General features: G+C 34.2%; 2 protein-coding genes and 1 long non-coding RNA gene across 8 annotated transcripts in view; 1 reads left to right on the top strand and 2 right to left on the bottom strand.

Annotated features, from left to right (window-relative positions):
• Positions 1 to 14,061: 14,061 nt before the first annotated feature.
• Positions 14,062 to 99,293, top strand: LOC148952822 (uncharacterized). Its single transcript, XM_089087790.1, has 13 exons — positions 14,062 to 14,183; positions 19,228 to 19,380; positions 24,467 to 24,556; positions 25,714 to 25,787; positions 35,549 to 35,756; positions 42,644 to 42,839; positions 54,149 to 54,330; positions 70,038 to 70,179; positions 73,176 to 73,343; positions 76,383 to 76,618; positions 89,187 to 89,282; positions 91,451 to 91,666; positions 96,972 to 99,293. The coding sequence occupies exons 1-13, from the start codon at positions 14,062 to 14,064 to the stop codon at positions 97,144 to 97,146; spliced, it is 2,058 nt and encodes a 685-aa protein (XP_088943916.1). The 3' UTR covers positions 97,147 to 99,293.
• A 22,068-nt stretch (positions 99,294 to 121,361) lies between these two features.
• On the bottom strand, positions 121,362 to 128,877 carry LOC148952823 (uncharacterized). 6 transcript variants are annotated; one of them, XR_016141679.1, is made up of 3 exons: positions 128,794 to 128,877; positions 125,052 to 125,267; positions 121,362 to 121,574 (listed from the first exon to the last, which is right to left on the bottom strand). It is a non-coding gene; the product is annotated as an uncharacterized LOC148952823 (long non-coding RNA). The 6 variants fall into 6 exon arrangements; XR_016141678.1 differs by lacking the exon at positions 128,794 to 128,877 and adding an exon at positions 128,622 to 128,751; XR_016141675.1 differs by lacking the exon at positions 128,794 to 128,877 and adding an exon at positions 128,302 to 128,589.
• Positions 128,878 to 138,027: 9,150 nt separating this feature from the next.
• The window catches only part of LOC148952824 (facilitated trehalose transporter Tret1-like), a 73,601-nt gene continuing 67,449 nt past the window's right edge, over positions 138,028 to 144,179 (bottom strand). Inside the window, exon 4 of the mRNA XM_089087438.1 lies at positions 138,028 to 140,626. Within this exon, the coding sequence (XP_088943564.1) occupies positions 140,216 to 140,626 (411 nt within the window). The 3' untranslated portion in view covers positions 138,028 to 140,215. The remainder of the gene's footprint in view (positions 140,627 to 144,179) is intronic.

Genomic DNA, 144,179 nt, shown 5'->3' on the forward strand with positions numbered 1-144,179 from the left:
ATCAAGAGATATATTATGTACTATGTACTATATGTATTATATGCTTGTTTAGCATGATGAAAAGGGTAAAGATGTAGATTAGCTACCACCAAAAAGAAAACTTATTTACTGTGTATTATCCAATCAATTGGGCTTTCAAACATCAAAGGAAAATAAAAATATCTAATATTTTGCCAGTGAATATGAATTCTAACTGTGAAATCTAATAATGCTTCAGTTCAGGTTTTGTAACTCCTGGAGCAGCACTGAATCAGTGCATACTTGCATTAGGAGAATGCTAGCAACTTTTCAAAAATTAATTCATTATGGCAAATATTGAAAGCAAGTTCCAAACACCATTAAGGGATATATTATGCACTATTATATGCTTGTTTAGAATGATGAAAAGGGTAAAGATGTAGATTAGCTACCACCAAAAAGAAAATTTATTTACTGTGTATTATCCAATCAATTGGGCTGTAAGATGCATAGATACTGTCCAGTAGGAGCAGGATATATTGTAGGCTATATTCTGGTTCTATTGGCAGGAGTTCTGCAAACTACACCACAGGGATAGCTAGCCTAATCTGCACCTTTAACAAAGAAGAAAAAATAAACCAAAAAGTGCAAATATTGAATAAATAACTAAAGAAAAAGAAATGCAAACATCTAGGCTGTGTCACAAAAGCTGGCATAAGCCTTTTTCAAAAAAGTATGAAAATGATGTCATTTCACTAGTTGATAGATAGTCTATCATCCATCCATCCTAGGGCAGAACTAAGGTAGATAGGCGTGGAATAAGGGTAATTCAAATGGTCTCTGAGTTCTAGCCAGGAATTACTGCACAGATACTGTCCAGTAGGACCAGGATATATTGTAGGCTATATCCTGCTTCCATTGGCAGGGACTTTGCACCCTCCACTGAAGGGGTACCTAGACTTATCTCCACCTTTAGCAAAAAATTAAGCAAATAAACAAAAAAGTAAAAATACCAAATAAATAGTTAAAGCAATGAAAATTTCCAAGCTGTGTTTACTGTTTAGCCTACCTGATAGTCCAGTCTCCCTGGAAACTTGCTCCCACTCCTTGACCAGCTGAATCTTGTCATGGTCGTCTTTGTGACTTTTATTGAAGAGCAATTTTTGAAATCGAATAGATATTATTAATTCTTCAACAGTTCCATTTTTATAAATATCAATTATTCTTCAGTTGCTAATCCGCATGCGTTTTTCCGCAAGTATTGAAAAATTTCAACGCATGCGGATTTGCGTTTTTCCGCAATATCGCAAAAAAAAATCTTTGCGGAATCCGCAACGATTTTCCGCAATCCACAGCATGTGGGAACGAAGGGTGACTTCTGAGTCTATTCGTTGAGTCGCATGTATTGACGCAAACATGACACAAGTACGGGCTGGAAAACTATTCTTGAGCACCCGTCGTTTTCCCATCCATGGGGAACGGACCTTTGGTGAACTTGGACAAAATCGTGATTTATAATGTTTAAAGAATTTACAGAAATGCATATTACCTTGGAAAAAAACTAAATATTCAATTCAAATCATTGGGATTTTATACCCAAATTTACAGACAAAAAAGGTGAGCAATATCAAAATAAAGGTTTCTTTGCCAAAGTTTGGACAGGTAGACTGATTTGTTTAAGCAATCGTGGCTTGTGAACTTAATAGTAATTCAAGAGCTTGAAAAATTTATTCGAAAATGGGAACAAATATACAATTACCACATTTCTAGCCAAGAAATCGTTACTACATATGTAAAATCGCAAATATGTGAACCCAGGCTATATCAGTAGCTTCATATTAGCGAAGTAGGCTCATCATACTGGTTTACCAAAAGCTCCTAAAGATTTTAAATTTGTTCCTGATTAGTCGTTTGTTGATATACAATTTGATCTACAAGCTGACAAATTGTAGATCATTTCATATTGTTACGTTACGGACAGCATTGATCCGTCATGATCACCAGCAATTTAGACGTCTTTTGGTGTGTTATCGGCTTACTGGTTTCAAAAACGAAATAAATTGTTATCACAACAGTGCACGAATGTTTGTTTGGTAGCATAGGCAGAGTTCCCACGGGTAGTACCAAAGTACTACTTTTAGTACTTTTTGATCAAAGTAGTACTTCTTGAATACTTTCTGCAAAAGCAGTACTTTTTCAATACTTTTTGTCAAAAGTTAGTACTTTAGACCAAAAGGGCAATTTTACAAGCATATTAGAAATGATAACCAAGATAAGCAACTAGATTTTTTTTATTGTTAAATCAAACAGTTCGTGGTAACGAACTGTAAGTAAGGAGCGACCCGGCTCAATGGTAACCGAAACTCTAAAAAACGTGATTTTGATACCAATAGATACATCAAAAGAATCAAATATTAATTCTGATTTCAAATATATAAGTTTGATCAAGTTTAGTCTTACCAATTAAAAGTTACCAGCCTGAGAAAATTCGGCTGATTTTCGAAAAAAGGGGGAAAGACCCCCTAAAAGTTAAAGAACCTTAATGAAAATCACACCATCATATTCAGCGTATCAGAGAACCCTACTGTAGAGGTTTCAAGCTCCTATCTACAAAAATGTGGAATTTTCCATTTTTTGCCAGAAGAAAGATCACGGATGCGTGTTTATTTGTTTGTTTGTTTGTTTGTTTGTTTTGTTTTTTTTTCCCCAGGGGTGATCGTATCGACCCAGTGGTCCTAAAATATCTTGGGAGGGCTCATTTGAAAGGAAATTAAAAGTTCTAGTGCACTTTTTAAGTGACAAAAAAAATGGAGGGCAACTAGGCCCCCTCCCACGCTCATTTTTTTCCCAAAGTCACCCGATCAAAATTTTGAGATAGCAATTTTGTTCAGCATGGTCGAAAATATGATAAAAATGTCTTTTAGGATGACTTGTTCCCCCAAAGTCTCCAGGGGGAGGGCTGAAAGTTATGAACTTTACTCAATGTTAACATATAGTATTGGTTATTGGGAAGTATACAGACTTGTACCGAGGTGTTGTTTGCGGTGAGGGGGGGGCCGGCGCGGGGCGGCCCCTAGCGGGCCCGCTCGGTCCAGGCCGGACGTTGTACGGGGCGCCGGGCCCGTGCTCGGCCGGGCCCCCCGTAGGTCACCGCAGTCTGAAAGAAAAAGATCAGGACTTAAATTAAAAAAAAAAAATTTTTCAACTGATCAACTGATTGTGATTAAGAGGTCATTTTTAAAGAACTGGAAAAAAAAATTCGAACTATAGTTTAAAGAGCAGGGTATTGACTAGGGGGCGAACCCCCTAACATACGTGTTAAAAATTTATGAATATAGAAGTTCGTTACGTAAGTTAATTCTAAGTTACTTATATTTATTACTAATAAAAACGTTCGTAAATAAAATTAAACAAATTTCGAGAAAGCCATTTAACCAAATATAATATGCAAATTTTGTTTTAATTATTCATGTACGGTGAGCCAAAATCAAAACCTGCATTAATTCAAAAACGTTCAAAAATTAAATAAAAAAAATAAGTTTTTTAAACTGAAAGTAAGGAACGACGTTAAAACTTAAAACGAACATAACTTATTTAGTATATGAAAGGAGCTGTCCCCTCCTCACCGCCTCGCTCTTTACGATAAAGTTTTACTTTATCAAAACTCTATTTTTTTAAAAAATAAAAAAACTTTAGCGTAAAGAGCGTGGCGTTGAGGAGGGGACAGCCACCTTCATATACGGAATAATTTCTGTTCGTTTTAAGTTTTAACGTCGTTCCTTACTTTCAGTTTAAAAAACTTGTTTTTTTTATTTAATTTCAATAAAGACCGATCTTAATAAATCCAGCTTCTTAAAAAGACCCAAAAAATCATTTTAATTGCTCCCTCCCCGTTTAATTTTTTAGAGTGGCTTGGTCTCAGTCTCACTTCCTCCAGCCTTAAATTTGCATCGCTCCAACATAATGATTTGAGGAATTCTGAGTGAAAAAATTTTTGTTTTGTTTTTATTTTATTAAACAAAAAATATTTCAATCATTGTTTTCAGTTCCTATACAAAACATCAGTTATTTTACACAAAATGCCTTTTTTCCTTTTGTACGAGTAATTTGAATCATAACTCCCAACCAAAAGAAAGCAAGAAATAAAAGAAGATTATTTCTTCTACCACACAATTCAACCCCACGAATGTTAGCCTATAGCTGTTATGATGGGCTTCACAGGTCCAGACGTACAAATAATTTTTAGGAGAGGAGGTCAAACAATAAAGAAAAAGTTAAACTCATTTTCAAAATGAACTAAAAAGTAGAGAATTATTTTTTTTCTCAAGAATATATGAATATAAACGAACACGAGAGGCACAAAAAGCATTGGATTATACATAATATAAACACCAAATTTATCTAGGTTTTAAATGCATAAACGAAAACTCGATGAATTGAGGAAAACAAGCAAAAAAGATCAACTTATGCAAAAAAGAATCGATTTTTTGCCCGGGATTTTCACTTATGTTTATAGATTCTGAAAAAAAAAAATATTTTCAAATTTTTAATTTTCCAGTAAAAAAAAAAATATCGTGTCTCATCCAAGATTAAAACCTAATTTAACACAGCCTCAGGAAGTGCTCTTACCGTTGTGATTTACTGATAAAAATAGAAAGTAACTGAACATTCGGGAGTGGTTGAAAAAAAATTCACAAATTAAAAAAAAATTGTGGTACAAAGAAATAAATGGAAGATGGAACAAAGAGATCAGTGAGTTAATAAAAACGAACTGCAAATGATTTAATTAAAAAAATTAGGGGGGATAATAAAAAGCCTATAATTTAATAAAAAAATGCCGAGAAATTCGAAGAAATATACGTTTTCAAGTGCTTGGGACCCCAGCCCAACCTACGTGGTCCCTATGAATCAGTCTTTAAGTAAACTTTAAGCCTACCCTAACAAGAGTGTTTATTTTCTCCATAAAAATAGCACTAGTCTAGTTGTCTTTTTCTAATGCCAAATATTTAGTAATTGTCCTTTTCTGAAGAAAACACGATAAACATACAAAAACAGTACCATTCACTTCTTTATTTTATACTATTTTCAAATATCTTGGCCCCTTTTCTGAAAATACACCCACCCCCTTGATGGTCCGGAATGTAGCTCTATGAATATATTAAAAAAATCAACCACTCAAATTCTCAATTTAAAATATGAAAGAACATTATAAGAAAGAATGTCATCACAAAATTCGACATAACGATGGAATGTATTTATAAATTTATATATGGGCCCTCAGAATGGTAGGGGGGTATAATGTCAAAAAAGTGACCATGACACTTGGAAAAAGTCTAGCATGAAATTGGAAATTCTGGCTCAACTAACCCAGTTTTAATGTTTTCTTAAATTAGCTCCTGAAACATCCTTGTCAGGAAGCAAATAATCTCTAAGAGCAATATTATGCAGCGAATATTCAAAAAAATTTGAAATTTAGGATCTAGAAGTTTCTTTATCTCTTTTATTTTTCTTTCTTCCTCTCCTAGATACCTCCTTTAGAGAAGAAAATACCCATAAAAACTAAACTTGTGCTGCAAAAGGCCCCTACTTGTCCCCCTTAGTTACGCCACTGGTTTGATATATGGAAAACCGGGTAGAGTCGCTGCACTTATACAGATTCTCTATCTAGCTAATAACTCTGGAGACGAAGCCAATAAATCTGAAGCTAGGGCCAGTGACTGTGAAGAAACTGCAAATGACATTGAAGGTGAAGAGAATGAACTATTAAATGTGGGAAAACGACGAATCAGTAGAAATAAACCACCAAAGCCAGTAAAAATACAGAAATTCAGTGAAAAATTAATAGAAGATAAAGACTTGTAGGTCTGGCTGCAAAGATATCCAAGAGATAGGAAAAAATCTTGGTGTAGGTTTTGCGAAAAGATCATTACTGGTGGCCTATCCCATTTACGTAGACATGCACTGAGGGAAAGTCACATATCCAAAGTTGTTAGTATGAAGAACCAAGTGCGTACTGCTGATGACCAAACCAATGAGTTTACTTTATCAGGAGCAGCAAAGGAAAGAAAACTAACTAGCCAACAGGTGACAGCTTTAGAGCTGGTAATGTCAGCCTGGGTAGCATCCAAATCCAAGGAGATGAGTATTATGGACAGCTTGCCCAAATTGCTGAAAAAAATTATCCCTGATTCATCAGTAGTAAAGCTTCTTGTATGTGGAAGAACTGAAACCACTGGACTAATCAAAAACGTAATTGCCCCATACGCCATCAGCCAGCTGAGCTCAAGATTGGAAAAATTGCTCTTTTCGCTGATGGCTGATGAAAGTACTGATAAGTGTGGGACAGAAGACTTAGTCTACATCGTTCACTACTATAACAACACTACATGCGGAATCAAGGAAGACTATTTGGCCATTCCAGAAGTTGGGGATACAACAGTAATGGGCCTTAAAAACTTGATCTATAAGACTTTAAGTGGGAAGAAGATGAAAATAAAAAAACTGCATAGAATTTGCATCTGATAATGCAAATGTGATGCTTGGGAAGAACAACGGCCTTGCAGCCCCCATAAAGAAAGATGTTCCCTGGCTGGCTATATTTGGATGCATCTGTCACAGTTTTGCACTATGCTCTGCTAGTGCTTGTGAGCAGTTACCTACAGAGATCCTCAGATTCAGAAATGATATATACACGTACGTATCGAATAGTGCAAAACGACTCCGTAAGTATAAGGAATTCCAAAAGTTCTGTGAAGTAGCCGAGCATGCACTCCTGTACCCATCTGCAACTCGCTGGTTAGCGTTTGAGGCTGTCTCTGAGAGGCTGGTGGAACAGTGGACTGCTCTGACGTTGTTTTTCGCCTTACCTGCGAATAAAGGTCGGGATCAAACGGCAGTGAGGCTTTATACAGCTTTGATCGATCCCGAAGTCAAGCTTTATTGTCTTTTTTCTTAATTACGTTCTTCCTATTGTAAACGACCTGAATCTTGAATTCCAGAACACAGAAGTGAAAGTTCACAAACTTTTAAAAAGCGTGGGTAATACTCTCTCCGAACTGGCAAGGAATTATATAAAATACAGTTTTTTGGCCATACGTTCAGTCTTCGAAATAGATTTTTCAAACCCAAGAAACTTCAAAGCTATGGAGACGGATATGCATTTTGGAGCCAAATTTGAGCTCCTTGTAATTGATCAGATTGAAAGTCGGAAACTTCAAGACAGACAGCTAGCTGCGACAAAGAAAAATTGCCTTGCGTTTCATATCAAGCCATGCTCTGAAATAAAGCGAAGAGTAAACAGTAAAGACCCCTTGCTTCGAATGCTAGACTGGTTATCTCCAGAAACTGCTTTATCCGGATCAGTTCCTTCTATAATCCCTCTTTTCCGCATATTCAAGGACTGTTTCAATGGTTCGCGTGAAGTTGAAGCCCTAAACAGAGAGTGGAGGCGACTACCATTCTTGAAGAAAGAACTAGGGGAAGGGAAAGTGTCAGTTTTGGAATTTTGGAATTCAGTGTCCGCCCTCAAGGAGGGTGCTGGGGACTCTGCTTTTGTTCACCTACCTATATTTATTAAGGGTATTATGTCGTTGCCTCATAGCAGCGCTTCGGCCGAACGTCAGTTTTCACTGTTAAAGCTAGTTTGGACCCCCCTCCGGAACAGACTGCTGCCAGAAACAATATCCGATAATATGCATGTCAGGAGGGAAGTACCGAATCCAGAGAAAAGGGATATTCCAACAGAGCTGGTCAGGAGTGCGAGGAAGTGTAAGCGTGAGCTTAAACAATATTTTATTACTGTAAGGGTCTGTAAATACAATTCTCTTACTGAACTTTTAGGGTGACGCCTTTAGCGCGTTGCCCCCGTATAGTCCCGTTTAGAAAAAAGGGGACGGAAAATGGTAGTGTGGACTACTTTTCCTGAAAACGTGGATAAAGGAGACAATAAGTGATAAATAAAAGTAGCTTATAAATGTAGTAGCTCTTAAACAGAAAAAAGGTTAATTGTCTAACTGATAAACTTGTACAGATTTGTTTAAAAAAAACTGCACATCTTGACTACTTTTCTTGCTTCCAGTTTTCTGTCCTATTTTCCCAGAAAACGGATAGTCTGGACGCCCTACTACCCTACTAGGCAATTACGGATCGTTCATAGTGAACATCCAGAGATAACTTCGATGATTTTGATTGTAGTTGCTTCCCATATCAGTGGCCCTTTTTTGCCATACCGGAAGTCAGTGTTCGACTAGCTATACAGAAATAAAAAATAAAAATTACTCTGGCTTATATGATAAGCCAAAGAGAAACTACGGTGCTAAAATGCAGGCAAATTTTTAGGCAGGGAGTTAGTACTTTTCTGTCGTGGTAGTACTTTTGAGCTATTCTGGCTAGTACCAGTAGTTTTGTTGAAGTGGCAACCCTGAGCATAGGCCTATCTTTGGAGAAACCTTGGCATTTAGAAGCAAATAGCCTAACCTAATTAATAAGTGGAAAAGTAGTTTCAAAAAATTTATGTAAGTATTATCCGCTATACGATTTGGCTAAACCAGCTGGTTGATCCAAAAAAGGCCTTATCTTTAGAAAAACCTAGGCCTTTTCAAGCAAATAGCCTAGGCTAGCCAATCTGATCTGAGAGATGTGAGTCTCCTCTTGACAGCAATGTCAGTTGAGACTTCTTTCAATATGACTAATTTTCTTCCTTCTCAGCACAACGCCATTAGCTGCAAATACTTTCAATACAGCAATAATTAATAGAACTCAGCTTCAATCTAAAAAAAGAAAAGACAATCTTCCTTTATAGCAGGATTTTTTTTTTTTTTTTTTTTTTTTTTTTTTTTTTTTTTTTTAAACAGGGACATATATCATTGCTAAAACCATCAATCAAACCTATTATGCACACAATATCAATCCCTTTTTCAACACTGACAATACAGCGATTACATTACTATCACCATCAGATAAAATCATTTTCTCTACCACTTTCCTGTATTAACTTAATGAACAGGTCTGTCATCCTATTCTTCAAAAAATCATTATCAATCAAAATTCCTAATGCAAGTGCTACTGAAAATTGTCCTAAATTTTCCTCTTTGCAGAAATTCATCATTTCTTTTCTCAAATTTTCATACTCCTAGGCTAGCCAATTAATAACTGGAAAAGTAGATTCAAAAAACTTTGGGGTAAAGTTCTACAAAATCATGTTATTGACTTACGCATAAAGTGAATATACCACTCGATGCCTTTTTTTATGCTGATTACAAATATAGTAATCATTTCTATCATTGGTAAAGTTCTACCAAATCATATTATTGAGTTAGGACAAAAGTGAATACACCATTTGATGCCTTTTTTTTATGCTGATTACGAATATAATAATCAGTTCTATCAGAAATGAATTTCAGCCCCCCCCCCTATATAAGCAAATTCAGGGTTAGGTTAGGTTGAGTATATAGGGTAAGACACCCAGTAGTCGGCCACCTGCCTATTCTCGGACAGAATGTAACTAACAGGGAACCTAGCTCGAGGCTAATGTGCTTAGAAAGTTTTTATACAAAGACAAAGCTGGTTTCCCTGGTCACTTAGATATCCATATGGATATCTAATAGGCTAGTATCCATAGTAGTGCATTAAAACTTCCTTTATAGTATTATAGTAGTGCATAAAAACTTTCTAAGCACATTAGCCAAGAGCTAGGTTCCCTGTTAGTTACATTCTGTCCAAGAATAGGCGGGTGGCCGACTACTGGGTGTCTTACCCTATATAGGGGTGGGGGGCTGAAATTCATTTCCAATAGAAATGATTATTATATTTGTAATCAGCATAAAAAAGGCATCGAATGGTGTATTCACTTTATTGCTAACTCAATAATATGATTTGGTAGAACTTTACCGGCATAGCCTATATAGGGGGGGGGGGCTGAAATTCATGGTAAAATTCTACTTTATTTAATTTTGGCTATCTTGGAAAGGGGTTGGGTTAGGAAAATGAAACTTTCAGGGATGGATCTACATGCTAAGATATGTCCCGGGAAGGTACTTTGATTCAAATTCATTTCTGATCAAAATGATTATTATATAATAATAATAATAATATAGATTTATTACCTGCCAAAACTGTAAAAGATACAATGGGCGGCAGAGTATAAAAAAGTGAAAAAAAAAAATGCAAAAAAAAAGAAAAAAGAAAAACAACAAAATACGGTTTAACACGAATATATACAATGAAATGGGTCCTCAACATCGACATTCAAATAGCACATTCAACTCAAGTCTGTCCCTGAAGAGTTACCCAAGGATGACCTAGAGTCATGAACTTTTTGTGAAAACTCGCTACTCTGGCAGGAACTGCCAAGGCAGGGTCTATTAATTCAAATCTACTGATCGAATACCGGTTTTTGGACCATGGTGGTAGTCCAAGCAGATACTTAGCATATTTAAAATAAATCGTGCACAACTTTTTCTTCTCTGTCTGTGTGAAGCAACTCCAAAACGGAGAGATGTAGAGAAAACTCGGTAAAACAAATGCATTATAAAATTGGGCTAAAATATCACGACTAAATCTCGCCTTGCTCAGGACAAGCTTTCCATATGCAAAATGAACTTTTCTAAGGGTATCAGCAATAATAAGTACGTGTGTGGCCTTGAGTGACATACCAATCGGGACTTCAAGGTAAGTAAGTGATGGAACAGGTTTGATTTCCGTATCATCTAGCATAATGCATATGTCCTCAGTCAACACTTTATAACTGAAAAATAACAATTCAGTTTTCGATGGATTAAATGTATGGCTGACACGAGCATATACTACCTTTAATGCACTAAAACAACTCTTTATTCCATTCAGGGTTCTACTAATGTTTAAAATGTCGTCGGCATAACCTATGAGCGACACATTAATTCCACATAAAATACACGTTGTTGGTGCTTCATGTTGCACTTCGATTACGGAATTATTGAATAAATCTGGTGAATTTACTGCTCCTTGCCTAATACTCTTTTTCACTGGTATATCAACTTCGAACAGCATATCACAATCCCAACCAGGACACTTTATACTAACACGAAGATTAATATACATTGAATCAAGGGGTCCGATGGCCGAATTTTCTACGCCTCTCTCTGCTGCAGAGAGTAGAATCTGTTCGTGGATAGACAACTCGAAAGCACGGGCAAGATCATGGGCTGCTAAAACTAAAGAATCATTGTCCTTCTCAGCGTCAGTCAGTAAGGGCATCAGCGAGTAAAGGACATGATCACATCCAAGCGATTGCTGGAATCAAAACTGGTGTGGGGGAACCGAGCACTTGCTTCTAGTTTCGTCACGAATAAGAAGCTCAAATAGTTTACATAGTGTAGTCGACACAGTAATGGGCCTATATGAAGAGCACTGGGAGGGAGGCTTCACTGGTTTGAGAATAGGTGTTATTACACCAATGCAAAAGGTCCCTGGGGCGATACCTCTTGTAACGATAATTTGTAATAATAACGAGGGATGTTCAAAAAGTTGATCACTGCAATAGAGTAAGTGCTGGCCGCAAATATTATCGAAGCCTCTCGAAAATTTCTTATTTAGCTATGTCATGCATTTACGTATTATAATTCTATTAATTACCATGTTCTCTTTCGGTAGTTTTAGCATTTCATCTAGCTCACTCCGGTAAGAAGTGCGTAGCGCTTGGTCGGGACTTTTGAAATGATCGGTAAAGTATGTATTCCAGGCTTCGTGTGTTAGAGGGGGGACCTCAGAGGTCGATTCTTTGGGCTTCACTAAATTCCGCCAAAGAAGTTTGGGATCGGACTTGCTTTTCTTGCTGTATTCGTCAATTATGTCTCTACGGTGCTTAGACAAGGCTTTTGCAAAAGCACGTTTAGTATGATTCTTCACTTTCCAGACTTGCCCAAATCTTGGCTTACCACTGTCACACCATAGGCGAAACCAGAACTTTGCAGTCTGGCATGCTTCTGTTAAATTTACGTTAGCGGACCATCCTTTAATTTCAGTGTTTACTCGAACTTTTCAAGAGGGTATGGCTGCTGATTCGGCACACTAAAGGGTATGGCATATTGAGGCAGAGTAAATGTTCAACAGAAGTTTCTGCTCTTTGGCCGGGATGTCACTGTTGGACATCAGTAGCGGGAAAGGGACTTGGATCTTTTCAAGAATGCTATTACACACTTATTGATGCTGTTGGATCGCAGTATCATCGAGCTTCCAATCTTGCACAACTTTAAGCTTTAGAGCTGCGCTTATTTTTACTTCAGAGAATGGGCAAGCAAAACTCAAGGATATAGGTAAGTGATCGCTAAGTGTACCACCCATTAGTACCGACACAGATTCGTTCTGGACATTGAATGATGTAACAACATGGTCGAGATTAGATACAGAGCCACTGTTATGACAATAACTGAAGTTCTTATCTTTATCCACAACCGTGAAGCCATCTGGTAAGACTCCTAAAGCTATTTGTGTTCTGGGACTGTCAGTGTCAGTAAGGTCGCAGTTGAAGTCGCCAATAATTAAATATTCATGACCCAACTGCTTTATTCTCAACACACATTTAGCAAGTTTCTCGCAGGATAGGTTGAATTTTCTCTCTGATCGATCATTCCTGTAATTAGTAGGAAGGTAAACACTGATCAGAACAATACCATAGACGTCCACTGCGATAAAACTGTCTTGCTGCTCGACAAGTTTGGCGGAGATGTGATCTTTAATTACAAAAGCAATGCCTCCAGATGGCCTTCCTCTACAGCTTGATTTCGCTTCTCTAATAAAGAACCGATGCTTGTCAGAGAACTTGATACAATCCAAACTATCCTTGCTTAAGAAGTGTTCTTGTATGCAAAATATGTCATGATCCTTGGCAAATTGTTTTATAATTGGCACCTTATCACGCAGATTTCCGTTCATATTCCAAGATATTACTATAAGAGATGAAATGGTGGCTCTTGTCATTGCGGTTTCTTCATTGCTTTCAGGACTTCGGGACAACGGATGCTATAACAGGAGTGCTTATCGAATTTGCAAAGCGCGCACCGAATAGGATTTTTGCAAGGATTCTCTTTTTTTGAAATATGTCTTTCTTCGCCATATCTCGTGCAACTTTTATAGTTTTCACATTTTGATGCTAGGTGTCAATAGTTTTGACAGTTGAAGCAACGGCGTAGGACATAAATAAACTCATCAATATGAATTCTTTCGTATCCTATCAAGGGCGGGTTCCGCTTTGCATGTTGCAGATCACTTTTAAGGGAAAACTGCAGTTTGAAGGACCTGGTTGCTCGGATTTGCTCTGCTTTAACACAATTCGGGACCACGGCTAAAAGAGTATCAGTATCAATTTCTGTGGGTACAAGTCTAGCTATACCAGAAAAGGTAGGAGTTTTCATTTTGGGGTCCAAAGTCGCATTATCACTGTTTAGAATATCAACACTCAGTTTTTCGGCCGCGTCTTTGTCTTTCAGGTTTATACGCCATTCAGTTTGGGTTGGCTTCAACTCACCAACATAATCTGTTATGCTTAAATCGTTGTTACATAATTTGTCAATAAAAGCTTTTCTCCCAGCAGCGGAAGGTTGCGGGTTTTCCGACTTCTTAAGAATGACAGCATAGGTGAAACTTGTCGGTGCTTGTGTTGGCAGGCTATGCGTTGTTGAGTCCTTATTTCGGGCAATCAGTGAATTTAACTTCGCATTCATCTCGTTAATATTTCTGGTAACAAATGCACTAATTTGGCTACCGCAAGAGGAGACTTCTTGGGCTCGGCAATAACAAAAGTTGGTAGCTCCACACTTTTCAGATCACATTCTTTTAACATTTTCATTATGTCGAGAACATTTTCGCCTTCAATAGGTTTTATGGAGGGGCGTACGTTTGGATGAACAATAGAGTAGATGAGGATTTTAGCCTCCTTCATCGATTCTTTCCCAAAGAAGTCAGTGTACGTCTTAGCTATCTCATTTTTCGGTACACCACTGAGCATTAATCTTACCACAAAGTTCAGTATAGTATTCCAGACCTATTTTTTTGGAGTGGTCATCTTGGCCAAGGAAGAAGTCGCTCGTAAAATATTCACCGGCAACGTCGCTCGGCAAAAATTTCAAAATGGTCACCGGCAAACCTGCGCACGGGGAAAATTCTTTGGAGCTTTTACGTCAAGGAAAACGAGGGAAGCGTCGAGCCCCGCTACCTATTCCCCACAATTTAATAGTCAAAGGACCCGGCAGGTACCTCTACGGCCGTTGCAACAGGTGCTCTCCCCTCTTCTGCTCGTTTTCCTCTCAAAACAAAAAACCCAAAAAAAATCACTTTTTTGTTAAAAATCTGGTAGCTGTTTTGGATGAGTTGACAACACTGTTTCCGCCAAAATTCAACACTTATTTAAAGCGTGTTTCCGGTGAGATAAATCTGAATCTGCAGTATATTGGATGGTAATATAATTTAGAAAAATTGATTGTCTTTAACAAGACAGGTATATCTTTCACCCTCTTGACCAAAAACGAAAGTCAGGTATTTCTAATACAAGGTAAATCAGTAAATTATTGATTACTGACAGACAAGTAAACTTCGCTCTGCCAGCGTTGCCAACTTCAGCATAAAAAAGGCATCGAATGGTGCATTCACTTTATTCCTAACTCAATAATATGATTTGGTAGAACTTTACTGGATTTTAGGTAAGGGATTATTCTATCTTTAGAAGTAGGCTAGGTGAATTGACCCAGAGCCTAAATTCATCCCTGGGAAGAGCTTTTGAAGTAGGCTAATCACCTCCCCTGTTTCCCTCACTTTATCTGTAGGTAAGTAAACAGATAAGGTTTATGTTGACAGACTATTCAGGTAGCTAAGAAATAAACTTACCTCTACAGTCAGAATTGCATCCTGAATAAAATTTTAACCTTTTTTTTGTGTCAGAAATAAAATTTTACCCCCATCCCTATATATAGGCTTACCAATTCAGGGTATATATTTGCACATTAGGGAGGTAGGGGTAAAGTTCATTTCTAATATGAATGTTAACTTTGGATTCAGGATGCAATTCTGACTATAGAGGTAGGCCTAGCCTAACTTTGAACTTTACCCCCCCCCCTGATGTGCAAATATATAACCTGAATTGGTATATATAAGGGTTGGGGTAAAGCTCATTTTCAACAAAAATTATTATTAAATTTGGATTCAGGATGCAATTCTGACTATAGAGGTAAGTATTTCTTAGCTAGGCCTACCTGAATAGTCTGCTAATATAAGCCTTATCCTAGTAAACTGCCCCAAGTTTATCCAGACCTGTCATAAATTTAGATAAATTGTGCCTCAAAAGAATTGAGTCCTTGAAGGATAGCCTAAATCTAGGCTTACCTACTAGGCTATGCATACACTAGACCTAGGGTAACAAGAGAGAAACTGATTTTGGGTAAATTAGTAAATTGTTAGTTGAGGGGCTTCTTTCTTTCTTGGAAAGTAGGTAGAGTTAGGTGAATAAAACTTTCAAGAATAAATCCAAGGCATAAAATTTGGTAATTAATTGGGGTGCCCCCCTTTGTGGGCACTCATGTTTAGAAGTTGTACATCTATTGATAGAGCAAGATGGTTGAACACCTAATCACCTCTTCAACACTTAAATAATTGTAAAACCTCTTTCATGCCACCTAAAAATTTGATAGTCTAACTGTTGAATCAGTCTAAATTTTTGAAATATTCTATCCATTGGTATCAGTGTACAGTAAGGCCTGTTGAGAAGAAAACATGTTAAGGTAACAATTTTTACCTTATAATACACAGAAAAATGGAAAATAGTCATTCCTAAAAGCTTCCATGCCTTTAAAACTGTCTACTGCAATGATTAGATCCCTAAAATAAGTCTCACATACACCTGGGAGCAGTTAAACATCTTCATGAAAAAAAAAATATTCCTCAAATTCCCCAAACTTGGCAATTACTCAGAAAATGTTCCAGGTCATCCTCATACACCATGTCATGCTTTTCTTTTAACTTAAAACTCCATGAATTGAAGCAACATTGCTGAAATCAAGAAATGGAAATATGCATAGATATGTATAATTTGGGCTATATGTTTACACACTAGGGGGGCTGGGGGTAAAGTAAAGTGAAGCACTTTTAAGAATGATTAACTTAAATTTTTCTGCATATTATGAAGGAAGAATTATTTACTTAACATATTTCTTTCTCAGTAGGCCCCATTGAACACTGATACCTAAGTATTAACAGTATAATATTTTAAATGCACTGATAGTCAATAGTAGGGCTAACCATGGCACACATTTCAAGAATGAACCTAATTTTGGTAAATGCTGTCTAATCTTCATGCCACCTGCCCCAAGTTTATCCAGACCTGTTATAAACTTAGATAAATTGTGCCTCAAAAGAATTGAGTCCTTGAAGGATAGCCTACATCTAGGCTTACCTACTAGGCTACTAATTAGGCTACTAGGTAGGTTAGAAAAAACTAACCTACTTTCCAAGCTTCTTTGAATGTACCCTCCTGTCAATGCCAATGTGTTGGCCTTGTGCAACCTACACAGCAGGAGAAAAACTGTTGTCAATTTTGAGTTTTGACAGATGGCTTGAACAGCTTCTTTGAATGTACCCTCCTGTCAATGCCAATATGTTAGCCTTGTGCAACCTACACAGCAGGAGAAAAACTGTCAATTTTGAGTTTTGACAGATGGCTTGAACAGCTTCTTTGAATGTACCCTCCTGTCAATGCCAATATGTTAGCCTTATGCAACCTACACAGCAGGAGAAAAACTGTTGTTGACGTCAAGTTTTGACAGATGGCTTGAACAGCTTCTTTGAATTTCCCCTCCTGTCAATGCCAATATTTTGGCCTTGTGCAACCTACACAGCAGGAGAAAAACTGTTGTCAATTTTGAGTTTTGACAGATGGCTTGAACAGCTTCTTTGAATGTACCCTCCTGTCAATGCCAATATGTTGGCATTGTGCAACCTACACAGCAGGAGATAAATTGTTGTTGATGTCAAATTTTGACAGATGGCTTGAACAGTTTCTTTTAATTTCCCCTCCTGTCAATGGCAATATGTTGTCCTTGTGCAACCTACACAGCAGGAGAAAAACTGTTGTCAATGTTGGGTTTTGACAGATGGCTTGAACAGCTTCTTCAAATTTCCCCTCCTGTCAATGTCAATATGTTGACCTTGCGCAACCTACACAGCAGGAGGAAAACTGTTGTTGATGTTGAGTTTTGACAGATGGCTTGAAAAGCTTCTTTCAATTTCCCCTCCTGTCAATGGCAATATGCTGGCCTTGTACAACCTCACAAAAATAAAGGGAGGGTTACTGGGTATAGTTTTTTTTTTAAGAGTGCTAGGACAGAGTTTGCATGAGAAACAGTCTTCTTGTAGTTTGAATGGAATTTGCACTGGTTGTCAACAAAAATTCTAAAATCCCTCCATTCATCCAGGTTCATGGTTACTTCTTTGCCCGTTGCAGTCTTTCGAATGTTATATACAGCTTGATTGACCAAAGTATACTTGAAACCTGGGTTGGACTTGCCAAAATGAATAACACTACATTTCTCAATATTGAAGCTCATGTGCCATGTTGTTGCCCAGTTTTGAATATGGTCAAGATCTGCTTTTAGTGACTCATGATTGACTGCACTAAACAACTTTGAGTTGTCAGCATAGAGAGTTAGATGATTTGTAGTTAATTGAAAAATATCATTTATGGAGATATTGAAAAACATAGATCCTAAGACAGTTCCCTGTGGGACACCACTGGTGACTCCACATCTCTCAAGGTGGATTAATTCTCCTTCATTAGTAAAAAGCCTCAATCTCTGTGTTCTATCTGTAAGAAAAGTATTGTAATATATTAAGACATAGACATGGGGATGCAATATGGAATGCAGTTAATCTGGAAGCAAATTTGGAAACTCAATGAATAGAATTTTCAAATTTAAAGAAGTTAGTTTTGCTATTATGGCTTTTAGTTCAGAAGAAAACAAAAATGCTATTCCTATGCAAGTGAGGCCCCAAGTAAAGTCTTGTGAGCCTCATACCTTTGCTAAATTCCTATTTATAAGATTTTTAAAATTTGGTAAAAATGTATCTTAGGCTAGAGAAAAATTTCAGCTTGACAGAAAATAACTATCAAATTTTAATAATTATTTTTTCTAAGCCAAGGGTCAAAGGAAAGTTGAATCAATCCAAAACTTATTTTAATAAAGTGTTTTACCAAAGTTAAGATAAGTAGGCTAATATACACCTATCTTCTGTACAATTTTCCAAATGTTAGAAATAAGAAGATATAGACACAGAACCTAAAGAATAAGCTACTTTACTAGGGCTTAATCTAGATTCTAGATTTGTTCCCTGAATTTTCATTTCCCTAAATCAAAAGGAGTAATATATTGCTTTCCAGACAAACCTTTAATTTCTGGGATCAGCTGAAATACTTATTACAGAAAATCTGTGAAAGTTTCATTTACCTAGCTCATCAAATTTATTTGTAACATTGAAGAAATGTTTTCCAGGCATATCAGACTTTCTAAAATAACAGCAAGGTCCATCATCTAGAACTTTATCTATTAACCTTCATTACCTAATTAAAATAGTTTGAAGTTTTAATTTCAACTGTGTTGTATAGGAGGGTAGGTCTAGCTGGGGAAATTTGATTTTAACCCTAGTTGCATAAAGATTGATGTTGCTATAGCACCCCATTCAGAAAGATTTTACTAATACTGAGGTTTAGCTTTCACTAACTTAAGCCAATTAGGTCTTTTTACGGAATTTTCAGCCAATCTTGAAATCTGATTGGCTCCCATCAGTGCTAGCTGTATGTCAGTATTACTAAAATATCATTGTCTGTGGGCCATGACAAGGACTGTTCAATTTGATGCTAACTTAACCCTTTGATGGCTAAATTATGAAAATATGATTAGAAAAATTTGGTTTTGCTTTTGAGTAGTTTCCTAGGTGTCCATGACATAAGGGCAACTGAGGAAAATCATTTATTTCAGATATTCATTTCACATGGAATATGGATCTTATAAGGCACATCAGCTAAATAGTGGAACAGTCTACTTAAACACTTGAGTGGTATGCTTTGAAACAATTCTTGTCTTTGGTTAAACAAAGTTGCACATTACAATTCAGGCACTTGACAAACGTGTTTGCTTGTTATGTACAGAACTTGCATCTTTGTCTTTTGTCCACCATCTCAGGCCAGTGGGCCGTGTTGTCAAAGCAAACACTGGAACTGGGGATGCATTCACTCCTAGTTTTCTTTTACAGTCTGGAAGTAACTGGAGACTCGCTTGGTGGTCTACCTTTCCTTGTTGCAGGGCTGACTTCACTTCTGAGCAGCCAGTCAGCAATATCCGCACACAAACAAGGGATAGGGGCTTCTGAGCATCAGAGTGATGATTGCACCTGTACAGTAACCAAGTATTGGCTAAGCTGACGTCAAGGAAGTAATAGATTAGACACATGTACCACTTCTTCCCCTTGATGTCAGTACAATATAACTTGATCAACATGTCCCTCAAGTCCACCCCATCCATGAACTTTGGAACCGTCATGGAACCATCAGACACTAACGAACACCACAAGATTTTTTTCCTTCACCAAGCAACATAAACTTCAATACTACCCGAGTCCCATTTATTTCATTCCACAAAATCCGAAAAATTTCACTATGTCAAATTCAGTACTGTGCAAACGTTGTTAGGTGACTCGTAAAGGGGCCAAGTAATATACAATTCAATAGCTCTTGTTCTCTGGTTTCTGGCTATGTAGATAATTTCTTGTTTCAACCAATCAGAAAGGAGCTATAGGCAAAAATCTTGGTGTGCTTTATAAGAGCCACCAGCTATCAAAGGGTTAAGGCTCAAAGAAAAAAAAAGTCACTGCTTGCCAATGCCCATCAATAAGCAATTTAGTTGCTATTATGTTCACAAAAGGTGAACAATTTTTTGAATAATGTTAATTTTTTTAGTCATTGTTAGCTTTTGATTGAATAATCACTAATCTTTCATGGCTAGTGCTGTCAAGTAGAAAAAGTGCTTAATATTGCCAAAAGTTTCATTTTGCCAATAGCTACAAATCTACTATCTCAGGTGACTAAAGTCTCCTTTGTCATGAAATAGAGCCTTTTTAATAGAGGCTCTAGAGCCTCTTTCAAGGTAATTTAATCTGTCTCTGTTTTGGTTGGGTCAAAAAGGCAAGATGCTTGCATTCTGCTAAATGGCTGGTATTAAACAGTTCGTGGTAACAAACTATAAGCAAGGAGTAACTGGGCTCAATGGTAACCGAAACTCTAAAAAACGGAATTTTGATATCAATAGATACATCAAAAGAATCAGATTTTAATGCTGATTTCAAATATATAAGTTCAATCAAATTTAGTTATACCTATCAAAAGTTACGCGCCTGAGAAAATTTGGCTGATTTTAGAAAAAAGGGGGAAAGACCCCTTAAAAGTTATAGAACCTTAATTAAGATCACATCATTAGATTCAGCGTATAAGAGAACCCTACTATAAAGGTTTCAAGCACCTATCTACAAAAATGTGGAATTTTGCATTTTTTGCCAGAAGAAAGATCATGGATGTGTGTTTATTTATTTTTTTTTTTTTTTAAGGGGTGATTGTATCGACCCAGTGGTCCTAGAATATCGTAGGAGGGCTCATTGGAACGAAAATTAAAAGTTCTAGTGCCCTTTTTAAGTGACAAAAAAAAAATGGAGGGCAACTAAGCCCCCTCCCATCCTCATTTTTTCCCCAAAGTCACCCGATCAAAATTTTGAGATAGCCATTTCGGTCAGCATGATCGAATATATGATAAATATGTCTTTTAGGATGACTTAATCCCCCAAGTCCCCGGGGGAGGGCTGTAAGTTATGAACTTTACCCCATGTTAACATATAGTATTGGTTATTGGGAAATATAAGGACGTTTTCAGGGAGGATTTTTTCTGGTAGGTGGAGGGGGGGGGGGTCGGGAGGGTAGGAGATATATGGGAGGATCTTTCCATGAAGGGAGTTTTCAGGGGGAAGGGACATTGTTATGAAGGGGCGCCGGATTTCCCATCATTATTAAAAAAAAAGATAAGAAATTAAATATAAAAAAAACAAGTTTTTCAACTGAAAGTAAGGAGCAACATCAAAATTTAAAACGAACAGAAAATTTTACGTATATGATTTGGTTCATCCCCCAGTCAATACCTTGCTCTTTAAGCCAAGTATTTTTTAGTACTTTCATAAGAGCTATTTATTCTAATTAACAGCCTTTGTGATTAAGGGGTCATTTTTATAGAATTGGGACAAAATTCGAACTTTAGCTTAAAGAGCAAGGTATTGACTAGGGGGGAACCCCCTAATATACGTATTAAAAATCTATGAATATAGAAGTTCGTTACGTAAGTTAATTCGTAAGTTACGTATATTTATTACTAATAATAACGTTCTTAAATAAAATTAAACAAGTTTCGAGGAATCCATTTAACCAAATGAAGGTAAAATTAATATACAATTTTTTTTAATTATTTGTGTACGGTGAGCCAAAATCAAAACCTGCGTTAATTCAAAAACATTCAAACATTTAATAAAAAGACAAGTGTTTTTAACTGAAAGTAAGGAATGACGATAATACTTAAAACGAAAAGAACTTGGCCCGTAATTGAAAAAGGATCCTCAATGCCTCGCGCTTTACGCTAAAGCTTGAATATCTCACAACTCTATTTTTTTAAACAATAAAAAACTTTAGCGTAAAGAGCGAGGCCTTGAGGAGGGGACAGCCCCTTTCATATACGGGATAATTTCTGTTCGTTTTAAGTTTTAACGTCGTTCCTTACTTTCAGTTAAAAAAAACTTGTGTTTTTTTTATTTAATTGCAAGAGAAGAGAAAAGTGTTTCTGAAGGGTCCAAGGGACTAGTTCTAGTCCCCATCAATACAGATTGAAATCCTTGCATGATTGCAGTTCAAAAGGGTACAACACGTCAGCATTTCTGCTAAAATGCTGGTGGAGAGAGGATAGAGGAGGGGGTGTTGGAGGTACCATGGATCCTCTTTGTGTCTCAAACTGTACAGATTGAAAATCAGTGCATGTTTTCAATTTAAGCATGGTTTGGCATACTTATATTTCTGTTTAAAGCTGGAGATTGGAGAGACAGGGAGTGTTTGAGGGGCTACAGATCCAATATAGTCCTTCGTTCATACCCATTGACATTGTTTGCATTATTCTGGTCAAACAGGGTACTACATGGATTTTGCTTCTGCAGGAAAGCTTGCAGGGGGAAAGGCATAATATGTTGCATGGGACGTGTGTCCATTTTATCCTTCCATTAATATAAATTAAAAATCCTTGCATGATGCTGCTGAAAAGGGCAACATGCTCCCCCCCCCCTATATCTGCAAAATGAATATCAGGGAAAGGGGAGATTGGAGTATACATGTCCCTAAATTTGCCTTGAATCGTGCTGATGTTAAAATCCATTTATGATTCTGGCATACTAGAAAGCTGGCATGCCGTTTTTATATTAAAAAGCTGGTGGAGGAGGGGAGGGTTTTTGGTGGGACATGACCCAAACTTGGTTCTTTCAGTCAAACAGATAGAAAGTACCTTCATGATATTGTTGAAACAAGGTGCATCACATATACCTTTGTGCTAGGTGGAGCAGGACAGCAATGAAAGGCCTCTTATCCACTTTGGTTTGCCAATTATTTGAATTGAACATTGTTGTATAATTTCATTAACTAAAGGCAGATATTTCTGTCAAGAAATCGGTAATTGGATGGACAATGGCCCAGTTTATGCTTTCAATAATAGAGGTTGAGAATTCTTACATAATTCTGCTTCAAACAATGTGCAACTCTGTCTTTCTGCAAAGAAATGAAACGGTTTGGAGGGAGTAAAGGGAAGAAATATTGGAGGGTCCGTGGGCCCACTTTGTGCTTTCTGATTATACTGACTGAAAATTCTTACATGATATTGATTCAAACAAGGTGCAGCATTCCTACCATCGAAGATATTTGCATGATTTTACTTCTAACAAGATGCAACCTTTGAGCCTTTCTGCTTAAAAAATTAGGAGTATGATGGAAATGGAGAGGGGTGTACTACCAGCCCTTTTTGGCTCTTCGGTCATGCCATTTGGAAATCTTAACATGTTTCTTGTCTAAAAAGGTGCAATGTGCCTACCTTCTAGCCTAGAAGTTGGGGTATAGGGAGGTGGATGCGTATGACAAAATGTTTACCTACTGCCTGCTCTTGTAAGAGCAGGCAAGAGTTTTTGTAAGCTGCTCGTTTGGTTGCTGCAATAGAGCTTTCCAATTTAAAGCAGACATTTGGATTGAAAAAATTAACCTTGGTGAAACAACTTCAAATTGCCTTACATGGACTATAAAACTACATACTCACAGGCCTTCAAAAATGTAATATAATACCCATCAATCTGGCCAGAGGTCCACACATTCTCTGATAACCACATAGATTAGACCCTTACCAATTTATTGTAATAAGCTAAAATTGTTTGCAGAGAAAAAGGAGAAAAACACAAGTGTTGCTCCTGCAGCACAATGACCACACTTATTGACCACACAATGAAATAAAAATTTAATTTGGAAATTAAAGATGGAAAAAAATAAGCCACAATGACCACTGTTATAAAATAAAATATTTTGTATACTGTCTCGGCGCGTATAAAAGCTCCCCCCATTTTCTCTGTGTAAGCTTGGTTTAAACAATCCAGTTCGTGGATTGTTCGTGGTAAAGAACAATCCACGTATCATATAAATAAGCCACAATGACCACTGTTATAAAATAAAATATTTTGTGTATTTGTTTTATGACAATTGAATGATCTTCATACATTTTATTTACAATAATTCAATAATTTTTCTACATCTAAAAACTATTAGTGCTATTTTTACTGAAAGGCTTGTTATTATTATAATTGGGGGACTCAGAAAACTGAATTGAGACTCAGAACACAAAGCCTCTCTCCCGCCCTCTCCCCAGAAAATAATAAAGTGTCAAATTGGCTATTGGTGCCCTATTCGGTATGGACATTTGAAAGAAACCTGGCCTATCTTTTTCTTTGTATAAGATCATTTCCTGGTAATGTCAAGATGCACAACATTCTTTTCTCCCGTCCTGAGAATCCCAGCCACCAGCTTCAGACTAGCTTGGAGAGACAATACTCTTCCCTCAAAAGAGGGAGGATGTTCACCCACCACTTGCCAGCCATCAGCAACTAGCTAGAGGCGATTTTCAGAACCAGTACTAGAAAGAAAACTTCTTTCTGTCACCTCAGATTGCTTTTCTAGGGATCATTCCCTGTGTCATGGTTTGTGCTTTATTTCGAGGAGGATTGGTCTCTGGGCATAATTTTTTGCAGCCATTGCTGGCTTCAATCTATCAAATTTAGGCTGTATATTTCACGAAATACCCTGTCTCATTGTCAGGCACTGATTAGGACGGCCAGTGACTGAATTTAGCTATATTTAGCCCTTATTCCTGCCTATTAATCTCAGGTGCATCACAAGAAGGTGTCACACTGCTACCACAGAAAGGCTTGTTACTGTGCCAGATCCCTTAAAAGGATGGGATCAGCCTTACTCAGGGTATGTACCTTACTCATGTATTTATTTTCATTTTGTTAAACAAAATATTTCCAACATACAAAGTAACATAATACTCTTCTGGGTGGCACAAGAGCTTGACCCACGACTGTCCAAAGGGGCAATCCAGTGCACTTTGAAGAGCAAATACCCCTCATCCAAAATTTAATTCAATCCAAGTTCCATTTATCAACCTGTCAACTAGTAGAGCCGCCCAAATACCTACAACATAAACCACCAAATACCAATCCTTCATTCTCCTCTAATTCTCCCCCACCCCGCGCAAAAAGATATGCATGTATTTGTTGTATCAACAAACCAAATTTCTGTCCATAGTCAGATTTTTATTTATTGCTATTAAGATTGTTGCACTTTAGAAAAGGTGATGAGCAGTCCCATGGTGTCAGTGTACGGAAGTTTATTGGGTGAAGGGGGGTGTGTTTTCAAATATTCAGAAGGGGCAAAAGTGTGTTTGTTAAAATTTTCAATGCAAAAAAAAGATGTTTTTCAATGCTGCAGTGAGCTATTAGTAGTAGTACCAGTATTACCACTACTACTGCTACTGACAACTCACCGCAGGACAAAGCCGCCTAAGGCCAACACAACCAAGCATGCTCCTCCTCTATCCCAGTCTATTCAAATCTTCCCTCTTTACACCCTCCCAGGAAGTTCTCGTTTCCTTTAAATCTTTCTTTATGACATCCTCGCACCCCAACCGCAGACGACCTGCTTACCGTTTAGCCCTAGACGGTTGGCCGAAAAAGAATCATCGACAATCTTGTCATCCTTCTTCCTCATAACTTGCCCAAGCCATCTTAATCTTTCTCTCATTATAGCCCTTTAAACCGGGATTGAACCATATTAATAGTATTCCTTCTCTAAAACTCATCATTTTCTCTAAGCACCTCAGTTTTTTTAGGGGGTGGCATGCGAAATAAATGAACAATAAATTTATTGTTCATAAAATTTAAAATTTAATAAAATTTATTTAAGTAAATGTTTGTACATTTGCATCAATTGCAATTGCTTGATAAATTCCGTTGACCCTCAATAAGTATTTAAAGTATCCAGCTCCTTTTTTGTCTGTATACTTCTTTAAAAATTATCTGCTTGTATATTCTTCTGTTTTATTAGTATACATATACATGTTATTTCATTAGGACAAACAACTCAGATTCATCAGACTGTCGAGCACAAAGTTTGTCAGCTGTTGACATGGAAAGGATCCTCCAAGGTAATCCATTCTGAGTTTTATGATTTTTGTGCATACATAACTTTAGCTTTTGTGTATGCATAACTTTAATGAATGATCGAAACCTGAAATTTTCGGCAGGGAAATGAGACACAGAAGTGATGGCCCCTCTCCCTGTATATGCTTCTGCTTCAGAACCAGCCCTGTTTACAAAATGAAGGGTTGTTTCTAGGTGGAAATAAGGTTGATAAGGATGAAAAAAAAAAAATGAAAGGTCATTTTTGGGTGGCAACAAGGCTAACCATTTTGAGTTTAAGAAGTTCCCAATAAGTAAAATATACACTGTTTAGGAAAGTTGAATAAATGAAAGTTGGAGTTTGAAATATTCCAGAAATTCTTATTAGGGACAGAGGCAAATGATTGTTAATATTTATAAATATGGTTTGATTTCAAATGTTGAAGCATGCTTGATATTATGCCTCTGGGGAGAGGCAAATGATTTTAACATCGATAAATATGGCTGGGCATCAAATGTTGAAATAAAACGTCGAAAAAAATGCTCTTTTAATTTTTGTTTTGTTATAAAGGGAATTTGTGCACACAATAATGAAACCAATATAGAAATTTAGTTTAAAAGCAAAATCTACATTAGTTTTAATAGATTTTTTGTCTTTCTTAGTGATGTTTCACTGTGTATAGAAACAAGTTGGTGCAAACACTAATAGAAGGAATGCACCTTATCTTGATTAAAACAGTTAGGGTGTGCAATTCTGTTAAATCAGTAAAGGTCCAAATGTGATCCCAATGTTCGATGTGTTTTTTGAAAAGGATTGTATTTACTCTTTGATGCCTGAAATTGATTTGTTTCAGTCTGATTTAAATATTGAAGCTTTTTCATTACATGGGTTGAAATCACAAGGGATTGGATTGGATACTTATATATATTCCAGAATCTTGTTAAAATGTTTGTTCATAACGCTTGGTTAGTAGAATACCTGTTTAGAAAGGAATAGTAATCTGACCAGGGGAAAGTAATGAATGTGTGGTTTAAAGAGCACAAGTAGAATTTTTGGAGGATGGATAACATTTTGAGAGGTTTCGACACTGATAAAAGTGTGTTTTTTTGGTGCAGATATTTTCGGAAAGGATGGATTGTCCGGAAACTTTAGAGGTGGGGGTGGGGGGGGGGGGTAGTCGCCTTATGTGCAAGTAGTTTTAAGCTGTATTAGTGTTTTCACTTTTGAGGTTTGTACTTGTATGAGCTTTGTTTTCTTCCAACTCTGGTTGAGCATTGTGAGCTTTGTTCACAACTGTACTATGGGGTTGGCTTTCATTATTTATTAATTTTGGGAAGAAAATTTGTTTGGAAAAAAAACTCTGGTTCTTTCTTTTATATCATGGGCGCCCATAAGGGGGGCAGGAGGGGGCGCCAGCCCCGTTCTGGCTGAATGATGCTCTCTTATTTTTATATTTTTATTTTGAGACTTCTATTATATGACATTAAAAGTGCTAATTAGACCAGGTAACCCCCCCCCCCCCCTGGAATTCAGCCTATAAGCGCTCATGTTTTACATAAATACGTAAAGTGTTCAAATTTCATTAAATATTATTTTAAATAATATGTTTAAAATAATATTATTTTAAATAATATTAAATATTAGTGTTATCACTTTTGAGGTTTATACTTGTTTGAGCTTTATTTTCTTCTGACTGTGGTTGAGCTTTGTTCACTTATGAGCTTTGTTCATAACTGTGCTATGGGGTTGGCTTTCATTATTCATTAATTTTGGGAAGAAAATTCGTTTGGAATAAAATACTTCCGGTTCTTTTTTTACATAAATATGTAAAGTTTTCAAATTTCATTAAATATTATTTTTGCTGTCAGTTCTAAAGCAGTCATAGTGTTCTGTGATGCTTTAATTTTCAGAGAAAAAAAAAGGAAAGAGTGTTTGGTGTTGTACACAACTAGTCATTCTAGAAGGGTTTTTCTGGAATATACTTCTTCATTGGAGTGTTTTATTTAGACTGGTCGATATCAATGTTATTGTAGATTTTGTGCTTCTTTTCATCTTGTTATTGTATCTATTTATACTCCAGTACTATTCACGGAGAGAACGTCTATAACTGGAGCTGACTGGCCTATAACCTAAGAGAGTACATAACCAGAAGAACCCATTTCATTCCCTTTTTAAAACTGGTTCTCTTTTACTGTCATACTTAAAAAAGAATATTAGTTTTTGGAACTAAAGGAGAATCATTTCTGATGGTATTATTATATATCATACTAGGCTACACTTTATTGACCGCGAGAGCAGCAGCTATTTGTTTTTCTTTCTCACTGTTCATATTTAATGAAATTTGTTTTGTTAAAAATACCTTTGTTATTTCTAGACTACCAGGCATGTTTGAACTGGATAGCTTCAACCAGTCTTGAATAAATTCCATTTTGCCTTGTCTTTATTGTGTTGCACAAGCAACATTATGGTGTTCTTTTTTGTTTCTATACTGCTGATTTCAGCCTATTCTGAGAAAATGGTAAGTGTCTTACACAATATAAGCCACACCTGGGCCAAAAAAGGCGGTTTCCAAATGTCCGTGAGCCAGAGTTAACAGTATATGAACTGAAGCAGTTTTATAATCTGTGTCAGAGTGGATAATCTGAAGTTGTTCTGCCAAGTTTTTATTTCTCCGAACCATATTTCTGCTTTCAAGTGGAAAGCTCCATCATTCAAGTGGGCAGACAAGCAGACATCAGTTTCAAATTGAAGGTCTTGTACAGAAACCTGCTAGTGAGGCTAATAACTTCATTATTGTAGTAATATCAGAAAAAATTGGATAATGTATCTGCTACAAAACGAGCTAAGTCCGGATTTGCTGCTAGAACAAGCTAAGTCCGGACTGGGCGCCAATGAGCTCGAGGCAAAAAGTGGGCCCCTGGCCACTCCATCACCGTCCCCTCTCCTTGCTAACTTATTAGCAAAAATGGAGGCATTTTGCACCCCGTTTGAAGCAGAATTATGCAAGCATTCTCAATCTTTATTATTGGAGGTGTAAGGATGGCCTGCGGCTCCACCAACACGCCTCTCCTCCCACTACACCACTATATTATTTACAGATTGGTAGGTATGTTGCACATCGTTTAAGCCATGATGAAACAGTGCAATAGAATACCAAAGTGGGTCTTTGGCTTCTCGAAGAAGAGCAAGCTTGTTGCCAGTTGTTTAAAGGAGAATCCTGCGAGGATTTTCAATCTTTATTATTGGAGGTATAAATGTAGCCCATGGCCCCTTCAACACCCCCTGTTCCTCATAGCGTCCATTCATAGACCTTTTGCACCTTGTTTGAATTAGAATCAAGCAATCATTTTCTATCAGTATGACTGGTGGCAAAAAGGGTCCAAGGGTACCATGAATACCCCCTCTCCCTTTCAATTTTGTAGCATAATGGTACGCTTACGTACCTTAACCTCAATTTTTTCTTCTGTCAGTACAAAAACTTCGGTCTTTCGGTCTTTGAATTGAGAAAAACTTTTCTCAATTCAAAAACTTTTCGGTCGGTTGAGTGAATAAACTTGACGTCATTTTCTTATCCAAGTTTAACAAAATTATTAAATGTAGAATTCCAGGTAGGCTATGATTAATAACTAATACAAATTACGTAAAATTACTTAAGCAGGTAGTTATTTTTTTGAAAAAAAATTGGATATTAAAGATGGAAAAACAATAAGCCTGATGGATCAACCTGGGGACTCTACCAATCCAGCTGAATCCAATTCAATATCGGGGGAGGGTTGGAGGGGGTTACAGTCTTTAATATCCGCGTTCGTCGATTTTCCAACGGTTTCTTTGTTTTGTCAAAAATCACACAGAAGCCTTGGCATAATGATGCAAAAGCGATAAGGTATTTTTCAGAAATGCTCCGCATTGCAGGATACCGTGTTTCATTGTTGCGTTGAAACCGAAACTTCTGATATTCTTGTTGAACTAGTGCTTAAGCTTATCGTCTGTGGTGATGGTGAACACCACAACTACTCGTATTTTTGCGTAATCACATTAACTTCTTCCATGGATGTGATATTGTGCGAATTTATTGTCTATTAAGGAATTTGTCAAAAAGGTCGTGGTAAGGAACTCTAAATAATGAACCGCTTGGCCCAATAGTAATCAAAACTCTTAAAAAAATGAATTTTGATAGCGGTCAAAAGAATTGACTGTTTATGCTGATTCCAAAAATACAAAAAATTCATTATATTTAATGTTACTCATTAAAAGCTACAAGCCTGAGAAAATTTTCAGGTTTTCCTCCTTTTGAAAAGGAGTTTTCCTCCTTTTGAAAAGGTTTTCCTCCTTTTTGAAAAAGGAGGAAAACCCCCAAAAATCAAGCGATCTCAATGAAAACCACACCACCAAATTCAACATGTCAGAGGACTCTACTGTAGAGGTTTCAAGCTCAAATGCAAAAACGTGGAATTCTGCATTTTTGATCAGAAGAAAGATTTATTGACTGTTTTTCCCCAAGTGGTGATCGCATCGAACCAGTGGCCATAGAAGATCGGGAGAGGGATCATTCGACTGGAAAATAAAAGTTCTAGGCTCTTTTTGACTGACCCAAAAAATTGGAGGGCAACTAGTCCTGCTCCCACGTCCCCTTTCTCCCCAAAGACACCGGATTTAAATTTTGAGGTTGGCATTTGATTCAGTATAATTGAAAAGTCCAATAACTAAGCTTCTGGGGTTGATATGTCCCTCACAGCCCCTGGGGAAGGGCTGTAATTTATGCAATTTGCCCATCGTTTAAATCACAGTTTATAGACAGTAAGCTTATCGCAGATCATTTCTGGTCTTCGGTCTCGGTGCGAACAAAAAGCTCCTCCCACTTATTTCTGCCTTAGCAGATTAGTCTGTTATTGTCAATCACTGAGAAATGGTTACCAAGTGCATTATTCGTAATTGCGAAAGCAGAAAAAAACTTGGTGAGCCAGCCAAGTGGTTTGCAAGTGTCCCATCTCACAGGTATGAATTAATTTATATACAAATTATGACTTAATCTAATTTTTACGTGGACTCAACTGATCGGCCTATGTAGGATTTTATAAAAAAAAGGGGCGGGGGGGGGGTTGATGGAATTTGTGAAAATAAGGAATTTTTTCTTCTTCTAATAACTGGTGGAGTAGGTGTGATGGTTTCGGGGGTGGATCCAGGATTTTTTTAGGGGGGGGGCGCAAAATAGGTTGATCTGACAAACTTACGTTAGGAGTAAGTCTAAATAATGCAAACTTGCGTTAATTAGGTAAATTACACTACTTTAGACTACTTTAGGGGGGTACCCCTCGCCCCCCCTCTGGATCCGCAACTGGATAGTTTATCATTTTTTTTTTCACGTCGTGGTATTTATTTTCTCAGATTGTAGTTACTTTGATATTTGAAAAATCTAGTTACCTGTTTTGGCGGAGAGCCTAGATAAAACTAGTTTTGTTTTATTTAGTCCAAACTAGTTTGGATTTTTTTAGGGGGAGGGCGCAAAATAGGTTGATCCGACAAACTTACGTTAGGAGCAAGTTTAATTAATGCAAACTTGCGTTAATTAGGTAAATTACACTACTTTAGACTACTTTACGGGGGTAACCCTCGCCCCCCCCTCTGGATCCGCAATTGGGCATCGCTTTATGGCATTGTTCAAATAAAACTTATTTTTTCTTGATTATCGTCGTAAATTTATTCCTTGTCTTTCTTTCCATTCTTAAACCAATGTTATATTTACCTTTTGCATTATTACAGCCCACTATATATACATTCATATAAATTTATATGCAGTGTTACAGCCATACCAATTATTCTCCTTTCCTTTTTTTATCCTTTAACCATAATTTCCTGTTGTTTTGAGTTTGAGTTATTGTAGGTTAACGTTCTTACTGATCTTAGGTTTCATCTTACCTTTACTTTTATTTAAAAAGAAATTCTTTTTCGTGAATATATCGAAACATATATATATATATATATATATATATATATATATATATATATATATATATATATATATATATATATATATATATATATATATATATATATATATATATATATATATATATATATATATATATATATATATATATATATATATATATATATATATATATATATTTATATTTATATCGGCGCGTACAAACAGCTCCTCTCATTTGAACTGCCATCAGCGGTCCAATTACCCTGGAACACGTATTTTAGCAGAAACTTTCTCAAAATGCCTTTGAAACCAACTTGAGACTTCGAAACCTATTTTTAATTCCTAAAAACATCTAATAATAACATTACACTACTAACTACCGGTTTTCATGTATGTACTGGAATAAATTAATTTAAAATTAGTTTCTTCAAAATTAGTGTTCCAACGTTGAAGCCAAGTTTCGCGTCCAAGAGAAATCTGACTTGTCTACCCGTGAAAAGATCTGATACCGCCTATGTTTATATCTGCCAAAACGTTCTCCGGAGCACTCGCACCCCGGTCCGGGTTTTTATAATGGGTGAGATGAGAATGATCATACTGCTAATTATATAAACTGTGGTTTAAATATAGTATTTGTAATTGGGAAATATACTGACATTTTTCGGGGTGAATTTTTTGCAGAGGGGGGGGGGGGCAAGAATAGAATATTCTGTGCGGAGGAAAGTTTCAGGGGAAGGGGGATTCCCTGGTATGATTGGAAAAAGGGTCAGAATTAAATATAAGAAAAATTTTTCATTTGAAACTAAAGAGAAACATTAACATTTTAAACGAACAGAAATTATTACTCATACGAGGGGCGCTGCACCTCCCTCGTTCCTCTATCTTTACGTTAAAGTTTGACTTATTGCCACAAGTCTAAGAAAGACTGCTCAAACACAAGGGCCGTTGAATTTGAATTAAAAGTATTTTTAAATAGCTTTAAGACTTTAGTGTAAAGAGTGAGGGATACGGAAGGAGCAACCCCTTTAATATACGGAATAATTTCTGCTCGTTTTAAGTTTTAATGTTGCTCCTTAATTTCAGTTGAAAAAACTTTTTTTTTTATGAAGCGATCATCGAATCTCTTTGTAAAATTTTTGTGTAATGCGTCCTAGTGAGTAAAACATGATAAAATAACGTCGTCTTGAAGCATTTCTGGTAATTTTGATCACTGTGGAAACTGTGAATTTTCTTTGAAGTTTTCCACAAAAAATCCAATATTATTGATTTTAAGTTAAAATCGTCACCCTGTAGCTGCAAGTTAACCTTGTTAGACATGTCAATGATATCAATCCATTAATTAATATCCTTTTTCCATTCATTCAAGTTTGCTTTCAAATTTTGATCTTTTTCTTAAAAATGATTAGAAAATAGGCCTACCTGAAAATGTTGCTGACCAAGGGCTTCTTTGTAGCTAACGAACTACAGTGTGCAGAAGTAACCAATCAAAAACTTGTTTTCCTTACATAGCTGAGCAAATAACCGAGAGTTCAGAGAATTAAGGGAAATGGGAATGGGAGGGTGTAAAGAGGGAGTCTTTGAATGGATTGGAATGGAGGAGGAGCGTGTGTAGCTGTGTTGGCCTCCGGTGGCTTGATGCTGTGGTTAGTTTTTAGTTGTAGTAGTAGTATTTATAACATTATTGTAAAGGCTGGTGCAATATAGGACTCAGATTTGTTGCTACTAAATGATGTCTATGAATCACGGAGTGATTGACCAGTATCTCAGGCAGTTGCCGCTTTAAGTGAGCCATCAAATCACGATGATGACCAGCCATATATGGGGCACCATCAGATGCAACAGAAGAATTGTTCTTCCATGGAATAGCTTTGTCAGAAAAAAACGTTCCACGATCTGTAAAATCGATTCTCCTCTGGTATCTTTCTCTGAATATATAGCAAAAAGGATTTCTTGGCACCTATTTTCATCTTTAATGTATCGAACATCAGAACGTACCTGAAAGACGTGTTCGAGATCGAGATCGACATTCGAGAAAGACATTCGAGATCATCATATTGCGCAAACTTGTTTATGCTTATTGCCTTGCCGATTTTTTCATTTTGCACAAACGTGTTTCTGTTTATCAACTTGAGTTTTTTAAGGTTCCTCTTGTAAGTTTAGAAACCGCCAAAGGTGCTACAATTGTACTTCCTTTCAAAATATTGGTCAATCATATAACAAGTTGGTACAAGTAGCACAACTAATGTAGTTTCTTGAAGTTTTCACACAAGAACTTTTGTCATTTAAAAGGGGGTTTATTTTTAGATCTCGTCGACCAAAATTAGTTTTCGTTTAGGTTGACCCGTAGGAAACCGGTATTTACCCCGAGGAGTTGATATCGTTTGCTCTGGCAATCCCTGATCTACAGGGTTGGAGAATAAAAGTTGCATCAGCCCTTTCTCCCCTGCCAAATTTTTGGTAGAAAGGTAGGTATTTTGCACCTTGTTGAAATGGGAAAGTGCAATGATTTTCAATCTGTATGATTTGAGAAGCAAAGGGTCCATGGTCTCCAAGACCATTTACCCCTCTTCCGACAAACTTTTTAGCAGAGTTGAAGCATAGAAGAATTTTGATCTACATGATTGGAAACAGATAGGGGGTCTTTGCATCCTCCTCCCACGATCGACTTTTCATCAGAAACGCAGGCATATTTTTTTTTTACCAGTCGGCTTCAATTTTGTGAGCTCCCCTTCTCCAACCTTTTTGTGAAAGTGCTCAGACCCACATGAAACTTATGGGATAATTATTTTGGGCCAAAGGGACAGAGCAGATGGATTTTTTGTGCGTTTTTAGACTGTTGACCCCAACAGTCCATGTGCCACACCTGCTCTCATATTTAAAAACTGAAAACATAGATGTCAGACATAGAGAATAAGGTGCGTTAAGAAGAAACTGCTTATATTGTAACGGGTCTATCCAAGAGGTCAAAACTGCAGGTTTTAATGATGCTGAAGAAACAAAAACAATTGTTTGACAGATTTTTTTTGCTTTATTTCACTTATTCATTAATTATCTAAGAACTATCGCAAATAGATTACGCATGGTTTATTATCTTATTTGGGAAGAGATAAGCTCACCAATAATTTTACTGTCCGAAAAAAGGAAAAAAATAAACATTTTAACTCCGCATTTTAAGGTTTATCGGATGAAAAAATAGCCCATTTAAACAAGGTTTTCGTTTTATTCATATTTCCTTTTGAAATACAAACTCACGTAACTTCATACAGAGGCAGAGGGGAACAGATTGCCTCGTAAAATCGGCACGAAGTAGCCCCCCGCCCCCTTAATTACTTCAATAAAATTTTAAAGTTTATAGTGAAGAAAGATTGCAGCACTTGTTAGAGTCCTGAGTCATCAGATTATTAAAGCGTATCCAGAAAACATCGGACTTCGAGTTTTACCGTGAACTTTATTTTGTTTCTAATTGCATTATTAAGTGCCTATGCTATGGATGTATTCTTAGCTGTGCAAGTTCTAAATAATAAAAAAAAAAAAACAAGGATCAACTATGTAACAAAAATGACAAAAACGTTTTCTGTATTATTTCTTCTACAATTATAGTCAAATTAGCTTCCAAATTTTTTAAGGTTTATGTTTCGAGGTACTATAAATGGGCAAATTTCATATATATATATATATATATATATATATATATATATATATATATATATATATATATATATATATATATATATATATATATATATATATATATATATATATATATATATATATATATATATATATATATATATATATATATATATATATATATATATATATATATATATATATATATATATTCCTCTTTTTTTCAGATTGTTTTTCCGATTTAAATCCGAAAGGCTTGCTTGATAAAGATCAAGCTGGAAATTTATACATGAATACAGATAACTTCAAAGAAATAAAGAAAGCTTTTGAAAAAGACGACAAAGATTCTAAGAAAAAACAAAAGAAGAAAGAAAAGAAAAGGCGACAGAAAGCAAAGAAAAAAGAGCAAGAAAACGATAACGATAACATAAAAAAGTAAGTTGATTATTTGTTTTATTTTGCCATAAAAAGTTTTAGGTAAGTTAACTATTCTGTGTCGTGTCATAGGCAGCGCGCTAGCGCTGCCTAAGTAAAGAACGATGTGGGCACAATGTGTTTTTTTTTTGTTTTTTTTTTCACCCGGGCACTTCGTATTGAAGGAGTTATCATAGAAACTTCGAAAAGGGCTCATTCAATTGAAAATAGGAGTGGCTAGTGCCCTTTTTAATAGTTGAAAGTGATTGGAGGGCAACTAGCCCCCCCCCCCCACGCCCATCATTCTCCCAAACACATCCAATCAAAATTTTAAAATAGCCATTTTGTTCAGCGTAGTTGATTTCCAGATAGAAAATATGTTTTTGAGGAGGACACTCCCCCACAATCCTAGGGGCAAGGGTTCTAAGTTATGCCCTGAGGGCAAATAAGAACGATGTTGGCACAATATACCATGTATTTTTTTTTTTCCTTTAGAGCCGACAACTTCATATGGAAGGGTTCGTCGTAGAAACTTCAAAAAGGGCTCATTCGATTGGAAATTAAAAGGGCCAGTGCCCTTTTTAATAGTCAAAAGTGAGTGGAGGGCAACTAGCCCCCCACCCCCACCCCCCTCATTCCCCCACACACATCTAATCAAAATTTTGAGATAGCCATTTTGTTAAGCGTAGTTGATTTCCAGATAGAAAATATGTTTTTGAGGAGGACACTCCCCCACAGCCACCAGGGCAAGAGTTTTAAGTTATGCCCTGGGGGCATATAAGGTTTTTAAAGCAGGCGTTGTCGTAGGAACTTAAAAAAAGCTCATTTGATTGGAAATTCAAAGGGCTAGTGCCGTTTGTAATAGTCGATAGTGATTGGAGGGCAACTAGCCCCCCCCCCGCCCATCATTCCCCCAAACACATCCAATCCAAATTTTGAGACAGCTGTTTTGTTCGGCGTAGTTGATTTTCAGATAGAAATTATGTTTTTGAGGAAGACACTCCCCCACAACCGTCAGGACACGGGTTTTGAGGAATACCCTGGGGGCATATAAGGTTTTTTTATAGAAGGCGGTGTCGTAGAAACTCCAAAAAAGACTCATTTAATTGGAAATTCAAATGGCGAGTGCCCTTTTTGACAATTGACAGTGATTGGAGGACACCTAGCCCCCCCCCCACGCCCCTCATTCCCCCAAACACATCCAATCAATTTTCTGAGATAGCCATTTTGTTCAGCGTAGTTGATTTCCAGATAGAAAATATGTTTTTGAGGAGGTCACTTCCCCACAGCCCTCAGGGCAAAGGTTTTAAGTTATGCCCTGGGGGCATATAAGGTTTTAAAGAAGGCTTTGTCGTAGAAACTTCAAAAAAAGCTCATTCGATTGGAAATTCAAAGGGCTAGTGCCCTTTTTAATAGTCCAAATTGAATGGAAGGCAACTAGCCCCCCCCTCACACCTCTCCTTCCCCCAAACACATCCAATAAAATTTTTGAGCTAGCCATTTTGTTCAGCGTAGGTGATTTCCAGATAGAAAACATAGTTTTTAGGAGGACACTCCCCCACAACCCTCAGGGCAAGGATTATAAGTTATGCCCTGGGGGCATATAAGGTTTTTATTAAAATCTTTGTCGTAGAAACTTGAAAAAGGGCTCATTCAATTTGAAATTCATAGGAATAGTACCCTTTTTAGTAGTCGAAAGTGATTTGAGGAAAACTAACCCCCCTCTCACGCCCACCTTTCCCCAAACACATCCAATCAAAATTTTTAGATAGCCATTTTATTCAACGTAGTTGAAAGTTTTGGAAATTAGGTCTTTAAGGATGACAGCCCCTCCCCCCACTCTCCAGGGCAAGGGTTTTAAGTTTTGGCCTGGGGGCATATAAGGTTTTTATTGAAGGCGTTGTCGTAGAAACTTCAAAGGGGCTAATTCAATTGGGAATTGAATGGGCTAGTGCCGTTTTTAATAGTTCAAAGTGATTTGATAGCGACTAACACCCCTCTCACTCCCATCATTTTCTAAAACACATCCAATCAAAATTTTGAGATATCCATTTTGTTCAACGTAGTTGAACGTTCTGGAAATTAGGTCTTTTAGGATGATAACCCCCTCGGAACCCTCAGTGCAAGGGTTTTAAGTTATGCCCTGGAGGCAAATAAGGTTTATATAAAAAGTGGCTGTATAAATCATAGGCAGCACGATCGCGCTGCCTAAGTAAAGAACGAGGACACTCAAGAACGAGACAAGAAACGGGGACTAAGTAAAGAGGAAGATATCCCCCACCACCCTCAGGGCAAGGGTTTTAAGTTGTCCCTGGGGGCATATAAGAAAGATTTTTTTTCTTTAGAGCAGGGCACTTCGTATCGAAGAAGTTGTCGTAGAAACTTCGAAAAGGGATCATTCAATTGGAAATTGGAATGGCTTATGATCTTTTTAATAATTGAAAGTGATTGGAAGGCGACTAACACCCCTCTCACGCCCACCATTTCCCCAAATACATCCAATCAAAATTTTGAGATAGCCATGTTGTTTAACGTATTTGAAATTCTGTAAATTCGGTCTTAGAGGATGACAACCACCCTAACAGACCTTAGGGTAAGGGTTGTAATTTATCCCCTGGGGGCATATAAGGTGTTTATAGAAAACGCTTTCGTTTCAAAAAGGGCTCATTCGATTGGAAATCGAAAGGGCTGATGCCCTTTTTAATAGTCGAAAGTGATTTGAGGGCAACTAATCCCCCTTCCACTCCCCCCCTCCCACGCCAACCCTCCAATTTCTGCTCTTAAAATTTAGCCAAATCAAAATAGCGTAAGTGTATCCAAGCTATCAAAGAAAGTAAACAGTTTTTTTTGCGAATGGTTTTAAGTTTTCCATTTCAGGTCAACTAGAGGAGGTATGAAACTAAATTAAACAGTACTGTTCGTGTCCAGATTTTTAAAAGGGTGTGTGTTGTTAAAAATTGCTGTAAATTTTTCTTCAGCATACAAATAGCCGGTCTTACAAAAAGAAAAGATTTAAAGTATTATTTTCTTTTTCCCTGAAAAGACTATGTCAATATAAAACGAATAGAAATTAATTTATAAACTTTTTCCACAAAATAAGTTTTTCAAAGAAAAGTAAAGAACTCTATTAAACAAAAAATGAGCAAAAATAAAACCAAATAATCTACCAAGCGTGAAACTGCCACAAATCAGCATCGATAAATAAATGAAACCCAAAACGAACAGAAATTACAATAATTAACCGAGTCAAAGTCAAAACGAGCAGAAATTAACATAAGTTGGGTGCAAAACCCTTATGCCTTCCCTAGGCCAGAACAAAATTTGCACTTTACTGAAAAAATACAAATGAATGTGCATTGTTAGCTTAATATATATATATATATATATATATATATATATATATATATATATTGATATTTAGTAACCAAAATGTTAATATTATTTGATTTATTAAAGTTATAAAAGTAAAAACATTTATATTTTCTTCAGTAAAGTGCAAATTTTCTTCTGGCCTTGGAAAGGCATAGGGGTTTTGCGCCCAACTTGTGTTAATTTCTGCTTGTTTTGACTTTGACTCGGTTAATTATTGTAATTTCTGTTCGTTTTGGGTTTCATTTATTTATCGATGCTGATTTGTGGCAGTTTCACGCTTGGTAGATTATTTTATTTTATTTTTGCTAGTTTTTGGTTTAATGGAGTTCTTTACTTTTCTTTGATAACCTTATTTTGTGGAAAAAGTTTTTTAAATTAATTGCAAAAAAAGACACGTTTTCAAGAGGGAAGAGACATTGGGTGTCGAATTTGATTTTTCAGAAGGCTTATTTTTAATTATGTATAAAGGTATTAGAGGACTTGATTGCGTGGCCCCAATTTCCCTACTCTAGATTTGAAAAATATTTGTGTTTGGTATTTTCAGTGAAATATACCTTTTGTCTGCTTAAAAAAAAAATATATTGCCCCCCCCCCCTCTTGTACTTTGAAAACCTATTCCCCCACCACCCCACCCCTGCAATCGATTATATGTGCCAAATTGAAATAAATCTAGAAAAGAAAACAGATTAGAAAGTTAACAAGGAAGCAAAACTAATTTTTTTAATTGCAAATTTGCTGCACCAGATATCTGGTGATTTAGTTATATGCCGTTGTTCCTTTACCTAATTTAGTAACTGTCTGCATTTCAGTGTGCTAGGGTACTTATGCACTAAGTAAAATTATTTCACCTCGGCGTTTCATATGCTGTAATCAGTCAAGAATTAATCATGTCAAGTGTTTTATTTTTTAATAGAACTAAAGTGTGGTATTAAATCAAATTAATTGCGTTAAGTGTTCGCAAAACAAAGAGACCTATAAACGTGACTGTTAAGAAAATTGGGTGTAGGCTCCTTGACTGTATTGTAAAAGCTAGAAACATATAACGATGCATAGAAACACTATATTTTCTTAATCGTTTGATTTGACTATTCACCAAAGCACATAAATGTTCGATTTATTTAGGCAGACACCATACAACCGTATGTATATTTCCCCCTTTTGTTCTGTCTCCTTAGATTCTGCGTTAACTTCAATAGCGTTCTTAAATTTTTTTATACGACGCAGAGTTACCTTATTAACCAAACCTGAGGGTAACCCTTACAAAACCAAGTATCTTCAATAGGCATCAGATCAGAATTCATAAAAATAGAAGAATAGGTACTGAGGATTCGACCCACTAAAGAAATGACAACCCCTCTTTTCACTGACAAAGGATGGCATAAATCTAAACGTAAATAACGGTTACTTTGATTTTTCTGTTGTTTTTTTTTAAATGAAAACTATGCGCAACCAAAGGTCACTTTGGTTCACCTTTAGAAACTAAAGCAAGAAAATATGGAAACGTATTTAAAGTTTTAAATTTTAATATAAATATATGTCTATTGTTAAGTTTATATACGTGCTCCACTTCAAGCGTTTAGATTTTTTAAGCTTCTCAAGTTAAGAAATGCCATCCACTCACAAGTGTCAAAGGATCAATGTGTTCCAAAAACATATTAGCTAATTATAGGGATGCCAGATCAAAGAATCCATATCTAAAACTTAAAGAAGGAGGAAAACATATTCGCAATCTCTACCAATCTCATCAAATTATTGAGCTGTTGTTTTCTCCTCAGTTTTTAGATTTCAAGCACTTTCTTCGTAGCAAGCTTTTGACCTTTTTTACACAGAATTCTTAGAGAAGGATATAATGTCAAAACTGCCAAGGATAGAATTATTGGAAATACTAAAACCCTTCAATTCCCCAGCAAACATAGTGTTTGTACAGCTACAGAAGCTCCTCCTCCATCCCAATCTATTCAAAGCCTCCCTCTTTCCACCCTCCCAAGAAGTTCCCATTTTTCATCAGTGTATCAATACGGCATCCTCCCAACCCACTCGGGGACGACCTGCTTTTCGTTTGCCCCTAGACGGTTGGCCGACAAGGACGATCTTTTCTTCTCGTCCATGTTGTTACAAACTTTTTCATTCGTTTCTACATCTTTTCCTATAATACTATCATGATTTAGCCCATTCTCGAAATGCTCTATCCATCTCTCTTTTCCTCTTTCCTTATCACTAATTGTGGCCCCGTCCCTGTATTTAACTAGGACGAATTCAGATTGACTATTCCCTCTCGATTTATTAACATACCAGTACAATATTTTACTCTTATGCCGCCTGGCTGTATCTTCCAGCTCCTCAGCAATTTTATCGTTGCTCTTTACACCTCCTTAATTTATATTGTGATGCTTTCTCCTTTTTTTTTTACAATCCTCTCATTTTTAGATGATCTACCACTCAAATAATTCTTGTACAAGCCCCTCCTCTCTGTTTAACGTAAAGCATTCTCACCAATATTCCTAGCTGCATTTCTAACTTTCTTCCCTAAGACACAATCAGCGACTTTACAAAATATTTTCCCAAAATTATTCCATCCATCTTATACTTTTTCAAAGTTTAAACTCTCCAGTTTAGCATTCAACTCTTCCTCGAGAATTTCTCTCAAATTCTTATCCTGGAGTATACCAACGTCATAGCTTCCCGGCAGGTGGTTACCCTTCCTAAGTCTCAGCTTAGTTTAACCCTAGACACTACACATTTTACGTACCAGTACTTCGTGACTTGGTTTGCCCTTTTTTTTTCATTAGGTCTGTAGGAATTTTGTGTTTTTTTTTCAACTAACGCCCTTTTGTAAAATTTGGTCTGCTTGTTTTATCATTTTGAGTGTTGCCTTAGTTCTGAAAGCACAGCCTAGTTATATTAACAGTCATGTACGTTTGTTTCAGAAATGGGACATATCACAATGCCACAAACGGACGTGGTCAGCGGAGGGAACTACAGGTCTCCTACATTCCCACGCATTTATGACCAGCCATCGCCCAAAATCCGTCATTGCACACGCGCGAAGGAGGAGCCAAGGAAAAATCAGCACCACATGGTGTGTCCCAAAACTCTTTAATAGAGAAAATGGGAACGTACATGACTGCATATATACCTAGACTGTGTTCAGAAAGTTAGGTGTGTACAAAAATAGAAAGTACGTGTTTCTAGGTTCATAAATATCATCAACTTTTTTTTTGTATTGACCTAAAAAACTGTAGTATTTTTTAGTATTTGTTATAAGATTTGGTATTTTTAATGTTTGTTTTCTTAGTATTCTTGTTGGCGTTATTATTTTATTATTTTTATATTATTTTTACAACCAACTGAAACTGTAGGGATTTTGGGAGCGGAAAGGTGCTAAAAAGATTTGTTTATTGAAATCTGCAGAATTGTTTTTGACGTATTTCTTAAAGATTATCCAGGAGTGTCGTCAAGTAGTGTTGAGGGAAGACACCGCCCTCCTATTTCCCCTATTTAGCTATTTTCTTTGAATAGTTATTTTCCATTTTCAGGAATGATGATTCATCTCAAGAGAGCGATGAAGAGCCTAGTTCAGATGTAAATCCTGATGACTTAATTGCTAATTCGGCTTTTGTAGCTGCCAACAGAAAAGCTGGAAAACTCATTGAAGTCAAGCCGGCTATCCCGTCAACTCCAATTATAAAGAATATTTTAACTGAAAGTAATTTAGAAAATGTTGAAGAATCGGTAAGCCTAGATAAAATGAGCGTTTTTCTAAAAAAAAATTTCGTTAAAGTTTTCGTTGTTGGAAGGTAATTAATAAAATCGAAATTGTGGTCCTTAGGCTGCATAAGCAGTCTGAGGGGTTGTTAACGTCAGGTGAGTCGAGTCTTAGGTCTTAGTAAAAAAAAAGAAGAAAAAAAAAGTAACGCCATCTGACCTAACTAAGCAAGGTCCTGAAGCTCCTTTTTTAATCATTTTCGGTATCAGATGCGTTACTAGGAGGGGTATACGGGTATACGCTTGAGGCTTTTTACTTTTTAAATTCAACTGGTTAACGCTTTACTGTATTTGGCAGTAGCGGCTTTAATTTTATATGGGCCGTGACAATCTAAAAGTGATGAAAGTGGTGATTCATATGATCTATCGCTTAAATAATTCTTGTACAAGTTTCTCCTGCTCTCTACTAAACATAAAGTATTTTCACTAATATTCCGAGCTGCGTCCCTAACTTTCTTCCCTAAGACACCATCAGCGACTTCGCAAACTATTTTCCTAAAATTATTTCACACATCTTCTACATTGTCAAATTTGAAACCCTTGAGTTTAGTATTCAACTGTTCCTGGAAAGTTTCTCTCAAATTCTCATCCTGGAGTTCCATAAAAAGATTAAAAATAAAGAAACAAGGTCATTTCACATAGCCCACTGAGGTCCGGAAGCTCTGGTTAAAAAAAAATTTTCGGAACCAAATACATAAGTGTTTTTATTTTTTTTGTTTTTTTGGGTAACACTGTAATGTCTTCGGCTCGAGTATTTTCATTTCCTCAATAGAATGTTACAAAATACTTCGCCCAGGACTACGTGTGTAAGCCAAGTTCCACGGAACTTTGGGCTTATTTTTACTGTTTTTTCAAGTCCTCTAACTTTTGACTAGGGAATTTTTTCAAAAAAAGGATTTTAGGAAAAATCTTCTTTATTCTTGATGTAAAATTCAAATATAGAAACATTTACCGGGGCTGCCATTAGAATTTTTGGAGTTGCCCCCTTGACTTTGGAGGTATCAGATAAGTTTTCTTGGAGGTCTGATGCTCCAAAATTGGGTTTATTAACCTTAATCCTCGAATTTTGTTTAGGGGAGGTGGCTTTGAAACAACGTCACGGAGCCGTGACAATGTAAAAGTGGTATGAGTCCGGACTCGAGTCAATAAAAAGAAAAAGACAAACAGCGCCATCTTACGTTAATTTTAAACAGTACCATGAACCGTACTAGCCGAGTGGTTAGCACGCTTGAGTTGTAATCCTGTGTCCATAAGGGTGGGTTTTAGAGTCCTGGTGTCGCTGAATATTTGGTTTGAAACGGGGGTAAGTGATGCGACACTGTAAGCCCAGCCAGAGTCGATCCAGCTCCAAGTGGGTAAGTGGAGAAATTTGGGAGAAAACACGGGAAGTGTCGGTTGATTTGCCCCCAACCGCGCATAGCACTCCTGGTCGAAGGCAGAGAATCAGGAGATCGGTACCTGCGCTACACGGACCATTGCTCAGTATGCTAAAATGTTTTGAGTTAAATCACGTTACCTAGTATGGTCCTAAACCTTTGCTTAAGTATATCTTTTTGTACCTGATACATGAATATCTCTACTTTTTGAATGCAACTGGCTTACATATTAGTTTTAATTCTTGTGTATGGGCTTTAACAAAATACTTTTTCTACCGTCCAATCAGCTAACATTTAGATCGTAAAAGCAATAGTGGTGGCTACCAAAAACTATTAGCTTACAATTCTCATTAATCTATTAATGTACATTAATGCTAATATATCAATTAAATATAAATCATTATAATAATATATTATATTAATATATAATAATATTTTGTTATATATTATAGCAATATATAATACAGGGAATTCTTGTTGTCCGGTTCTAAGCCGACTTAAGCGCTTCGTGTTGACTTGAGAAGATGTGTTAGTATCCGTCCTGCAGTGGGTTCTGAGACTTTTGCTTTTCCTGAGACCAAAATCATTTATTTGATTTAAGGAATATGGAAATTGCAACTTGAAATGTTACAATGTCTAAAAATAACTATCGTATCGACATTTTGACTGATGAATGTAGACGCTTCGAACTGGACTAATTAGGCGTTTCAGAAACTCATACCCATGGGTAGGAAATATGAAATTAGGTGATAGGGAATAGGGCTCGTGATGAATAAGGAAGCTGCTAAGACTTGTTGAGGTCGGGAAGGTATTAATAATAGAATGCTAGTTGCTCATTCTATGACTAAAAGTGCAGGGTATCAGTCATAGTAGTACATGCCCCTTTAGAACCGACTGACGGAGATACTAGTGACTCAGATGAATTTTACTTACAGCTACAGGAACAAATAGACAGGGTCCCATGCCCGTGTAGAAATGTAGCGTTTTTATTTGGAGACTTTAACCCCCATGTCGGTAGAAATAGGTATAGATGGTATTCTAGCCTGGGTAAATATGGTGTAGGAAAAGAAAACAGTAATGGCTGCAGACTGCTGCAATTTTGTAGGTATAATAATCTAGTTATAACAAATATAGTATTTGGTCATAAAATGGCCAATAATTTAACTTGCTATTGACATTATGGTAAGACAGCTAACCTTATTGGTTATGTTATTGTCAATCGAAGACTGGCAGGATCAATACAAGATAGTAGGATATGCAGGAGTCCTTTTATTGATGTTAAAAGTAAAGATCACCATCTAGTAGAATTTAGGGTTAATTTAAAGCTGAAATTTAGGAAGAATAACTACCTTCTGGGAAGCTTTGACACATTGGTAGACTCCAGGATAAGAATTTGAGAGAAACTTTCCAAGAACAGTTGAATACTAATATAGAGAGTTTCAAATTTGACAATGTAGAAGATGGGTGGAATAATTATTGGAAAATAGTTTGTAAAGTCGTTGATGGTGTCTTGAGGAAGACAGTTAGAAGCGCAGGTATGAATATTAGTGAAAATGTTTTGTGTTTAATAGAGAAGAGGAGGGGCTTGTACAAAATTTATCTAAGTGACAGATCATATGAAAATAAGAGGAATGTAAAGAAAGTGGAGATAACACTAGAATATGAACTAAGAAGGTGTGAAGTGGAGGCCATGGATAAAATTGCTGAGGATCTGGAAGATGCCGCTAGGCGGCATAATAATAAAATATTGTAGTGGTATGTTAATAAATTGAGACAGAGTAGTCAATCGACTTGTCCCAGTTAAAGATAGGAACAGGGCTACAATTAGTGATAAGGAAAGGTTTAAAGAGAGATGGGTAGAACATTTTGAGATTGTACTAAACCATGATAAAGTTACAGGAAAAGATATAGAGAAGAATGAAAAAGTTAGTAAGACCTTGGATGAAGATATGTATAGGCTTTCAAATTGCATGGGAAGACTGATGGAGATACATCTAACTGATTCCTTTTTTACAGAACTATTTTTGCAACTTACAAATTTTGTGATAGCCTCGTCAATATCCCATGTAGATTTTACTGACTTCATGATGCCAATGCCTTCCTGTAAAAGGTTTTCTACTTCAACACGCTCGGTATAAACAAATGACATTCGCTGCTTTGAACAGCTAATGAATGTATCTTTTGTTTCTTTATCAAGATTATGAATAGGATTTCAAAAAAAAAGGGAAGTACCTAGTTATTTTGCGAAAACCATAGTTCAACTCCTGTATAAGAAAAGTGAGGAGGGTGAGTGTGGTAATTATAGAGGCATTAGCCTGGTTTCTGTAGGCAGCAGATTGATGTCATTTTTAGATGTCATTGTTTAGACTTAGAGATACTCTACACAAAGTTTTAAGAAAAGAACAGTGCAATTTTAGGAAGAGTAGAGGATGTGTCGACCGAATTTTCAACCTTAGATTAATAATTGAAAAGTGCCTGAGTTGTCAAACACCTTTGGTCCTCAGTTTTATAGATTAAGAGCAATCGTTTGATTCTGTTGATAGAAGAGTTTTAGCAAATTTCTTAGCCTTGTATAGTATACCAGACAAATACTTTAAAGTGATTAGTGCTATGTACGAGAATGACACTGCTGCGGTTATGGTAGGAAGTGAGGTTAGCAGCTGGTTATGTATTAAATCAGGAGTTAAGCAGGGTTGTGTTCTATCCCCTTTATATGGGTCATTTTGATGGACTTTGTCTTAAGGAGCACAGGAAAGGCAATGGGAGACCACGGAATCAAATGGGGAACTAAAACTTTCGTTGACTTATGCTGAGGATTTAAGCATCTTAGATGGAAGTGTTAGCAAAATGAATGAACTTTCAGAGGTTTTGCAAGTTCAGGGTGCAAGGATAGGTTTGAAAATTTATGTCATGAAGACTAAGCTCTAAGGCTAGGAATAAGTGAAGATAAAAAGGTGACGTTGGGTAACGAAAAGGTCGATCAAGTGAACAGTTTCATTTACCTAGGTTAGGTAGTATTATTAGTAAAGACGGTGAGTGCAGTGAATATGTTAAAAGTAGAATAGCCAAGGCTTAGAATTTTTTCACAGTTGAAAAAAATTTTGGAGGGGGGGGGGGCGCGCGCCTAGCTAAGTTGGCCTCCGACGACTTGATGCTGCTGTGAGTTATTAGTAGTAGTATTAGTATATTGTATACGACGTAACCGCTCAATAGGGTATATACCCTATTAAGGTTTTACGTCGTAGCCTACATATGCGGAAATGAGACCAACCAAGTGAACAAGCATAAATTCAACATTTTGTTTGCAATTAGAACACACGGAAGGCTTTGCCACTTTCATTGGAAATCTGTTTTACTTGTAGGCAAAATTAGAGAAATAAATTTACATTAAGACTTTGAATAAACTTTGTCAGTGAACACCCTCTGAAAATAATCTAGTGAATAATCCTAGATGGGGAAATACCTGTATATATATATATATATATATATATATATATATATATATATATATATATATATATATATATATATATATATATATATATATATATATATATATATATATATATAATTACATTATTATTATATTATATATTATATTATTACAATAATTAAATATAGTAACATAATAATTAAATATAAATATAATAAATAATATATTTTTAGTGTTATTTATTAATGCTAGTATAAAAAATTATTAGCTAATACATGTCAGGAACATATTATTTGAACGTAAAATTTAAAAAAAAAGAAAAGAAATAAAAGTTTGGAACAAAATTTCAGCATAGCCCAATAGTCTTGCCTATTTCTGAAGATATTTGGACCTTTTTTCAAGAGAATTATTATTTGCTAAATTCTCTTTATCATTAGCTGTTCTGTTGCTTGCTTTTATGGATATTCATTTTGGTCATCTGTGTTGAGAAAAATTCATATACCTTTCTCCCATGCCAAAAACTTTCGTCTAGAGTATATAAATACCTACCCAAACACGGGACCAGAATTACCGTCAGTGCGGAGGTAATTTATGGAATTTTTCTTACTTTCTACTTGGTTTTTCTAATTGGCTGAGCCAAAAAAAGAAGTTGACTACAGACACATACATTCTGATATAAAAAAAGAACGACAACAAAGGTTTTTTTTGTCAAATATCAGAGGTTCAAAATTCAAAAGTCGAATATTGGATTAGCAAAAATAACAAGTTTTTCTCTGTATTTTTAGGACGTTTTTTTCTTTTTGGTTAGGCTTGGGAGGGTGCCTCTCTGTGGCTTGTTGCTTGGCCGATGCCCAGGGAGGGAGGCTACACTGGCGGGTACACTCTTGTTTCACCTGTGACCGCAAGCTCTTCAGAGGTCATCGTGGAGAGGCACCGTTGTCGGCTTATGCGCCAACCAGCGTGGGAGGAGCTAAGTCTAAGTAAGTAAGTCTTAGGAGGTAGGAGACGCAGCTTTTTATACATAAAGAAGCTTTTGGCTTCTCATGGCAGTGCCTTCTCATAGCCCTCTCAAGACAGTGCTGAACAAATTAGGTAAAAAAAACTTTCGCTAGGAGAAGAGGAAACGGGGTTTCTTGACAACTAAATGAGACATTGAAAGACCAAATGGGAAAGTCTATTCACTTGTTTTAGGCAATCTGTTAGATAACACTAAAGTACACTTTGATAGGACGCATTTGATTGAAAGCGGCTCTGCAAATCCACTAAACGAACATTTTCGTTTATTTTATTAAAAATAAACCAATGAAGTTTATTATGTAACTATACTCTATAATTCAGGGAAGGGGTAAACTGTCCAATTACCAAATAAAAACATTGAATCCCAATATGATATATATTGAAATTGGTCCTTTGATGGATCTGTCAAAACATTTCCAAACATTAAATAAAGCATGGTGGGGGGCTTATATTCAGGTTTAATAAAAACTACAGTTGTTGCTTTTAGTTTTAAGATGTAAATACCCCTGATACTGTACCTCTAAATGGCGCTAAAGTCTTGGCTAATTTCTGATAAATTCTGTCAACCAAAAACGTCACATAACGCGTTTTGCAATATTGTGGTATTTTTCTAGTATGTTTGCGTACAAGATTGAAATAGGATCCCATTTTTGGGGCACATTTATGTGCTCGATTTTAAGAGAAAAAAAGCCCAGAAAGTCTGTACAATGAACACACAGATGCCTTGTCACAATAATTTTTAAAAGTTGTCCCTCTGTTTCTCTGATGTGTAACTTATGATTACCTTCTCTGATGTGTAACTTATGATATTCCTTGTTAGACTGAGGTTCTATGTAAATTTTAAATTTTCACTGGGGCTAAGGTTTCTATTATATAGGTTTCTCTATTAATTAAAGATAAAAGGGGGATTACTGTCCAAATCTTCCGCGTTAAGAAGTATACTTTAATTCCATTGGTTTATTTTTGTGATGCATGTTTGCAAGTCAATCACAATGTTTCTTATTTACCCATCTTATTATCCTGATCAAATGGAACTTATTTAACCTGATCTGTGATCTGAGTTATTTAACCTTATTTACCCATCTTTTTAAAGTCTAATCTGTGTTAAATCTGTACCAAGTTAGAATTTTGTATACCAACCTGGAAAGGAGTTTTACGCAGGATGAATGTACATTATCTAAAACCATTATTTATAAAACGAATAAATTATAAAATAATAACGGATATGCTAAGTAGCTTCTACAGATTTCATGGTGTTTATGAGTGAGGGGCTCAGCTGCCAAATTGCTTAACTTAAGAAAAGAAAGTAATCATTGATCCTATCAATGGTTTTTAGAGAAAGTAAATTTAATTTTATGTTTTTGTTTGCTTGTATCTTCGAGTTTTGAGAACGTCTTTTAATTTTTTTTTTCTGGAGTGGGTCCATGGAAAGTTATATGTATGTGCCTATGTATGTTATTTTCACCAATTATACTAGCTTTTTTATGAATTTTATTTTTCAAACATACAAAGCTGACTCAATTGATGCTAGAATAAAAACAATACAAGGTGTGCAGTTAAGAGGCTAGGCTTTTAAAACTAAACTTCAGAAACAAATAATCTAATCCTACCAATGAGTTAAAATTTCATGCTCGCCAAAGTCACTTTTGGGATACTATATTTTAAACAAGGCTGATCTGACAGATCAAACAGTTTGTGGTAACGAACTGTAGATAAGGAGCGACCTGGCTCAATAGTAACCGAAAATCTAAAAAACCGAATTTTGATACTAATAGACACATCAAAAGAATCAGATTTTTATGCTGATTTCAAATATATACGTTTCATCAAGTTTAGTCTAACCCATCAAAAGCAACGCGCCTGAGAAAACTTGCCTTATTTTCGAAAAAAACGGGGGAAACACCACCTGAAAGTCATAGAACTTAAATGAAAATCAGATTCAGCGTATCAGGGAACCCTACTATAGAAGTTTCAAGCTGCTATCTGCTAAAATGTGGAATTTTGTATTTTTGCCAGAAGACAGATCATGGATGCGTGTTTATTTTTTTCAGGGGTGATCGTATCGAACCAGTGGTCCTAGAATATCGCTGGAGGGCTCAATCGAACGGATATTGAAAGTTCCAGTGCCCTTTTTAAGTGACAAAAAATAGAGGTCAACTAGGCCCCCTCCCACGCTCATCTTTTCCCCAAAGCCATCCGATCAAAATTTTGGGATAGCCATTTTGTTCAGCATGGTCGAAAAATACAATAGCTATATCTTTGAGGATGATTTAATCCCCCCGCAGTCCCCGGGGGAATGTCTGCAAGTTATGAACTTTGCCCAATGTTGTAAACTCTCTATGTTCACCTCTCTGTGAATTATCTACTTCTCTGTAAAGTGAGACTTCTTCTCTTTGGAGCCTTATGGTAGCGTTGGCGTATTATCTGGGTTCTACCGGTGGAGGATGTCTAGAGTCTCTAACCATCACTTAGTTTATGTTTAGAGTATAAAATTTTTATTTATGCATATAATACAGTGAATGTACATATGGCGAGGACAAATACAGAATTCGAACTGACTCAAATAAGGATCAGAAATTAAATAATAATAAAAAAACAATTTTTTTCATCTTAAAGTAAGGAGCAACATCAAAATTTAAAACGAACAGAAATTAATACGTATATGATTGGGTTCGCCCCCTTCTCATTACCTCGCTCTTTATGCTAATTTTTTTTTGTACTTTCATTAGAGCTATTATTCGAATTAACGGTCTTTGTGATTAAGGGGTCATTCTTAAAGAATTGGAACAAAATTTGAATTTAGCGTAGAAAGCGAGGTATTGACCAGGGGCGAACTCCCTAATATACGTAATAAAAATAAACGAATATAGAAGTTCGTTACGTAAGTTAATTTGTAAGTTACATCAGAACAAAATTTAGAGAAAGCCATTTAGCCAAAAAAAAGCAAAATTAATATGCAAATTTCGTCTTGATTGTACATGTAAAGTGAGCCAAAATAAAAGCTGCATTAACTCAAAAACGTTCAGAAATAAAAAAAAAACAAGTTTTTTTTAACAGAAAGTAAGGAGCGACATTAAAACTTAAAACGAACAGAAATTATTCCGTATAGGACAGGGGCTGCCCCCTCCTCAACCCCTCGCTCTTTACGCTAAAGTTTGACAGTGTCTTACAACTTTGTTTTTTAAAACAATAAAAAACTTTAGTGTAAAGAGCGAGGGGTGTAGGAGGGGGCAGTCCCTTTCATATACGGAATAATTTCTGTTCGTTTTAAGTTTTAATGTTGCTCCTTACTTTCAGTTAAAAAAGTATGTTTTTTTTTATTTAATCGTATAAAAATCTGAATGTTCGAGCACGTAGTTTGAAGCCATATCAGACACAATTTACCTTCGAAACGGGGCGAGGAATATTTTTATTATACAAGGCCATATTTCAGTTTAACAACCGATTTTCGCTGGATGAAGTGAATTTTTGACATAAAGACGGTGTCCGACGTATCTCCTCCGCGGAAATGCAATCCCCCTATACCTTCATTCACGTAAGAAAAAACATTTTGTGTAATTTTTCTAGATTTAGCTGCATTGACATTCATTTAATTTTTTTGCCTAGTTAATTTGTTAATTGGCGCACCTGAACTATACAAAGGAAAAACGAACTTAGTTTAGTAAAAGGTCTAGTCCAAAATAACAATATTTTTAGTTAAATATCTTGCTAACATGGCTCCAAAGTTCAATTGACCCGTTGTGTTCAGTTGAGGTTCAGCTGACTTGAACAATCGCTGCGTACAAATAGGAGATCAAATATATTTACAATATTAACTCAGGCCAGATTGTTTAAGAATAGAAATGACGTAATTGATATTTAATAATCCTTCATCAACAGTCATCCTTCATTTTGACAGTTTTCGTTTTGGCTGTTGGGTCTCTAATTTCAGTTAGCAGACTAGAAAAAATATATTTAGGGCACTGGGACGGAAACAAATTTTCCCAAATCTTGAACTATATAAATCGTTTTTTCCCATCAGAAAATTTTAATATACCAATTTTCAGGAGAAAATATAGTGCCGTTTCCGAGACAAAATATATATAGACATATAAAACTACTGCTCGTTCAAAGATACAAGATAAGCAGCCCATATGCGCCTTGTCATCACTGAGATATTCTTCGTCTGAAGCTGTCTTAAGGCCACATACTTTCCATCCCTGCCTTGGACTCTAGTTCCTACTCAGCTTGTACCACAGTATAAAGATGTAGCAGTAAGTTTACCGTAGATAATTTCTGGCTCTTCATTCTCGGTGCGAACAAACAGCTCCTCCCACTTATTGTTGCATTAGCGCGTACAAACAGCTCCTCTCATTTTATCTGCCATCAGCGGTCCAATTACCCTGGAACACGTATTTTGGCAGAAACTTTCTCAAAATGCCTTTGAAACCAACTCGAGACTTCGAAACCTACTTTTAATTCCTAAAAACGTCTAATAATAACATTGCACTATTAATTACCGATTTTCATATATGCATTGGAATAAATTAATTTAAAATTAGTTTCTTCAAAATTTAGTGTTCCAACATTGAAGCCAAGTTTCGCGTTCAAGAGAAATCTGACTTGTCTACCCGTAAAAAGATTTAATGTTGTTTATGTTTTTAAGTTCTCTGGAGCACTCGCACCTCGGTCCGGGTTATTATAATGGGTGAGATAGGGAAAGATCATAGTGCCTATAGTTTATATACTGTGGCTTGTACAGACACTACCAAAAAGCCTCTAGTCATCGCGTCGTCCAGCTAGAGCATTTAGGTATTGTAGATGCGTACTAGGCTTGTCTAAGCCTTTCGTAGACCCTGCTGAATTTATTTTTTTGCCTTAATCTCCTGCTGACGCTGCATGGTGGCCAATGGAGAAGCAGACCGTTTGCCACTTCCCTTTCTAAATTCTCTCTGATATATCTTACATATTTGTCTAGCTCAAATCTTTAGATAGTGTCAGATTTTTTGACGAATACAAATCAGTGACCTTATCACTGGTAATCGTTTGTGCTACTGACTCCAGTGTTAGTAACTCAGTGCTTGCTACTAACCACAAAACTGGTGTTAGTGATGATAAAAAAAAATCAGGAACACCATCTAGCATTTGGCATCTCTTGCCATTTTCTCAAGCTTCTTTAGTGTATTTTTCTAAGAAATTGAGATCAGACGCTTACAACTATAGTAATCTTACCAGCTACACTATTTAAACTGATCTTGCTTTGTTATTACACCGAAAAAATGTCAAGAAACGCCAAACGTTTGATGGTGTTTGTTTTTGCCGAAGCATGCGTCAGTTTCCGCCCTTGCAAATTGCCCATGCTCTTTTCTACTAACCCTGTCTTTACATTTTATTTATTTAATTTGAATAAGCCTCTGCAGATGATCTTGTCACGTTTTAACCTGCTTTTAAGTTAGGCTGTTTAATTGTAGGCTACCTATGGCCATGCAATTGATAAAGAAGAAAGCATAAGGAAAGCAAAGGAAGGTGCTTCTTACACTAGAAAAGCTATTTTGTATGCAGAAGACGGAAAGCCAATAGCAGCAAAAGAAATGTTTCACGAGGCCTTGATTTCTTTTAATAAGTCAATCGGACTTTATCCTTTTGATTGCAGGTGGGATATTATGTTTTACTGTTTTTGATAAAAGTTTGTCCCAATAGAAACAAATATGGGTACTGTGCTAAAATCCAGGACACGTGCAAGAAGTAAAGTTTCGTTAATGCTAATGAAATAAAAGAAAACAGGATGAAAATATAATAGTTTAGAAACAAATTTGGGCTATATATTTGCACATTGCGGGGGTGGGGTCAAAGCATAGCATATATGAAATACGTAACCTAACATAACCAAGCTACCTTTTATTCACCCAAAACCCCAAAAAACTAAAGTTTTAATCTTTGTCACGGAGTGAGCAATATCTCACTATGCAGCGGAAACCTGTTTATCAATAGCGGCTTTGAGATTTCAATGCGGTCTTTCTTTCGTATGTCCTGCATTTGAGAAGAGCACCGAAATTAATTCCTATATTTATTCAAACTCAATATATATATATATATATATATATATATATATATATATATATATATATATATATATATATATATATATATATATATATATATATATTGTCATGGTCATATATATATAGGCATAGTCATGACTTATTAAGAGTAAATCCCCTTCACAGTGAACCACGATGCCCTAGAACTTTTTAATGTTTTTGCCTGTTGTCTGGTAGTACTAGGGCAGTTTGTAGGGGAGTGCAAAAATTCAGTAGAATTAAGGAAATATTTCTTTGTCCAAAGTTTAATTTCTAAAATATTGGGTGCGTTGTTGGTGTTTTTTATTGCTTTCTCTGTGTGCAAACGGCTTGCTAAGACTTAACCGCTTTCTTAATGAACGATGATGTTCCAGAACTTGTCAATCCTTTTGCCTAAATTTTGGTGGTACTGGGGAAAACCCTTTCCATTTTGCGGAGGAGTGCAAAAAATCGGTTGAATAAAGGAAATAGGTTTTGTGGAAAGTTTTATTGATAAAAATACTGGATACGTAGTTTACCTTTTGAAGTTAGTAGGAGAATGCAAAGAATCAACGAAATGAATGAAATATTTTTTTGCGAAAAGTTTTATTGATAAAAATACTGGATAGGTAGTTTACCTTTTGAAGTTAGTAGGGGAATGCAAAGAATCAATGAAATGAATTAAATAATTTTTTGCGAAAAGTTTTATTCATAAAAATACTGGATACGTAGTTTACCTTTTGAAGTTAGTAGAGGAATGCAAAGAATCAATGAAATGAATGAAATAATTTTTTGATAAAAGTTTTATTTATAAAAATACTTGATAGGTAGTTTACCTTTTGTAGTAAGTAGAGGAATGCAAAGAATCAATGAAATGAATGAAATAATTTTTTGCGAAAAGTTTTATTTATAAAAATACTGGATAAGTAGTTTACCTTTTGAAGTTAGTAGAGGAATGCAAAGAATCAATGAAATGAATGAAATAATTTTTTGCGAAAAGTTTTATTGATAAAAATACTGGATACGTAGTTTACCTTTTGAAGTTAGTAGGGGAATGCAAAGAATCAATGAAATGAATGAAATATTTTTTTGCGAAAAGTTTTATTCATAAAAATACTGGATACGTAGTTTACCTTTTGAAGTTAGTAGGGGAATGCAAAGAATCAATGAAATGAATGAAATAATTTTTTGCGAAAAGTTTTATTGATAAAAATACTGGATACGTAGTTTACCTTTTGAAGTGAGTAGGGGAATGCAAAGAATCAATGAAATGAATGAAATATTTTTTTGCGAAAAGTTTTATTGATAAAAATACTGGATACGTAGTTTACCTTTTGAAGTTAGTAGGGGAATGCAAAGAATCAATGAAATGAATGAAATAATTTTTTGCGAAAAGTTTTATTGATAAAAATACTGGATACGTAGTTTACCTTTTGAAGTTAGTAGGGGAATGCAAAGAATCAATGAAATTAATGAAATAATTTTTTGCGAAAAGTTTTATTGATAAAAATACTGGATACGTAGTTTACCTTTTGAAGTTAGTAGAGGAATGCAAAGAATCAATGAAATGAATGAAATAATTTTTTGCGAAAAGTTTTATTGATAAAAATACTGGATACGTAGTTTACCTTTTGTAGTAAGTAGGGGAATGCAAAGAATCAATGAAATGAATGAAATAATTTTTTGCGAAAAGTTTTATTGATAAAAATACTGGATACGTAGTTTACCTTTTGTAGTAAGTAGGGGAATGCAAAGAATCAATGAAATGAATGAAATAATTTTTTGCGAAAAGTTTTATTGATAAAAATACTGGATACGTAGTTTACCTTTTGTAGTTAGTAGGGGAATGCAAAGAATCAATGAAAAGAATGAAATAATTTTTTGCGAAAAGTTTTATTGATAAAAATACTGGATACGTAGTTTACCTTTTGAAGTTAGTAGAGGAATGCAAAGAATCAATGAAATGAATGAAATAATTTTTTGCGAAAAGTTTTATTGATAAAAATACTGGATACGTAGTTTACCTTTTGAAGCTAGTAGAGGAATGCAAAGAATCAATGAAATGAATGAAATAATTTTTTGCGAAAAGTTTTATTGATAAAAATACTGGATACGTAGTTTACCTTTTGTAGTAAGTAGGGGAATGCAAAGAATCAATGAAATGAATGAAATAATTTTTTGCGAAAAGTTTTATTGATAAAAATACCGGATACGTAGTTTACCTTTTGAAGCTAGTAGTGGAATGCAAAGAATCAATGAAATGAATGAAATAATTTTTTTCGAAAAGTTTTATTGATAAAAATACTGGATACGTAGTTTACCTTTTGTAGTTAGTAGAGGAATGCAAAGAATCAATGAAATGAATGAAATAATTTTTTGCGAAAAGTTTTATTGATAAAAATACTGGATACGTAGTTTACCTTTTGTAGCAAGTAGAGGAATGCAAAGAATCAATGAAATGAATGAAATAATTTTTTGCGAAAAGTTTTATTGATAAAAATACTGGATACGTAGTTTACCTTTTGAAGTTAGTACGGGAATGCAAAGAATCAATGAAATGAATGAAATAATTTTTTGCGAAAAGTTTTATTGATAAAAATACTGGATACGTAGTTTACCTCTTTAAGTTTGTAGGGGAATGCAAGATAAAATAAAGGAAATATTTTTTGCGAAAAGTTTTATTGATAAAAATATTAGATACGTAGTTTACCTTTTTAAGTTTGTAGGGGAATGCAAGATAAAATAAAGGAAATATTTTTTGCGAAAAGTTTTATTGATAAAAATATTGGATACGTAGTTCACCTTTTGAAGTTGTAGGGAATTCAAAGAATCAATAAAATGAAGGAAATAATTTTTTATTGAAAAGTTTTATTGATAAAAATATTGGATACGTAGTTCACCTTTTGAAGTTTGTAGGGAATGCAAAGAATCAATAAAATGAACGAAATAATTTTTTTTGTGAAGTTTTATTGATAAAAATATTGGATACGTAGTTTTCCTTTTGAAGTTTGTAGGGAATGCAAAGAATCAATAAAATGAAGGAAATCATTTTTTTGTGAAGTTTTATTGATAAAAATATTGGTTACGTAGTTTACCTTTTTAAGTTTGTAGGGGAATGAAAGATAAAATAAAGGAAATATTTTTTGAGAAAAGTTTTATTGATAAAAATATTAGATACGTAGTTTACCTTTTTAAGTTTTTTAGGGGAATGCAAGATAAAATAAAGGAAATATTTTTTGCGAAAAGTTTTATTGATAAAAATATTGGATACGTAGTTCACCTTTTGAAGTCGTAGGGAATGCAAAGAATCAATAAAATGAAGGAAATCATTTTTTTGTGAAAAGTTTTATTGATAAAAATATTGGATACGTAGTTTACCTTTTTAAGTTTGTAGGGGAATGCAAGATAAAATAAAGGAATTTTTTTTGCGAAAAGTTTTATTGATAAAAATATTAGATAAGTAGTTTACCTTTTTAAGTTTATAGGGGAATGCAAGATAAAATAAAGGAAATATTTTTTGCGAAAAGTTTTATTGATAAAAATATTGGATACGTAGTTTACCTTTTTAAGTTTGTAGGGGAATGCAAGATAAAATAAATGAAATATTTTTTGAGAAAAGTTTTATTGATAAAAATATTGGATACGTAGTTTACCTTTTTAAGTTTGTAGGGGAATGCAAGATAAAATAAAGGAAATATTTTTTGCGAAAAGTTTTATTGATAAAAATATTGGATACGTAGTTCACCTTTTGAAGTCGTAGGTAATGCAAAGAATCAATAAAATGAAGGAAATCATTTTTTTTTGAAAAGTTTTATTGATAAAAATATTGGTTACGTAGTTTACCTGTTTATGTTTGTAGGGGAATGAACGATAAAATAAAGTAATTTTTTTTGCGAAAAGTTTAATGATAAAAATATTAGATACGTAGTTTACCTTTTTAAGTTTGTAGGGGACTGAAAGATAAAATAAAGGAAATATTTTTTGCGAAAAGTTTTATTGATAAAAATATTGGATACGTAGTTCACCTTTTGAAGTTTTAGGGAATGCAAAGAATCAATAAAATGAACGAAATAATTTTTTTTGCGAAAAGTTTTATTGATAAAAATATTGGATACGTAGTTTACCTTTTTAAGTTTGTAGGGGAATGCAAGATAAAATAAAGAAAATATTTTTTGCGAAAAGTTTTATTGATAAAAATATTGGATACGTAGTTCACCTTTTGAAGTTGTAGGGAATGCAAAGAATCAATAAAATGAAGGAAATAATTTTTTTGTGAAAAGTTATATTGATTAAAAATATTGGATACGTAGTTTACCTTTTGAAGTTAGTAGGGGAATGCAAAGAATCAATGAAATGAATGAAATAATTTTTTGCGAAAAGTTTTATTGATAAAAATACTGGATACGTAGTTTACCTTTTGAAGTTAGTAGAGGAATGCAAAGAATCAATGAAATGAATGAAATAATTTTTTGCTAAAATTTTTATTGATAAAAATACTGGATAAGTAGTTTACCTTTTGTAGTTAGTAGGGGAATGCAAAGAATCAATGAAATGAATGAAATAATTTTTTTCGAAAAGTTTTATTGATAAAAATACTGGATACGTAGTTTACCTTTTGAAGTTAGTAGTGGAATGCAAAGAATCAATGAAATGAATGAAATAATTTTTTGCGAAAAGTTTTATTGATAAAAATACTGGATACGTAGTTTACCTTTTGAAGTTAGTAGGGGAATGCAAAGAATCAATGAAATGAATGAAATAATTTTTTGCGAAAAGTTTTATTGATAAAAATACTGGATACGTAGTTTACCTTTTGAAGTTAGTAGAGGAATGCAAAGAATCAATGAAATGAATGAAATAATTTTTTGCGAAAAGTTTTATTGATAAAAATACTGGATACGTAGTTTACATTTTGAAGCTAGTAGAGGAATGCAAAGAATCAATGAAATGAATGAAATAATTTTTTGCGAAAAGTTTTATTGATAAAAATACTGGATACGTAGTTTACCTTTTGTAGTAAGTAGGGGAATGCAAAGAATCAATGAAATGAATGAAATAATTTTTTGCGAAAAGTTTTATTGATAAAAATACCGGATACGTAGTTTACCTTTTGAAGATAGTAGTGGAATGCAAAGAATCAATGAAATGAATGAAATAATTTTTTGAGAAAAGTTTTATTGATAAAAATACTGGATACGTAGTTTAACTTTTGAAGTTAGTAGGGGAATGCAAAGAATCAATGAAATGAATGAAATAATTTTTTGCGAAAAGTTTTATTGATAAAAATACTGGATACGTAGTTTACCTTTTGAAGTTAGTAGGGGAATGCAAAGAATCAATGAAATGAATGAAATAATTTTTTGAGAAAAGTTTTATTGATAAAAATAATGGATACGTAGTTTACCTTTTGAAGTTAGTACGGGAATGCAAAGAATCAATGAAATGAATGAAATAATTTTTTGCGAAAAGTTTTATTGATAAAAATACTGGATACGTATTTTACCTTTTTAAGTTTGTAGGGGAATGCAAGATAAAATAAAGGAATTATTTTTTGCGAAAAGTTTTATTGATAAAAATATTAGATACGTAGTTTACCTTTTTAAGTTTGTAGGTGAATGCAATATAAAATAAAGGAAATATTTTTTGCGAAAAGTTTTATTGATAAAAATATTGGATACGTAGTTCACCTTTTGAAGTTGTAGGGAATGCAAAGAATCAATAAAATGAAGGAAATAATTTTTTTGTGAAAAGTTTTATTTATAAAAATATTGGATACGTAGTTCACCTTTTGAAGTTTGTAGGGAATGCAAAGAATCAATAAAATGAACGAAATAATTTTTTTTGTGAAAAGTTTTATTGATAAAAATATTGGATACGTAGTTTTCCTTTTGAAGTTTGTAGGGAATGCAAAGAATCAATAAAATGAAGGAAATCATTTTTTTGTGAAGTTTTATTGATAAAAATATTGGTTACGTAGTTTACCTTTTTAAGTTTGTAGGGGAATGAAAGATAAAATAAATGTAATTTTTTTTGCGAAAAGTTTTATTGATAAAAATATTAGATACGTAGTTTACCTTTTTAAGTTTGTAGGGGAATGCAAGATAAAATAAAGGAAATATTTTTTGCGAAAAGTTTTATTGATAAAAATATTGGATACGTAGTTCACCTTTTGAAGTCGTAGGGAATGCAAAGAATCAATAAAATGAAGGAAATCATTTTTTTGTGAAAAGTTTTATTGATAAAAATATTGGATACGTAGTTTACATTTTTAAGTTTGTCGGGGAATTCAATATAAAATAATGTAATTTTTTTTTCGAAAAGTTTAATGATAAAAATATTAGATAAGTAGTTTACCTTTTTAAGTGTGTAGGGTACTGCAAGATAAAAAAAAGGAAATATTTTTTGCGAAAAGTTTTATTGATAAAAATATTTGATACGTAGTTTACCTTTTTAAGTTTGTCGGTGAATGCAAGATAAAATAAAGGAAATATTTTTTGCGAAAAGTTTTATTGATAAAAATATTGGATACGTAGTTCACCTTTTGAAGTTGTAGGGAATTCAAAGAATCAATAAAATGAAGGAAATAATTTTTGAGAAAAGTTTTATTGATAAAAATATTAGATACGGAGTTCACCTTTTGAAGTTTTAGGGAATGCAAAGAATCAATAAAATGAAGGAAATAATTTTTGCGAAAAGTTTTATTGATAAAAATATTGGATACGTAGTTCACCTTTTGAAGTTGTAGGGGAATGCAAGATAAAATAAAGGAAATATTTTTTGCGAAAAGTTTTATTGATCAAAATATTGGATACGTAGGTCACCTTTTGAAGTTGTAGGGAATGCAAAGAATCAATAAAATGAAGTAAATAATTTTTTTGTGAAAAGTTTTATTGATAAAAATATTGGATACGTAGTTCACCTTTTGAAGTTTTAGGGAATGCAAAGAATCAATAAAATGAACGAAATAATTTTTTTTGCGAAAAGTTTTATTTATAAAATTATTAGATACGTAGTTTACCTTTTTAAGTTTGTAGTGGAATGAAAGATAAAATAAAGAAAATATTTTTTGCGAAAAGTTTTATTGATCAAAATATTTGATACGTAGTTAACCTTTTGAAGTCTTAGGGACTGCAAAGAATCAATAAAATGAAGGAAATCATTTTTTTGTGAAAACTTTTATTGATAAAAATATTGGTTACGTAGTTTACCTTTTTAAGTTTGTAGGGGAATGAAAGATAAAATAAAGTAATTATTTTTTGCGAAAAGTTTAATGATAAAAATATTGGATACGTATTTTACCTTTTTAAGTTTGTAGGGGAATGCAAGATAAAATAAAGGAAATATTTTTTGCGAAAAGTTTTATTGATAAAAATATTTTATACGTAGTTCACCTTTTGAAGTTGTAGGGAATGCAAAGAATCAATAAAATGAACGAAATAATTTTTTTTGCGAAAAGTTTTATTGATAAAAATATTGGATACGTAGTTTACCTTTTTAAGTTTGTAGGGGAATGCAAGATAAAATAAAGAAAATATTTTTTGCGAAAAGTTTTATTTATAAAAATATTGGATACGTAGTTCACCTTTTGAAGTTGTAGGGACTGCAAAGAATCAATAAAATGAATTAAATAATTTTTTTGTGAAAAGTTATATTGATTAAAAATATTGGATACGTAGTTCACCTTTTGAAGTTTGTAGGGAATGCAAAGAATCAATAAAATGAAAGAAATATTTTTTTTTGTGAAAAGTTTTATTGATAAAAATATTGGATACGTAGTTTTCCTTTTGAAGTTTGTAGGGAATGCAAAGAATCAATAAAATGAAGGAAATCAATTTTTTGTCAAAAGTTTTATTGATAAAAATATTTGATACGTAGTTTACCTTTTTAAGTTTGTAGGGGAATGCAAGATAAAATAAAGGAAATATTTTTTGCGAAAAGTTTTATTGATAAAAATATTGGATACGTAGTTCACATTTTGAAGTTTTAGGGAATGCAAAGAATCAATAAAATGAACGAAATAATTTTTTTTGTGAAAAGTTTTATTGATAAAAATATTCGATACGTAGTTCACCTTTTGAAGTTGTAGGGAATGCAAAGAATCAATAAAATGAAGGAAATAATTTTTGCGAAAAGTTTTATTGATAAAAATATTGGATACGTAGTTCACCTTTTGAAGTTGTAGGGGAATGCAAGATAAAATAAAGGAAATATTTTTTGCGAAAAGTTTTATTGATCAAAATATTGGATACGTAGTTCACCTTTTGAAGTTGTAGGGAATGCAAAGAATCAATAAAATGAACGAAATAATTTTTTTGTGAAAAGTTTTATTGATAAAAATATTGGATACGTAGTTCACCTTTTGAAGTTTGTAGGGAATGCAAAGAATCAATAAAATGAAGGAAATAATTTTTTTTGTGAAAAGTTTTATTGATAAAAATATTGGATACGTAGTTTTCCTTTTGAAGTTTGTAGGGAATGCAAAGAATCAATAAAATGAAGGAAATCAATTTTTTGTCAAAAGTTTTATTGATAAAAATATTAGATACGTATTTTACCTTTTTAAGTTTATAGGGGAATTCAAGATAAAATAAATGAAATATTTTTTGCGAAAAGTTTTATTGATAAAAATATTAGATACGTAGTTTACCTTTTTAAGTTTGTCGGGGAATGCAAGATAAAATAAAGGAAATATTTTTTTGCGAAAAGTTTTATTGATAAAAATATTGGATACGTAGTTCACCTTTTGAAGTTTGTAGGGAATGCAAAGAATCAATAAAATGAAGGAAATAATTTTTGCGAATAGTTTTATTGATAAAAATATTGGATACGTAGTTCACCTTTTGAAGTTGTAGGGAATGCAAAGAATCAATAAAATGAAGGAAATATTTTTTTCCGAAAAGTTTTATTGATAAAAATATTGGATACGTAGTTTACCTTTTTAAGTTTGTAGGGGAATGCAAGATAAAATAAAGGAAATATTTTTTGCGAAAAGTTTTATTGATAAAAATATTGGATACGTAGTTCACCTTTTGAAGTTTTAGGGAATGCAAAGAATCAATAAAATGAACGAAATAATTTTTTTTGTGAAAAGTTTTATTGATAAAAATATTCGATACGTAGTTCACCTTTTGAAGTTGTAGGGAATGCAAAGAATCAATAAAATTAAGGAAATATTTTTTGTGAAAAGTTTTATTGATAAAAATATTCGATACGTAGTTCACCTTTTGAAGTTGTAGGGAATGCAAAGAATCAATAAAATGAAGGAAATATTTTTTGCGAAAAGTTTTATTGATAAAAATATTGGATACGTAGTTTACCTTTTTAAGTTTGTAGGGGAACGCAAGATAAAATAAAGGAAATATTTTTTGCGAAAAGTTTTATTGATAAAAATATTGGATACGTAGTTCACCTTTTGAAGTTGTCGGAAATGCAAAGAATCAATAAAATGAAGGAAATAATTTTTTTGTGAAAAGTTTTATTGATAAAAATATTGGATACGTAGTTCACCTTTTGAAGTTTGTAGGGAATGCAAAGAATTTATAAAATGAACGAAATAAATTTTTTTGTGAACAGTTTTATTGATAAAAATATTGGATACGTAGTTTTCCTTTTGAAGTTTGTAGGGAATGCAAAGAATCAATAAAATGAAGGAAATCAATTTTTTGTGAAAAGTTTTATTGATAAAAATATTGGATACGTAGTTTACCTTTTTAAGTTTGTAGGGGAATGCAAGATAAAATAAAGGAAATATTTTTTGCGAAAAGTTTTTTTGATAAAAATATTGGATACGTAGTTTACTTTTGTAAGTTTGTAGGGGAATGCAAGATAAAATAAAGGAAATATTTTTTTGCCAAAAGTTTTATTGATAAAAATATTGGATACGTAGTTCACCTTTTGAAGTTGTAGGGAATGCAAAGAATCAATAAAATAAAGTAAATAATTTTTGCCAAAAGTTTTATTGATAAAAATATTCGATACGTAGTTCACCTTTTGAAGTTGTAGGGAATGCAAAGAATCAATAAAATGAAGGAAATATTTTTTGAGAAAAGTTTTATTGATAAAAATATTAGATACGTAGTTTACCTTTTTTAGTTTGTCGGGGAATGCAAGATAAAATAAAGGAAATATTTTTTGCGAAAAGTTTTATTGATCAAAATATTTGATACGTAGTTCACCTTTTGAAGTTGTAGGGAATGCAAAGAATCAATAAAATGAAGGAAATAATTTTTTTGTGAAAAGTTTTATTAATAAAAATATTGTATACGTAGTTCACCTTTTTGAAGTTTGTAGGGAATGCAAAGAATCAATAAAATGAACGAAATAATTTTTTTTGCGAAAAGTTTTATTGATAAAAATATTGGATACGTAGTTTACCTTTTTAAGTTTGTAGGGGAATGCAAGATAAAATAAAGAAAATATTTTTTGCGAAAAGTTTTATTGATAAAAATATTGGATACGTAGTTTTCCTTTTGAAGTTTGTAGGGAATGCAAAGAATCAATAAAATGAAGGAAATCAATTTTTTGTGAAAAGTTTTATTGATAAAAATATTGGATACGTAGTTTACCTTTTTAAGTTTGTAGGGGAATGCAAGATAAAATAAAGGAAATATTTTTTGCGAAAAGTTTTATTGATAAAAATATTGGATACGTAGTTTACCTTTTGAAGTTTGTAGGGAATGCGAAGAATCAATAAAATGAAGCAAATCATTTTTTTGTGAAAAGTTTTATTGATAAAAATATTAGATAAGTATTTTACCTTTTTAAGTTTATAGGGGAATTCAATATAAAATAAAGGAATTTTTTTTGCGAAAAGTTTAATGATAAAAATATTAGATACGTAGTTTACCTTTTTAAGTTTGTCGGGGACTGCAAGATAAAATAAATGAAATATTTTTTGCGAAAAGTTTTATTGATAAAAATATTGGATACGTAGTTTACCTTTTTAAGTTTGTAGGGAATGCAAAGAATCAATAAAATGAAGGAAATAATTTTTTTGTGAAAAGTTTTATTGATAAAAATATTGGATACGTAGTTTACCTTTTTAAGTTTGTAGGGGAATGCAAGATAAAATTAAGGAAATATTTTTTGTGAAAATTTTTATTGATAAAAATATTGGATACGTAGTTTACCTTTTTAAGTTTGTAGGGGAATGCAAGATAAAATAAAGGAAATATTTTTTGTGAAAAGTTTTATTGATAAAAATATTGGATACGTAGTTTACCTTTTTAAGTTTGTAGGGGAATGCAAGATAAAATAAAGGAAATATTTTTTGTGAAAAGTTTTATTGATAAAAATATTGGATACGTAGTTTACCTTTTTAAGTTTGTAGGGAATGCAAAGAATCAATAAAATGAAGGAAATCATTTTTTTGTGAAAAGTTTTATTGATAAAAATATTGGATACGTAGTTTACCTTTTTAAGTTTGTAGGGGAATGCAAGATAAAATAAAGGAAATATTTTTTGTGAAAAGTTTTATTGATAAAAATATTGGATACGTAGTTTACCTTTTGAAGTTTGTAGGGAATGCAAAGAATCAATAAAATGAAGGAAATCATTTTTTTGTGAAAAGTTTTATTGATAAAAATATTGGATACGTAGTTTACCTTTTTAAGTTTGTAGGGGAATGCAAGATAAAATAAAGGAAATATTTTTTGTGAAAAGTTTTATTGATAAAAATATTGGATACGTAGTTTACCTTTTTAAGTTTGTAGGGAATGCAAAGAATCAATAAAATGAAGGAAATCATTTTTTTGTGAAAAGTTTTATTGATAAAAATATTGGATACGTAGTTTTCCTTTTGAAGTTTGTAGGGAATGCAAAGAATCAATAAAATGAAGGAAATCATTTTTTTGTGAAAAGTTTTATTGATAAAAATATTGGATACGTAGTTTACCTTTTTAAGTTTGTAGGGGAATGAAAGATAAAATAAAGGAAATATTTTTTGTGAAAAGTTTTATTGATAAAAATATTGGATACGTAGTTTACCTTTTTAAGTTTGTAGGGGAATGCAAGATAAAATAAAGGAAATATTTTTTGTGAAAAGTTTTATTGATAAAAATATTGGATACGTAGTTTACCTTTTTAAGTTTGTAGGGGAATGCAAGATAAAATAAAGGAAATATTTTTTGCGAAAAGTTTTATTGATAAAAATATTGGATACGTAGTTTTCCTTTTGAAGTTTGTAGGGAATGCAAAGAATCAATAAAATGAAGGAAATCATTTTTTTGTGAAAAGTTTTATTGATAAAAATATTGGATACGTAGTTTACCTTTTTAAGTTTGTAGGGGAATGCAAGATAAAATAAAGGAAATATTTTTTGCGAAAAGTTTATTGATAAAAATATTGGACACGTGGTTTACCTTTTAAGTTTGTAGGGGAATGCAAGATAAAATAAAGGAAATATTTTTTTGCGAAAAGTTTTATTGATAAAAATATTGGATACGTAGTTCATCTTTTGAAGTTTGTAGGGAATGCAAAGAATCAATAAAATGAAGGAAATAATTTTTTTGTGAAAAGTTTTATTGATAAAAATATTGGATACTTAGTTTTCCTTTTGAAGTTTGTAGGGAATGCAAAGAATCAATAAAATGAAGGAAATATTTATTTGTGAAAGTTTTATTGATAAAAATATTGGGTACATTGTAGGTGTTAATTTTGTTTCTTTCTCTTCTTTTTTTTGTTTTTCTCTTTATTCTTTCTTTCCTTTTTTTCCCCGTGGAACGGTTTTAATATGGTGTATTATAATAAATTTTTTTACCAATATCACAGGTAATCAAGTGTGTAGGATAGGTAAAATCGGAAAAGAGGGAATAGCGAAGTTATTATCTTTGTGTTACATTACTTTTTATTTCAGAAAAAAAAAAATGTGTCTTATTTGGAGTCCACCTCTGGGTCACTTTTTTTTCATTTTGTTTACATTGAGATATTGGTAAAACTTTTGCATATAATCTTCGGAATATTCGTTATTTTTGGATTATACTGCACAAGACATCATATTTAACATTATTTGTTTTTACATTTTTGTTTGAGGTGTTGATACACCAAATTTGTCATTTATTTTCATTAATGAGTGTTGGTACTTGATTTTGACTTTTCTGAAAACCAAAGATTGCCGATTTTTTACGAGATTGCCGCTTCGAAAAATTTGAGACTGCAGAATCAGAAAAAATTTTAAAAATTTTAGGTTGCCGATTCGAAAAATTTGAGATTGCCGATTTGACCAGATTCAAAAAAGATTGCCAATTTTTGACGATTTATAAAAGTAGTGCTAATAGCATAGTACCGCAATTTATTGTAAACTAAATGCTAAATATCAATCTGCAACACACTAACAGCTAATCTCTTGTGGATTTGCTGCGAAACAAGGAAAATGATAATGAAAGAACAATAACATAAAATCAATGTAACTTTGCTTCTTTTTTATTGTTGTTTTTATTTTTAATTCTGATTTATTTTTTATTTTGTAATGTAAAGTAAAGTAATCTGCTTTTTTGAATTATTATATTGGTCTAGGTTAAGTATTTAGTAATATTTCTGTTTAACTCACTAATGGGATAGCTAAGAAATAGACATGTTACGCTCAAAGACCAAAATCTGGTGAATGTCGACATTCACTGGTGAATGTCGACATTCACTGGTGAATGTCCAAAATTCTCTTTTCTCTGCTTTGATTCAGTCAGGCTTGCCACTCAGATTCGTCAGTCTTATGCAAGGTTTGATGGTAAAAGTTAAAGTTAGGCTGGGTTAAATTAGGTTATAAATCTCAGAAATGGGTTAGTAACCTAACCTAACCTGTCACCATTTAACCTTACATAAAACTGGCAAAGCTAACTAAATCCAAGCAGAAACAAAGGAATTTCTGACATTCCCCGGTGAATGTCGACATTCACCGGATTTTGGTCTTTTACGGTAACAGACATATTTTGAGAATCAGAATTTCATCTGGAATCAAAATATTGAATTCATTTGCATTTGAAGTGAACTTTGCCCCCACCCAACCCCTAATATGCAAATATATAGCCTACCTTGAGTTGTTTATATACACAGAATTCTCCACCCTCTTTTTTTCAAATTGATGTAACAGTTTGTCGAAAAATGGTATATTCATTGCATATATACAGCTCAGGGTGTGTATTTGCAAATTAAGGGATGGGAGGTAAAGTTCATTCCCAATGCCAATGAATGTTATATTTAGATTAACGATGAAATTTTTATTCTAAAGGTATGTCTATTTCTCAGCTATTTCATTTAGGCGGTGGAAATGAAGACCAATAAAATTAATGAAATGAAATTTTTTAAATTATTTTTATAATTAAGAATCATGGGATGAAGGTATTTACTAAGTCAAACTTACATGTAAGCTTATTAATAACCAATTGCGTGAACAACATTATAATTCACGACCTGTAACAACATCATTTTTTTATTTTAGAATTTATCAGTCATCTAATTACTATTAATCGCCGAAACCTTTTGCTGTTAGAAAAGACGAAATTAAATCCGATAAGGCCTCGTCTGTTTGATTGTCTACATAAATCTAATTTGAGGTTAGAGATTATGTTTATTTTCATTTGATTAAGGAAGATACATTTGCGTTTGGGCATTTGGATATTTAGTCGATTTTTTTCTCGAATTTGGGTATTATGGAATATAGTTAGCAGTCCAGTGCTTTACCATTACCTTTATTTTTTGAAACGTTTGTATCAAATCTGGATTTTTTTTTATAGATATTTAAAGCACAAATGAAAGTGAAGATGAAATCTGATTGTGTGATTTGGGCTCAGTGGAAATTTATGTAACCTATGTATCTTAACAATTTCAAGAAAAATTGGAAATTCAGTTTTGTTGAAAAAAACTCTATTTGTGGATATGCAGTTTTCGGTAGTAGCTGGCGCCAAATAAAAAAAAAAAAAAAATGTGGAGCAGAAAATAAGCTAAAGCACATGACACTAGGTAGTATAGAAGGTGCAGCTTTCCTTTGAAACTGTAATTGTCTTTGAGAATCAATAAGGTTAGAATTCTTACGGAGGAAGAGCGTTGCAAATTTGTCTATTTAGTTTGTTCATTTATTTTTATTGTTGAACGTGGCAACACTGATGAAAATGTGGTACTGACCTAAAAACTTGATGATTTTGAAACAATCAAAAGGGTAATCTTTGAGTATCGCCGTTTTCAAAGGACGAATAGAACTAAGATGATTCAGGGGATAAAGAATGTTCTTGTTTTGATGTTCCTGGTACTTTGTGGCCTTATGTCTTGGGTCTGGCCTCAAGTTTTTCTTATTATTTATTTTTATTTATAGGTATTATGCTAATCGAAGTTTAGTTTATACGAAGCTGGGCGAATTTGAACTTGCCATTAGAGATGCAGATACATCTCTTTCTCTAAATGAAGATTTTCCTAAAGGGCATTACAGAAAAGGACAAGCTCTTATTGGTCTTAAAGTAAGTACTGATTTTCTATCATTCTGTAGTTTTGTGCTATTAATCCTTATTTCTTGCTTACCTAATGTGGTAGTGGTAATCTAGTAAAGAAGTCTCGTTCCGTAGTAGTGAAAGAGTGTGCACCCGTTCCCGTTCATTTTATCCTTCTCGGCTACCCTATCAATGTGACTCACATTTGTGAGTTTTCGCATATGAAAATTATCTTCCTGATCGCGTTCCTCCTAGCCATGCCTTTTCATGGTTGTGCTAGTTACCATGGCAATAAAGGTGCTTCGGTTGAATTTGATTCCTCTACTGTACTCTTTTTTTCTTTCTCAGCGTCCAAAACCGATCAGGCAAATCCATTTAGGGTCGCGCTTCTCAATAGTTTAAAATTTTTTCTAAAATTCTTGTTACTAATGCTAAAAGTCTAAATTTTGACAAGCTAACTGAACTGGAGGTGTTATCAGAATCAAACCAAATACATGTTATAGCTGTTTTGGCTGTACAATCTCTTGGCCAAGGGTCCCTCACTTAAAAAAAAAAAATTCTCAGTTTAATAAGCTCTGTGCGTCCAGATCACCCTCTTCGAAGAAAAGGTGGTGGCGTTGTAATTTTTTTTTTACTAAGAGAACCTTTACCAAAAATAATCGTGATGGCTTGTTCGTTTGGGTATGATAAAATTCTTTGGCTTAATAGCAGGCCAAAGTACTCCCCCCTCCTTTTAATATTACTACAATTGCTGTGTTTATTGCTCACCAAATTAAAAAGGTAACGAAAAACGTAAATTCATCCAGCAATTCTAGTGAAGTACTGATTTCGTTCTTTATAAATGCTCCAACGCTGGACATTTTTTCGTTGGTGACCCAACTAAATAGATTTGATATGCTCTTCTCTTGATTTTAAGCAAATAGTTAAAATACCAACTACTAGCTAGTGGAAACGTCTCTCTTGATGTTATTCTAAATAATATGAGTAGTTTTTACAACCCCCTCTTCAGTTTTATCCCCTTCGGTGGGAGTTAAGATCTTTCCCTTGTTTTATCGCCCTCTTCAAACTTTAAGCATGCTTTTTCAATAACCTATGGCTCTTACCACCCTCTTCACTTTCCCTTCCTCAACCCTTGCTCTTCACGCTGAAGTTTTCCTTTTTGTTACAATTCTTTAAGAAAGACTGCTCAAACACAAGGCCCGTTGAGTTTGAATTGGAATTATATTTAAAGAAATTTAGGACTTTAACATAAAGAGTGGGTTGAGGAAGGAAAAACCCCCTTATATGCGAAAAGCCTCCTTATAATCATATTTTTTGTTCGTTCTAAGTTTTAATGCTGCTCCCTACTTTGAATTGAAAAAAGTGTTGTTTTTTTTATATTTAATATATACCTAAAAAGAAGAGAAAGAAAACAATCAGTCGTAACAATCAAAGCAACATTTAAGAAAAAGGGTAGGTTATCTTTCTACTAGAATAGAATAAAAAATTTTACAGTATTCACTATCTACAATTCTTAGCTGTATAAAAAACCCTTAAAATCCTTTGTTTATAATTCTTTTATTACTATTTGCTACAATCTTCTTATTGCTACGAAATTTACTTAGCTAATCCTTTTTTAGAAACAGCTTTATGAAGAATGCAGATTCAATTCTTTAATGTTATTTTCTTTTAAAGCTTTAAGACCCTATGCGCAGGATTGTCTGGGTCACATCAGATTTTCACTTTTTCTGGGGAACAATTTTGTGTTTAAGTATTTAAATGAGAAAAAATATATAATGTTTTGTCTTTTTCTTCTTTTTGTTTATTTATTTGGAGACTCCAAAGCGTAATATTCATGCAATTCCAGGTCCTGCGGCAGCTAAGATCGAACTCCTGGCCATGCATTGCTAAGTAGAGATAAATCCACTGTGCCATCTTTGGGTTTAAAATCACAATTTAAAATCAGATGAAAAATATAGAACCTCTTTCTCCCTCTTTCTTTCTATCATTCCCTCCCTCCCCCTCACATTCCCTCCTTCTCCCTCTCATTCCCTCCCTCCCCCTCTCATTCCCTCCTTTCTCTCACTCCCTCCTTTCTCTCGTTGTCTCCGCTCTCTCTCTCTTTCTTTCTCTCCCCCCCCCTCTCTCTCTCGCTCCCTCCTCTCTCTCTCTCTCTATTTCATTCCCTCCCTCCCTTTCTCACTCCCTCCTGTCTCTCACTCTCTAATTCCATTAGTTCTCCTCTCTCTCACTGTCTCTCGTTCTCACTCTCTTTTATATCACATGCATTATGTATCAAGTATCTCTTAAGTTTGGCAGTCCAAACTGCCTTTCCAGTTGTAAATAAAGTGAAAAATATAAACATAATAGATAAAGCTAAAATTCAGACAGTGAAGAACATCTTATAGTATATAATATTATATTAGTATATAATAATAATAAATGGCCTAATAACTTGTAGGCTGGAAGTGTTGAGTTTCGTCCAGTGGCATCAGTTCATGAAGCGGAATTGGGTTGTGGATGTTTTTTTTACAATTTTTTTATGTAGATCCAAAAATTATCATTTTCAAAATCTAGATGGGGGGGGGGGCAATTTCGTTTTTTTTCAGTTTTAATGACAATACCATGGAAGTATTTTTACTATATATTGGGATCCCCCATCCTTTTTTGTTGCCTCTGGTAACGTCTTGCTGTTTACGTCTGGTAACGTCTGGTAACTCAATTACAAAACTGAGTTAATAACAAAACTGAGTTATCGTTTTTTGTGATTAGTGCTTTAGTTGAAACAAATGAAGAATTTGATAGGAGAAACTCTACGTTTTTGCTTCAAACGTAATGCGTAGTCTGTGTTAGGTGACAAAAATGGAACACGGGTAATACGTAAGTTACGTAGTGAATGTAGCATTTTCACGGAGAGTACGTAGCGCTATATGTTCTGTTATAATTCCTGTTATGTTCTGGTCAGTAGCCGCATTATTGTTGAAAGCTGTATGCAAATAAATATTGCATTTCCCTTAGTTACAATCAATTTTTTTATTCTACTTTAGAAATATGATGAAGCCGAGCGCTGTTTTATGAAGATTTTAGAAAGTGACCCAAATTTAGAGGAAGCTCATGAGGAAATTCGCGGTTTGAAAGTTTTCAGACTTAAAGATATGGGATTTTCAGAGGATGTGGTTATTTCGGCTCTTAATAAGTTTGATGGAGTCTTTGAGGTATTATATTAACCCTTAATAACGATATTGGCAGTATATTTTGTTTATCTTCGCCCTTTTAAGTTATGAATAGATGCCAACCTTCAATTTTACTGTTTTTGAAAAGCTAAAAAAAGGGTTTAAAGTACCAATGACATAATAGATAAACAGACATTCATTGTGATAAAGCCCCGACAAAAAAAAACTACACATAACACACGGACTTAACACCATTCAACAAAATATGCAAAATAAAATGGGAAAAAGCAACTCACATACATAAAACAATATTTTAAGCACTCGCCCCCTCCCTTCCCCTACAATAATTTTCTTAATGTATCATTCCTAATTTAATATATTTTACAATATTTAATGATTGTCCGAAAATCACTTGAGCCCATTACTGAAACAAAACATTTATTTGACGCCGACTTATTTGGATATAAATCTAAATTCAGTGCTTTTCGGCAGATGACCATAAAGTGAAACAGATCTTCGCCAGCTTCTCCACACATGGGGCAAGAGCAAGGACCATACACCGCCCTTACCCTCTCTAAATATTGTCTTCTTCCTCCGAGTGCTAGAAAATTACTTCTTCCTTACCAATACCACTTAATTTCATCACTGTTTAAATCCGCCTTAAAATAAATCTTATAACCCTAGACTTGCTGCCATTGCCGGTAAACTCAGAGGGATGTCGAGGTTTTGCCTTCACACTGCCATTTTGGAATCTTCTGGTCTTCTAACATACCTTTTACTAATTTCGCTATATTTCCTGTCTCCAGTCCTATCCCCATCCCTGCATTCCAAACACATAATAACCCAAAAAATTTAAAATTGATCTTGCTTGCAAAGCCCTTGAATTTTTCTTTCTAATGCAACACCTCCAGATAAACTTTATATATTAGCCTATAATTCAGTAAGCAAATAACCTTTTCTCTGTATAGTAGCTCGTATCATTCTAACCAGTCTTTCAACCCTTAATGAAAGCAATAGGAAGAATGCTTTTTGGCCCCCTCCCGACTCCCCCCCCCCCCCTGGTTATATCTTAGCTCTATTCATATTTTAAAACTACGATTTTTCTGTCAGGGGTTTCTAATATTATGTGGTACCATTTTTATCAGTGGCACCACTCGTTGACCTGTGGAAATAAATTATTTTCATTATTTTATTGTCAATTATAAGTAAATATATAAATTTCAATTATAATAAACTTCATAATATTATATAAATAAATAATAAATGCTATAATGAATATAATAAATTTCAATTATAAATAATTTTCAATTATAAATTATTACTTAAATTTGAAAACGGTTTTTGTCCGTGAAAATTCAAACATTGACAGTCCGTTGCTTCCCATAGAAAACTACACTTTCAAAGGAAAGATACACCTTCATGAATACAATCTAAGACCACATTGGCTATACCTGACGCATGAAACAAAGAAGAAGAAAATAAAGAATAAAATCAAATGGGTGAGAAAAACGAGGGTTGTGTCAGCCAGTGGCAAAATATGAAACAAAAGTAAGCAAATATTTCGACAAGGACCTCCGCCAAATCGCCTTCAGTGTTCCGAAGAAATAAATTAAAAAAAAAAACAAAACATAAAAACAAAATGTTAGATTTTCAAAAGTTTCAAAATGTTGGATTTGTTTTCTGTTTTCGTTTTTTTTTTTATTTCTTTGAAGCACTGAAGACGACTTGGCGGAGGTCCTTCTCGAAATATTTGCTTATTTTTGGTTCACATTACCTGTATCCCCTGGGAAGGGTTAAGTTAATCTTTATGAGCCAAATCATGCTTCAAGATAAATTCTGAGTGAGCCTACTAGGTTTTTTGTTAAAGCTATCTCAAAGGCAGAGTGTCCACGTGGAGTCTGAAGTCGGAAGGAGGCCCAACGAAGCCATCAGGGAAGATTCTTTGTGATTCTTCCGTACTTTTGTTAGTCATTCTTGTCAAATTCATGTTATACCTAAAGAAATGCGTAGACATTGTTGTGGTCATTTTTGTGGCACATGTTGTGGCACTAAGAAAAAAGACAACCTATTTAATGCAGTGATTAAATCCACAATAAACAAAAATAATTCAAAAGATTATGCATGGAAGCTACTTAAAATAGAGCATTTATGCTTCTTTACTTAAATAAATTGTGTCCTCATTTTCCTTACGGTGATAATAGTCATTATAGTACTTGCTTCTCTAAGAAAGGGGGAAGGGTCTGAAGACTTAGGAACAAAAAATTAAAGATTTCCGGATAATAGGCTGGGTTGAGAGCCTATTATCCGGTTGAGAGCCTATTATAATGTAGGGAATCTGCAAACTGTCTCATCGACAACTAAGAAAAATTCTCGTGTGTCTCATAAATTTTCCCTAAATAATAACAGGAATCTTGATTTCAAAACAGAAGTTTTATTATTTTTTTTTTCCCAAAATATCCAATTTAAATGATCATTATATTTTAAATGTTTAATGTCATGAGAAGTAAGCTAAAAGACATGCAATCTTCCATATCAAAAAACGATCTGAAACATCCAGATATAATTTTTAAAGTTATTATTGTGCATTCACTTCCTAAACATCCTGGAGATAACCTTTTTTTTCTAGACAAGGTAGAATTTTTGCATTTATGGAAATGAAAACAGTGAAGACGAATGACACAAACCAGATTGATCTTTACATAACATAGATATCAAATTGAGTTACAAATGCAGAAAAGAAAGCCTGCGAGTTTGAGAAATGAGTTAAATAGATCAAGTTATGTAGGGCCTTGCTCCCCCCCCCCCTTTTCTCTTATATTGATAGGTTCTCGAAAAAAAATCATTTTCTACGTTTTAGTCCATTTTTAAAAAAAAAAAAAAATTATTTTTGACTTTTAGTCTTTTCTAAAACTAAAAGGTCTTTTGCCTTCTCTAAGATAAGAATTTGTTTTATTAAAATTCGACTTTAAGTTACCATGGCCAAGTCGGTGAGCTTAGGAAAACGTGTTAAACAAAACTAAGGTGCATACGGGAGTATATTATTCAGATTATTTGTTTATATGGCTTTATCTGTCATTGCAGGATGCACTTCAAGAATTACTTAGCCAATCACAAAACGCCAGGGGAAAAGAGACCCCATCACCGGAAAATGTTAATTTAGCTCAAACTGCAACTATCTCAAAGAATCCTTCTGTTTTGACTGCCCCAGCAAAGATGACCACCGCTACTACTGAAAATACCCTAGTTGAAATTATTCCAACTTCAGCAAGTACATTAGTTGTTAATCCTACAATTTCATATTTAGAGCCACATGAAGAGTAAGTATTGTTTAATTACCCTCATTATTGCCTCATTAATTATGATGATTATGATAATTATTAATTATTCATTAATCACCTCACTAATACTCATTAATTACCTCATTAAATTAAAATGAGATCTTATGTCTTTAGTTATCCCTATTTTAATTTGGATCCAAAGACCCGAAGATCTCCCCTCCCTCATTGACAACCTTGAAAAATACGAACTGTTATTTTAGTATTTCTTCGATTTTGTTCATCAGTTTAACAGGGCTAATAATTATTAGCCCTTGTTCAGGGCTAATAACCTGAACAAGGAATGGGATTACCCTGGTGATACTAGTCCGAAGGAACATCCAGAAAATTGAAAAAAAGTAACCTAAAAAATGGCCTTATCTTGTTCGGTGCCGCTCAGTAAGATGACCTTTATTAACATTAGGTCTTTTTATATAGACTTAAAATAATATAGGTACAGAATCCTGAGGTTGTTATACAGGTTAAAGGTGGCAACTGCGAGTAATTCCTTGCAATGCCGACTCACAAAGATTTTGTCTCTATTGCAAAATCTAAGACTGGAAATTTATATATAATAAATTTTAAATTTTGTAGACTTACGGTGCTATGGCTAGGTTTTCGGACAGTGACTTACACTTATTAATGCTGATTTTGCTCTATTTTGGACTTGATTTTTGGATTATCTGGTTGGATTTACTGTTTTATCCTAAGTGATTGGATGGATGAGTAACCTTGTTGAAGTGTTCATTTACCTTAGTTACTAAATTAGGAAGACTTTCTTTTTTTCTTTTTTTTTTAACCAAGTAATTACCTGTAATATATTATATTAATTTAAAATTTAGGTTTTTTTTTTAACCAAGTGATTTTCCTGTAATACATTATATTAATTAAAAAAAAAAAAAAAAAAAAAAACTGCCAAATATAAGCACACAAGATTGTCCGCATAAATAATAACATGTTAACATTAATTGTCTTATTACATCTTATCTTCACCAATCTGTTATTAATCTATTTGTCATTTATTATTAATTAATCAATATTACTATACTATTATTACATTTGATCTTTATTAATTTAACGTAAACAGTAACATGTTAGAACTTAATGGTCTCTTAATTAATGAGTGATCGTCATTAATCAAATGCCATCTTTATTAAAAGAGCTTTCTTACATGTGACCTCTATTAATGATCTAAATTCTTCAGTTAGTGCTGTCCGAATTCAATTCCGATGGCAATTTTTTGCTTTGTTATCTCTTCAAACGGATGGTTCTATTCTAGTGATATTAGATTTACACTCCATCTACTCAAACTAAGCAAGTTTTCTCCTATCTTATTTGAGTCTCATTTGTTTTTGTCTAAAATACGCTATACCCTTAAAATATAATTTTCATACTCTTTAAAATAACTATACCTCTTAAAGCCTAGTATACTTAGTATCGGAGGATCGAGCTTCGCTTGCTAAAAAGAAACTGTTAAAAAAGTTTTTTTTTTATCTCTTTAGTAAAAGATCTTCAATTTCATTATATTGGGCAAGATTTGTTGCATATTTATACGGACCAATTATTCTATATTTATCGATAATCGAGTTCAATTGTAATTTGTTTTTTTGAAATATTTAGCCCAGACACTCATCTTAAGCAAAATTTATTATAATTGCTCCTAGTGTTCTTGATGTGATTCATATGAAAAATGTTTTCCTAAAATTACGGCTGGAAACAGATGACTCCAGAGTCATGACCTATCTTGATCTTTTTACACCGGAAAGTAATAGTATGTCTTGGTTCTCAGAAAAAATTACTGTGCTGTCTTCGTAAAAAAAAAATCGCATAAATAATTGTCCATGTATAGGGTACATATGTATATATACATTTATGCAATTATTGTTCGTTTTAATGAGACCTCGTGTGCTTTTCTTACTCGCAGAAGGAGTTTGAGACTGTACTTTTGATACCCAAAATATTCATGGTGTATTTTAGATATCCTTATAGAAGCAAGAGACCCTTAATAACACCAAAAAAGGAATCACATTTTTGAGTTTTCCGCTTTCCTCTATGACGTATTGTCGTAACGCCTTTTGAGTGCTGCTGCTAGTTTGACTCATTCTTAACATGGTGCATTCAGGATAATCTATAATATCTTTTTCCTTCACATTAAATATTAATTAATTAAGGAAGTATTTCTTTGTCCAAAGTTTAATTTCTAAAATATTGGGTGCGTAGTTGGTGTTTTTTATTGCCTTCTTTGTGTGCAAACGGTTTGCTAAGACTTAACCGCTCTCATAATAAATGATGACAAGTTCCAGAACTTTTCGATCCTTTTGCCTAATTTTTGGTGGTATTGAGGAAAACTTTTTCCATTTTGCGAAAGAGTGCAAAGAATCGGTTGAATAAAGGAAATAGGTTTTGTACAAAGTTTAATTGATGAAAATACTGGATACGTAGTTTACCTATTTAAGTTTGTAGGGGAATGCAAAATAAAATAAAGGAATTTTTTTGCGAAAAGTTTTATTGATAAAAATATTGGATACGGGGTTTACCGTTTTTTAAGTTTGTAGAGGAATGCAAAATAAATAAAGGAAATATTTTTTTGTGAAAAGTTTTATTGATAAAAATATTGGATACGTAGTTCACCTTTTTAAGTTCGTAGGAGAGTACGAAGAATCAACAAAATAAAGGAAATTATTCTTTGCGAAAAGTCTTATTGCTAAAAATACTGGATACGTAGTTTACCTTTTGAAGTTTGTAGGAGAGTGCAAAGAATGAATATACTGAAGGAAACAATTTTTTTGCGAAAAGTTTTATTGATAAAAATATTGGATACGTGGTTTCTCTTTTTTTAAGTTTGTAGGGGAATGCAAAATAAAATAAAGGAAATATTTTTTTGAGAAAAGTTTTATTGATAAAAATATTGGATACGTAGTTCACCTTTTTAATTTTGTAGGAGAGTACGATGAATCAACAAAATAAAGGAAATTATTCTTTGCGAAAAGTTTTATTGATAAAAATACTGGATACGTAGTTTACCTTTTGAAGTTTGTAGGAGAGTGCAAAGAATGAATATAATGAAGGAAACAATTTTTTTGTGAAGAAATTTATCGATAAAAATATTGGATACATGGTTTCTCTTTTTTTAAGTTTGTAGGGGAATGCAAAATAAAATAAAGGAAATATTTTTTTGCGAAAAGTTTTATTGATAAAAATATTGGATACAAATTTTACCTTTTTAAGTTTGTAGGAGAGCACGAAGAATCAACAAAATAAAGGAAATTATTCTTTGCGAAAAGTCTTATTTATAAAAATACTGGATACGTAGTTTACCTTTTGAAGTTTGTAGGAGAGTGCAAAGAATGAATATAATGAAGGAAACAATTTTTTTGCGAAAAGTTTTATTGATAAAAATATTGGATACGTGGTTTCTCTTTTTTTAAGTTTGTAGGGGAATGCAAAATAAAATAAAGGAAATATTTTTTTGCGAAAAGTTTTATTGATAAAAATATTGGATACGGGGTTTACCGTTTTTTAAGTTTGTAGAGGAATGCAAAATAAATAAAGGAAATATTTTTTTGTGAAAAGTTTTATTGATAAAAATACTGGATACGTAGTTTACCTTTTGAAGTTTGTAGGAGAGTGCAAAGAATGAATATAATGAAGGAAACAATTTTTTTGTGAAGAAATTTATCGATAAAAATATTGGATACATGGTTTCTCTTTTTTTAAGTTTGTAGGGGAATGCAAAATAAAATAAAGGAAATATTTTTTTGCGAAAAGTTTTATTGATAAAAATATTGGATACAAAGTTTACCTTTTTAAGTTTGTAGGAGAGTACGAAGAATCAACAAAATAAAGGAAATTATTCTTTGCGAAAAGTCTTATTTATAAAAATACTGGATACGTAGTTTACCTTTTGAAGTTTGTAGGAGAGTGCAAAGAATGAATATAATGAAGGAAACAATTTTTTTGCGAAAAGTTTTATTGATAAAAATATTGGATACGTGGTTTCTCTTTTTTTAAGTTTGTAGGGGAATGCAAAATAAAATACAGGAAATATTTGTTTGCGAAAAGTTTTATTGATAAAAATATTGGATACGTAGTTTACCTTTTTAATTTTGTAGGAGAGTACGAAGAATCAACAAAATAAAGAAAATTATTCTTTGCGAAAAGTCTTATTGATAAAAATACTGGATACGTAGTTTACCTTTTGAAGTTTGTAGGAGAGTCCAAAGAATGAATATAATGAAGGAAACAATTTTTTGCGAAAAGTTTTATTGATAAAAATATTGGATACATGGTTTCTCTTTTTTTAAGTATGTAGGGGAATGCAAAATAAAATAAAGGAAATATTTTCTTACGAAAAGTTTTATTGATAAAAATATTGGATATAAAGTTTACCTTTTTAAGTTTGTAGGAGAGTACGAAGAATCAACAAAATAAAGGAAATTATTCTTTGCGAAAAGTCTTATTGATAAAAATACTGGATACATAGTTTACCTTTTGAAGTTTGTAGGAGAGTGCAAAGAATGAATATAATGAAGGGAACAATTTTTTTGCGAAAAGTTTTATTGATAAAAATATTAGATGCGTGGTTTCTTTTTTTTAAGTTTGTAGGGGAATGAAAAAAATAAAGGAAATATTTTTTTGCGGAAAGTTTTATTGATAAAAATATTGGATACAAAGTTTACCTTTTTAAGTTTGTAGGAGAGTACGAAGAATCAACAAAATAAAGGAAATTATTCTTTGCGAAAAGTCTTATTTATAAAAATACTGGATATGTAGTTTACCTTTTGAAGTTTGTAGGAGAGTGCAAAGAATGAATATAATGAAGGAAACAATTTTTTGGTGAAAAGTTTTATTGATAAAAATATTGGATACGTGGTTTCTCTTTTTTTAAGTTTGTAGGGGAATGCAAAATAAAAGAAAGGAAATATTTTTTTTGCGAAAAGTTTTATTGATAAAAATATTGGATACAAAGTTTACCTTTTTAAGTTTGTAGGAGAGTACGAAGAATCAACAAAATAAAGGAAATTATTCTTTACGAAAAGTCTTATTGATAAAAATACTGGATACGTAGTTTACCTTTTGAAGTTTGTAGGAGAGTGCAAAGAATGAATATAATGAAGGAAACAATTTTTTTGCGAAGTTTTATTGACAAAAATATTGGATACGTGGTTTCCCTTTTTTTTAAGTTTGTAGGGGAATGCAAAATAAAATAAAGGAAATATTTTTTTGCGAAAAGGTTTATTGATAAAAATATTGGATACGTAGTTCACCTTTTTAAGTTTGTAGGAGAGTACGAAGAATCAACAAAATAAAGGAAATTATTCTTTGCGAAAAGTCTTATTGATAAAAATACTGGATACGTAGTTTACCTTTTGAAGTTTGTAGGAGAGTGCAAATAATGAATATAATGAAGGAAACAATTTGTTTGCGAAAAGTTTTATTGATAAAAATATTGGATACGTGGTTTCTCTTTTTTTAAGTTTGTAGAGGAATGCAAAATAAAATAAAGGAAATATTTTTTTGCGAAAAGTTTTATTGATAAAAATATTGGATACAAAGTTTACCTTTTAAAGTTTGTAGGAGAGTACGAAGAATCAACAAAATAAAGGAAATTATTCTTTGCGAAAAGTCTTATTGATAAAAATACTGGATACGTAGTTTACCTTTTGAAGTTTGTAGGAGAGTGCAAAGAATGAATATAATGAAGGAAACAATTTTTTTGCGAAAATTTTTATTGATAAAAATATTGGATACGTGGTTTCTCTTTTTTTAAGTTTGTAGGGGATTGCAAAATAAAATAAAGGAAATATTTTTTTGCGAAAAGTTTTATTGATAAAAATATTGGATACGTAGTTCACCTTTTTAAGTTTGTAGGAGAGTACGAAGAATCAACAAAATAAAGGAAATTATTCTTTGCGAAGTCTTATTGATAAAACTACTGGATACGTAGTTTACCTTTTGAAGTTTGTAGGAGAGTGCAAAGAATGAATATAATGAAGGAAACAATTTTTTTTTTCGAAAAGTTTTATTGATAAAAATATTGGATTCGTGGTTTCTCTTTTTTTAAGTTTGTAGGGGAATGCAAAATAAAATAAAAGAAATATTTTTTTGCGAAAAGTTTTATTGATAAAAATATTGGATACAAAGTTTACCTTTTTAAGTTTGTAGGAGAGTACGAAGAATCAACAAAATAAAGGAAATTATTCTTTACGAAAAGTCTTATTGATAAAAATACTGGATACGTAGTTTACCTTTTGAAGTTTGTAGGAGAGTGCAAAGAATGAATATAATGAAGGAAACAATTTTTTTGCGAAAAGTTTTATTGATAAAAATATTGGATACGTGGTTTCTCTTTTTTTAAGTATGTAGGGGAACGCAAAATAAAATAAAGGAAATATTTTTTTACCAAAAGTTTTATTGATAAAAATATTGGATACGTGGTTTCCCTTTTTTTAAGTTCGTAGGGGAATGCAAAATAAAATGAAGGAAATATTTTTTTGCGAAAAGGTTTATTGATAAAAATATTGGATAGGTAGTTCAATTTTTTTGCGAAAAGTTTCATTGATAAAAATATTGGATACGTGGTTTCTCTTTTTTTAAGTTTGTTGGGGAATGCAAAATAAAATAAAGGAAATATTTTTTTGTGAAAAGTTTTATTGATAAAAATATTGGATACAAAGTTTACCTTTTTAAGTTTGTAGGAGAGTACGAAGAATCAACAAAATAAAGGAAATTATTCTTTGCGAAAAGTCTTATTTATAAAAATACTGGATACGTAGTTTACCTTTTGAAGTTTGTAGGAGAGTGAAAAGAATGAATATAATGAAGGAAACAATTTTTTTGCGAAAAGTTTTATTGATAAAAATATTGGATACGTGGTTTCTCTTTTTTTAAGTTTGTAGGGGAATGCAAAATAAAATAAAGGAAATATTTTTTTGCGAAAAGGTTTATTGATAAAAATATTGGATACGTAGTTCACCTTTTTAAGTTTATAGGAGAGTACGAAGAATCAACAAAATAAAGGAAATTATTCTTTGCGAAAAGTCTTATTGATAAAAATACTGTATACGTAGTTTACCTTTTGAAGTTTGTAGGAGAGTGCAAAGAATGAATATAATGAAGGAAACAATTTTTTTGTGAAAAGTTTTAATGATAAATATATTGGATACGTGGTTTCTCTTTTTTTAAGTTTGTAGGGGAATGCAAAATAAAATAAAGGAAATATTTTTTTGCGAAAAGTTTTATTGATAAAAATATTGGATACAAAGTTTACCTTTTTAAGTTTGTAGGAGAGTACGAAGAATCAAAAAAATAAAGGAAATTATTCTTTGCAAAAAGTCTTATTGATAAAAATACTGGATACGTAGTTTACCTTTTGAAGTTTGTAGGAGAGTGCAAAGAATGAATATAATGAAGGAAACAATTTTTTGCGAAAAGTTTTATTGATAAAAATATTTTATACGTGGTTTCTCTTTTTTTAAGTTGTAGGGGAATGCAAAATAAAATAAAGGAAATATTTTTTTGCGAAAAGTTTTATTGATAAAAATATTGGATACGTAGTTCACCTTTTTAAGTTTGTAGGAGAGTACGAAGAATCAACAAAATAAAGGAAATTATTCTTTGCGAAAAGTCTTATTGATAAAAATACTGTATACGTAGTTTACCTTTTGAAGTTTTTAGGAGAGTGCAAAGAATGAATATAATGAAGGAAACAATTTTTTGCGAAAAGTTTTATTGATAAAAATATTGGATACGTGGTTTCTCTTTTTTTAAGTTTGTAGGGGATTGCAAAATAAAATAAAGGAAATATTTTTTTGCGAAAAGTTTTATTGATAAAAATATTGGATACGTAGTTCACCTTTTTAAGTTTGTAGGAGAGTACGTAGAATCAACAAAATAAAGGAAATTATTCTTTACGAAATGTCTTATTGATAAAAATACTGGATACGTTGTTTACCTTTTGAAGTTTGTAGGAGAGTGCAAAGAATGAATATAATGAAGGAAATAATTTTTTTTGCGAAAAGTTTTATTGATAAAAATATTGGATACGCGGTTTCTCTTTTTTTTAAGTTTGTAGGGGAATGCAAAATAAAATAAAGGAAATATTTTTTTGCGAAAAGTTTTATTGATAAAAATATTGGATACAAAGTTTACCTTTTTAAGTTTGTAGGAGAGTACGAAGAATCAACAAAATAAAGGAAATTATTCTTTGCGAAAAGTCTTATTGATAAAAATACTGGATACGTAGTTTACCTTTTGAAGTTTGTAGGAAAGTCCAAAGAATGAATATAATGAAGGAAACAATTTTTTTGCGAAAAGTTTTATTAATAAAAATATTGGATACATGGTTTCTCTTTTTTTAAGTATGTAGGGGAACGCAAAATAAAATAAAGGAAATATTTTTTTACGAAAAGTTTTATTGATAAAAATATTGGATACAAAGTTTACCTTTTTAAGTTTGTAGGAGAGTACGAAGAATCAACAAAATAAAGGAAATTATTCTTTGCGAAAAGTCTTATTTATAAAAATACTGGATACGTAGTTTACCTTTTGAAGTTTGTAGGAGAGTGAAAAGAATGAATATAATGAAGGAAACAATTTTTTTGCGAAAAGTTTTATTGATAAAAATATTGGATACGTGGTTTCTTGTTTTTTAAGTTTGTAGGGGAATGCAAAATAAAATCAAGGAAATATTTTTTTGTGAAAAGTTTTATTGATTAAAATATTGGATACAAAGTTTACCTTTTTAAGTTTGTAGGAGAGTACGAAGAATCAAACAAATAAAGGAAATTATTCTTTGCGAAAAGTCTTATTGATAAACATACTGGATATGTAGTTTACCTTTTGAAGTTTGTAGGAGATTGCAAAGAATGAATATAATGAAGGAAACAATTTTTTTGCGAAAAGTTTTATTGATAAAAATATTGGATACGTGGTTTCTCTTTTTTTAAGTTTGTAGGGGAATGCAAAATAAAATAAAGGAAATATTTTTTTGCGAAAAGTTTTATTGATAAAAATATTGGATACAAAGTTCACCTTTTTAAGTTTGTAGGAGAGTACGAAGAATCAACAAAATAAAGGAAATTATTCTTTGCGAAAAGTCTTATTGATAAAAATACTGGATACGTAGTTTACCTTTTGAAGTTTGTATGAGAGTGAAAATAATGAATATAATGAATGAAACAATTTTTTTGCGAAAAGTTTTATTGATAAAAATATTGGATACGTGGTTTCTCTTTTTTTAAGTTTGTAGGGGAATGCAAAATAAAATAAAGGAAATATTTTTTTGCGAAAAGGTTTATTGATAAAAATATTGGATACGTAGTTCACCTTTTTAAGTTTGTAGGAGAGTACAAAGAATCAACAAAATAAAGGAAATTATTCTTTGCGAAAAGTCTTATTGATAAAAATACTGTATACGTAGTTTACCTTTTGAAGTTTGTAGGAGAGTGCAAAGAATGAATATAATGAAGGAAACAATTTTTTTGCGAAAAGTTTTATTGATAAAAATATTGGATACTTGGTTATTTTTTTTTTAAGTTTGTAGGGGAATGCAAAATAAAATAAAGGAAATATTTTTTGCGAAAAGTTTTATTGATAAAAATATTGGGTACAAAGTTTACCTTTTTAAGTTTTTAGGAGAGTACGAAGAATCAACAAAATAAAGGAAATTATTCTTTGCGAAAAGTCTTATTGATAAAAAATACTGGATACGTAGTTTACCTTTTGAAGTTTGTAGGAGAGTGCAAAGAATGAATATAATGAAGGAAACAATTTTTTTGTGAAAAGTTTTATTGATAAAAATATTGGATACGTGGTTTCTCTTTTTTTAAGTTTGTAGGGGAATGCAAAATAAAATAAAGGAAATATTTTTTTGCGAAAAGTTTTATTGATAAAATATTGGATACAAAGTTTACCTTTTTAAGTTTGTAGGAGAGTACGAAGAATCAACAAAATAAAGGAAATTATTCTTTGCGAAAAGTCTTATTTATAAAAATACTGGATACGTAGTTTACCTTTTGAAGTTTGTAGGAGAGTGCAAAGAATGAATATAATGATGGAAAATTTTTTTTTGCGAAAAGTTTTATTGATAAAAATATTGGATACGTGGTTTCTCTTTTTTTAAGTTTGTAGGGGAATGCAAAATAAAATAAAGGAAATATTTTTTTGCGAAAAGTTTTATTGATAAAAATATTGGATACGTAGTTCACCTTTTTAAGTTTGTAGGAGAGTACGAAGAATCAACAAAATAAAGGAAATTATTCTTTGCGAAAAGTCTAATTGATAAAAATTCTGGATACGTAGTTTACCTTTTGAAGTTTGTAGGAGAGTGCAAAGAATGAATATAATGAAGGAAACAATTTTTTTGCGAAAAGTTAAATTGATAAAAATATTGGATACGTGGTTTCTCTTTTTTTATGTTTGTAGGGGAATGGAAAATAAAATAAAGGAAATATTTTTTTGCGAAAAGTTTTATTGATAAAATATTGGATACAAAGTTTACCTTTTTAAGTTTGTAGGAGAGTACGAAGAATCATCAAAATAAAGGAAATTTTCTTTGCGAAAAGTCTTATTGATAAAAATATTGGATACGTAGTTTACCTTTTGAAGTTTGTAGGAGAGTGCAAAGTATCGATATCCTTTTCCTTTACATTGAAGTCTTCATATTGAGTACCAAGGACTCTTCAAAGCTCTTAGACGGTTCTCATTATGGCTTTAAATTTAATTTTGATGGATCTAAAATTTTTAAAGTTTGCCTTTTCTCAAGTTATATACCAGTGGGTAGTCTAAGAATTATTTATTATTATTATATCTTACCCTCACTTGATTTTGATTATCCCGCTTGACATCTATGTCTCATCTTAGATTAGATTTATCCCGCTTGACATAGTCGCTTTGACTTAAATTTGTCACTTGATCGGATCCTATCACTTTGATTTCGATCCATATTTGTAACTTTACTACATCTATATTATATATCCCTGTGTCTTATCATACTTATCCATAGAATAAGGGCCGAACGGGTTACGATACCGAATTTTCCTGAATTTCACTGGGTCTAATTTCACCTTCGACCTAGCCAGGGCATTCCTTGTTGCATCTGGTGGTAAAGTCTGATGGTGCTGAGAGGAGCCAAGCAAAGTTTTTCTAAAAGATATTATTAAGTGTTTATGCCTATCTCGTAAAGATTTAATAAAAATCTTACGATTCAGATTATTCCAAAAGAGGCGATGAAGATTATTTTGATTTTCTCATCTTTACTTATGATGATGATGGCTTAGGAAAGGCATACAGTTCGAGTTTTACCGTTACGTTCTTCTTCCTCAACAAATGCAATTTGGAAACTATATAAGATACTAGACTAAGTGGAAAGAATACCTGTAGGCTATTACTGAAAAATATTTTAACTTCGGTAATGGAAAGGTAAGGCGAATCTCTTTTAATACAAAAGGGTTGTGACAAAATTTCCGCTCTTCGCTAGCGGTGAAGAAACAGCAGAGGGAAAAGAGTAGAGGCCATCCCAGTGTGAACATAAATCAAACTTAAAAAAGATCTTCCATTCGAAAGTCACTACCCCCCGACAAGGAATAATCTTCAAACAGATTTTTTAATTGACGAATGATTCTTATGAATTACTTCTGCAAGATAAAATTTATTTGCAATATAATACTATTGGTACCTTAATAAAAATCTAAACCTTTCTGATTCAACTAGGGGGAAGATGGCTACTGTAATTGCTTTGTGCTGTGTTTTTTTTTGTTTTTTGTTTTTTTTTTGTCATTATAACGTGTGATTTTGTTCCTTGAAATTTCGGTAAATTCCTAGATTAGCTGACAATTGATATAGCTAAGAAAAAAAGATGTCTTTTTTCAGGTTAGAATTTTATCATGAATCCAAATAAAACCTTAATTTGTGTCACAAATTTATTTTACCCTCACTTCCTCCCTCTCTCCTCCTAATGGTCAGATACATACCCTGAATTGTATATAATCAACGAATTTCCGATTGTTTTGATAAACTCTTAAATCAATTTGACTGTTAAGAATAACGTATCGAAAATTCAGTTTGTGTATACAATTCAGTGTTTATATTTGGCCACTAAGGGAGTGGAGGAAAGTAAATTTGTCACATAAATGAATGAAATCCAAAATAAAAATATGTCACATAAAACGTCACGAATGTCACATAAAATGGAATGAAAATCCAGTTCTAAATGTGTATCTCCTTAGCTATCTCAAATGTCAGTTAATCTAGAAATTTATCAAAATTCTTTCTATCTAAATGCTATTGACCTTGAATTAGCACTCGCTACTTTGAAATTTTGTTGTCATTTTTTTTGTATATTGCCGTGTCCGTACATGTTCACTTTGTCTATTCGGTAGACCAAGCGGAAATGATGGAAAAGTTTGAGTATTGGAAAATCCTAATTTTGGTAAAATTCGGTAAAAAATGTCACACATTACCTTATGATGGACAGCAGCAGACTTCCAAAGTCCCATCTTCAAAATTAAACAATAAGCTATTTGATTACGGTTATGCTTTAGGGATTGATAAACTTGCTTTTAATTTATAGCCCGCGGAACCCTTTACAATCAAAGTCCATTTGGATTGGTAATTTATTTGATATTAGTGATAAAGTGGAAAAGGAGGTGAAAAGCCAATTTAGCAGGTTAGTCTTTGTTTTCTTTTTTTAGTTTAAATATTTAATTGCTCAACTTTAACTGAAAGAATCTTAGAGTGTTTCTATATTCGGCATTTTCTGGAAAAGTCAGAGACAGGTTTTCTATTTCTGTTTAATAAGGAACTACAATATATCCAATTCAAAACAGTCAGTTCAATTCCATTTCATCTATTGTCAACAAAAAACACCACCTAAGTTACTATTAACCGCCTCCCAGTTTTCCTTCCTTCCAAACGTCAATTGGCGAGAAATTCTCTACATTTGACCATTTCTGAGAGTTTTTAAGCTGCTTTATCTTTCTTGGTAAACCACATTGTTTCCTTTTCAAGTTTATTGCTTGATAAAGCTCCCAGAAAACAGAACAACCCATCTTGACTTTCTAGTTTTTGTTATGCCGGCCCTTTTATTGGTGTCTTTTTGCGCCGTAACCAAAACCGGGAAACTGAACGGCAGTAGCGGTCAACATTATTCGGATTATCAGCTTTTCGTCCCTGTTATTCAGAAACCGTCAAATGTAGACGCGCCTTTAAATATATACCCATAGTATTTAAATGGCTTGCGTTTAGAGGAATAATGGTAATTTAAAATTAAATTACCATTAAAATTGTGCCATCTGTAGGAGTTGAATCTATGACCTCGTAATGTAAAATTAATGAATAGGAAATTTATTGTCGAAATAAAATGTGTGACAAAATCACAAATTTAAAATTCTGCAGAACCTTATGTACATCTTTCAAGATATGTTTAATCAAAACTGTACTCTTTGGAAAGGATGTTGTAATTGTATTAATGAACTCTTATTGCTCACGTAGTTTTTTTATTGAATTATTATTATTGAAATTCAGTCTATAGGTGGTTGGAGATGGAAGATGTAGATGCCAGGGGGGGGGGGTAAGTAATTGGCAGTGTGTTCTATGTTTTTCAAAGCGGACTTTTGACTGTAGGCCTAGCTTTGGCGTTTTTTATATATTTTTCTTCTTAGACATTTTAGCGGCCTGGAAAATTAAAAATTTTACAATTTTTTATTAAAAAGTATCATTCAATTATTAGTTGCCGACAATTATATGTGATTAGCTACCTACGGAAAGCCAATCGAGTAACTTAAAAACTACTAGTGAATGACTGCGATTTATAGTAATTAATTATTTAAAATATCAGTTACTTAGTGTTAGTGAAACTGTTACTGGCCAATAACAGGCATACTATCTTATGTTAAGTGTGGTAAATGTGTGACACTATCCCCAAAAGGATTAGGCCATGTTTGGATGCCAATTTCTTCTATATTGGGTATTTTAGGGCTTTCAAAGTTACTAATTGTAAATATAGGACTCAAATCCTATTATGAACATCTATACACCGTGAGACCCCGAGGGGCTGTAATATCTTTCATATGGATTGGTTTCTCAATCAATCTTGTTCCGTAATAGAAAAGCCATGTCCGACTTAGGGGTGAACTAAAATTGTTATAAAATAATATATGTCTCTCCTCTCTGTCTCTTTCCATCCCCCCTCTCTCTCTCTCTCTCTCTCTCTCTCTCTCTCTCTCTCTCTCTCTCTCTCTCTCTCCCTCTTCCCTTTTCTCTTTTCTCTTTCTCTATCCCCCTCTGTTCACTATCTTTTTTGTGCTCTCTGTTTCTTTGTGTTTGTTATGCAATCTTTATAATTTTATGTAGTCATGACTGGGGAAGCATTTTAGTGTACAATGTTTCTCCGAGAAGGAGGAGGTCGATGAGGGGTACTTCAAATCGATATTAGGGGAAGGTTCCTCTTGTCTTGGCCGAATGTCAAGGGGATGGAGGCATTTTCACCCTGCCCCCTAGATTTGTTTGCTCTGCCTTATTTTGAAAACATCTTTTTCTGTGAGAATTCTTATTGAAAAATGCCTTTTCTTGTATTTTTATTGAAAAATTACAAAATTTTCCCCCTCCTCCCTCATATTTATCTCCTTTGCATCTACGTAAGTTGATGCCACTGATGACAGTCTTTTTCAAACGGAGGAGCATTATAGAAAGAATTAGGACTAGTTTTAGGGAAAAAATCTTGCTATCAAGTACGATTAATCTTAAAGTTCCCCGTTGTTCCTTAATTTCTGCAAGACGTTATTGTCTCGTTACCGTATCCCAATGAAATAGTTTTTACTTGTTTTTTTTTTATAGATTTGGTGGCATTTTGAATATAACCATAAAAAAAGAAAGTCGGTGCGCATTTGTCAACTACCTGGACCATAAGGCTGCTGGTGAAGCGATGAAAATTATGCAGGGGCAAAAAATTGGAAATAATTGTCTATTAATTCGTTTTCCTGCTAATAATAATGCTGCTACCACTATTAACAAGCCGAATCTTGTCCTCAACAAAGGAAATGTATTAGTTGGGTAAGTGGTTTTGTTTTTTTATATTTCCCTTGAAGACTGGGGGGGGGAAGCTTTTAGAATCAATCTATCCTAGAATCTCTACTTGTAGAAGTAAAGAAATTCTCAAAGTTGCAGTCATCAGCGTGAATGAACAGGTCCATGAGCATGGACAGAGTCCAAAATTGGGTAGATTACAGTTTCACTTTTTTTTTTACAGAAAAGTTACAAACAACGTTATTTTTACCTCTTTCTTATCACCAAAGTTTTATTAATTATTTTTATAGGTTACTTTAATTTAATTCAAGTTTGGTTTGGCTATATAATTTTGAATTTCTATGTTTCATTCATTTTTCCCTCTTGATTCATCAGCTTTTTTCTGAAATGGCTGAGGATCTTTCAAAAGTAATACTTGTCCAAACGTAGTGAAGAAAAAGAATTTTGAAAATAATTAACAAAGTCAAATTTTTCAGCAACATTATGTGAAGTTATGTTTCTAATATTAGGTAAGAATTAGGTTATTTTATCACTGATTTATAGAAATGAGTGACATTGAAATACTGGAGGTTTTTCAAGGAGGGGGGGGGGTCTAATCTAGTAGATGAGTGTGTTTTAAGCCATTTTATCGCATATTAACGCATGCAGCTGGAGCTTGTTTCTTTAAAAAAAAAAAATCTTGTAGTGTTGGTTCTTAGGGATGTACTTCTTACCCCTACTTTGTGCAAATTTGCTTTTAAACAATGAACAGATGATATAACTAAAACAAATTAGTAATTAGGACTGAAAATATTAAGTAGAAATTAAAATTGAAAATTTTGTAAATGGTAATTGGAAAGTAGTAGAAACTAAAATATCTGTTGGACTAATTAGAAATATGCATTATTAATTGTAGCAATATTTGTGGTGGACTGCTACTAAAATGCATAGAGGACAAACGAACTCAGAAATTTATTTCGAGGGGCTTATCGAACAGTTCGTGGTAACGAACTGTTTTTTTAAGAAACGAAATGTCTCGTCTTTTCTCATGGGAAGTATGCAGGAACAGTTGTGGGTAAAGCTCTTAAGGACTGTTGAGATATCAAACAGTTCGTGTTAACGAACTGTAAGTAAGGAGTGACCCGGCTCAATAGTAACTGAATCTCTTAAAAACGGATTTTTGATACCAATAGATACGTCAAGAATTGGATTTTTATGCTGATTCCAAATATACAAGTTTTATCAATTTTAGCTTTACCTATCAAAAGTTAAAAGCCTGAGAAAATGTTTCTTATTTTCGACAAAAGGGGGAACCATCACCCTAAAAGTTATAGAATCTTAATGAAAATCGCACCATCAGATTCAGCGTTAATTTCTGTTCGTTTTAAGCTTTAATATTACTCCTTACTTTTAGTTGAAAAAACTTGTTTTTTTTTATATTTAATGTTTCGGGAAAGAGGTGGCTGATGTTCTTAATGATTCTTTTCCCTTCAACAGTTGCGTGCTTAAATTGTAATCGAATGTTCCTCAAGATGGGGGTTTGAGCCCTGGTGTCGCTGATTTTTTGGCTGAGATTGAGGGTCAGCGCTGTGACTGTGTAAGCTCAGCCAAAGTCGTTCCTGTTCCAAATAGTTTCCTGGAGAAATCCTAGGAGTTTAAAGAGGAAGGGTATAAAAGCACAGGATGACTGCCCCCCAACCCTAAGAAACGCCACTAATTCAAAAAGAAATCTAAGGAGTTTAAAGAGGAAGGGTATAAAAGCACAGGATGACTGCCCCCCAACCCTAAGAATCGCCACTAATTCAAAAAGAAATCTAAGGAGTTTAAAGAGGAAGGGTATAAAAGACCAGGATGACTGCCCTGAGAAACGCCAGAATTCAAAATAATTCAGGCTAATTAAAAGGATAAAATGATAATAAAAACAAGGATAGAAAAAGGATTAAGATCCTGCTGAGCTGTTAATGGCACATAGGATGCCGACACGATGTTTCTGTCGAGTGGCTGTATGATATTTACAGAAGTGTATAAGAGAGTTATGAAATCCTCTCATCTTGTTTTTCCATATTTTGTAAATTATGGTGGAAATACATTGCTTGGATTTACAGCAGGAACCCAGTACCAAAGTCGACCACTATACGTGCTGTCATCAATGCTGTAGTACATATTGCAAATATGTTGCCAAGAGATTGCTTTTTTGATTCCAGTGGTTTTGCCAATGGACCAAGAAAAGATGAGGCAAGCTTTCTCGAGATTACTAGACTAGATATTAAAAAAAGGAAATCATGGAAGCTCGTCTATGTCTCTAAAAATTCCGTAAATAAACTCAATCTGGGTATAGGGTATAAACTTTCTCCCTCTATCTGAGTATGGCCTTGGGTTTAGACATTATATAGTTGATGCATTCTTAGAAATGCCTTATGTTATTCTCTTTTTATAGCTGTGCTATAGTTTGAGGTTTCGTCCTTTTATGAGATTAATCAAAAAAACTTTTTGCACAAAATAAGTTTTTCAAAAAAAGGAAAGAACTCCATTAAACCAAAAATGAATAAAAATATAATCAAATAATCTACCAAGCATACAACTGTCACAAATCAGTATCAATGAATAAATGAAACCCAAAACAAACAGAAATTTAAATAATTCAAGATCAAAAAAAGCAGAAATTAATCAGAGTTGGGTTCTAAACCCTATTCTTTCTAAAATCCAGAATATATTTTGCACTTTAAGGAAAAAAATTCGAATGAATTTAATGAAAAAAAAAATGTGTACTGTCAGTTTAGTATATATATGCTCATATTTATTCCTCAAAATCTTGATTAACTTTTGGTTTCTTAAAGTTATAAAAGTGAAAACATTTGAAAGAATTTTTTTGAGTAAAGCACAAATTATATTATATTCTGGCTTTTAGGGGGGGGGGGGGGGGTGTCATACTCAAAGACCTAGTTTCCAGAACTTTCAACTGCACGAACAAATTGGCTATCTCAAAAAAGGACACTCTATTAAAAGGGCACTAGCCCTTTGAATTTTCAATCGAATTAGCCTTTTTTGAAGTTTCTACGACAACGCTTTCTATAAAACTGTTAAAGGCCCCCAGCGCATAACTTACAGCCCTTGCCCTGAGGGGTGTGGGGGAGTGTCCTCCTCAAAAACATAATTTCTATCTGGAAATAAACTACGCTGAACAAAATGCTTCTATGAAAATTTTGACTGCATTTGTTTCGGTAAATAATAGGCGTGGAAAAGATGTTAGTTGCCTTCCAATCACTTTAGACTATTAAAAAGGGCACTAGCCATTCCAATTTTCAATCGAATGAGCCCTTTTCGAAGTTTCTACGACAACTCCTTCGATACGAACTGCCCTGGTGTGAAAAAAAAAATAATACATTGTGCCAAGATCGTTCTTTACTTATGCACCGCGATTGCGCTGCCTATGATAATAGCTGCAAAAATATGTGCATATTTAAAATTTCATGACATTGATTATAAACGAATATTGTAATAGATTTATATATTCCTCTCTCTCTCTCTCTCTGTCTCTGGTTTGAAAGATATCGCACAGCTAGAATATGAGATAAATAATAGTAGATCAGCAGCATTTCTAGTCAAGTGTGAAGTATCACAAGGATCAGTGTTAGGTCCGCTGCTTTACCCCTTCTATCACGCGTCTTCCCGTGGGAGATGTGTGTTACTTCCTTTGCTGATGATTAATGGTATTTGCCTCATCGGTGGAAGAGCTGTTGAGAACAGCCAGTCTTGCATTGCTTAAGGCTAAAGGCAAGGCCGTACCCAGGATTTGTTTTCGGAGGGGGTTTTATTCAAAGATTTTTTCCGAGGGGGAGTGGTTACACAAAAAACCTTAAAAACACATAAAAAATTTGTTTAAATTCATAGTTGGTACATTTTTACGTGTCAAAATAACATTCCGAGAGGAGGGGGTCAAACCTTCCTCACCCTCCCCCCCCTCTGGGTACGGCCTTGGCTAAAGGTTTTCAGCTCATTGAATCTGTTGTGTACAAGACATTTTAATGACGCTCCGTGGAGCTGGTGTACTGATTGATGTGTCTAGCTTGGTAACTTTATGTGGTAAACCAGTTCAACTAGTTTACCATCTCCGTAACTTATTTTTATCCTGATTGCCAACTACCATAGAAATATCACAGCTACGCTGTTCATTAAAAGTTGCCCATGGAGTTTATATGTTTTGACGTCTGCAGCAGCTTCTCCCACAGAGGATACCTCTAGCTATACTCTATTCATTGGTTTATCCATACATCTCCAGCGGTTGACTCCTATGGGGTAGTACTTTCTAATGAAACTAAAGAAGAGCACAAGTTCAACAAAATAAAGCTGTTTAAACAATATGTGTGTGTGTACAGAATGTGCATGACACCTGTGTTTGTTTTATGTCCCTGAAGCTCTATTTTAGGTCAGATAAGAATTTACCAGGCTGCAGTATTTGTTTTTCAGTGTATGAATGGTTTGACCTCAGATGTTTTTAAGTGGTTAACAATTTAAAAGTGACTTGCATAATTATGGAATTAGGTATAGTGATAGTATAGTTGTTGATTTACGTCATAGTACCAGATCCTCATTTTCAGTGAGATACCGGGGTCTCTCTGTATGGAATATGATAACAGTGAGCATTGGGGCAGCAGAGCACGTATCTCAGTTTGAAAAAAAATTAAAAGATTATTTTTGGGGGTGTTTGTTTAATTTAATTATGGACGGTGATGTGGTTAGGGAGGAAGGGTTTATAGGGTAGAAACGTGGGGTTGGTATGGCAGGGTGGGAGAGAAGACAGGGGATTTGAGCATTGGCGAGTGATGGTGACTGGATTTGCTATTATTATTTTTCTTTTTTATTTTTATTTCTCTATTATTATATTTAATTCATTTATTTTGCTTTAATCCGTATTATTATTATTATTTATTTTATAGCTATTTATATTGATTTGTTTATAATATATTTAATTAAATATTGGTTTAATAGGTAAGTAGTTACGTGGATTTTAACGCGACCGCAAACCCTGATAAGTTTTTCTCCAGCACGGGAGTTTTGTTTTTATTTATTTATTTGGGAATATTACAAATAAAACTTCAACCTAATGGATACTATGAAAAGCAGACATTTAGACCCAAATTCTTTCCAGGGAAGGCCCTCAGGACTAATCTTAGGGTGGAATTTTTCCTCCGATCTGGCAGCATGTACGTAAGCCTATAGTAAATAATAGTTGAATAGGAAAATGAGACAGTGATTAAAAGACGTGCATTTTTGGCCTCAAAAGGGGAGGGATATATGTAGGTCCTTTCTCATAATGGCTATGAAGGTTTTCATGTTTCATTTTTAATTTCAGGCCGCCCAAAGCTAATCCTGGAAAGAATGTCTCTACCCGTGCAGTCATAGAAAATAGAAATCCAGACAGACTTGGAACCGTTGAGTGTCGGCATTGGAGACTGGGGCACTGTCCCTTTGAAAATACTTGTTGGTACAAACATATCCTAGAACATAAAGGGGTCGATACGGAATAATTTGCTTATCATAAATATTTTTTATTCTATTCTTGGGAAATGTGTATGCCAAAAGTCTTAAGAAACTTTTACGTTCTGTTAAAAATCCAACAGCTTTTTTAGTTCTATTTAAAGGGTTCAGCATTAAAATCAACCAAGTCACTTTTTGTAGGTAAAACTCCATGAATTGGTAATAAACTAAATCGGAATCCGTACTATATAATATTTAATAGTAATAGGTAATATATCAAACGTCCTTATGAATGGTCTACAGATAATAAGGGTAAATTGTTATGTAGCTATTCAATTAGTAATTAACTAATTAATGGTTATTATTAGTAATTAATTAGTAAAGTAATTGTTATGCAGTAATTAACTGAAAGAGTTCATGGACTAATGTCTTTTGAACTTTGTTCAATTTAGCGCTTAATACACCATTCGTCCTTGCTCTTACATGAGTTCAAACGTATTCTGGGGGATACAAATCCTCATGTTGTAAAAATGAGACAATTGTAGCAAAATTATTTGTTAAAACTGTGATTATACTTTACATAAAGGTTAATTACTTCGTGGTAAAGACTTTCTGCTCTTATTCCAAATTAGTTTAATTAACTAAAATTAAAACTGTATAACATACCACCTCTTGAATTATTAGCAGACTACTTAGTAGTTTTAGTAAAAGTTTATATTAGAATGCTTATTCACATTAAACAGCTTTAGATCTAAAATAGTTCCGTAGTATTTTGCAAAAAGGCCCTAAGTCCACTTTTCCTAATTTTATATGAGCGCATAATGAAAATAAAAACGCCTAAGAAAAAATCTTTTTCACAAAATCAGAATTTAAGAAACTTCAAACTTTAAAGACTGATTCCTAGTTAACCTTTCGATCGGAATTTGCTGGAAATGTCCAAATTGCGAAATTGTTCGTTATTTAGGCTCTTTTTTACACCCTTTTGGAACAATTTATAACTCGGTCAGAATTTAATTTTGTATAGACCGATTGATAGATCTCTTCGAGTTCTTTTGAACCATATGCTTAACTAATTTTCAGAAAAAAATAACTTAGGCCATTTTTGCAAAACGCCACGGAGTTGTTTCTTCGTATTCAAGATTATAGTCAGGTGTTTAAGTTTAATCTGCTCATGACACTTTTTTTTAATTTTACACACACCACATAAATATATGTATTTTTATTTAAAGAAGAATAAAACTATTGCCCTAAATTTAAATGGCTAATCAGAATATCAACTTTTTTCCCCCAGATATCTTATCATAAATAAAATCTGCCCCCCCTCCTCCCCCATTGATGACTGAAGCATATTCATTACTGATCCTGGTATAGCTATGCTTGTATTTCACGCTTTTGGAGGGGCACCGACTACCAAAGAAAATGGCTCTTTTTAGGATGCAATGGTTGTAAATGAACATTTTCCGGGGAGTCTCCTCCCCCCGCCCCCCCCCCCAAAAAATAATAAACTAATAAAATTATATCATATAAAAATTTTAATTCAAGGATCCTTAAGTGGAATCCTGATTTATCTGACTTTATGATCATTATGTTTGATTCGTAACAATCACAACATATTAGCCCAACTTTTGAAATGAGTAGGTTCGCATTTTGAAATGTGAACCTACTGATTTAGATATTTTTTTTTTTTTTTTTTACTTGGGGTAATTGGTGTTTCAAAACTTGGTTAACTTTACAATAAATAATTATTACAATAAATAATTATTAAGTAAACATTTCTTTAAATATGATTTAGAATCCAGACGTATTTGAAGATATCTTCAAGCCCAATAATTTCAAAATTATAACTCAATAGTTGTTTCCAAATCTTGAGCGTTAGTGTTTTATTTTTTTTTTTTTTTTTTTTAAGCTGAGGAGCATGATTGGAAGGAGTAGGACAAACGTTGAGAAATATATCTTGTTCCGGAGTGGGGGTAATCATAAAATTCCCGCTGTTCCCCAGCCCAAATTAAGACAATAACTAACTCAGAATTTGGTGGTACATTTAGGTTTGTATCCGTTCCTGAGTTTTTCTTAACTTCACCTCTTATTATTCAGACCTTTGTTTTATTTACTGTAGGGGATGTTTTATCACCTATTCAAAAAAGAACTAATAATTTTTCTCTGTCATCTCAAGATTTTCTCCTTTTTTTGGGGGGGGGGGGAGGGGAGGGACAATGGCAAAGTTTTCAAGACAAAAGAGGGTAAATTCTGTAAAACTACGAAAACTACGTAGGAAACGTGAGAATCACCAATTTTTTCGGAGGGGTTAGTCTTTGAGTCCAAATTTATTAGTTTTATATTTTAATATTCCGATTTCAGGTTAGGTTCTCTAACCTCTACCAATTACTGTGAACCCTATTTCGAGATAAAACTGAAGAAAATTAAATAAACATTTTTGTTTCTTTTTATATCTCGCCTTTAAGAAAAAATGTGGCTTTAGATTTGATTTTTCAAAATATTTTTGTTTACTTGGTTTCAGTAACCATACTCCATCCACCCAGAAGGAATGGGCTATTATACATTATCAATTTTTATATCGTTTGGAAATTTCTCATTTAAACTTAGCTAAAATGTGTTTTCAAAGAGCCAGAGACAAGTTTAACAATGACATCTTAACAATATAAACATAATTAAGACTGACCTATAGGGTAGGTTGGTTTATGAGCGCCACTAGGAAATTTTTCTTGGGGGGGAGGGTACCACCAGGATTAAGGGGGGTACATTCTGAAATGTCATCTTGTTTCTGGGTGCATCAACTCCTTTGTCGTGGTTCGTCAATATAACTATGGCTGAATAACATAATAAGAAAAAATGCTCACTTTAAGAAATTAAATGACATTTATAGGCTAGTACTTTTGAATATAAAAATAGACAATTGTGACTAGATGTCATTTTTTGAAGTAGTGGAGGATAAGGGCTCCAAACAGTAAAATCTTTTACTAGTTTACGCCTAAATTGGCCTTAACCAGGTGAAAGGCAAATATACATTTGAAAAAAATCCATTTTGTGCTTATGATTACTTTTTAACTGAGCTGAGCTCAAATGTGAAGCTCAACGTCCAATATGTGAGTTCCGGTTTAAGATATTGCTTTTGTAATGACCCTCATATGTGATATATATATCCCTCATAAGTTTCGAATTCTGTGTGTATTACGATTTAGTTTATAGAAAAACTTGCTGGTATTATACGCAAAGGTGATTTAGCTGTGGATATTTTTTCTGATTAGAATTCTAATACGATTTTGGCGCCGGCCTGATGGGTAGCATCTGTACTATTCGCCCGTTTATTTCTTCTTGTACACTTGTTCCCTATGTTAGTTCATAAAATTCTATTACTACTAGCAACTTACTGCAGGACCAAGCGGCCTGAGGCCAAAACAGCTTGGTACGCTCCTCTTTCACCCTAATCTATTCGGAGCCTCACACTTTACTTCCCCTCACGCAAGTTTTTATTCCCTTTAAAAAATTTCGCCTTACCTCTGTCAATTCTATTCAAATACGTTCTGTCTTTCGTTTTGTCCATGAGTGTTTTAAAACTTCCATATTTTGTCCACTCACATCAAGGCAAAGAGGATTATGCTTTTCTTGCTTTCTTTGTTAAATAGGATTGTAAATTTTATCGCAATATCTAATTTGTTATTTTTAAACATAATGTTTTAATTAGGAAACTCGTTTCCGAAAATATCTTTTTTCTCCGCGTTTATTATTTTCCAACAGCATTAAAGTAAAAACAAATATATATATATATATATATATATATATATATATATATATATATATATATATATATATATATATATATATATTTCAATGGGGCCGTTTCAGTTATAATATTGGACTTTTTTTTTTTTTTTTTATTTTAAATTTATTTTAATTTTTTTTTTTTTTAATAAAAATAAAAACAAGTTATACTAAACGTCGTTTTAACCAAAATTATTATTGGGCGTAGGTACTGAAAATAAAGTAGAGCAATCGTAAGTGTCATGCCCAAGGAATTAATTTTGTTTCTTAGGGAAGTATAGAAGTTCCCCATCTGAATGCCACTGAAATCGGATTGGAATAGGGTTAGTTTTGTTTTACAAAATACAACTGTTGTTTGTCTTTCTGTTAATATTGATGGTAGTGTTAATTCCTTAGTCATCTTCTTTGCTTTTAATTTGTGTTGAGAGAATGATTGGTGTATATAGAACTGATGAATATTTATTTAGTTTATATATTTTGCAGATTAGTTTTCCGTTCAGAAAGTAGTATTGTAAAAATATAGTGTTTTACCGAAGCAGAGTTACATAACTGTTTTCGTTAAAAACTGGTGATTTTCTTGAGGGTTCAAGGTTCAAACTTAAATTAAAGTTGATGTTGCACAAATCGTCATAAACAGTGTTTTTTTTTTTTTTTAGGAGGTATAAAGTGTTAAGAAAGAAACGGTTTATAAGTATTGTCCATATTAATGGCTAAATGTTGTTCTTTAACTTGAAAAACTTCAATTCTTTAATTCGGTAAAATAAAAACCGCTTTATTATTTTTCTGTATGTTTGTAATTTGGGCCAATAAAACTAAATTTGTATGATTTTTTTCGTTTTGATTGTTTTAATAAAAAAAATGGAAATACTATCTGATAGAACCACTTCACCTGTGACTACAATTGAATAGCTGCGTACGAGAAGTCATGAACCCTAACGCCATCTCTTCTTGGGAGTTTTCACTTTTGGAATAGGGCAAAATCTAGAGATGTCATCTTGTAAATATAGAGAGCAATTAACTAATTCACTGTTTCTTTGAAAGTGGCACGTGTGACACGTGGCACAAGTGCCACGAGACTAGAATAATTTATACACCGAATGACGTCGTTTAAGGGATTTACATGCATCTGTTCTTTGTGGGCTAAATACTAAAAGGTGGTGTTCTAGTACTATCATCTTTAAATACTGTTAATTCTTGGTTATTACCTTTAGCTTAAAATGTAATATAATAGCAAATTTGGTTCATAAAACGCTACTACATACAGTCAACTCTCGATAACTCGAAATCCTCGATATCTCGAAATATTTTCAATCCTCTTGGAAAAACCTGTCTAAGTTGAAGAAAAAACCATGCATATCTCGAAATAATTTTGCGGTTATATTTTACCTCTGTATGTCGAAGTGACGCGAAAATTACCTCTATAACCCGAAATTCAGTAGATAAGTTGTTATTTAATTTTCACTTTTTATCTCGAAGTTTTTTCAACGAACCTCTGTTAGTCGAAAACCCGGTATGCAGATTGCAACGTGTAAACTTTGATATGTATTAAATTTGTGTAACATATTTTTGTATCAGATTCTATTAATGTTCAGCTTTCTATTTCCTAGAAAACAAAATTTATTTAAGTCAAGTTTTAATATTTGAGTCATGTCTTGATATCTCAAGTCTATAATACACTAATAAAGTTATCTTTATTTTGTAGTGGCTGTTCTGAAATTCAGCAGTTTTGTATCTCTGTAACTCGAATTGTCATTTAACTTACCTCTATAACCCATGGCTTTTATAAGTCGAATTTTACGTAGAATAGCCTCTAGAACTTAAACTATACATAAATGGAAGACAAATCATGGTCCCGTGAATTTTGAGTTAGCGAGAGTCGACTGTAATATATAGTTTTTTTCTGGTTTTTACCTTCAGCTTAAATAGCAGATAACAATAAATTTAGCTCGTAAAATGCTTATATACATAAAAGGGGCTAGCATGTAATGAAGCGAGGGTCAAACACAAAGATAATAAATAGTTCTTAAAATAGTCACGGAAATGCTCAGTATTTTAAGTTGAGAAAAAGATTTTTACCAAAAAGCTATAATTAGATTTGAGTTCACTATCGAGCCAAACTTAAAAGCCTCACCTAGTCCTCTGTACCCGAAGTATAGTTAATTTTTTAATTACATTTTTTTGTTTTTTTATTATTATTTTTGTTTACTACTCAAATGAAGCTTCACTTCAAGGTAATAATTCAACGTCTTAAGCAAGGAGTCAGAAACCATTTGTAACATGAGGGTAATAATAACGTCACAAATTTGCAATAGTTAGGTCATCCTTAAACTTAAAACGATCTTGACGATCATTCCTAGATCTATGGAAAATTATCTGAGAGTTCAAGAACCTGAATTAGTTTCCAAAATCATGCCCTCAAAAATTCTGTTAAAATTTATTTCCGCCATTTGGTAGGACACAGCACTTCCAATGAGACAGAAAGCTGCCTAGCATTTTATATATAATAAATGCTTAATAAATAATAAAGCATATATAATAAAGCATAATAAAATAAATAAAAGCAAAAAAAGCAAATAAAATAATAAAGCATAATAAATAATTTTCTGGCTTTGTTGGTGCACTAAATTTTTAAATTAAAAAAATAAATAAATATAAGTACACGAAATTTTCTGGCTTCGTCTGGAACGGTGCAATGATTAAATATTTTTGATAAATCAGCAAAAAAACCGGCAGCTTTTTAGATTCTAAATGTTTCAATATGGCATTTAAGAAAACAAGATAAAGCGTTGTTTCTATCTTCCGGTCTGAACCCAAACTAAATTGGCTCAATGATCTTGGTAAAGAAAATCGTAAAAGAAACTCCTTAAACCCTTCGAGGAAATGATGCTTAAGAAATGGGCCGAAAATCATCAACATCACCAGAGGCATCTATTTTAGGAATAGTACTACTACTAACAACTCACCGCAGCACCAAGCCGCCTGAGGCCAACACAGCTACGCACGCTCCTCCTCCACCTCAATCTATTCAAAACGTCCCTTGTTACACCCACCCGCGAAGATCATATGTCCTTTCAATTTAATGCTTAGACGTCCTCCAACCCCACACGAGGACAAATTGCTATCCATTTAGCCGTTGTCAGTTGGCCGAAGAGAAGAAGCTTTGGCACTATCTCATCCTTCGTCTGTACAACGTGTCATAACCACCTCAGCCTTTCTTCCGTTATAGCCATAGAGAGCGGTATTGAACCACTTAAAACACGCTCAAAATTCCACGTAAAGATATCATCATAAGACACTGATTCAAAATGACAGTTAGTGGGCAACGTATTACACCCGAGGACTCTAACCAATTTCACTTATATCTAGTCTCTGCTAGATATACTAGGGTCAAACTATTCCCTATTTAGATCGTATTCTGATAGCATCAGGCCAATGTGATTTACAAAATCAACCCTTGAACGATTAAATAAAAAAAAAAAGTTTTTTCAACTGAAAGTAAGGAGCAACATTAAAACTGAAAACGAACAGAAATTATTACCTATATGAGGGGGTTGCCCCTCCACAACCCCACGCTCTTTATGTTAAAGTTTTTTATTACATAAAAAAAAAACTTCTTAATGTTCTAATTAAACGAATCTTGTGTTTCAGAAAAGGTTCTTAAACAATTGGGATAAAATTCAAACTTTAGTGTAAATAACGAGGTGTAGAGGAGGGGCAACCCCCTTCATATACGTAATAGTTGTTTTTAATGTTGTTCCTTACTTTCAATTGACAAAACTTGTTCTTTATTTAATTTTTGATCTTTTTTTAAATAATGCCAGAAAATCTGGCTCTACATCTACGGAAAAATCCCTCCTCACGGATATATCCTCTAGAGCAGCGGTCGCCAATCTTTAGACATTCATGGACCACTAAATGTATCATTTTTTATTTGATGGACCCGTAATATGGATTTCGAAAAGAAAGGTGCTGTAAATACATCCATACCTGACAATCACAAAAGTTTTAATATAGTTAAAAGTACATATACTATTGGCTATATTAAAGTAACTATATATAAATATATAGTTATGTATATAAATATATATATATTTTAAAGAAGAAAAAACCTACGTTTTAGTGTGATTGTTGCTCTTGTATATTTGACATCATGATGTGGAGATTCAGTCCCAATGATGTTACTGCAAGACGAAGAGCTTCATCGATCACAAGCCAAGAGTACCGAGCTTTTTTAACTGTCACAGATGAGACAGGTTTTTTCACATAAGTATGTACTTGAAAATTGAATCATAATTTTCATAGCTTTCTCACTCAGTAATGGGTATTCATTTTTTAGAGAGACCCAAAAATGAGCTCTTGATAAAGAGGACTTGAATTTTAATTTTAGACTATCGTCACAAAAAAGATCAATGAGGCATTCTGTTTCCTTGATGCTTAATTTGTCCTATTGAATGTTATACACATGTGGATTTATTATCCACATATCTTCAGGTCAGGGATCTTCTTCCATTGGGTAATAAAAAAGAAAAATTATGTCAGTGACTGTAAGTGCTGTTGAATAGTCATGGATACCCTTTGATAGTTGAGATTTTTCTCTTCCGTATATTCATCAACATTAATGAACACTTGTAAATGTCTATCTGTCAACAGCGTTTGCCACAGTGATTTTCTTTCAAAAACCATCTATCTTTCCTCGTAACGTAAACACGTCCTTATGTTGTTCTTGTAAAGATATGTTTAGCTGATTTAAGAGAGATAAAATCTACCATATATGCCCACCTGGCTACTGACTCATCATCGGACAAGAGTGCCCCTCGATAAACATTTCATCTCAGCGTGAAGAAGAAGGTGATTGTACTAGCAACCCATTTCTTCACAGAGCATTTCAAAAATCGAGAATTCAGAGCTTTACGATGTATAATGCAATGGATAGACCAAATCTCTGAGTGACTAACATTTTCTACTCTTGCAACAAAACTCCTGAGTAATGGCCAGTCATGTTTGTAGCACCGTCTCTACAAATGCCAATACATTTTTCCACTCAATTTCGTGCTTCAGGTAATAACTATCAAGGGCTTTAAAATCTCGAAGCTGCCCTAGTTACTCTGCCCTGCAAATTCAGCAGGAAAAAAAGTTCTTCCTGTAATTCTCCTTGAAACTCAGCCCTTGCAAAACAAAAGACAGGTGCTTTGTTACTGGCGTCTGTAGATTCATCAAGTTGAATTAATAAACTGGTGCATTTTTTCCATTGTTATAACTTGATTTTCAATATCTTCAGCAATTTCTTTAATTCTGCTCCTAAAAGTGTTAGCAGAGATAGGATTTAACTTCATTCTTTGGATAGCCTGTTTTCCCAAAACACACTCGCATGCTTGTAATATGCAAGGCTTAATTAAGAATTCTTGAATTTCTACGGCTAGTGCTGATGAAATGGCCACAACTTTTCAACAAAAACTTCTCGACAAGTACCATTTCTATTTTCCTGAAAAAGTTAACAAACATTTTTCAGCAGATCGTCCATACGTTACAAATGAAATCAAAGCACTAAGCAGAAAAATGAAACAACTTTTCAGGAACAAAAAAAAAAACATAAAGAAGCAACTACCCTGAAGAATAAAATCGGAGGAATGACCCGCCAGGCAACGGCGTTGTACTACCCAAAGGAAGTATCTCCTTTATTGGATCCTAAGCCTGGACAGTGGTACAAAGGGATAAAGAAAATGACAGGTAAAACGCAGACTGGAATTTGGCTGTGATGAGCCGGACAAAGAAACTGCAGATCGCCTTAACAGTCACCTGACAGCGATTGTTCAGTCACTTCCATCACTAAACTCGGAGGGTTTTCCGCATTCATTTCCAGATCTTATAGCTTTCCCAATCATCACGGAATCCCAAGTTCGCCTCAAATTGATGAAACTAAAGAGTACCAGTATTACACCACTTGATATTCCTGTTGACCTCATTAAGGCTTTTCCTGAATTTTTGAGTGCTCCGTTAACTTTAATATTCAACAAGATTACAAGGTCAGGTCAGTATCCGTAGAATTGGAAAAAGGGATCCATAACCCCTATCCCAAAAACAGGAGCCCCTTATGATTTTACTGGTGTGCGGCCTATTACGATGACACCGATTTTTAGCAAGATTTATGAAAGTTTCGTCGCTAGGGGGTGAAAACTTTTATTCTGCATAAAAATGACCCTCAACAATTCGATAATATTCCCAAGAATTCGACAAGCCATTACTTAGTTAGTTTGCTTGATAAGATTTTAAAGCATCTAGTTGAACCAGAACGCTGGTTCAACCTCATCATGATTGACCTAAAGAAAGGCATTTGACCTGATTTGCCATAGAACCCTTATCCGCAATCTATGGACAAATTTTAATGTTGATGTATATTTGATAAGAATAGTTGCAAGTTTTCTTTCAGGAAGAAGTCAAAAAGCTAAGTATAAATCGGCCTATTCTGATCCCCAGCCAATTTACTGTGGAGTTCCCCAGGGAACAATTTTAGGCCCTCTAGTTTTTTTAGTGATGGTAAATGAGTTGGCAAATGATAAGTCGAATCGCTTTAAGTTCTTTGATGATCTATTCGTACTGGAGCTAGGTGAAAAGAGTGTTTCAAGTCAGGCAGACAGAATCACGCCAAGCTGTTTCAAATGATCGTCAATCACGAAAAATCGCTCGTATTGACTTTTTCATTTCTGAGGGAGTTCATCCCTTGATTTACAGAATGTTCCAGGCATCACGGATATCAAACTCTTGGGAGTTTACCTCACACTTAACCTGAAGTGGGGAAAACAGACACAGGAGATGATCAAGCAGGCAAACCTGAGTATTGTTTCTTTAAAACTCCTTGCTCGTCATGGTGTCCCAACCCCCCACATATGCGTATTTTTCTTACATTTGTCAGACTGCTGGTAGAATATGCTTGTCCTGTTTCGCATTATGGCCTGACTTTGGACTGCCTGGAACGGATCCAATATCAAGCTCTTCTGGTAGTGTCTAAATCTCCCAAAGTCCCTTATTGCTCCCTTATAAAACAATTTTCCCTTACAACTCTTTTGACACGCCGTGATGAATTGTGTTTTAAATTTGGTGTCGGTATTTTGGAAAATACGCGGCCTTATGAAATCCTCTCCCTGAGCATCTCCCTTCGTGCTGACGGCACCCGTGACAAGTAGCTCAACCAGTACCAAAAATTTAGCCATTACCAGCATGGCATATGCATTATGCAAGTAGTTTTGTTCCCTTGTTTATCAAGATTTTTAATACTGGACTCACTCGTCAATAATTATACATATTTATTTGCTAATTTCATTCTGTTTTTTAAAGTTTTGTTTTTCTTTAATAGCTGGATATTTCAATGTCTTAGGTTTTAGTTTGACTCTTGGATATTTGGAATCAGCTTATAAATTTGTATTACAAAGACTATGGCTGTGACTTTTATATGTTTAGTGTTTTATATTTTATTATGACAAGAAATGCTGCTGATTGGCATGACCGTGTAAGGCGTTTGATAATAAAATCGTTTATCGTTTATGTACTTAAAATACATTGATCTAGGATATTACTCTACTTATCAATGATCTACTTATCAATATGTTGAAACTCCTTGCATGTCTCTAACTTTTAATGGGGTGTAGCAGGTCTATGTTAACGAATACTTAAAGTATTTTGGGTTTCGACTTCTATATTGCAACATTGACCGCAGATTTGTCATCAGCACACAAAAAACTTAAGATATCAATTTGATGGAAATAAAGCACCATTTGTCAAATATGTTGGCAAATCACAAGTCGGATTGCTTTAAGCTCGTTGACGATTTATCAATACTGGAGCTGGGTGAAAAAAGTTTTTCAAGCAAGGCAGACCAAATAGTGGCAAGTTTATCACGCCAAGCTGAGGAGGGCAAAATGATTGGCAATCATTAATAATTGCTTGTATTAACTTTTTCTTTTCTGAGGGACAATTCATCCCTTGCTTTACATAATGTTTCAGGTTGCAGCATCATGAGTATCAAACTCTTAGGTATGTGTGAGTGTCAATATCTCACACATACCTGAAGTGGGAAAAACAGACACATTAGATGATCAAAAGGTCAAACCTGGGTATCCTTTCCTTAAAACTCCTTGCTCGCCATGGTGTCCCAATCCCCCACCTATAGCGTGTTTTTCTTACATTTGTTAGACCACTAGTAGAATATGCTTATCCCGTTTGGCATTACGGCCTGACTTCGGACCAGAAGGACTGCCTGGTAAGGATCCAGCACCGAGCTCTTCTGGTAATGTCAAAATCTCACAAAGTCCCTTATTGCTCCCTTTTAAGACAATTTTCACTTAATACTCTTTCAACACGCCGTGACGAACTGTTTTAAATTTGGTGTCGGTATTTTGGAAAATCCGCGGCTTCGTGAAATCCTCCCCCCTGAGCATCTGCCTTCGCGCCAAAGACTCCCGTGACATGTAGCCCAACCGGTTCCGAAAATTCAGCCGGTACCAGCACGGCATATGCGGTATTCCCTCCTTCGTCAAGTTTTTTTTTTAATTCTCCACCCACTCGTCAATAATTGTATATATTTATTTTCTTTAGTTCATTATTCTTTTATTCTTTTTATTCGTTTGACTCTGTTTAGTTTGAATTTATGATATTTAAAATCAATGTATAATTTTGCATGACAATGGCTATGGCTGTGATTTTCATATGTATAGTTCCTTATTATGGCAAGAACTGCTACTGATCGGCATGACCGTTTTCTGGTGTTTGAAAATAAAATCGTTATTTATTTATTTATTTCTCCTTTCGTATATGGATTTTATTCTGTGCAATTTGGAGCGCTATCAAGTAGAAAGCCAACTTGGGACTTGGAACGGAGCCTACTAATAGGGACTTATCTTCAGCAACCATATTTTGTAAAGCCCCTATTTGCTTTTTCATACCTTCATGCGCTCTTTAAAAATATTCAAATGGTTTGTCAACTAAATGTAAATGTTTTGTTTGAAAATGAATTTTAAGTTTTAACAGTTTCACAGCATCGTTAGATAAAATTTCATGATAAACAGCATAAAGAAGCCTTGGGTCCAGCTCACTACCAGGTTCTTGAATAGATCCAAATTTCGGGTAGTCTGAATTAAAGTTTCTTGATATTTTGCAAAGTTTTTTTCGCCTCCTTTTTGAATATTCTTGGCAATGTTGTCTGACGAGGACTATGGATGCCCTGGTAAGTCCAATTCACTGATCAGCTGAGTATTATTGCTATTTTTATCACTTTATCTTGACTTTTTCCAAGGGAGTGCAAAATGTTCACTTACCTTTTCTCACTCATTATGGGACCTTGCCTTTTCTTACTCAATAGTTTCAGGAAAGTCCAGTAATTAAATAATTTTCACATTGATGGCTGTGTACTTCACATGTTTCAACAGTGAGAACACTAGCTCATATTAGTATTAGTTTACGTTCATGGAGCTTATGCCGGGCCGCAGAAAATCAGGAACGTATAGATCTCATAAGAACTAAACTAATATTGGAGCCTGGATTGAAAATTGAAACAGAGTGAAACTTTTTCGTCGAAATTTGTTCACAGAAAGGCAAAAGGAAATACATCCAGTCACAGATGCATGCTGATCCAAGAATGTATAGCATCAGAAATCGTTAAATATGCTAATAAAACCCCACGTGCATTTTTTTTTTTTTAGCCTTTTCCAGTCGCAATAATATGCCGGGCTGCAGAAAATCAGTAACGTATAGGTCTCATAGGAACTAAACTAATATTGGACACTGGATTGAAAATTGAAACAGAGTGAAACTTTCGCCGAAATTTGTTCACAGAAACAGAAAGGCAAAAGGAAATGCATCCAGTCACAGATGTATGCTGATTCAAGAATGTACAGCAGCAGAAGTCGTTAAATATGCCAACAAAACCCCACGTACATTTTTTTTTTTTAACCTTTTCCGGTTGCAATAATATGCCGGGCCGCAGAAAATCAGGAACGTATAGGTCTCATAGGAACTAATCTAATATTTCAGACTGGATTGAAAATTGAAACAGAGTGAAACTTTCGCCGAAATTTGTTCACAGAAACAGAAAGGCAAAAGGAAATGCATCCAGTCACAGATGTATGCTGATTCAAGAATGTACAGCAGCAGAAGTCGTTAAATATGCCAACAAAACACCACGTACATTTTTTTTTTAACCTTTTCCGGTCGCAATAATATGCCGGGCCGCAGAAAATCAGGAACGTATAGGTCTCATAGGAACTAAACTAATATTGGAGCCTGGATTGAAAATTGAAACACAATGAAACTTTTTCGCCGAAATTTGTTCCCAGAAACAGAAAGGCAAAAGGAAATGCATCCAGTCACAGATGCATGCTGATCCAAGAATGTATAGCATCAGAAATCGTTAAATATGCTAATAAAAACACCCCGTTCATTTTTTTTTTTTTTAGCCTTTTCCAGTCGCAATAATATGCCGGGCTGCAGAAAATCAGGAACGTATAGGTCTCATAGGAACTAAACTAATATTGGAGACTGGATTGAAAATTGAAACAGAATTAAACTTTTTCGCCGAAATTTGTTCCCAGAAACAGAAAGGCAAAAGGAAATGCATCCAGTTACAGATGTATGCTGATTAAAGAATGTACAGCAGCAGAAGTCGTTAAATATGCCAACAAAACCCCACGTACATTTTTTTTTTAACCTTTTCCGGTCGCAATAAAATGCCGGGCCGCAGAAAATCAGGAACGTATAGGTCTCATAGGAACTAAACTAATATTGGAGACAGGATTGAAAATTGAAACAGAATGAAACTTTTTTGCCGAAATTTGTTCCCAGAAACAGAAAGGCAAAAGGAAATGCATCCAGTCACAGATGTATGCTGATTCAAGAATGTAAGGCAGCAGAAATCATTAAATATGCAACAAAACCGCATGTACATTTTTTTTTTTTTAGCCTTTTTCAGTCGCAATAAAGCTTTATAATATTAAACGTAACTTTAAAATTTTTGATCTATGATAAGTTTTCTTAATTTTTTTCTTTTTTGTATGTTCATGAAATAAAAAAATAGACATTGCTTAATAATAGTCCCTTTTCTTCATGGACCACCTAAAAATTTCATGGACCAACACTGGTCCATAGACCACAGGTTGGCGACCGCTGATCTAGACTATTCAATCCTAGTGAAAATTTATCCCGGACATTTACCCTTAACATCTCCACGCGTAAAATGGAGTCGGCAAAGAGAAGGCAAGATTAGCAAGAATTTCGTAATGGAATTCCCCCAGTGCAGAATTTCCCCTGAAACATTTACTTCCTGGAAAATTCCCTCCCCATGGAAAATGCCACCAGCAGAAAATTCGTCTCCCCCACCCGAATAATATATGCATACTTCCCAATAACAAATACTATACGCAAACAAGGGCAAATAGTATAACTTCAAGACATTTCACCAGAGGCTGTGGGGATTATGTTATCTCCAATCGCCTAGTTATTTGGCCTTTTAAATTTGCTGAAAAAAATGTCTATCTCAAAATTGTGATCGGACGATTTTCAGAAAAAAGGGGCTTGGGGGGCTTATTTGCCCTCCAATTTTTTTGGTCACTTGAAAAGGACACTAGAACTTCTAAATTATGTTCGAATGAGCCTTCTCCCGATATTCTAGGACCACTGGGACGATACGATCACCCCTTGAAAAACAAACAAACAAATAAACACGCCTCCGTGATCTTTCTTCTGGTAAAAAAATACAAAATTCCACATTTTTGCAGATTACTTACTTACTTAAAGCTCTTGCTCGGCAGCGTCGCCAGCGTAGAGGGAACCAGTCGTCAGCGCCGTCAGTCTTCTCCAGAGTGGTCGGTTCAGGGCGAGGGTTGTCGCTTCAGCCGGGTTGATGTTTCTGGAGGCGAGCCGATCACGGATAAAGTCCGGCCATCTGGTGCGTGGTCTTCCCCTAGGACGCCTCCAGCCGTTTGCAGCTGGGTCAAAATCGAAGATGAGCCGGGCGGGTGTTTGGGCAGGCAGACGGAGCAGATGACCATACCAACGCAGCGAGCGAGACTCAAGCTGCTCGGACAGAGGTGGGAGTTTGAAGGACCTGAGAATTTCCGAATTTCGTACCTTGTCGGACCATCGGGAGCGTTCGATTTTTTGGAGGTGTTTCGTCTGGATGGCATCTACCTTCAGCGTCTGTGTCTGAGTTAGCGACCAAGTCTCGGCAGAATAGAGCATAACGCTGGCAACCGAAGCAGAATATATTCGTGCTTTGGTGAGACGGCTGATCTGGGGTTTATGGAAGACTGTTTTTAGAAGGCGACCGAAGACAGAGTTCTGATATTTCGGCATCTAGGCTTCCGTTTGAGCAGACAATTGAACCAAGGTAGATAAACTGCTTGACTACCTCTACAGTTTGGTCACAAATTTCCACAGATGACAGGGGGTTGGACGGCGTTTTCTCAACGGGCATTATCTTGGTCTTTGACCAATTTATTTTCAGACCGAGTTTCTCAGCGGCAGAGGCCAGTGTTTCCAGTGTAGTTTTGAGGTCACTATATACGCAGATTAGCGCGGCGTCGTCGGCAAAGTCGACGTCTGAAAGAACTTCCAGCAAAGTCTATGCCAAACGACTGCACCTGCTGTGTTTTATTCAGGATGTAGTCTATTACACAATTAAAAAGCTCAGGTGCAGCGGCACATCCTTGCCGGACACCATTTTTAATTTTGAAATATCCAGAAGGCCGTCCATTTACGATCACCGCACTTTCAGTGTTATTATACAGCTCTTTGAGGAGATGGATGATTTTCGTGGGTACGCCAGCAGACTGGAGGATTAGCCATAGTGACTGCCTAATCGACAGTGTCGAAGGCAGATCGAAAATCGACAAAGGCAATGTACGCCTTCCTCTTATATTCAAGAGTTTTCTCTACTAGCTGTCTAATCGTATGGATTTGCTCGGTGGTGGACCTGCCTGGCATGAAGCCAGTTTTCTGGGGGCGACGGAGGGCATGGAGATAGCTTGTTGCCCGTTTGAGAAGCAGCATAGCGAAGAGCTTTCCAGGAACTGAGAGTAAAGTTATGCCACGATAATTGCTACATTCTGCTTTGCTCCCCTTCCTCTTGTAGATTGGTACAAGTAGGCCCTTCTTCCAGTCTGAGGGGATTTTTTCAGAGTGCCACACAAGGTTAAACAGCATTTGTAGCCAGAGGATCATGGCTGGACCCCCATTTTTAAGAAATTCCGATGTTAGGCCACATATTCCTGGCACTTTGTTATTCTTTAGCTTGCGGGTGGCAGCTTTTATCTCCTCCGCTGTAAATTCAGGACCATCAGGAGCAGGTATGGTAGTAGCCGCAACAGCCGCTAGCTCATGGTCCGTCTGGTCTGGTGGATCTGAGTTGAGCAGTTTCTCAAGGTGGTCCTCCCACTGGCGGAGGCATTGTGATTAGTCGTAGATATTCTCACCGCTAGCGCTTCGAAGGTATGGCGTAGTTTGAGTGTGCTGACCGGGCAGCTGACGAAGGATCTTGAAGGTGGCTCCACTGCCCTTTTTCTTGGTGGCTTCTTGCAGTTCGGATGCCTTGCTGTCAGTAAAAGCCTTGCCGTCTTTGTGCAGCATGGAATTGCGCTCTTTGTTTAGCAGTCTGTATGTAGCCATGTCCCCGCCTAGACGTGCTTCTCACCTGAGCTCTATGATGGCAAGGGAGTGATTACTGATCCAGTCCTTTTTCTTCCGTTGCCTCATTCCAACAACGTCAGTTGCTGCCGCAAGAGTGTTCTCTTTGAAGGACTTCCATGCAACTTCGCCATCATGGCAGTGGCCAAGGACCTCAAATCAGTTGGATAACTCCACATGGTACCACTCAGCTAGAGCGGGGTCCTGTTGGATGCGACAGGCATCAATTTTCTGAGAAGACTGGCTGCTATTCATAGCTTTGAGGTGGAGCCTAATTTGCGCCGCAACCAGCCGGTGATCGGTTCCCGCAATCTCAACACCACAGTATGTGCGACAGCTCGTGGACAGGCGACAGCCATCGTTGATGTACGATTCTGTAGTTGAGCATCTACTTTGTTGATCCATCATTGCTATACCAGGTGTACTTGGCTATATTTGGTCTCTGGAACCATCTGTTCGCAATCGTTAGATTGTGGGCCAGACAACAATTCAGCAGCCTCTCTCCATTATCGTTTAGGCTATCCACTGTAACAGGTCCAACAGCGAGATCCCACAGGCCTGATTCGTTTGAAACACTTGCAATCAAGTCTCCTAGGAAGAGGAGGTAGTCATGGGGAGGTACAGAAGATAGTTCAGAACTAAGCAGGCTATAGCAGGTCTATAGTAGGGTTCTCTGACACGCTGAATCTGACTGTGTGATTTTAATGTAGAATCTATTACTTTTAGGGGGTGTTTTCTCCTTTTTTTAAAAATCGGACAAATTTACTCATAGCCTTGGACGGTTAAGACTAAACTTAATAAAACCTATATATTTGGAATCAGGATAATAAGCCAATTCTTTTAATATATCTATTGCTATCAAAATTCCGATTTTAAAAGTTTTGGTTACCATTGAGCCAGGTCGCTGCTTACTTACAGCTCGTTACCACGAGCTGTTTGATACTTGGCCGTGTAACTGTTTGATTGGCCAATTATTCGGATGTTCTTGTTGCATGTATTACAACTAGTAAACAAAGTTGTATTTTTGCAACTTCCTCTGTATTTTATAAGTAGTGGCAGCAATTTCATGGAAGCAAGACAGCTTTCTCAAAAACATCCATAAAAGAAGGACCAAAGGCCCAAACTGAAATAAATTTTGATATTTTTTTTCTAATGCTACTTTGTAAAAGTGTCAGTGGGTATATTTCTTTTTCTTTTAATAAGACCGAAAACATCAACATTTCTTATGCAACCAGTATTTCAAGCTTCTTGCTTTTAAGTTCAATTGGGCACCTCTAGCTCGTAAGAACATCAACAAACTATGGCCTAGGGAGCGGCTGGAGCCCATCAAAGGGGTTATGCCCCTTTAAAAGTTTCTTCGTCAAAACACTTTAAACAAAATTGTAAGGCTTTTCATTTTAGACATTGTTTATTTATTAGTTCGACACGTTTCAGAAGGGAGAGGGGTACGGATTCGAAAAAATACATAAATTATGTCAAGCCTATAAGAGTATCCGTAGAAAATGTGGAGTAAAGGGGGAAGCCTACATCCCCCTTGAGTACATGCCCGGCATCAGTAACGGTTTTAGGACTCATAAACTTGGAGAGGGGGGGGGGTAAGGTATAAAAAAAATACAACTGCAACAACATTTGATGTGCAGGGGTGAAAAACATAAAATAAAAGGAATTTAATGTCATACGTCAGAAAAAGGGAGGGGGCAACGGCCCCCTTTGCGTCGGCCTAGAACTGCCGCTGTTAGTAGCTTTGTTTATATAGCTTATACAGTCTTTTTGCAGACAACATTGTTCCCACATTGAAGTCGTCCTGTTTTTCGATTAACCGTTAAAAATAACCGTTTCCGTTAACCATTAGACCATTAAAAACGCTTGTTATTCGACAAAACGTGTCTGGGTGATCCCTTACACGTCCACCTCTTACAAAAAGGCCTGGCTGGAAAAAGTAGCTGCAAAGATCAAATGGCTTTCAGTAACTAACGGTAAGTAAGGAACAACTTTTCAATAGAAACCAATAAGACAGAAATTTGGTACTATTAAATCAAGGAATCAGCATTTCGTCATCCCAAATAAATAAGACTAATAAGTTTAAAATTGCGCATTGAGTTATTAGCATTGGAAAATATGCATTACTTTAGAAAAAAAGGGCGGAATATCCCCAAAAAGGGGATGTTTCTGTTGAAAGTTGCACCATCAGGTTCTACGAGTCCAAGAGCTTTATTCAATCCCCTAAGTTTTAGAGTGATAGGTCTCAGGAGAACAAAAGAATAGTAATAGAAATAGAGAAGACATTGAAATGCAAATTAAGGAGATGTGAAAGGAATTCATGGATATAAATTACCGAGAATATGAAAGATGCAGCCAGACGACATGATGATAAGACATTGTGTTGGCATGTTCAGAAACTAAGAGGAAGTAGTCAATCTGTCCTTATCCAAGTTAAAGACAGGAATGGGGCCTCAATCATGATAGCAATGATAGCTACAACCTAGTAAAGAACGAACCACGGTCCATAGTAACCAAAAATTCAAAAACACTTTTTTCTTGCTCCTTTTTTCTTGGTTTTTCTATTCTTGTTTTTTTTTTTACCACTAGCGGAGCACTAGAATTAATTACAGGGGAAGCGTCAAAGAGGGATGAGAAAAGCAATTTGAGAATGAGTTTAAACTGTGATAAAGTTGTAGGAAATCATATACAGAAGAATGAAAACATTCTCAATATTTTGGAAGAAAAAGAAGATTTATTTTGTGAGGAGTTAAATACAGTACCAAAAAGAATTTTAAGACATCTGTTGCTGATACAACAGTAAATGAGTGAGTAAATTACTTAGCATGATGATGCTTATTTGAAAAAGCGATACTGTAGATAAGCTTTTAAGCTTTAAACAGATGATTTTGATGGACTTTTCTTAGGGAATACGACGAAGGCTACAGGAGAATATGGTATTAAATGGGAAGATAAGGATCTTCTAGACGTAGATTGCGCAAATGATTTGAATTTTTGCAAAAAGATATTAGCGAAATTAATGAATTTTTGAGAACTTTAAGGGATCAGGACGCTAGAGTTAGGTTGAAAAATAACCTTAAGGAGATGAAATCGCTTACACTAGGAATAAAAGAAAAGGTGATGTTGCGTAACGGGAAAATCGATTAAGTATAGAGCTTCACTTACCTTGGTAGTAGGGGAGACCGGGGTTATTCCAGACAAGGGGTTACTCTGGACAGGCCATTTACTCCCTAACCGCCATAAACAAAATTCCATATAAAAAAAAATCATGAAATAGTGTCTTCTAGTTATATATTAAAGAAGCTCGTTCAAAAAGCCAATAGATTAACCGTTTCTGAAAAAATTGGAGAAAAATAATTTTGAAGGCAAGTCTCGTGATTTCTCAATCCTTTTATAAGTTGTTTAGCTGCTCACCGAGAGTTTTAATAAAATTCACACTTCGTAGCTTTAAGTTAGGTATTCTTAGGGTTATTTCTGTTTTTGCAGAACACTGCCATCTGTTCTGGTTTGTTTAGGACTTATGTCCAACCCTCTATGATCACAGTGGGGTTATTTTGGACACCTATTAAGGGGTAACTTCGGACACTTTACCAATGTGTCTGGAATGACCACTTGTGGTTGAAAACCTGCATTTTCACTTTCAAAGTTGATTTACTATGTTATTTTGCCTAGCATTCGAGAGCTTTAAAACTCTCCAGGTAATACAAAATGAAGCTACAAGAGCTCTTGGAACTTTTCTTCATTTTCCTAAACGACTTGAAAGTTTCTCCGAAACAAATATTCTCTTCTTATTTCTTAATATATCAAGCCTTGGTTACCGTAAATAATTATGTTGGAATGATAATATTCAATCTCAATCCAATTACTTTTAAGGTTCAAAAGTTCTTGCCACCCACTTGCTTCTTCGGCTTTGGCTCGTCTTCGGCTTTGGCTCGGCTTCGGTGTTTTTTTTCTTTTTTTTTCACACAACAGGTAGCCTATAACTCAAGCGTATCTCCCTACTGGCTTGATTTGAATATTTGTTTGTTTTATTTTACTCTTTAAAGAGAAATCTTTAATAGAAATTCACAGCTGTGCCAAGACGTTATAAGTGCAAGATGCCAAGTTGCCCCATTATGACATGCATAAAGATGGTAGCCAAAGCCGTCATCTTTGACAAATCACTATGTGAAAAGCTGTGGAAGAATTCGATATTAAGAAGACAACCTTAAATGACTATTTTCAAAGATCAACAGAGCAATAGCAATTTCAGACGAATATTCCCCTTCTCCACCACCCAGCTGTGGCTGTTAAAGTGATGGCTATCACTTTAATTTGACAAGAAAATACCTCAAAAGGCCAAGTGTTTAGTCCTGAGTTAGAAAGACTGGTAGTGGAATATTTTGAGTTGCTTAAGGTGCACTTTGTGGAGCGTATAATACGCAGCGCTCCTCTTAGCACATTAGGACTAGCCTACTCAAGTGGATCAAGGAACAGTGGCCTGCTTTTACAACAATGGAACGCTTTGTAAAAAAGATGGATAAGAGAAATCCAACTGTTTCTCCCCTAGACATCCACTTAGACCCAGTTTGGTCGACCTGTGAAAAAGGTTTGGCATCAAAATGCTTACCTATAGACCCAACTGGTCACACAAGATGAACACTTTGAATGTTGGTTGCTTCAAACCTATTTAGTAGGAACTAAAAAAAAAGAAAAATGAAAGATTGGCTTTATCTGTATCTGGGTAAACACATATCTACTTACAATACGGTAGAGCTCTCTTGTGATCCATGTTCGAAAAATATTTTCCCTTGAAACATATTTACATTAGTCAGGTCTACCGGTATGTATCCTTTTAGTCGTGACATTTTCCCGGAAGTGGCTTTCTTTGACATTTTCCCAGAAGTGGATTAGTTTACGAATCTACTTCAGAATCGCCAGGTCTAGATACCAACAATATCACTGCTAAAAGTCATGTTTGGTTTCTCCAGAATTACTTAGGCCATTCCAAAGAGCTGATAGAACACTGAAAAAAGGTCGTGGAAAGCATTTGACAGGTGGAACTAGAATATTGACTGATACCTTAGAAAAAACGTCAACTGAAGGACAAAAAACGGTCAGACAACTAAAACAACTCAAGACTCCCAGACTGGCTCTTCCAAAATGCGCTGGTAGAACCAGACGAGTTTGATAACAAATGATGTGCGAGATATCAAAACGTGGCCACGTATTCGAATGTAATCTCGTCCTACAACAGTCGCTAAAACACAATCTCAAATTTCTAGTTTTGTGTTTTTAGTCGTTTATTAGCTTGGTTGAAATGCATCTTTTTACTTTTATATTCAATTATTTAATTATAATCGAATTTATTCAATTATTTATTCAATTGATTCAATTAGATGAACGGAGGTGAACTCGGACAGTGAGCAAAAATAGAAAAAAAGTAGGGCAGCCAATGCACAGGATAGTTTTTCACAGCCGAAAAAAAAGTTAGAAAGAATAGGAAGATGAGAACGGGCGAACTAAGATTAGGTCATTGGAAGCCATGTCCATGACTACGGTCAAGCAGAACTCTGAAACATTGGTGCTTTGAAACGCTTAGAAAGATTTATTAAATATTTTCCAGAGGAATTGTCTAAGGACATGTTTAGGAACTCGCCTGACTCACTGTATATTAAATAGCAAGTTTTATGAAAATGCTGTTCGATCCCACTCCCTAGGACAATGATGAAATTAAGGCTAAGATGGCTAGGTCACGTTTTACGGATGACAGATAACCAAAGATTTTGGTTTTTGACCATCCATGAGGGGACAAATGAAAAGTAAATTGTCTCCGAACTGGGCGACGGTCGCAAGAAAAGGATTTTGATTGTTCTGTCTTTCTACATGGGAGAGAGTAAGGAGTGAAACTTGAAATAGGTTGGGGTGGAGGAGCTGCAGTGAGTTTTTAGTAGTAATAGTAGAAGAGTAACCAGTGGTGTCAATTCTGGTGGAGGGGCATTACCCCACCTAGATTTTGAAAAATACGTTTTTTATTATCATCCAATCAACAAAAAAGAAGGAAATATTTGAAAATTACGGAAAAATTGGTTAAAGCCTTATGATAACTGTTTTTGCTGTTTTCGCGAAATATCACCTCTTGACTCATTTTGGTTTTTGGTTCTTGGAATTTTTAGCATTCTTTGTTCTTTATTTTGGTAACTGGTTGAAAGATATTGTAAGAACAGGAGGGCAAACTTGTCAATTCATTCTGACTTGTCTTCTTTTTCTATACTTTTGCGTACTGTTTCCCATAATAAAAGGTTATAAGAAAGGATCTAAAGTAAAATCAACCTATATGGGAGAGGGTCGAGTGAAACTTGCAATAATTGGGGGTGAGGAGAAGCTGCAATGTGTTTTAGTAATTTTACTAGAAATGTAACCAGTGGCGTCAATTAGGATGGATGAGCATTCTCCCGCCTAGATTTTAAAAATGCCTTTTTTTGTATACCGGTACCTTTTTTGGTACTTTCATTAAAAAATGAAACAAAAATTCCCTCTCTGATTTTGAAAAATATATTTTGTATCCCCCCCCCCTGTAATTTTAGGGGATTGACGCCACTGACTACGACCAAAAATCCCAAATTTAAAATTTTTACCAAGAAGAGTTAAGGATGCGGTGTTTTTCACAGGGGTTAATCGTATCGAGCCAGTAGTCATAGAATATCGGGACAGGGACCATTCAAATAAATATTAAAAGATCAAATGTCCTTTTTAAGCAACAAAAGAGATCATACCGCAGCAAAGTACCGATTTCTGTAATGTTTCGAAATCTGATGCAAAAACAAGATAATAAAGTCAAAATGTAACTTTTTAATGCAAAATGTATAAAACGAAACATAAACGTGAGAAATTCATTGAAGATGTATAAATCCAGACTGTTGAACAGTACTGTTAACAATATCAGACTCACCAAGAATCTGTCGACATTCCTTCAACACAATTTTTGATTCACACAAGTCTGAGAGGATAAAACACGAAGAGATCGCTATGAGTTGGGAACCAACTTCACCTACAAAAGAAATAGAATAAAAGAAAATATATGGGTCAAGTTTCAAAGGCTGGAGGAGAGAGGATATTTATTTTTTATAAGAAAGAGACAGAAACAGTGGGAATTACATTACTTTTAGTTATAATTCATTACTCTGTAGCCCTTCTTATTTTGAGATAGCAAAAGCCGTTTGCTTCTTCAGATTTGCTCGAAGTTTAACAGAAATGAAAGATTATAAATACATAAAGAAGGTATTACATTACGGGGAAAATACGCACAAAATACTGCAGAGCAATGATTATTTTTTATATTTACTTGAGTCAATACTGCTACAGCTACTACTAACAACTCACTGCAGCACCAAGCATCCTCAGGCCAACGCTCCGCTCCTCCTCCACCCCAATCGATTCAAGTTTCAATCTTAGCTCCCTCCCATGAAGTTCCAATTTTCTTTAAATCCTTCCTTATTACCTCTTACCACCCCATTCAGGAACGAACTGCTTTTTGTTTGGCCCCTTTTTGAACGAACAATCATTGGCAATCTGCCATACCTCAACCGTAAAAGGTGTCCTAGTCACATCACTCGTTCTTTCATCATTGCCCTAGAAAGTGAATAGAACCACATTTTTTCAACAGCTTGTTGTTTGACACAAGTCCATTATCTGTAGACAATTCCTCAGAAAATAAAATTAACAAATCTTTATCTGGTTTTACTAGCACCAACATTTTCTGAAAGCGTTTGTAATAGCTCTCTTTTGATTGATAATTTCGCTTTCAGAGATTTTTCACTCGATTTTAATTCAATTACAAAAATTTCGGAAATCAGTGATTTATACAAGGTCAAACAGAGCGTTTGGCACTATGTAAATAAACAGCATCTATTTCCGACTAAAAGAGAGCTTAAAAGTAGCCTGGAAATTCAAGCAAGTTTCTCAACCCAACTAATAGGTTCGTAATGATCACTCTGAGTGACTTCAGCCAATGCCAAGCCCCCTCCCCCTCGTGGAAAAAATAACATATTTTTATTTTGAGTAACGGGTAACACAATGCTATAAAAAATTAAACTTATGCTATTTTACAGCAGTTTCGCCAATTTTTGCCAAAATACCAATCTTTGTCAGTAAAACAGTCCATGAAAATCCTCATCCTGTCTGAACAACAGACTAGTCCTCACGACACTTTATAGATATTGGTAGCAAATGCAAAATTTTTGGTTCCCATGAGTAAAAACATTTCCACTAAAAAATTGGCATTAATTGGTTGCTGATTTTTATTTATATTGTAGGATAAAGTATATCCCAAGAGAAAATTACTAAGGCATTCAGTATTTTAATTTTGGCACAATGCAGCAGCCAAAAAAAAATCTACATGAATGAGTTTACTGTTTATTCTTAGCGAGCTGGTGACCAAGAATCCATGTATCAGTCTTGCTCCAGTCGGGACGATATATGTTAGTGTTAAAATAAAAGTCATTTAATATATTATAAGTCCAAGTTCCAGAACACCTGGTGACTGGGATACAACTGTGGTCAACACGTTTACTTGTTAGAAGCAGTAATTTGCACAGCTGTAGAAGAACATGAATAAAACATCAATTTAGAAGGACATAATGAAGGCAGTAAGATAAGATCAAACAATAAATACTTTGAATGGCTATAAAAAAATTCTTTCACCTCATAAAAGGAGTATTGTCAGATGAAAAAATACAATATTTCTCTTTGAGATAAATAACGTTGATACAGATCAGAGATTAAGTGGATTTCTCTTTTGTGTAATTGGTATTTTATTGTAATTTATATTTTAAAATAAAATTCTCTTTAGTCTATCTTACCAGCTTATTATTCATCACTTTCTACCTCTTGTTAAATTTATGACGACTACAGATATTTTGTAATCCTGGTCATTTTTTTTAACATAATCAACTAGTTCTTTATAATAATTATTGGGGGGGGGGGGGGAGGGTGAAGATGATTGGTCTTCGCCACTGAAATTGGGGAAAAACCTCTAATGCCACCAGAGTAATCTGGCGGTATCCCAAGAGCCAGTGTAACTTCTAGGCGCCACGGATTTCTACTTTTCCCGTCTCTGGCGGTTTACACAGCCGTCAGGGTTCTCTGGCAACTATACTTTCCGCGTGGTTTCAGTATGCCACGCTATTTAGCCACCTCAAGTACCATAAGGATTGAACTCCCCAATTCCCCCGCAAGGAAAGATCTCTGGCTTAGTATACAATTCTTTTTCCATACCAAGCTAATCTAATCTCAGTCTCGCTGTAGGATGCCAACCCTACCAAGGCCAAGTAAAATAGGTCAAAGATATAAAGAAAGATTTCTTATCTGTATCCACAACCACATATATCAGACTCAAAAACGGAACTAAAGATTAAAACTCTTACAATTAACGAATACACTTTGAGATGCACCTTTGCGCGCGCACCTCTGACCAAAGGCGATGAATGGCCGAATCAAATTTAACTCCCAGCATCCTATGAAGCTTTTCAAGCTGTAAATTTAAGCTGTATGAGTCATCGCTCACCTGGCTTTTTCAGACACTTGCTAATTATTGGATTCCTTCAGACGTCTCAAAATAAAAGCTTTCCCATGGTTTAGATATTAAAGATAAATGGGCCCTGCCTAAACCAAATATCCATATTTTTTCAAAAATATTTATCTTATCACAATTCGTCAGTTTTTACATTTACCTTGACCCCCCACCCATCCTTCAACAAAAATCTTGCAGTTGGACATAGCTTGATCCTGCATGAGACTACTAGCTTAAGACACAGGGCAACAAACTTTGCTTGGTAAAAAGAAAGACAGTTTATTAATTCCTTTTGCAAACAAACTTTGATTTAATTCTATTAGATGTGGAAAGTAAAACCACCAGGATCTAGGCACTTCTGACATTATTCATATGACATTAAATTTCCAGAATTAAGGCCCTAAACAAATTTTTAAAAGTTGTGACCTATCCAGATCTTCTTTTCTCACCAGGAAATGAACAATTATCTTACTGAGAACAGTCTTATTAAAAAAAACAATAACTGTATCTATGTATATTTAGCTCCCTGGAATGCAAATTATAAGTATAGTTTTTGGCACAATGTATGGCATTTAATGCAAAAGAATTAAGAATCCAAAACTCACCTCACAGATGTCAAATAGGAATGTTTTTCTCTAAAAGCTCAGAATCAACTAATTTGTCAACAAACAAATTTGTGTTTTGAAACTTGTCCTACTTATATTCAAGGCTTTCAATCTTGAGGGGTATCTAATTTCAGTCAGTGGTCAATTTATGAAAACATTAAAGGGTTTGGGAGGGGGGAAAAGAACTTTATCAAAGTTGTGACTTATCTAGATCATTTATTCACACTGGAAAATGGTAGTATGCACATTTTCAGAAAAATTATAGAGCTGTCATCAAGAAATATATTACAAATGCATAATTGTTATTTGTTTAATATACTGAAGTTTCAACAAAAATCAACAAAAATGATACCTTTCATATTTGAACATTTAGCCTTCAAAACCTGAAAATTGTGCCCCACTTCTTTGAGGTGTGAATCAACCTGGTCAAGTTCTGAAAACATTCCTGAAGTCCCTGCATTATGGTTCTCCATTAGTTTCTACTATACCAACAACTTCACTATGCAAATTTGAAAACTTGCTCATTAAGCAGGAAACACTTTCCACTTTTCTACTGTTTTAAAAATACCTGAAAAGATTATTTTGCATTATATATTAGGCCCGTTTTTTAGCACTAAGATCTTACATCTTTCTGCAAAGATTATCGTTTTTAAACTCATCTTTGTTCTAAGATCTTACAGCTCACTAATGTTAGCAATAAGTGTGAAGACCGCCACTGTTTTTCCATATAGAATAATGGTGAGAGAACTGGTTTTGATGATCTACTCAATTGTTCTCAGACCGCTGATCAGAGCAGAATGATGAAAGACGTTTGCACAAAAACGACCAAAGATGTAAGATCTTAGCACACAGATGAGTGAAAAAACGCCCCTATTGATTTTATGTCTTTACTCAGATCAACTTCACACTCAAACCTATAGACTATTAATCTGACTATTAATAGCCTATATGATTAATGACCAAGGTACTCTAGAATTATAAATATTGTCAAAATTACAAACATGCTGGTAATACAAGTTTCATTCAAAAGCCAGAAGTTTTACCCAGCCTGAATAAGTGCAACTTAAAAAAAACATATCTGCATAGACAATTGGAATGTTTAGGAGACTAAATATATCTGAAGAGATTGGTAGACATCAGCCAGAACACACAAAAGAATATAATGAGAAAGAAAACTGTCTTGAAAGACCTCTTCTATTTGCTTATTTTTTTATTAATTTTGCTCAAATTACAAAACAGGAACTTATCCATGTATCAAAATGTTGCTACCAATACCTTAATAGCCCCTATAGAAGAAATATACCAATTGATAGCATAATTTAAAAGGGAAACTAAAGCTTAAGAGTGGACTATACTATATCATTATATACACTATATATCATTCATACAGGAAATACTGCAGCTTTGTAAGAAGCTGCATGTCTAATTACATAAGGAGCTTGGGAACAACCTACCATATCTCTAAAATTAAACAAAATGTGCTTGGCCACTTCAAATTTGACAATACACTGTTTCATCTACCCAAGTACTAGTATTTCATAGGAGAGTTGACTAATTCAGTAGGCTAAGCTGAAAAATAAATTCAGCATCTAAGTTATTTTTTAATGTTCTTTCTAAGCATAGTAGTTTCTGCAGTAAAATTCTAGTTTAGCATCTTTTTGCTATCTTGGAAAGGGGGTTAGGAAAATAAAAATTTCACTAATGAATCCAGGGCCAAAAACATACTCTGGGAAGGTATTGCCAAGCTTCTATGTTAACTCTCTTCTGATTTCTAAGTCTTAGAAATTTGCCTACTTGACAGGCCTGTACCTATTGGAATTGTGACAAAACTACAGTAAGCCTATACCTTAATTTTCAGTTTCTTTTTCTCTGGTTTTAGTTCTGAAAATGCAATTCCTGTTATTTGAGTAGAATTTTAAACCATATCAATTGTTTTTTTTCTACTGGGATTGAACAAAGTTGTGAAGTTGAAAACAGTTTTCTTGTACTTCATTTAAGCAGAAGATCTGTTTTGTAAGGCTTCACTCTCATAATACAAAGATTTTTAAAGGTCATTAAAAGTCACTGCCCTTTTGAGGTAGATGGGGAGGGGATAGGTGCTTCAAAGTACCTTCCTGGGACACAATTTAGTCTGTGGACATATCCCTGAAAGTTTCATTTTCTGGTAAATTTGAAGTGGGCCTTATAATTTAGCTAAAATGAGTGTGAAAACATCATTTGATGCCTTTTTTTATGCTTTTTCACAATTCAATAATTGGCTCTGATGCTAATTGCATCTCAAGCCCTTAAAGGGCCTGAAATTATTTTATATGAATAATGAAAGAGAATAAAAAAGGCATCAAATGATGTTTTCACTTTCATCTTAGCTAAATTATAAGGCCCACTGAAAATTTACTCATTTTCCTAACCTAACCCCTCTCCAAGATAGCAAAAAGTAGCTAAACTAGAATTTTACCAAATAAACACCCCATGTTTGAAGAAAGAAAAAAGCAGAAAATATAATGCTCCATGTATACAGTTTGCATCCCTGGTTGTTTGGAGTGTTTGAAGGTTCTCTATAGTCATTCTACATTCTGGGTATGAATGGAACAATCCTGTGAATCAACAAGATTTGGTAAATTTACAGTGGGCCACATAATTTAGAAAGATGAAAGTGAAAACATCATTGGATGTCTTTTTTATGCTCCTTTCATATAATTCAGTAATTGCTTCTGGGGCTAATTGCATCTTGAGCCCTTAAGGGTATTTTACATGAATAATGAAAGACATTTTCACTCTCATTTTCATTTTCACATTTTCCCTCTCATCCTAGCTAAGTCATATGGCAAATTGCAAGTTTGCCAACACCTACCCCCTCAATGTGCAAATATATACCCTGAATTGGAAAATACCATGAATTGTTAACAGCAAAGTTTTGAATCACAAAATTCAATGCTATTTTTGTCAATGGCATTAAAAGCTTGAAACAGTAGGAAAACGTTTTATATTTGAGTTGATGTATTTATATTTGAGTTGTGTAAGATGGAAGTTTTCACTTCCATCTTAGCTAAGTTATGTGGCCCACTTCAAATTTACCCAAAATTCATTGAGTGATTGATTTGATGGTGAGTATATCCATGGCTGAACAATGTATTATACGCTCCCTATTTATCACTGTAAATAACACTTCCAGGTTTGATATATTTTTAATGATTGGAATTAAAGTTCCCTTGTTTCTTTGAAGACCTTCTCCACCATCAGTCAAAGGTAGCCTACAATAATTTTTATCTTGCTCCCTCTCTCAATTCCATTAAAAACCAAAAATTTCCAAAAATCCTCCCCCTCTGGTACTTTCTTCTCATCATCAAAGTTTCATTTATTTCAACCTCAACACCTTGCCCTCCTATAGGTTCTTGGTTTCCTAGCCAAGCCATCAGAACTTCTGGGCAAAAAGACCTCCACTCAATACTTTCTTTCCTATTTATTTGGAGTTCCTCATCACTGTGTTATGGTCCCAATGATCTGACAGAAAATGATTTATAAATATCAGAATTTTATGTGGCTTAATCCTGGCCTGATGCATGAAACTCCCTTTTTTATCAGTTACTGAATAATGGCAGAACCTTCTTCTTTTGATATTTGGGAAAATGTAGCTCTTAATACTCTTCCACATGATTTCAGATGCGTAGTAGTTGCATGGTGTAGGCTATTGCATCTTTGGCACATTAGTTGATGGTAGGATACCATGAGTCCTGAGAAAGTTGTTGCTTGCTTCATCATTATCTAGAAATCAGTTTATTGTATAATATGATTCTTCGCACGCCTGGCACGTAGAGATTTTGTAATAATTGGCATATACTAATCAGAACAGTTGAAAATGACAAGAAAATAGATATTTTATCAAAATAATCTGAGAATTACTTCTATCTGACTACTGACTAACCCGTTAATCGAAATATTTAAAACAGTTGAAACTGATAGAAGATAGCAGTGCAGTAAATTATGAAAAAAACTGAAGTGGTGTCAATTTTTGCATAAGACTTTTTTGCATCTGAAATTTGTCGTGGGTAAACTGTAAGCTGAAATATCTCGCAAACACTGATAAAGTGCCAGACCTCTGGCCCCTTCGACGAGACCCCTGATCTGGTCCATCGCCTAAATACTGTGATTAGGAGGTATTTGAAAAAACATATCGGCAACAAGCCCAAAAGCATGAGAGCACGTGATCCTGCCAGCTAACAGAAACATGTTTCATCATAAATAGTAGAGATATAGTAGAGACAGCCATTATGCAGTGTTACCAACACCTAAAAACCAAATGTACCACAAATTGCATGAAAAATGTACCAAAGACAAAAAAATTGTACCAGATCCAAAATCTTTTTCCGCGTGTTACGCTTCGCTTAACACGCGGGTCGTCGGTGACGTAAAGTACTATCTATAAAAATTTTGCATAAGACAATTTCATTCACTTTTTCTCTCCATTTCTTTGTTTTTCTTTATCTTCTAATACGGTACGAAATTGTTCGGAGTAACATATACTATTACAGAAATATTTAACTACAGGCCAACTAAAGTCGTTTTGGCCATTTACGACCATTTATAGCACCGCTTGAAATTGATCCCAAATGACGATTTTAATACAAATCAGGAGCCAAAATTGCATTTTGACCTTGTATTCTTACAGCTTATTGCCGAAAAACAGTTGCTGAGACCTGATTTTCCATTTAATAGTTTGCATAAAAATCCCCTTTTCCCTTTTATGAAGATCTAGATAGAGGGGAGGATTATTCCTGTAGTCCTCCCTAATGTAAGCTACCGCCTACAAACAATACCGGGAAAAATATCTTTTTAAATTGAGAATAATTAAAGAAATGACTTTGGGGCATGGTTGCCAGCTGGACATATTTTATGTCCAAAGGACATATTCCTGTGTGCCGGGACACAATGACATAATAGGGCAAAAAAGGGACATAATTAAGAAATTTGGGACATATAAGGGACATATTTTGCAAATTTATGACATAAAATAGAATATTTCCCCGCTGGATACGTATGTTTGTAAAAAAAATGTCATTTTTCACCAAATCAGTATTAAAACTACTTGTCTAATACTAAATTTACTTAACTATTTTTTTTCTACTAACTTTTTACAAACGTTATTATTTGTCGGAGTTGATTACCCTTTCCCGCAGACAACTATCTGCAAATACTGTTGAAATTCTTTACAAGTTTGTATTATTTCATCTGTAAACAATTTTGTTTCTAACAAACGATTTTTGTTTCTACATTTAAGATAATAGGCAAGCAGGCACCTTTTTGTTAACAATCGCTTCCGGTTTCCAATACTCAGGCAAAAACATATATCTATTTATCAAGTATTACTAACTGAAAATCTAAAGTTAGCAAAAGAAAAAATTAGATTCTTGATGATCTGGAATCAATTTTAGTATCAATAGATGTACCAAAAATTAGCTTATTGTGCTGATTCTAAATATATAATATTTTTTAAGTATAATGTTACCCATTCATTAGTGGGCCTGAGAAAATTTGCCAACTTTTCGAAAAAGGTTAAAAACACCCCATAAAACACCCCATCGAGTGAAATTTTACATGGGGAGAATTTACCAGACTTTGTATACAGAATGTGTGTTATTTGTCTTTTTTCTCGTTGTTGATCCCATTGTACGTGCAAACACTTTGAGGGAACTCTCAGGGGGGAGATTTCAGTGGAGGTGGAATTCTCTTGGGATCTTTTGGGGGGGATTTCCACGGGAGAAATTTCCATGGGGGAATTATCACCAGGAGGAATTCTCCATGGTAAATTTCCAGGGGGGGGGGGGAGTTGGTATTTTCCAAACAGGGATATTCGCCAATGACCTAAAAAGGATCAGCAACTAAATGAGTATAAGTCTTTCTTCAATTAAAAGTATGGTAAGGAATATTTTTTAGGCAGAATCGTAAGCAAAAACATTTCTGGGAAGGATTCGCAGCAGGGATGGAATTGTCCGGGGGTAATTTCCCGGCGAAAGAATTTTACATGGGAAGAACTTAATATAGAGGAATTTGTCGTGGGGAATTTTTCCACAGAGGGGGGGGACTTCCTGGGATTATCTGAAAAACGACCAGAAATAAATACAAAAACTAGTTTTTTCTACCGAAAGTAAGGAGTGACATTACAACTGAAAACGTACAGAAATTATTCCGCATCTTACGGGGGCTACTCCCTCCTCAATACCCCCTGTCTACGCTAATGTTTGACCTTTTGTATAATTTTTTTAAGAACGATTCTTGAAACACAAGGGCCGTGCCACCCTTGGAGTTCACCCACTCCACACAGGTAATGTTTTCCCTAGATGCATCCAACAGAAATTTTGAGATAGAAATTTTGTTAAAAATGGTCCAAAGAACATATAACAATGCCCTCAGTGTTGTTATATGTGATAAAACCTGCAGCTCTCTCCAAGTGTACTAAGCAGGGTTGCCACCCTCTGCTACTTTTATCGTTGCTACATCTGTCAATAATTGATATGTTATCTCGTGACCTTCACTATCAATTCCCAAGATTTACTTTTGAATCTCTTAAGATACTTAATATTAAAAAAAAGCTTTTTTCAATTGAAAGTAAGGAGCAGCATTGAAAATTAAAAATAATAGAAATTATAATGCATTTAAGGGGGGGATCCACCTCCTCAATATCTCACTCTTCACGCTGAATATTTTTAGTATTTTTAAAAAGCTTCTTATTGATCTATTTAAACGGAAAAAACTTGTCTAATTAAAAGAAAAACTTGTTTGCTTATTTATTTCTGATCGTTTTTTTAAAACGTCGGGAAATCCGGCTACGTGGAAAACTCCCTCCCCCTACAGAAAATCCTTCCAAGGAAAGTTACTTTCACTTAAAATGCCCCCCTCCCCCAGGACAATCCGTCCCCCGGACAATTCCATTCTCGGTGAAAACTACCCTCAGAAAAATTCTTGCAAACGATTCAACCTGAAAAATTATTCTTAGCATCCTTTTATTTGAAAAAAAGACTATAATTTCTGATTGTTTTTTCAAACTATGCTGAAAACCTCCTATGTAGAATTTTTTTCGAAAATCCCCCCCCCCCCCAGTGGAAAGTTGCTTCCACAGACAATTCAACTATGGAGAAATTCTCCCGCGGAAAGTTCCCCATGGATAATTTTGCCCGTGGAAAATCCCCCTTCCCACGGGAAGATCCTCAAGGCAATTGCAACTCCGTAAAAAAATTCCCCGCTTAGTTACCCTTAACATCTCCACATATAAAATTGAGTCGACAAAGAGAAAATCAGACAATTAAAAAGAATTTCATTTAGGAAATCTGGTGAAGACTCCCAGTGTAAGATTTCCTCTGAAAAGTTCGACCCCAGAAACTTTCTTCCCCATGGAAAATTATTGCCTAGAAAATCCCTTGGCAGAAATCCTGGCCTCCCCCCCCCCCCAAAAAAAGTCTGTATACTTCTCAATCAGAGATACTATAAGTAAACAATGGGCAAATATCATAACTTACAGACCTTTTTCAAGGGGCTGTGGGGGTCATTTTTTGCCAAAGGCATAGTTATTGGACCTTTCGACTATGTTGAACAAAATAGCATCTCCAAATTTTGATCGGATCACTTTGGGGGAAAGGGGGCGTGGGAGAAGGCTAGTTGTCTTCCAATGTTTTTGGTCTATTAAAAAGGGCGCTAGAACTTTTAATTTCCGTTTGTTTGGCCCCTTTCCCGATATTCTACGACAATTGGTTCGATATGATCTCCCCTGAGAAAAAAAACACGCATCCGTGAAATTTCTTCTGACAAAAAATACAAAATTCCACATTTTTGCAGATACAGGCTTGTAACCACTATAGTAGGGTTCTCCGATGCCCTGAATCTGATGGTATGTATTCCATTACGATTCTTTGACTCTTAGGGGGTGTTTCTCCCTTTTTTGGAAATTCGGCAAATTTTCTCAGGCTCGTAGCCTTTGATGGGTAAGACTAAACCTAATGAATCTTATATATTTGGAATCAACATAATAAGCCAATTATTTCGATGGATCTATAGACATCAAAATTCTGTTTTTTAGAGTTTCGGTTACTATTGTTCCGAATCGCTCCTTACTAACTGTTTGTCACCACGTACTGTTTGGTTTAGATTAAATGCTATTTTACTTTTAAGACATATAAGAGCAGGGGACAAAAAAAAAGAAAAAAAAACGCGAATGCTGGTAGTATCTAAATAGTAATCTGTGTGTACTGTTCTTAAAACGGAAGTGAGAAGGACAAGTTTAATTCAAATATTAAGCTCGTGCACTCGGCTAGCACTCGTACATTCGGCTAGGACTCGTATATTTCTAGCATGCGTAGCTTTTATTCCAACTTTGTTACTTTAAGTTTAATAGAGAAGAAGAGGGACTTTTACAAGAAGTATTTGAGTGATAGATCATGGGCAAATAAGACGAATGTAAGGAAACTACAGAAAACATGGACAAAAGGGGAGTGAAGTGAAGGACCATGGATACGGTTGCTGAAGATTTAGAAGATGGAGCCAGACGTCATAATAGTACAATAATGTTTTGCTATATTAAAAATTGAGAGGGAATATTCAGTCTTGACATGTCGGGGTTAAAGACGTGAACGGGTCACAATAGGCCTGTTTTTTCACTCATCAATGTGCTAAGATCTTACATCTTTTGTCAGAAAACGCTTAAAAGTGAAATCTTTGAACTAAGATCTTACATCTTTCGTCGTTTTGTCCAAACTTCTTTCATCATTCTGCTCTGATCAGCGGTCTGAGAACAATGATAAGTAGATCATCAAAGTTCTCTCATCATTGTTCTATATGGTAGAACGGTGGCGATCTTCACACTTTTTGCTAACATCAGTGAGATGTAAGATCTTAGAACAAAGATGAGTTAAAAAAAGATAATCTTTGCAGAAAGATATAAGATCTTAGATGTAAGATCTTAGTGCTAAGAAACGGGCCTAATTACTGATAAGGGACATGGGCATAACATGTTAAGAATCTGCTAAACAGTGATAAAGTTGCAGGAAGTAATGTCGGAAGTATTAAAAAAATGTGTGACACTTTGGAAGTGAAGAAAGATTTATTTTGCGGGAAAAATAGAGAGAGTTCTTAAAGAATTAAAATATAATATGATCCCAGGTGCTGATAGTGTGTCAAACAAGTTTTTTTTTTAATGGTATTTGTGCAGTTAGAGATAAATTACTGGCAATTACGAATATGATGTTTGAAAAACAGGAACTACCTAGCGATTTTAGGAAAACATTAATTAAAACAGTCTATAAGAAAGGTGATAAGAGTTATTTTAGTAGATCTAGATGTATTAGTTGTCATCAGACCCCTTTAGTCCACAGTTTTGTAGATTATGAGCGAGCGTTTGATTTAGCCTATTGAAGAGCATTAGCGAAGGTCTTATCCTTCTATGGTATTTCTGGACGAGACTGAAATTCTGCGATCAGATGCAAGAGCCTTAGCTGCTAACTTCCCCATGTGGATAATACTGGGATGGTCTCAGCACCACATTGGCATTAGATTTATGTAAGTAAGTACCCTGACATCCACCATATGGCTAATATGGGTTTAAAGCTCGTTTGTGATGCAAATGAATGTTAATACTTATATTCAGGATGTAATTCTGGGGTAGCCTACATATTTGCACATTGGGGTGGGGGGTGGGTGGGTGGGGTTATATACTCTGTAAATATATAGGTTTTAAGAAATTCATAAATTTCTTAGAAAAACTGAAAAAACAAGGAAAGAAGTGAAGATAAAGGTTCTTCCCCTGCAAAATGTGTTAACTATGATTATTCTGCAAATTATGGAGTAAGAATTGTTTTCTTAAATTAAATTTGGCTAATTTAAAGATTTATATATATATATATATATATATATATATATATATATATATATATATATATATATATATATATATATATATATATATATATATATATATATATATATATATATATATATATATATATTTATATATATATATATAGACCTTTGTGGGATCTGAAATTGGTTCCCTCCTCGGCTTCTACTTGGCTCCCTAGTTCACTCTGCAATGGGGGATCAGATTCTCTGATCGAATAAGTTTATTTATTTTAGTGCATTTAATTTCAATTCAATTAAATTCCAATTTATTCGAATTAAATTAAAACATAACATTGATAACAATAAGGATCCTAGAAGAGAACTTGTTAAGGACCATAACAAAACAAGAAGTGTAAAGTGACAAGGAAATCGGACAAGAGAAAGAAGGAATTTAAAAAAAGAATAAAACATGGGTAATTAAAGCAAATTAGTTAAAAGTTGAAAGATTTATTTGTCAAGTTTTATTACATTATTGTACAGCGTGCAGAAACGTGTGGCTGGCTCAGCAGTGGAGGGTATTTTGTTCAATTGAATAATAGATTTGTAAATGGGAGATTGCTGGGCAGCACTAGTAACATATTTAAGGATTATAAAGGCTCTATTGGATCAACGGAGACAGTGGGATTCCGAATTATTAATATTATAATAGATTAGTAGTTGAGGAGGAATATTGTTGTGGAAAGCTGCGATGAGTTAAATTTTTTTATGATTTGATCTAGTGAAGCAATACCAAAATCTGAGTACAAATCACGGGTTGGATATAGAGGGGGAAGCCGAAAAAATGCTTTAACAGCACGCTTTTGGGCTAGTTTTTGTTCTTTAGTGAAGGAGCGATTTGTATTTCCCTAAACTGTTCCGCAATAAGGAAAGTAAGGAAAAATAAAGGAAGGAAAGTAAGGAAACATATATATATATATATATATATATATATATATATATATATATATATATATATATATATATATATATATATATATATATATATATATATATATATATATATATATATATATATATATATATATATATATATATATATATATATATATATATATATATATATATATATATATATATATATATATATATATATATATATGTGTGTGTATATATATATATATATATATATATATATATATATATATATATATATATATATATATATATATATATGTATATATATATATATATGTGTGTGTGTGTGTGTGTGTGTGTATATATATATATATATATATATATATATATATATATATATATATATATATATATATATATATATATATATATATATATATATATATATATCAGTTTTTCATTTTTGAAGTTCTGTTTCAGTTGTTTTTTTCGTCAGTTCTGTGTTGTCAGTTTTTGAAGTTTTTTGTTTCAGAGTATTGGGTGTAGAGTCTGTAGTAAATGTAAGCTTTAGAGCCCAAATATGGGTGTAGAGTCTGGAGTATTGTACCCCCCCTCCCCTACTGGTGCCACTAATATCCCGCTTCAAGGATTTTCATTGACACCAGCACACAAAGGGGCTAAAGAAACCACCTATATTGTTTCTTAATAATCCCTTCCGCCGTTTCCAAAGAAAAATGGAAAACGTGTGGCCAAAAATATACTTTTTTTTGCTTTATCCTTCCCCTCAGGAACAATCCCTGACACCAACCATCCCAGCTCCTCAGGATCAAACCAATTTGCACCTATTATTATTTATCCAAACAGAGTTCCTAATCAAAATGAAGTTTTGTACTAGTACTAAGTAAAATATATTTATGTAACCAATTTAATGTAACACAATCGCTTAATCTAGAAATACACAACACTTGAAGGGCAGTGTTTTCGGTTGAATTTATGTAGAATACAGATGAAAGATAGCCTACACTAAATTTATATAGATGGATTTTATAGATTGAATTTGTGCAAATTTGCCTTAATTTTGACATACAATATTGCTTACAAGAAGCTTGGAGATCTTATGTCTGATATTATCTCTAAGAATCTAAAGCCTAACAGGGTGGACATTGACGCTCTTTCAAAACACCATATAAATACTGGTTCAAAGGAATTTTGTGTCTTCTGTAGCTTTTGTTTCAGAGGTACGTTACAGTGTCTACTGTTCTATATAGCTTTATTTGAAGGTCAGTAACTTCGATTCTAAAACACGTACAAGACTTGACGTAGGCTATTGTAATTTATTCCGACGTATACACCCCACTAGAACTTTCGGCAAGGTTTTTTAAATGTTTCACCATCACTAATTAGTGTCGTTAAGATTGGAGAAAACCAAATAGTTTTCCACTGAGGGATCAGTTGTGCACGTGCTCATCTTTGGCTGAAAAGACTCTGGTCAGTGTACTTTTTGGAACCAAAAATAAATGTTGCGCAACCCGGAAACTGAAAAACTGATGTGTTCGTATCCATGTGGTTTTTGTGCAATGAAACGTAAAACCCTACACGGCTGCACATCAACATACTCTTGCATAAGCCTGGTAAAAGGAAAACCGTGAAAAGTAGGAGCCACATTAGACCAAAAATTTGCGGAAATAAATCAAATAATTGTCCAAGTGTAGAACTACCAAAAGTAACCGTCAATGGTTAATTGAAACACAAAACGAAAAGAAATTACAATAAATAACTGAGTCAAACTCAAAACGAGCAGAGTCTAAGATGAGTGGGAATGCCTTCTGAACTCCAGGATATAATTTACACTTTTTTGAAAACAATCCTTATTTCAATCTGAATGTTCCTATTTCTCATACTATGCAAAAAAAACAACAACAACAACAAAAAAACATCATAGCCAATGCTATTAAACAAAACAATACATAGATGTGGATTGACAGTTTAATATAAATATACTGATACAAAAGTCTTAATAACTTGGGATTTGTTAAAACATTTAAAATGTATTTTGTGTTTAGTAAAGTGAAAAGTAAAATTTTGCTTCAGAAAGATAAAGAACTGACTAAGCAAAAACATTGAGTAACTTCTGGAAATGACAATTCCAGAAGAAACAATTTATAACAAATGAGTGAAAAAACCATAGCCATGGTCGCGCTTTCATTGACCAATAAAATTTGTCAACATGGCTAGTAGCCGATAAACGACTCAAAGTCGACCCAAATTGTTACAATATACACGACCACATAGAAACATCGAGTCTACTTCGGAAATATCTTATAAGCCAAAACTTCTGTTCTTTTTGCTGGCTTAAAACTTTACACAGAAGAACCAATCAGATTTCAAAAAGGTGGAGTTATTAATCTCTCCAGAAATTGTATTTCATTTCCGGTTTTGTCACCCAACATGATTTACTTAGGATTAATTAGTTAATTAAACAAAAAGACAAGTTTTTTTTAACTGAAAGCAAGGAACAACATTAAAACTCAAAACGAACAGAAATTATTCTGTATATGAAGGTTTGCCCCCTTCTCAATACCTTGCTCTTTGCACTAAAGCTGTTAGCACTTTTTAAAAAGCTTCATATTCTAATTAAACGGCCCCTGTGTTTCAGTAGCCGTTCTTAAAAAGTTGGGACGAACAGTCAAGCTTTAGCGTAAAGAGCAAGGTATTGAGAGGGGGGAAACCCTTCATATACGGAATAATATCAGTTGGTTTTTAGTTTTGATGTTGCTCCTTAGTTAAAGTTAAAAAAAACTTTTTTTTTATTTCTGATCGTTTTTCAAATAATGCCGGTAAATCTGGCTCACCCTCTTTGAAATATACCCCGCTCCTCACGCGAAACTCCTCCGTAGAAATTTGATCTAACAAAAAGTGCACCCCCCCTGTTATATTCTCTCCAGACAGTTCCGTCCTCGCTGAACCCCCCCCCCCCCTGTAAAATCTCTTGCAGAAAATTCAACCTGAAAAATTCTCGTTAGCAAACTTTCATTTGAAAAAGATTTTAATTTCTAATCGGTTTCTCAATCACTCCGGAAATGCCCTCTTCCGTGGAAATTTTTTCTCAGAAACAAAAAACACGGAAAATTGCCCCCGGATATTTCCCCCTGCATATCTCCACATGTAAAATTGAGTTCGCAAAGAGAATGTAAGACAATAAAAAAAAATCGTATAGAAATTCTGTCAAATCCCCCCAGTGTAATATTTCCCCTGGAAAATTGCCATCCCCCGGAAATTGCCTTCCCAAAAGAAGATTCTCCCTATGGAAATTAATCCCGAGCACAAAATCCCCTCCCCCCGATAAATGTCTGTATACTTCTCAATAACTACTACTATACGTAAACAACGGGCAAATTTCATAACTTACAGGCCTCTTCCCACGGACTGTGGGGGGGGGGTTATTTTGCCCCTAAAGACATAATTATTTGATCTTTCAACTATACTTAACAAAATGGGTATCTTAAAATTTTGGTCAGACAACTTTGGGAAAAAAGGGGTGGGGGAGGGGGACCAGTTGCCCTCCAATCTGTTTGGTCACTTATAAAGGGCACTAGGCTTTTAATTTTCGTTCGAATGCACACTCTCCCGATCTTCTAGGACCATTCTTTCGGTACGACCACCCCTGAGAAAAAAAAAACAAATAAACACGCATCCGTGATCTTTCCTCTGGCAAAAATAGTAAAATTTGAAATTTTTGTAAACAGGAGCTTGAGAATTCTACAGTAGGGTTCTCTGGAATGCTGAATCTGATGGTGTGATTTTTATTAAGATTCCTTGAATTTTAGGGGGTGATTGCCCCTTATTTAAAAAATGAGGCAAGTTCTGTCACGCTTGTAGCTATGGATGGGTATCAACAAACTTGATGAATTTTTTATATTTGTAATTGGCATGATAACTTAATTCTTTTGATGTATCTATTGATATCAAAATCCCATTTTTAGAGTTTTGGTTACTATTGAGCCGAGTCGCTCCTTACTTAGAGTTCGTTACCACGAACTGTTTGATTTGGATTATTGGTCAACCAAGGAGCAATAGGACTGATTTACAAAATACATCACAATCATAAACCAATCAAATCAAAGTATACCTCATATCTTGGTATTATTGCAAGTTAATCTCTCTTAGGTACAATTCAAAATAGAGCCAAAATAAAAACCTGGGACAAAACATTCTATCCCACAAGAACGAGTGGTAAAGATTAACCGTTTCAAACGACAAGGCCCCAATAATACCCGAGCCATACTATAGTCAAACTAAGGATATACCCTGGAGAGAGGGTCTGGGAATCTACGATTGAAATGTGTTTACTTTATTTTGACGAGAATTTTGTACAACAGGTGAGGAAAAATAAAATAGTGTAACAATATTTCGGATTTAATTTATTAAAAGTACGAAAGGAATGCGTGGAACATTAAAGGAAGGCTTTGCATATTGTGGAGTATTGAAGTCACAATTTTCACAGTTATTCCTTTAGAGCAGTAAATATAGTTTGTAATACTATCCTAAGGTGCCCACGGAGAAGCGCAAGATGGTGGCTAGCTTTTTGGAATAACAAAAAACAAATTGTAAATTTATATTTTTAAACTCCCCAAAATGAAATGTGATACTCTATCAGAAAAAATAATTTTGATGTTGAAATTGATCTTGATCTTAATCTCCAACCTCATTGTACGTATATTTTGTGGGCACCCTTCTATTAATTATAGTTACTATTTATTTATCTATTTCGATGTAAGTCTAGGCACGTGGTGTTGTCGACGGCCTGTCGTCTTTTGAATTGTGCTGAGGATCAATGTCCTTTTTAAAGAAATATTCGATGTCTTCCAAGGTTTTACCTTTAGTTTCAGGCACAAACAATACAATAAAAACTGCCCCAACAGCGAGAATACAGGCATATAGCCAAAATGCACCATGATCCCCAATACTCTTTTGGAGTTCTGGGAATGTTCTAACGGCAACAAAGATAAATAAACTGTTAACAAAGAAGCCAATTGATCCAATAAAATCCCTGTAACGGACTGGTGATAATTCAGCAAGCATTATATAGGGAACAGTAGAGTATCCCGCGCCGTAGGAAATATAAAAAACTACCAGGGATGCAAATGGTAGCCACGAAATAGGTTCAGCTGCTTCAGGTCCGTAATTTTCCTGAAATAAAATAACAGATTTAATTACAAGACCTTTTAATGACAATCTAGATTCTTAACAAATTCTGCCTATCACACTTGCAGATAGTCAAACTAGTCACAAATTCACACACGACTATAGCGTCACTAGTGAGTAAAAAAGGATAATAATCCTCCAGAGCCTTTGGTTGTTATCATCGACGATAGGGCGTTGACAAGTTATTATCAGCAATTAAGTCGTAGGTTGTCTTATCACAGTATGAATATTCATAAACAGTAGCGAAAAGTTTCTTCAGAAATGGAACAGATTAAAGCACACAGAAAAGGAAAATGTGTCTGCGTCACAGCAATAGTTTCAGTTGCTACTTGGTATTCAATGCGCTAAACATTTGTCACTTCTCGTGCGTGAAGGTGGAGTCTAGACTGATCTAGACTGATGTGTGCCAAAAATCTTTAATGAAGAGCATAGGACTTTTCGCTACTGTCTATATATATTCACACTGTGGTGCCTTTTAATGAGACAGGTAGTTTGCCTACCTGTCAATTCACTGTGCCCCACAGACCACCTATTATTTATCGCATACCTCAGTTGGTGAGTTGAGCAATGCTTAACCATTAAGCTTTTTTTGTGTGATTGACCAATCAAAGTTAAGATCTGAGCCACATCTTTTGAGCTAAGAAAATATGTTGGCTTTGAACATTAGGTTTTCCATCTCTATGTAGAATGAAACAAAAAATACAAAGATTTTATATCGGTAGACACAACTTGGGAGCAAATTGGAGTTTATATACCTTTTTCAAATAAGGCCCTTGCCATTTTATTTTTCCTCATCTGCTGTTCAAAATTTTCGTTAAAATAAAGAAAAAATAAATAATTGGATAGATTCCCCAGACCCTCTCTCCTGGGTACATGCCTATCTTAACTATAGTAATGCTCAGGTATCATCGGGGTCTATTCGTTTGAAATGGTGAATATTTACCACTCAATCTTGTGAGATAGATAGGACTAGTAGCCTACACATGTTCTCAAAATCAATTGCGGACCTTAGCCAATAAATGTTGAAAAAAACCCAACAGATTGTTTGGAGCTTAGCTTGGTTATAAAATTTAAAAGTCGTGACTTTCTTCCAGGGTCTGGCAGATTTTCTTCAGTGTATACCCCCCCCCCCACTGAGGTAAAATCCCCCAAGAATGTTTACCCACGTGGAAAATTACCTGTTGGAAAATTGCCCTCCACCGTGGAATGTTCCCTCCGTGGAAAATTCCCCGAAATTTTGCACCTTACAATTCCCTCTGGAAAATTCTCCCCACAAGTAGCGTTGAACAGCCAAAGGGAAGTTCATACAAATAAAAAGAATGAAGAAGAAAGAGATTAAGGATATTTCACCGAGATTCCAAAATACATGTAGAATATATAGCGTAGAATGAAACAGTTTGTGGTACCAAATTTTAAGCAAGGAAGAATCCCCACTGAGGGAAATCACCCCCCCCCTCCCCCAGAAAGTTTACCCGCGCGGAAAATTACCTGTCGAAAAATTACCCTCCACCGTAGAATGTTCCCTCCGCGGAGAATTCCACAAAATTTTCCACCTGACAATTCCCTCTGGAAAATTCTCCTCACAAGTAGTGTTGAACAGCCAAAGGGAAGTTAATACAAATAAAAACAATGAAGAAGAAAAGAGATTAAGGATATTTCACCAAGATTCCAAAATACATGTAGAATATATAGTGTAGAATGAAACAGTTTGTGGTACCGAACTTTAAGCACGGAACGACTTGGGTCAATAGTAACTAAATTCTAAAACAGAATTTTGATAACAATTAATATATCAAAGAAATCAGGTTGATTCCAAATATAAAAATTTCATTAAGTTTAATGTTAAGCATCAAACACCAAGAGGCAGAGAAAATTTGCCTGTTTTTTGAAAAATACGGACCCCCCCCCCTGAAAAGGCAAGTAATAGTAATGAAAATCCCATCACTAGCTTAAACATACTGGAAAACCCTACTGTTGAGTTTTCAAGCTCCCATGTAAAAAAATGTAGAATTTTGGATTTTTTCCCAGAAGAAAGAACGCTTGTGCGTGTTTATCAATTTTTTAAAAATTAATTTGAATAGGACTGTCACCCAAAGTAGTTGGTGTAAACAACCTTCCAGTCAGTAAAATGCATTGCCTTTCCCCATCCCCCCGAAAAAAACAATAGTGGCTAGTGACGCCTCTGGTCGGTGCCACACCAAGTCCACAGGAACCAATTATTCATACTTCTTAGTCCCAACTTGTTATGTCTGTGCACTTCCATCATAGGGCATCTTTTCTATAGTTCCAACTGATTTCATGTTTTCAAATTATTTTCTTTAACCTTAATTTTACCCTGTTATGATAATTCAACCCCCTAAAAAAACGAAAAGTAATTATTTTAAGCAAAAAGTTAACAAAGTTGATAAATTTGCCTTTCTTTTCAGATGCTGAGTTCTTTTCAGATGCTCTGAATTGTGCTAGAGTTATAGTTTTTTACAAAGGAGGCTCTCTGAAAAACCCGTCTAGTTACAGATCTATGTCGCTTTTGTCAGTTTTTGTGCCATGTTTTTGTCGCTTTTTTGCCATGTTTTTAAGTCTCTTATGTTTTTTGAGGCTAGAGATTTTTTCTATGATTTCCAGTTTGATTTTTGGGTTAGATGTTCTACTGAACATGCATGTATTTCTTTACTTGATCTTATTCACTCTGCTCTTGATTCTGGTCTACTGCCAGCTGCTTTATTTTTAGATGTTCAGAAGGCTTTTAATTCTCTGACACATCGTATTCTTCTTTGAAAGCTTTTTCACTTTAGTCTAAGGTTAAATGCTCATTCTTGGTTCTCGTCATATCTATCTGGACGTGTTATCACGGTTGGTAAATCTTTCCATGATACTTATCAGGTTGAATTTGGAGTACCTCAAGGATCGGTCATAGGTTTCACGCTGATTTCAATTTATATTAATAACCTTTTCATTGCAGTTAAAAATTGTAAGCCAAAAGTATGTTGTCGTATGGATCTGACTATGGTCTGGTGGCTTTTGCAGATGATTGAAACCTAACCACTTTGAATAAAGATGAGTCTAGTCTGGAGCTGAACCTTCCATTTTTTTTTCGAGTATAACGTGTTGGGGTTTGAGGTAAATCATCTTGTATTAAATGTGTCCAAATCAAAGCTTCTTATTGTTCCAGAGTCTGTCAGTCTTGACCTGATATAAAAGGAATCTAGACCTATCGAGGATTCATCTTTAGACCTGATGGTGATTTTGTACGTTTCCTGGGGACTCTGGTAGAAGAAAATCTATCATTTAAAAACCGTAACGATATGATAAAGCTGAATTTGGCTAGAAATGTCGGTTTTCTTCGGAAGCCTAAGCACTTATTTCCTAGTCGCACCTTAAACTTCTTTTTTTTCATTGATTCAACCGTATGTTTCCCGCTAAAATGGATTTCTACCTTTCCATCTTCTACACGTTCGCTTTCTTCTTTCGACAAGAGGGATAGAAGCATTATTAAAGAGAGGAAAGTTTCTTTAATCCAGCCTCTTCCTAATTTTTGGTC

The sequence above is a fragment of the Artemia sp. Qi Xiang Cuo genome, chromosome 4 (genome assembly GCF_049724085.1).
Source record: "Artemia sp. Qi Xiang Cuo chromosome 4, ASM4972408v1, whole genome shotgun sequence".
NCBI lineage: Eukaryota > Metazoa > Arthropoda > Branchiopoda > Anostraca > Artemiidae > Artemia > Artemia sp. Qi Xiang Cuo.

Coding starts and splice junctions, on each gene's coding strand:
- LOC148952822 (XM_089087790.1), top strand. CDS start 14,062: ATGGTCACCGGCAAACCTGCGCACGGGGAAAATTCTTTGGAGCTTTTA. Junction 25,788..35,548: donor CATGGAAAGGATCCTCCAAG/GTAATCCATTCT, acceptor TCTTTTTTTCAG/ATTGTTTTTCCGATTTAAAT. Junction 42,840..54,148: donor TAGAAAATGTTGAAGAATCG/GTAAGCCTAGAT, acceptor GTTTAATTGTAG/GCTACCTATGGCCATGCAAT.